Source organism: Amblyomma maculatum, chromosome 1 (assembly GCF_055883805.1).
Source record: "Amblyomma maculatum isolate TAMU_Amacu chromosome 1, ASM5588380v1, whole genome shotgun sequence".
Taxonomy (NCBI): domain Eukaryota; kingdom Metazoa; phylum Arthropoda; class Arachnida; order Ixodida; family Ixodidae; genus Amblyomma; species Amblyomma maculatum.
Window position 1 is genome coordinate 153597587 of NC_139344.1, and position 121961 is coordinate 153719547.

The 121961-nt window shown below is 45.9% G+C and overlaps 2 protein-coding genes and 2 long non-coding RNA genes across 12 annotated transcripts; 2 read left to right on the forward strand and 2 right to left on the reverse strand.

Moving 5' to 3' along the window:
• Positions 1-1088: 1088 nt before the first annotated feature.
• On the reverse strand, positions 1089-117649 carry LOC146204650 (uncharacterized). Of its 2 annotated transcripts, none has more exons than XM_084589355.1 (13): positions 116893-117649; positions 109807-109907; positions 101908-102018; positions 97936-98040; positions 17863-17973; positions 12487-12591; positions 11546-11656; positions 7578-7678; positions 6644-6745; positions 5736-5819; positions 4038-4128; positions 3287-3377; positions 1089-1430 (listed from the first exon to the last, which is right to left on the reverse strand). In XM_084589355.1, the coding sequence occupies exons 2-13, from the start codon at positions 109826-109828 to the stop codon at positions 1406-1408; spliced, it is 1059 nt and encodes a 352-aa protein (XP_084445481.1). In that variant the 5' UTR covers positions 109829-109907; positions 116893-117649; the 3' UTR covers positions 1089-1405. The 2 variants fall into 2 exon arrangements, with proteins under 2 accessions (XP_084445481.1, XP_084445480.1); XM_084589354.1 differs by lacking the exons at positions 109807-109907; positions 116893-117649 and adding exons at positions 102849-102953; positions 108170-108210.
• On the forward strand, positions 37793-40984 carry LOC146204651 (uncharacterized). The gene is made up of 3 exons (XR_014703987.1): positions 37793-37882; positions 40030-40158; positions 40266-40984. It is a non-coding gene; the product is annotated as an uncharacterized LOC146204651 (long non-coding RNA).
• Positions 45723-90021, forward strand: LOC146204652 (queuosine 5'-phosphate N-glycosylase/hydrolase-like). 8 transcript variants are annotated; one of them, XR_014703990.1, is made up of 8 exons: positions 45723-45740; positions 45811-45915; positions 47849-47960; positions 67697-67773; positions 83603-83788; positions 85088-85156; positions 89219-89385; positions 89778-90021. XR_014703990.1 is itself a non-coding variant. In XM_084589348.1 (6 exons), exons 1-4 carry the CDS (start codon positions 49283-49285, stop codon positions 85153-85155), a joined length of 381 nt encoding a protein of 126 aa, XP_084445474.1. In that variant the 5' UTR covers positions 48216-49282; the 3' UTR covers position 85156; positions 89219-89385; positions 89778-90021. The 8 variants fall into 8 exon arrangements, 4 of the variants coding, with proteins under 4 accessions (XP_084445473.1, XP_084445472.1, XP_084445471.1 ...); XR_014703989.1 differs by having other exon boundaries at positions 45729-45915; XM_084589348.1 differs by lacking the exons at positions 45723-45740; positions 45811-45915; positions 47849-47960 and adding an exon at positions 48216-49332.
• Positions 50969-62274, reverse strand: LOC146204653 (uncharacterized). Its single transcript, XR_014703992.1, has 2 exons — positions 61540-62274; positions 50969-51249 (listed from the first exon to the last, which is right to left on the reverse strand). It is a non-coding gene; the product is annotated as an uncharacterized LOC146204653 (long non-coding RNA).
• Positions 117650-121961: the final 4312 nt, after the last annotated feature.

Here is a 121961-nt window from a genome sequence, read left to right on the forward strand (position 1 = left end):
GGCTCAGTCTGGAGCGCGCTGCCTCTGACCCGGCGGCCGCTCAGAAAACGTCAAAAATACAGCCATCCGCTCCAAAATAACCTGAATTGTGGTGTTTTCTCAATATTTTTGGATATTTGTTCAGTATACCAAGTTTCCGTGTAATGTACAGCGGGATCCTTCATGGAATGTAAGGCAGCAGGTGTGACGTCAGCGCCTGGAAATGGGCATGCATACGACACAGTACTGCTCTGCGCCGTCTGCGCAAAGACACTTCTTTGCTTTTTAGTTTGCTTGTTTGTTTGCGGCATTAGACAAAAGCACCGCGGGTCACCGTAAGTTTTGCACGCTCCTGGGTGTTTGAGCCAGCGGCAAGCATCGGCACAAATTTCAGAACAGACAGCGTCACGGCATCTCCATCGCTCGACTGTGGCACCTATCTCTCGCGCTGAAGCTGTGGCCTGCAGCTGGCAATTCTATCCTTCTGTGCCCAAACTACTGGCAGTGCTAGACATTGGACCAAGCTATTAAATCCACATTTCATATACTCCGTTTCATACATCGGGTGCAACACAGCGAAAGCTACGAAAGTAGTCCGGAAGAAAAAAAAAGGAGACATCACTACGGGCTGGACATCATCTCAGTGCGAATCTTATAGAAAAATCCGGGGTCGCGGCGTTGCGCAGCGCGGAGAACACCGCTGGCAGGGTTGCGGAGCAGCAAAAACGCGACATGAACGAGACGCTGTGAGACGCCAGTCTCACAACATACAAATTCACTGAATCGCAAATATTTTCTCCCCAAAAAAGGTGCTTTTTATGGAGTTGATGGCAAATGTAAGATGTATTAAGCTTGCCGACAAAGCAAGAATTGTCAAGACTATAGAGTTGAAGAATCCGCAAAATACAAGAGGGAATACGTAGGGCTGTATCTGCCCTGAAAGATCAAGGGTGAATATCAAGTGGTGGTACAACCTAGGTGGTCCCTTGGTTAAGCTATATAGCCACACTGACCTCTGGCTCATGACACTGGCACTCCTGGGTTGACCTGGGGTAATCCACGGCGCAGTAAGCTTTTGCTTCAATATGCGATTATATATAAGGCCTTACTAGAACTTTCCCATTTTATTTTCCTGCCATATTTGTGAAATCATTATTATTTAATATGAGGACAGAGTTGCCAGTCTCACAATTTTAATATGCAAACAGATTTGCTTGCTTAAAGCAAACAAAAAAAGGCTTTGGGCATGTGCATGATTAGAAAAAAATGGAGCCCTTCCTGAAGATGGAAAGGGAATGTAGCTATGATGGTCATCTTCTGGTCATCTTGGCCTCTTCGGTGGCTCACGACCTTTGGATCCGATCCTGCGTCTCACGTAGAACTTGGTGTAGCTTTTCCGCAAAGGCTTTTTTCAGTTCTATTATTTTTAACAGCCGCTGAGCTGTTTCAGCCTGAAAAAAAAGAAGAAAGATGCTGACTTTGAGCTCTGATGCCACAGTTATGAAAGTGTCAACAATCGGTACTTCAGTTTAAGAATAGTGGAAAGTTAAATTTCGGGTGTAGTCAATCCACCTGTCGAAAAAAGGGCCATGTGCAGGGGATGCAAACATTGCCTTGATCAGGCGCATTGTTTTCAAGCCCGGTAACGCTCACCCCCAATTCGCACATTGTGTGAACGTGGATCTACAACAGTGCCTCATTCACCATGAGCCGTTCCAGCATATAAAGATCACTCAGTGAGATCATCAGGACTCAGTCAGTCGAGAGGCTATGAGAACCATCACTTTCGCTCTCCACATAATATGGATTGTGGCACATGAAGAGAATGCTCAGCTCCACACACTAGATGAGCTGGTGCAGCAGTGATGGTGATACTCGTAGCCTTAAGGTGGCTGCTCTGCACTGGCGCAATGTACTTATGATCAATCGCACATACACTCACCGCCATACTATTCCTTCCTGCACGAACTTTACCAAACTTTATCGACCCTATACCGATCTTCGTTGACCAAACCCATATTATGCGGCACAGTCTCTTCGCGAATGCTACCATCCAGGGCTGTAAGGTGACAGCAGTTTACTGTCCATATAGAACCCTACACTTGGATGTCTAGGTTTCAATTCGCGTAACCTCCATTTTCCTTCTGTGCTAAGCGGGTTGCTATCCAAGATGCGTTCGCTTTGTATTGGCTGCTACCTTGCTTCCTACAGACCACATAGTCCGTACAGCCGCCCACCAAGCAGCACGTCTACTCCGATGCGTTCGTCAAAGGCGAGAAATATTACAATACATACACTGTGTTGAAGCTTGAATCCCACACGCCATTTGACCCACGTGCCTTCATCAGTTCACAATGCACCGCAGATTCTACAACTCACGTGAGCACCCTATCCTACGCATTGACGATTGTACATTCCTTCATCAAGAAAGAACACCTCCATTGTCCTCGTCCATATATTTGCGGTAACACTTTCCCGTACTCATGCCCGTGTAGACAAGGTTGCGTCTCCTAGGTTTACGCCGTGCCTGCTCTTCTTCTGGTCATTAATCTTAATTGGCCTCGACACATACCCACCCGGAGCCTCCTGTGTGTAACCATTGATGTGACGAAGATATTATCCAGATGCTATAGGTTTACCCTCCGCTGAAGCGAATGAGAATTCAGCATCTGGCGACAGCCGAACAACCCGTCCTGATAAATTGCTTGCACGCATTCATTGAATGCCCAGACTTTACGCATAGCACGTAAAGCTCGGTTGCCCGAAAAGACAGTCGTTAACCTAAAAGCAGAAAAACAGTCCTCTGACATACTACGCACATGTTTTTGTAGCAAACGTGTCACTAAACCGTACTTGGCACAGTGTCTAACCATTTAGGGTCACATTTAGCATAAGTCTTATGCACCTATAGGTGGCCAATTCCATAAATAACATTATGAAAAATGTTATTTATGGCCCTAAGGCCCAGTGGGAGTTGAAAAATTAGGGTTGTTAATAAAGAAAAGGTTAGCCGATCGAAATAAGTGAGGAGGGACTGGCGATTCTAATTTCTTGTTCTAAGCAGCTCCAGGCGTTGTCTTGGCACTTAGTGCCCTATCTACCGGTGGGTACTCTATAATGCTTACCCCATAGGGCTGTTCCACCTGTTGCTGTTCCAGCTATGACTGCACTGATGGTCACAGCCTATCCTGTCTACCTAAGCTTAACATGCGGAAACATTTTGCACTTCTATGTCTGCACTGGAGCTATAAAAGATGATATTTGCTTTGCGTCAGTTTCCCTTTTGCTGGTAACTGCATGTTCTCACCTCTGTCGTAGCCGGCTTGGAATCCGCTGAGTTGACGACGCCAGTGCAGACTCAAATCTTCCAACATTGGCTTCCAAGAAAGACACCCAGACTGCACGAGAGAAAGGAACCAAGAGCATTTATTATCTCGACCAGAAAATTCTCCCTCATCAACTAGGGGCTCATTTGTACTGAAATTTGTACTTTTGAGAGGCTCCACGCTTCCAAATATTGACGAAAAACATCTCTGCATTTGATACACTGCTTAGTCACGAAATTATTTCTTTGCGCTTTTTGCCCTTTGTCCTCGAAGCATGCAAAGATGCAACGCCGCTGTTGCCACCGTCCGATAGCCCTCGCGGCATTCGTAAGGGAATGGAATACGTGGAGGCAACTGTATACTGCAGCGACCTTAACGGGAGTTGAAAAATGAGGGTTGTTAAATAAGAAAAGGTTAGCCAATCGAAATAAACGAGGAGGGACTGGTGATTCTAATTTCTGGTTCTAAGCAGCTCCAGGCGTTGTCTTGGCACTTAGTGCCCTATCTACCGGTGGGTACTCTATAATGTTTACCCCATAGGGCTGTTCCACCTGTTGCTGTTCCAGCTCTGACTGTACTGATGGTCACAGCCTATCCTGTCTACCTAGGCTTAACATGCGGAAACATTTTGCACTTCTATGTCTGCACTGGAGCTATAAAAGATGATATTTGCTTTGTGTCAGTTTCCCTTTTTATTCCTGCCCATATTTGCTGGTAACTGCATGTTCTCACCTCTGTCGTAGCCGGCTTGGAATCCGCTGAGTTGACGACGCCAGTGCAGACTCAAATCTTCCAACATTGGCTTCCAAGAAAGACACCCAGACTGCAAGAGAGAAAGGAAGTCAATGTTGTCAAAATCGATCTTACAAGAACTTGATCTTTAAAGCTATATTATATAAAACTGCCGAAATCGCAAGCCTTACATTGTGTGCTAGGGTATACTGTCCTAACTATCACGTGCGAAAATGGCATGTGCCTTACAAAGGCCGGTGTCAGGGTTGCATCCTACCACTACATAAGACCTGTTTTGCATAATCCTCCACGTAGGGGCGATCTTGTTGCCCAGAATTGACCCATGTCATTGCAGAGGCTGTTAACTTTCATAATTGCATAATCTTTGTTGCATTCATTCAACCAGAGTTCAGACGGTTCAACAAAACGATTCGTCCTGGTCGTGGTCTGGTCATGACGACAATGATTAGATCGTCTGCATAGGCAAAGATAGTAGCTGGCGGTAAAGGAAAATCAGCTATCCAACTATCCCGAGAGAGCCTTTGTAAGAGGTTCAAACGCGAGCACGTAGAGAGCAGGAGATAGAGCACATTCCTGCCGAACTCCATGGCCCACATCGATACTACCGAACACAGTGGCGGCTGAAACTGGGCTGGCATACAGAACTCTTACCATGCGCTGGAAATCAGTCTATACCAGCTGCCTCCAGGACTTGGAAAAGGTCAAGATGACTAACCACGTCGAATGCCTTTTCCTCATCAAAGGAACATAGAATACCCTAAAATTTCTGTGCTGAGCCCAAAGGAAGAGGTCCCAGAGGGCGAAACCATGGAGTTGGGTGGGATGACCCGGAACACAACAAGCCTGATAAGGACCTATAATATTTGAAAGGAAAGCTAATCGGGAGGACTAGTGTTGGCTATGAGCTCGTAGTCATTCCTTCTAGTATTTTAAAGCATCCCCTCACCCAGGAGCCCAATATTCACAAGGGCGGTGAAAGGCTTCGCGAGCTGCCCCAAGAAATTATAAAACTAAGTTCCGCCGTTCTAACCTGGGCTAGGCCATGTCATGTGGTCTCGTGGAGTCGTATAACCCGGCGAAAAGGGAGTGCATGGCAATATACTCTGTCGACTGCGAGATATTAACGCAATGAACATCATGTTTTGCTGAAACAGCCAACAGCAATCAACTTGAAGGCATATTTGAGAACTGGGCTTTATGCTCCTGGCGTAAGTTGGCTATGTGCATACAAATTTGCCGACGAGCACACAGCGGTTAAGGCGCCAAGCACTGTTACAGTATGTGAAAGAGCCAGCAAAACAGATCGAAATCATCCTTGAAGCAAACCATAGCAACTGCCTGCATAGTCCAAGGGAAGAGTGTCTAAATTATGATCCAAGGGCCACGGATGGGTTCCATACCCACAACACCCTTCCACCCGAAAGGAAAAACCATGGTTGGCAGTCTCTGCCAAATGGAGCGTTGCACATCTCAATGTACCTGGCTCCCCGGGGTTGAGCTGCTTACGAAGCGGAAGGTATGGCGTGCCATAGGTAATGCAGGCGATAATGGATGCGTTGACCAGCTGCAGTGAGTCTCGCTCCCTAATGCCGTAGTTTCGATGTTGAAGCATTCGTATAATTTGATCGGTAGTGTTGACTAAATGATTGAGACAGGGTCTACACCCTTTTCACTCACCCGCCATGTCCTGGATGCCCGGCTGTATTGTGCCTGCGGGCATTCCCCTGTCCTTTGTCCCTCCTTGTCCTCAGACAGCAAGACCTGTAGTTTGCATATGTAGAGGCTCAAATTTAAGTTCTCACCGAAAGGAAGGTATTAGTGAATAAGCAAGCAGTACAGCGTGGGTAGTATGCAAGTGAGGTTCCACAAGGCATCCTTTAAGCACAGCTTAAATGTTCCCCAATTTTTTGTGCCTTGGCCTTTGTACATGAAGGATTTTGTCGAAGTTCTTCGTATACCTTACTGACTGTATCGTTGAAAATCACTAGATTGCAAGCTGGCCTGTAAACATGCGTGCCGCGAGGCACTCGTGAGTTGCAACGACGAAAAGTATACATGCATGAAAATTCATGATTGAGCGATGCGGCATGCTGGGTGCCAGCGCATTCATTTTGTGGATTTTGAATTATATATGTGGTGCACACAGAATGAGCCACTTCACACCGAAACGAAGGCGGCGACTTTCACATCACGTTCGGTTCTGCGGAGGCTATGAACTGCTGTAATGTAGAGCGAATCTGCTCAAGCTTTGGAATACTGCGCGCGCAGTCACTTACATCCTAAAGCAGCAAGCGCGGAGGACACTATGCCTAAGTTCAAATTGCGTCCGTCGGAAAGGTAATTTCTGCGGTAAAGCATGCCGTCGCGGATGGAAAAATAACGAGCTTGGCGGTGAAGCGATCGAGAAGCTGGGCGCAGAGAAGGTTAGATAGAAGCGCAAGAAGAGAAGCGATCCAAGGCTCTTGCCTTGGTTCATTTGGCATGTCGACAAAAGAATCGCATGACGAATACGAGTCATGATGCTGCTTCTACCCACTTCCAGGTTTAAAGCCAGATATAACAGGGTCTACGCCCATTTCACTCACCCGCCATGGCCTGGTGGCCCGGCTGTTCAACGCCTGCCTTTTCCACTTCTCTGGAGATTTGCGCCCATCGGGGACGGCCTCCTTTTCCTCTGCCATCACGACCTGTAGTTTGCACAAGTTTAATATACAGACGGCTCTAATACAGAACAGAAACGCAGCCTTTATTGTGCGCTCAGCCTCAGCTCAGCGCTCAGTGTAAACACTAATTATTCTGAGTATACATTTATTAGAGTAAAACGGTTTCGGTGATCATGCCTGACAGCAGGCAAAAGTCGCCGTCCTCTTGAGAAAATTACGTTTAAAATTGCACACGCCTATATCTACAAATTTCAAAGTAGCAACACTCAGATCGATACTCTTGTAAGTATCTTGTAAGTACCTCACCTCCACTGGAGATAACAAGCTTAAATATAGCATACAGCCCCAAGCAGCATATGTTCGAAACAGGTGTTGTTGTTTCCTCTTTCATGCTATAAGGAGAGTGTAGCACAGGCCTGTCGAAGCCTCAGCGAGCAGCTACACGAGCGCAATAACAATGCTGACAATTATTTTGGGCATTGCAATGTGCTTCATGCAAGTCTTCAATGGTGTTATGAGTATAACCCGGCGAATAGGGAGTGCATGGCAATATACTCTGTCGACTGCGATCTACCAAAGATCTGCCAAAGGTTAGTAGACATGCATTGGGGAAGCCCTAGGGCTGTCTTGACTGCTTTTCTAACAAGAGTGTTCTGGTGAGCTCCTGCTTGTAAAGCGGAAGGTATGGCATGCCGTAGGTAATGCGAGCGATAATGAAGGCGTTGACCAGCTGCAGTGCGTCTCGCTCCCTAACGCCGTAGTTTCGATGTTTAACTCGTTGAAGCATTCGTATAATTTGATCGGTAGTGTTGACTAAATGATTGAGACAGGGTCTACGCCCTTTTCACTCACCCACCATGGCCTGGATGCCCGGCTGTCCTATGCCTGCGGGCATTCCCCGGTCGGCCGACTTTCCTGGAGAATCCTTTGTCCCTCCTCGTCCTCTGCCAACACGACCTGTATTTTGCATACGTAGAGGCTCAAATTTAAGTTCTCACCGAAAGGAAGGTATTAGTGAACAGGCAACCAGTACAGCGTGGGTAGTACGCAAGTGAGGTTCCACAAGGGATCCTTTAAGCGCAGCTTAAATGTTCCCCAATTTTTTGTGCCTTGGACATGAAGAATTTTGTCAAAGTTCTTCGTATACCCATGCTACCTAACACATCCCAAAGCAGCGAGCGCGGGAACACTGCGCCTGTAATTTCGGCTGTAAAGGATGCCGTCGCGGATGGAAAAATAACGAGCTTGGTGGCGAAGCGTTCGAGAAGCTGGGCGCAGAGAAGGTGTATATAGAAGCGTGAGAAGAGAAGCGATCCTTGGTTCATTTGCGCTAATTGATAGATGGCTGCTTCTAGGAATGCTGACGCTCATTTCCGCGAAAGGACAGTCCAAGGAGCGAGAGAGGCGGCAAACCCTTTTGCGGCATCACTTAGCGGGTGCGAGCGGCGGAGTACTTTATCCCCAACTTCGAACTGCAAAGGACGTTCAAACCACACCTCAAAGTTTTTCCTAATTCGAGCATTTCGCTTTATCCCATAGTTGGTTGGACGTGCTCGCAGAATTTTCTGTCACTACCGTTTGTTGGGTGAATTGGCGGAGACAGCTCCGGGCCAGCAAGACGCAGGGTTCGCCGGTCATTTCACGATCTTTCGGCCATGCTTTCTTTTTTTTTTTGCTATTGTCTTGTTTTTGTAATGGCAAGTGCTGTAAGGCCAACTGCAGTTTTAAACCCGCAAAGTTTGTTGGTGTTGCCCACAGATTCTGCATTAAGCTTGATGTAGTATTCCTTGCTTTGTTTACTCACACTGATGAGGAAAGAGCATTGGAAAGCTCAAGAAGGTGCTTCTACCATTTTATAACATGATCTCGCATCAAACAGCATAAGTCAAAACCGTAACATGTTCGATTCTGTTATTCACATTTTGTTTGCCTGGGTATGCGCAGCTGTAAATAGCGGGTGTTTTGACGAGAACGTTTCTTGTTATTTTGTTTCTAAGAAACAAAGTTTTCAATTAACTGTGCGACAACACTCTGTGCCAGACACGTCTCGCGGACAAATCTCACTAATGCGAGAATTTCACCAAGAGCCTAGAAAGGTCTTCGGGTGCATGAATGTGCACAAATGTGCATATGAGGAGAAAAACCATATCCTGATTCTGGTCCGAGTATAGTCCATAAGGGCAAGAGAAGGGGTGTCTTGCCCACCCAAGGTCGAGTAAGGATGTAGTAATTGTGGACATTCCACCTCACAAGGCAGCCGCGGCGTGTGCCGCCGCATTTTCGAGGAAGCCACTAAGCGTGTATTGTAGCAAACGAGATCGTTTTGAAGAGTGCTTAAGTCGAAAAATGAAGCCAACTCCCAGGAAAGACCAGGTAATAGGCCAATTTCATGCTTGCATCTACTCTCAATTACAGGAGAGTTATTTCGGCAGCGATTTGTTTCTCCAGCTACTTAACATACGATGTCTTCCGAAAAGACCTGCGGCGGTTAATGCCATCATCACCGCAGCCCCAAGTGCTGATGCTCTCGGACATCATTCGAGAAGTACAGCAGGTACTCGCTGCAACCCAGACACAGAAGAATGTGTTTTAAGAGCCAATGACCCAAACCTGCTGAAGCCAAGAAGACTTTTCGTCCTACCCTCCCTAATGGCTAGGGCCAATAAAGAAAATATATACGGCTTAAAAGCAAACCCCCTCGGTGTGCGAAAGGCTGGGTGTGCGACGAAACAAACGGTGAGACAGTGGGAGGGGAGAGGAGGAGAGAGGGAGGGAGCCAGACTGAAGAGGGTATGGAAGTTGCTGCAGCAGTCAACAATATCAGTAGCCAGAAACTGCACAATCAAGACAACCAAGGCCCAGCGGCGCCGTCAGGCGGCCCTCCGTAGGGCTGAGTCAGCAGCCAACAATATCAGTAGCCAAGAAACTGCACAATCAAGACAACCAAAGCCCAGCGGCGTCGTCAGTCTCTGCCAAATGGAGCGTTAATGCACATCTCAATGTACCTGGCTCCCCGGGCTTTTTGCCTCTCACCAGAAAAGAGTGTTGCTATGGCTTTTACAAGGAAACGAATGACTCGATACCCGCTCCTTCTGGGTGGACGGTCACTGTCCTATGTACGATCACACCGGACTGTAACCTCTATTGGGCACCTCATTAAAGCACTCCATGAGAGAATCATTGCAGCATTGGACTCCCAAAGGGATCCTTTGCATCAGGAACACATACAGCACTATGTCTCCCGCTAGATGTGATTGCCGCCCAGGAAAGCAATCCCAGAGTCTGTTATGTATTCACTTTACGTTGATGACTTGCAAATTGCCTGTACTTCATCCAGCATATCATCCTGTGAGAATGGGTTTAAATTTCCCCTTAACTCCATATCATGCCCTGACGCACAAACTTGAAATGGAACCACTATTCAATAGCAGAGAAACCTCGATCAAAAAGAAAAGATTAATAGCAGCGTAGTGGAGACGAGTTCTGTATTCAATAAAATGCGATCAAAACTGCACAAAATTTCGCATGGAGGGTCATGGGCTGCACAGCAATCATCCCCAACCACTAGAACGCCCCAGCGCCATATGTTAGTCCTTCATGGTCCTTGCGAACAGCGTCCTCCATTCGGTGGTGAGCGCGTGCCTCAGCAGTCTGCTGTGTAGACATCTTTTGGATGCGCGTCCCATCACTGGAGTCGCTGAGCACAAGGAGTCCCACAGATAGAAGAATGCCAAGCTCTTCCAGGACTGGCTCGAAGCTTGTGTGTCCCCTGTTGAACCACAAGACCGCAAGGGCTGTGGCAGTTCAACAGCAGTCCGAGACGCTAACCTCGTTTTTGGACACAGCAACCAAATTTTGCTGTTCAGACTCTCTGCAGAGTTTTGAGTCTTGGCTCAAACACAACGAGCCAACAGTTTTTATCTGTAAGCCACTTATATGTTGGCAGCAATGCCTTCCCTTGGGCTGATGGCATCAGCCGCAAGGCGGACCCAGGCATATGAGGTCCAAAACTGTTATATAGTATGTGAAAGAGCCCGCAAAACAGATCAAAATCTTCCTTGAAGCAAACCGTACCAACTGCCTGCATAGTCTAGGGGAAGCGTGTCTAAATCATGATCCAAGGGCCACGGATGGGTTCCATACCCAGAACACCCTTTTATCTCAAAGGAAAAACCATGGCTGGCAGTCTCTGCCAAATGGAGCACTAATTGACCAATCTGTGCTGTGTCACGTCACCTGTCAACTACTTCCTCGTGAAGCATATTAAAAATTTTTTGCTCACGCTAAGGTGAGGGTTTCTAGAAAATGGGGCTTGTAAAATATCCTTGGGCGCAGTAGTCGAGCGCCGTAAGCACTGCGCCACCCCGGCGGGGTCTGGAGGATTGAGTCCTAACTGATATTGGAATTCAATTTCAAATCACCTTTGCCGCCGTGGGACACGCAGACGTCTCATGCACACGTTCAGCAAAATGTTTGCCTTTTCTCAGTGTCAAGAAGAACAGAAATTCAAAATCACCATAGAATTTGAACTGTGCAGCGCATAAATGTGCGCCAGCTAACCCTAAACATACACACAAGATGCTGCGACACCAAACCAAGACCCGACTGAAATACAGACCTGCACAGAAACGGGGTTCTATGGGACCTCGTGCCCCAACTTCCCCAAACTGTACCCAACTGTGCCCAACTGTGCCCAGAATTATACTTTGTATTTTAGCGGAGAGTGTTTATTTTTATGATGTTTTTACACGAGTCATGATGCTGCTTCTACCCACTTCCAGGTTTAAAGCCAGATATAACAGGGTCTACGCCCATTTCACTCACCCGCCATGGCCTGGTGGCCCGGCTGTTCACCGCCTGCGGGAATTCCCCTTTCCACTTCTCTGGAGATTTGCGCCCCTTGGGGACGGCCTCCTTTTCCTCTGCCATCACCACCTGTAGTTTGCACAAGTTTAATATACAGACGGCTCTAATACAGAACAGAAACGCAGCCTTTATTGTGCGCTCAGCCTCAGCTCAGCGCTCAGTGTAAACACTAATAATTCTGAGTATACATTCATTAGAGTAAAACTGTTTCGGTGATCATGCCTGACGGCAGGCAAAAGTCGCCGTCCTCTTGAGAAAATTACGTTTAAAATTGCACACGCCTATATCTCATACAAATTTCAAAGTATCAACACTCAGATCGATACTCTTGTAAGTATCTTGTAAGTGCCTTACCTCCACTGGAGATAACAAGCTTAAACATAGCATACCGCCCCAAAACAGCATATGTTCGAAACAGGTGTTGTTGTTTCCTCTTTCATGCTATAAGGAGAGTGTAGCACAGGCCTGTCGAAGCCTCAGCGAGCAGCTGCATGAGCGCAATAACAATGTTGACAATTATTTTGGGCATTGCAATGTGCTTCATGCAAGTCTTCAATGGTGTTATGAGTATAACCCGGCGAATAGGGAGTGCATGGCAATATACTCTGTCGACTGCGATCTACCAAAGATCTGCCAAAGGTTAGTAGACGTGCATTGGGGAAGCCCCAGGGCTGTCTTGACTGCTTTTCTAACAAGAGTGTTCTGATTGAGCTCCTGCTTGTAAAGCGGAAGGTATGGCGTGCCGTAGGTAATGCTAGCGATAATGAATGCGTTGGCCAGCTGCAGTGAGTCTCGCTCCCTAATGCCATAGTTTCGATGTTTAACTCGAAGCATTCGTATAATTTGATTGGTAGTGTTGACTAAATGATTGAGACAGGGTCTACGCCCTTTTCACTCACCCGCCATGGCCTGGATGCCCGGCTGTCCTATGCCTGCGGGCATTCCCCGGTCGGTCGACTTTCCTGGAGAATCCTTTGTCCCTCCTCGTCCTCTGCCAACACGACCTGTATTTTGCATACGTAGAGGCTCAAATTTAAGTTCTCACCGAAAGGAAGGTATTAGTGAACAGGCAAGCAGTACAGCGTGGGTAGTACGCAAGTGAGGTTCCACAAGGGATCCTTTCGAAAGGAAGGTATTAGTGAACAGGCAAGCAGTACAGCGTGGGTAGTACGCAAGTGAGGTTCCCCAAGGGATCCTTTAAGCGCAGCTTAAATGTTCCCCAATTTTTTGTGCCTTGGACATGACGTATACCCATGCTACGAATATTTGTATTCTGTCAGTCTTGAAGTACCTAACACATCCCAAAGCAGCGAGCGCGGGGAACACTGCGCCTGTAATTTCGGCAGTAAAGGAAGCCGTCGCGGATGGAAAAATAACGAGCTTGGTGGCGAAGCGTTCGAGAAGCTGGGCGCAGAGAAGGTGTAGATAGAAGCGTGAGAAGAGAAGCGATCCTCGGTTCATTTGGCATGTCGACAATTTCTAAGAGATGGGAGGGCTCCCTTAAAGAAACATCAAGATTTGCGCTAACTGATAGATGGCCGCTTCTAGGAATGCTGACGCTCATTTCCGACTAGACACAAAAAAAGGATCATGCTGCCCACTCAAATATTTCCCAAAAGAAGCATAATGTTCCCCTCTGAATTGCTTGTAACCTTGCAATGTTTGTCTGCTTCAAGTTGTGGTTGTATGTAAGTGAGCCGCGAAAGGCGGCAAACCCCTTTGCGGCATCACTTAGCGGGTGCGAGCAGCGGAGTACTTTATCCCCAACTTTGAACTGCAAAGGACGTTCAAACCACACCTCAAGGTTTTTCCTAATTCGAGCATTTCGCTTTATCCGGTAGTTGGTTGGACGTGCTCGCAGAATTTTCTGTCACTACCGTTTGTTGGGTGACAAAAGATTGTAAAATGTACAGCAGCTGATAATTGCGGAAGCAATAAATAAGCCAGCTTCTTCGGGTCCTTCAATTGGCGGAGACTGCTCCGGGCCAGCAAGACGCAGGGTTCACCAGTCATTTCACGATGCCATGCTTTTTTTTGCTATTGTCATGTTTTTGTAATGGCAAGTGCTGTAAGGCCAACTGCAGTTTTAAACCCGCAAAGTTTGTTGGTGTTGCCCTCAGATTCTGCATTAAGCTTGATGTAGTATTCCTTGCTTTGTTTCCTCACACTGATGAGGAAAGAGCATTGAAAAGCTCAAGAAGGTGCTTCTACCATTTTATAACATGATCTCTCATCAAACAGCATAAGTCGAAACCGTAACATGTTCGATTCTGTTATTCACATTTTGTTTGCCTGGGTATGTGCAGCTGTAAATAGCGGGTGTTCTGACGAGAACGTTTTTTGTTATTTTGTTTCTAGGAAACAATGTTTTCAATTAACTGTGCGAGAACACTCTGTGCCAGACACATCTCGAGGACAAATCTCACTAATGCGAGAATTTCACCAAGAGCCTAGAAAGGTCTTCGGGTGCATTAATGTGCACAAATGTGCATATGAGGAGAAAAAACATATCCTCATTCTGGTCCGAGTATAGTCCATAAGGGCAAGAGAAGGGGTGTCTTGCCCGCCCAAGGTCGAGTAAGGATGAAGTAATTGTGGACATTCCACCTCACAAGGCAGCCGCGGCGTGTGCCACCGCATTTTCGAGGAAGCCACTAAGCGTGTATTGTAGCAAACGAGATCGTTTTGAAGAGTGCTTAAGTCGAGAAATGAAGCCAACTCATAGGAAAGACCAGGTAATAGGCCAATTTCATGCTTGCATCTACTCTCAATTACAGGAGAGTTATTTCGGCAGTGATTTGTTTCTCCAGCTACTTAACATACAATGTCTTCCGAAAAGACCTGCGGTGGTTAATGCCATCATCACCGCAGCCCCAAGTGCTGATGCTCTCGGACATCATTCGAGAAGTACAGCAGGTACTCGCTGCAACCCAGACACAGAAGAATGTGTTTTAAGAGCCAATGACCCAAACCTGCTGAAGCCAAGAAGACTTTTCGTCCTACCCTCCCTAATGGCTAGGGCCAATAAAGAAAATATATACGGCTTAAAAGCAAACCCCCTCGGTGTGCGAAAGGCTGGGTGTGCGACGAAACAAACGGTGAGACAGTGGGAGGGGAGAGGAGGAGAGAGGGAGGGAGCCAGACTGAAGAGGGTATGGAAGTTGCTGCAGCAGTCAACAATATCAGTAGCCAGAAACTGCAGAATCAAGACAACCAAGGCCCAGCGGCGCCGTCAGGCGGCCCTCCGTAGGGCTGAGTCTGCTGTGGTGGCCCCCACCGCGCTGCCACACCACGCTGACTGTGCTTTTCCGCTCTGCAGTCTGGGGTACTGGGTTCACCAGAAAACAAGGCTCTCAATAAGCAAAGCAAGAAACGAGCGCTTCGAGACACCGCCCAATTCATAACCAATCAGTCTACAATCTAATCCATTAGTTTATAACCAACCCAGATCCAAGGGCCACGGATGGGTTCCATACCCACAACGACACCACTTTTCAATAGCAGAGAAACCTCGATCAAAAAGAAAAGATTAATAGCAGCGTAGTGGAGATGAGTTCTGTATTCAATAAAATGCGATCAAAACTGCACAAAATTTCGCATGGAGGGTCATGGGCTGCACAGCAATCATCCCCAACCACTAGAACGCCCCAGCGCCATATGTTAGTCCTTCATGGTCCTTGCGAGCAGCGTCCTCCATTCGGCGGTGAGCGCGTGCCTCAACAGTCTGCTGTGTAGACATCTTTTGGATGCGCGTCCCATCACTGGAGTCACTGAGCACAAGGAGTCCCATAGATAGAAGAATGCCAAGCTCTTCCAGGACCCGCTCGAAGCTTGTGTGTCCTCTGTTGAACCACAAGACCGCAAGGGCTGTGGCAGTTTCAACAGCAGTCCGAGACGCTAACCTTGTTTTTGGACACAGCAACCAAATATTGCTGTTCAGACTCTCTGCAGAGTTTTTATCTGTAAGCAGCAATGCCTTCTCTTGGGCTTTTGTCAAGAGGGGTGTGTGGTCTGGTGACGGCTGTTCAAGGGCTTTAGCTCGCCTGTGCTTACACCATGATGTAGCACCCTCTGGGCAATACCTGTGGCTACTAGCCCCATTGCTACAGCATGAATGTATATGCGATGCCCAGATGCTGCAGTACATAGCATGAACATCGCCCTTGTTGTTGGTTATCGCTATTTGATAGTATGCCTGCAGTTTCTGTATCATGGGGTCCTTCAGCTTCTCTCTGGAAGTGGTGTCTGCAGTTGCCGAAGGGCTGTCCTGAGGCGCTTTGCAACATTGTTAGTGCAGTCCTCTATGGTTATGGCACCATACACCTGAGCCTTGGATACAGCAGTATGCGCCTTACTGTCTCCATCCCTCAAAAATGCAGTGAAGCGTAGTGTCTCGTACAACGGCGTTCTTTGCCAAATGCGAAATGCTGCCTCCTTTTCCACAGCATGCGACGAGCACTCCACATTTTTTTCGCACCCGGGCCGGTGAAACACCTTCATTGTTCAATATTTTGTGCCGACTGCATGCCAAGCAATAATTTGACAGCACTTCAAAATCGAGGCCCAGTCCACTGTCGAGGGACACAACAGTGCCCACACCACCGACTCTTATGGCCCCTCTTTTGCCATGTGCCATCGTACATAACAGCGGCATCTGCACCGCTGACTCCAGCCTCGATCTCGCGGGCAGTCTTCAGATTTTGCACGGCAGCATTCATGGCCGTGGAATGCACTTTTTTTGCGATTCCATGAAATGTCTTCTGGTGCTTCGGTTTTGGAAGGCCGATGATGGCGCAAAACCGCAAAAGTTGATTGTAGCCAGCACCGATTGCGCGGGCGGCTACCACTGCTTTTACATTCGTAGCAAAGGCGTTGCGAAAGCTCCCACTCCTTTAGCTTTGCTCCGCGCTTTCATCTCCGCCGCCGCACGCCTTGAGCCGCCGCCTCCGCTTGCCGCCCCACGCTTAGAGGTATACGATGCAGACAGAACAGATTCGGGACACTAACAAGAAAGCCTGATAAGGACCTATAATATCTGAAAGCAAAGCTAACCAGGAGGACTAGCTTGTAGTCGACTTTCAGGAGCGTGATGGGACGCCAGGCGCGCAGGTCACTGCATCTTGACTCATCCTTACAAAGAGTTGTCAGCCCGTTCCTTTGAGTATCTCAACGCATCCCCTCACCCAGGAGCCTAATATTCACAAGGGCATTGAAAAGCTTCGCGGGCTGCCCCAAAAACTCAGTAGTTACGCCGTCCTAACCTGGGCTAGGCCATGTCGTGTGGTATCGTGGCGTCATAACCCGGGGCGAAGCTATCGCTGGCTATGTGCATACAAATTTGCCGACGAGCACACAGCAGTTAAGGCGCCAAGCACCAGCACTCGCCCAACCCTGATGGCATAAACCGCAAGGCGGACCCAGGCATATGAGGTCCAAAACTGTTATATAGTATGTGAAAGAGCCCGCAAGATCAAAATCTTCCTTGAAGCAAACCGTACCAACTGCCTGCATAGTCAAGGGGAAGCGCGTCTAAATCATGATCAAAGGGCCACGGATGGGTTCCATACCCAGAACACCCTTTTACCTCAAAGGAAAAACCATGGCTGGCAGTCTCTGCCAAATGGAGCACTAATTGACCAATCTGTGCCGTGTCACGTCACCTGTCAACTACTTCCTCGTGAAGCATATTAGATTTTTTGCTCACACTAAGGTGAGGGTTTCTAGAAAATGGGGCTTGTAAAATGTCCTTGGGCGCAGTAGTCGAGCGCCATAAGCACTGCGCCACCCCGGCGGGGTCTGGAGGGTTGAGTCCTAACTGATATTGGAATTCAATTTCAAATCACCTTTGCCGCCGTGGGACACGCCGACGTCTCATGCACACGTTCAGCAAAATGTTTGCCTTTTCTCAGTGTCAAGAAGAACAGAAATTCAAAATCACCATAGAATTTGAACAGTGCAGCGCATAAATGTGCGCCAGCTAACCCTAAACATACGCACAAGATGCTGCGACACCAAACCAAGACCCGACTGAAATACAGACCTGCACAGAAACGGGGTTCTATGGGATCTCGTGCCCCAACTTCCCCAAACTGTACCCAACTGTGCCCAACTGTACCCAAATTTAAAAAAGAAAAAAAAAGATCTTTGCCAGAATTATACTTTGTATTTTAGAGAGTGTTTATTTTTATGATGTTTTTACACGAGTCATGATGCTGCTTCTACCCACTTCCAGGTTTAAAGCCAGATATAACAGGGTCTACGCCCATTTCACTCACCCGCCATGGCCTGGTGGCCCGGCTGTTCACCGCCTGCGGGAATTCCCCTTTCCACTTCTCTGGAGATTTGCGCCCCTTGGGGACGGCCTCCTTTTCCTCTGCCATCACCACCTGTAGTTTGCACAAGTTTAATATACAGACGGCTCTAATACAGAACAGAAACGCAGCCTTTATTGTGCGCTCAGCCTCAGCTCAGCGCTCAGTGTAAACACTAATTATTCTGAGTATACATTTATTAGAGTAAAACGGTTTCGGTGATCATGCCTGACAGCAGGCAAAAGTCGCCGTCCTCTTGAGAAAATTACGTTTAAAATTGCACACGCCTATATCTCATAAAAATTTCAAAGTATCAACACTCAGCTCGATACTCTTGTAAGTATCTTGTAAGTACCTTAGCTCCACTGGAGATAACAAGCTTAAATATAGCATACCGCCCCAAACAGCATATGTTCGAAACAGGTGTTGTTGTTTCCTCTTTCATGCTATAAGGAGAGTGTAGCACAGGCCTGTCGAAGCCTCAGCGAGCAGCTGCACGAGCGCAATAACAATGTTGACAATTATTTTGGGCATTGCAATGTGCTTCATGCAAGTCTTCAATAGTGTTATGAGTATAACCCGGCGAATAGGGAGTGCATGGCAATATACTCGTCGACTGCGATCTACCAAAGATCTACCAAAGGTCAGTAGACGTGCATTGGGGAAGCCCCAGGGCTGTCTTCGGACATCATTCGAGAAGTACAGCAGGTATTCGCTGCAACCCGGACACAGAAGAATGCGTTTTAAGAGCCAATGACCCAAACCTGCTGAAGCCAAGAAGACTTTTCGTCCTACCCTCTCTAATGGCTAGGGCTTCCATGATTGTTAAAGAAAATATATACGGCTTAAAAGCAAACCCCCTTTGTGTGTGAAAGGCTGGGTGTGCGACGAAACACGCACATAGATACAAACATACATACACACATACAGTACATACACACTACGCCCATGTTTTTGTATCAAACGTGTCACGGAACCGTACTTGGCGCAGTTTTCAAGATGGTGTCTAACCATTTAGGGTCCCATTTAGCATAAGTCTTGTAGTCTTTCAGGCTATGCACCTATAGGTGGCCAATTCCAGGTGTGCAGCGAGATTGGCGTCTGTTCTTAAGGCTATACATTACACGTCATCCCAAGACGCTGCTGCTGGAATGGAGAGACACAGATCCTGTCACTCGTGGAAACTATGAATTTCTGCAATCTGAAGTATCTACAACGGGCGTGCGATATACTGTGGGCAGCAGCAACGCTCAGGCTAGCTAATTTCTCCAGTGCTCACTTTAAAGCTATTTCCGATACGCTGTGGCGACAACTATACAACGACGCCAACGGCTTTTCGGCCGAACGAACTGTATAAGCTATGGCCTAACGCACAGAAGAATGTGGAGTTTGGTATCGGTGACTGGCCGTGTTAAGAACACGCGCAAAGAGCGGAGTACTGACACCCCAGCACAAGAAGAGGTGCGCATGCACTTTTCCTTCTCGCAGGCATTCGCACTATGCATAGTGCGAACACGAACACCCTCTCCTCCGCGCTGCATTAGCGGCTCCATTGCCAAGGTAGTGCGTGGTATAGAGGATTGAAAGCAATTTCTTCTCACCTTGCTTGGACGGAACAACCATAGATCACACCAGATCCTCTCTCCAGCTCGTTCAAATAACATAAATTGGTGCAGCTCTTCCGCAAATACTTTTTTTAGTTCTGAAAAAAAAAAAAAAAAAAAAAGATGCTGACTTTAGCTCTGATGCCACAGTGATGAACGTCTCAACAATCTGTAAGAATAGTGGAAATTTCCGGAGTAGTCAATCCACCTGTCGAAAAAAGGGCCATGTGCAGGGGATGCAGACACTGGCCCTGATCAGGCGAATTGTTTTCAAGTCCGGTAACGCTCACCCCCAATTCGCACATTTTGTGAACGTGGATCTACAACAGTGCCTCATTTACCATGAGCCATTTCAGCATATAAAGATCACTCAGTGAGATAGGACTCCAGCACTCCAAAGATTCTGGCGCAATGTATTCATGCTCACTTATGCCATACCATTCCTTCCTGCATAACTTTATCCACCTGAACAACATGAACCCTATACTGATCTTCGTCGACCAAACCCATCTTATCGGCATCGTCTCTTCGCAAATGAATCATTGAACATGATACACACGTAGATGCTACCATCCAGGGCTGTGAGATACGACAGCAGTTTACTGTCCATATAATCCTACACTTGGATGTCTACGTTTTAATTCGCGTAACCTCAATTTTCCTTCTGCACTTAGCGGGTTGCTGTCCAAGATGCGTTCGCTTTGTATTGGCCACTACCTTGCTTCCTACAGCAGACACTGTCCGTACAGCTGCCCACCAAGCAGCAAGTCTACTCCAATGCGTCAATACATACGTTGTGTTAAAGCTTGAATCCCGCCGGCCATTTGAGCCATGTGCCTTGAATTGGGCCCTACCCTACGCCATTGACGATTGTGTACTCCTCCATCAAGAAAGAACACCTCCATTGTCCTCGTCCATATATTTGTGGTAACCCTTTCCCGTGCTCATGGCCGTGTAGACGAGGCTGAGGCTTCTAGATTTCACGCCGTGCTTGCCCTCATCCCTGCCGGAATTCTTCATTGGCCTCGACACATCAGGCGACAGCCGAACAACTCGTCTTCATAAATTGCATGCATGCAGGGGCCGCATGCATGCAAGCAGAAAAGCAGTCCTTGGGCACACTACGCCTATGTTTTTGTATCAAATGTGTCACGAAACCGTACTTGGTGCAATTTTCAAGATGGTGTCTAACCATTTAGGACTAAGTTTCAGGCTATGCACCTATAGGTGGCCAATTCCAGGTGTGCAGCGAGATTGGCGTCTGTTCTTAAGGTAAAGCTTGTACGTCGACGTAAATTTCCCCTTAACTCCATATCATGCCCTGACGCACAAACTTCATGACAAATTGAAATGGAGAAGAGAAACCTCAATCAAAAAGAAAATAGCAGCGTAGTGAAGACGACATCATTAGTAGAAGCACTTTTATTTCAGGCTTCGACGTGCACCAACATCAATTATCTCGACCAGAAATTTCTTTAGAGTAAGCGACGCAGTTTGTTGCATCCAGAAACTCTCGCATACATCGGCTCATTAGAGTACAAAGTGAAATGGGTTAAGGTGAAAATTTCATATGCTTTTGCAGCTTGGCTGCGCCTAGCTTCCTGTGGCACCCACGTGACGAAAGCATTGCGGACACAAATGATGCGTGCTGCCTCTGCATTCAGGGAAATGTAGCTATGATGGGCCAACCTATAATCCCGACTTCAAAGGTGAAGACAAAATAATTGGTACACAAGAAAAAAAAAAGCAAAACTGGCAGCATTGTGTCGCCTCCTGGAGGGCGGCATCATACTCAGCGGTGAAGGTGCCGATTGGGCCGGGGAAGTTCCGAAGAAACCGGTCATGCGGACTCTTGTCCGTGTTAAGACTGCAAAATAATCAACATTCGAGAGGCTCTGCGCTTCCAAATATTAATGAAAAACATCTCTGCCTTTGATACACTGCTTAGTCACGAAATTATTTCTTTCCGCTTTTTGCCCTTTGTTCTCGAAGCATGCAAAGACAGGCAGGTCTCTTCTGGTACAATTTGAAGCGCAGAGATGCAGTCTGGCAGGCAAGAGAAGTTTGCGCCTGCACTGCTGCCTTGTGGGGAAGAATCAAAGGTGACGAAGGCCGGCAAACGCAGGCCATATGCAGAGGCAGGACGCAGGTCGTTTCTCCCTCCTTGATAATCGCAGATATTTTTAGACCTTTCCCAGTAAGATATTTTGGGATTATGGTATGGTATGCAGATATATCGACCTTGTGGCGACAGTAGAACAAGAAAAGCGTCACAGTCGACTAGTAGTTGCTGTCTTTTTAGATATAAAGGGGGCCTATGACATCTGCATCTAGGCTTCTGGTTCGACGCGCCCACAACTACGCGAGAGATTGCAACAAGCTATGTCATCGACATCGATATACCTACGGCGTGAAGGTTTATTTTTAGCGGCAGAAAAGTGACTATCTTGGTCGAAACATATTACTATGGTGAAGAAAAGGCTAATTAATTTTTGCCATGTACTTAGTTTCATAGCTGGCATCAAATGGGGACCAACTGAGCGCTCCTTAATACGGCTTTACGAAACAGCTTTACCTTTTTCAAGAGCGGATACGACATGCCTTCTTACTGAAGAAGGCTACAGCAGCTTACTGCTGTAGCATTCGTCTAAAAAGGCTCGATCGAACATTGAAATTTTTGTTCCGCGTGTTCTGTGTCATCAGGCATGCTTGCGACATAGACTTCGTTAAAACGTAGCTTTCACGCGCAAGTACTTGCATTTAATTGGACAGGTGGACTCGCCGGAATGTTCAACTTGTGGCATCCCAGAGACTGGACCATATATTGGTGTGTCCAGTGTATGCGGGCGAAAGAAGTGTGCTGCCGCTTCCTTGAAGCGTTTGCACAAGAGGCCTTTGTCGGAGAAACTGCTGCTGGGCACTTGGCAGGACAAGGGTAAGGGTGTCCAGGCAGTGCGTGCTCTTTGCCGTTTTTTGTGCGCCAGCGGGCTTGATTCGTGCTTGTGAGGCAAGCTACTGTGCCTGTATATATATTTCATATGCCTTCTCCCACATAGTCACCCATCATGATCTTTCTTCTCCCCTTCCCCTTCCTCAGTGCAGAGTAGCAGGCCAGATTTTAATTATTTCGGTCAACCTATCTGCTTTTCCTTTAAATAAATCCATCTATCTACCTGCATATATCTTCAAAGCGAAGGATTAGTGGTCCGATAGCATGAGGTTTGTTGCTGAATAGTGTTCTGGATGGTGCTGTTTTAACGACAGTGTAACAGAGGTGTTTCAGGAGGGACCAGCCACAGACAATGCATCCATAATCTAAACAGGAGTGCACTACAGAGCGGTATATATGAAAAAAGGCAAGTCCCATCAGAGCCGCAGCGTTTTCTTGAGAGTCCTTTTTCTTGAGAGGCCTTTTTCTTTAGCTGGTTTATGTGTGGCAAGAATGTAAGCTTTCTGGCAAATGTTATATTAAGAAATTTGTGCTCTAGTTTTACTGGCAGTTCAGCTTTATTTAGGTATAAATTTCTCTTAGTGAAAAAAGAACAGCTACTGTTGCAATGCCTTTACACATCATTAACAATAACCAAGAGCCTAATAAGCACAGCAATGCCAGCAAACAAAACTGCCACTGTGGTACCAAGGTTTATATGTGTGTGAGGGCTTTTAAGGCTCTTTGTATTTGCGTAGGAAAGTAAAACAGGCTGAATTACACGGCTGCTACTCTGTGAAACTGCCATCATACCGTTCATTGCACTGTGCACAATATGTTCGTGAACCCATGAACTGTGAGGCTCACACTCTCTGGTTCCCAAACCACTTTCTTATGTTCACTGCAAGGCTTGGCAGCTCATTTGCTAGTCATTGCACAAAATGAATTAAGCTGCCCGCTTAGATTGTAGCCATTCTGTTATAACCTTATCCTGCAATGCTACAGTAACAGTTTGCATAGGTGCAAAGCAGAGCAGCGAATCTGAATGCAAACAGCAAATCCAATTCAAGCCGAAAAGGAATTCAGATTAAGTTACATGTGACCTCGGTGTCAACAAGTCATGAAACATGTTTCATCCATGCTTAGCATTATAGCATATAGCATTATAATGCATTAGCATTATAGAACCAATAACCATGTGATAAAGACATCAGATTTTGATGGCATCGGAAATATCTGAATTGGTGCACCTTAGCAAAGAAATGCGCTGAATAGCTACTCAATACAAATAAAACTGAGTTGGCATGTAGTCTGGTGAGAGTAGCACTGTAGAAGCAACAACAAGTACGAGCATCATGTCAGTATAAAGCCAGTATAAAGTATAAAGTTATGCACGAAGAAAGCAGATTGTAATTACAATAATTTCCTAAATTTTTTCTCTAAACCATTATGTTTTTATGCTAAACATGCCTTAGGTACACTAAAGGGTCCATATCATGAGGCACAGTTGCATACTGTACATTTTTGCCCACATTTTTTTTTTTTTTAAGATAAAGCGTTTAGCCCATCACACACAGTTGTGTTCAGTCGACCGATTCATCGCACAGATACTTATTGTAGACATAGGTGCAGATATCTAGCAGGAATTAAAAAAACGGGAAGGTACTCTGGAAGTGACAGCTGCCGTGAAAGTTACACAGTACCGTCGAGCACCCATATCAGCACAAAGCGCTAACCGCAGAATAGTGGCAAGTAGCCCGAAAGCCGTCAGCTAAGGTCGTTTTGTGCACAATGTCGTTTTCGAAGGGCTCGGCGCACGCACGGCATTTTTCAAGCACAGCACACATATGAACCGCGATCAACACGTGATCGACACGTCGCGGAAACAACGTCGTTTGCTCGTTTCTGTTGCGGTCACTGCGATCAGCGGAACGGGTGCCAGACTAGCGGTCACCAAGTTAATTTCAGCATCAGGAAAACACAGTGTGTGACGAAATTTGCAAACATGCACAGTTCTTGCTAGGAGGCAGTCGCTCAAATCGTAAACACTTTCGCAACACATGCACGGGCACTTTTCGATGCGCTGAGGAGCCGATTCGTGCGCATGAAAATCACCGTGAACTACTGTTACTGGCCGTCGGACGTGAAGATCCTCGCGGGTATTAGAAATTCTTGCGATAATCACAAACATCGCGAAACAGGTGCCACGTATACGTACTACGTATGTACATTTCATCGGTTGGAAGATCGCTCTTCAGCTCAGCGCAAACAGTAGCGCAGATGATCCAACTTAAGGGGAAATTTTCACAGTCGATAGGAACACCAGTATTAGCCATGCGCGCTAAGTATTACTGGTTTTTGCGGCAAAGCAACAACCACACTCCGCTTGTCATTTCGCTTCGCACCGCTGGCGGCCATATTGCCCCGGCGGCGGCGTGATCGAGGAGAGGAGCCGGAGACATCGCCTGCAATCCGGTCGCCTTGCGGATCAGCACGTGCGGGCGAAATTGCGGACGGACGACGGATCACGCCAAAAAGCAACCTTACAGAGGCCTTTACGTTCTGTCTGCATTTGAATAAAGGGCCGTCGCTCGTCTCTGGTTCACGTCCTTTATTAACACGACTTCCTCTTTGGAATACGAAGACTCAGGCATAGCCTCCTGGAGCAGCAGCTCTACCCTTTCCACTTGTGCCAAACCAAATTAGGGGGACCTATAAGACGCCAAGCACCTTTAACACTGCCTCTTAATTCCGCGATTACTCTGACTCTTTTCGTGAACTTGGCCGCGCGTCGCGCGGCTCGGCATTGAGGCGGCGGAGCGGTCACGCAGCTGCAGCACAAGCCGCTCCCTCTCCGTCTCGCCGCGAATTTGAAAGAGAAGGTGGCGACACCCGCATTAAGGCCGTTTCACATGGTGCGACGCGCACGAAAAATTTCGGCCCAGTCGCAGTGTCGTTGCGGCGCAAATCGCAACTGCCCTTGCGGCACCAGCGATTTCTGTCGATGCGGCACGAGCGGCGGCACCATCATATTTTACGAACAATACAGGTAGAACACGCGTAAGATTAAATGTTGTATTTAATTTATATTTTTTATCAAAATATAAAACACTTTATGCAAAATAGACATTTTTAACTTTTTCGTTTTGTACGCAACTACGTACAACAGTCACATCAGGCTGAATTCCATAGGCTGGCGGCTGTCTCGTTCGCAACGATCGCTGCGACAGGAGCGGCGTGCGACCAACATGTTGGAAGTCTGCCGCAGCCGCTCTGCGACGGAAGTGGCGGGCCGTTCTGTCGCTGTGCGGCTGAAATCGCACTCTGCTGCGGCGAGAATCGCATCATGTGAAACGGCCTTTACGCGACTGTTGTGGCTGTGGGAAGAAGGAAAAGAAAATACACGGGCCTGCTACTGGCTCCCCCTTCCCTCCCAACCTTCCCCTACCCCATTCCCCTGGGCACCAAGAGTGCCGCCGCTAGCTCAGGCTGGCATACGTCGTGCCCAGTACCCCATCCCCCCTCATCATAGTAACCACCACCACCACCTAGCAGAGCCACCTCCGCTGCCTTATGCAGACAGAAGAGTAATAGAGAAGAAAGAAAAGGAAGAGGGAGAGAAAGACGCGCGCCGCAACAACAGCCGTTGTCCACCACCGAAGCGGTGGCGAATGCAAAATTCGGTGGCAAGCTAACCCCCCCATACTGATATTGCAGCTACACGGCGCAAGAACATATATAAGCACAAAGAATGAGGAAACGTGCCAAGCGTGATCATGCAAAACGAAGCATAACAAAGTGCAAAATGCATGAAAAATATAGCAGGGATAAGCAGTGCTACGCACCTACTTCGCTTTTGATTTAACTATGCAAATCGGCTGTAATTTTCTTTAAAGTTGATTTTTGGAAATGCTCAGTGAACACATGCACTTGTCAGAGGTGCCTGTGAATACGCAAGTGTGAAAAAAATTACGAGGGACTTTAGCGACTAAAAGTGAAAGGCGAAAGCCTGAGAAGTTCCCCAGACGGCCACTGACGTCCGACGGACAACCGAACTCGGCCGCAACTCGGCGGCCGATTTCGGACGTCCGCCGGAATTCCGGCGTACGTACGAAAGCGGATGGTCGAATCCGTTCGCCCAGCGGACAGCCGCCGTACGTCCGCCACTGGATTTGCTTTTACACAGCTATGATATAGTTTGTAGTCGTCGTGCTCGTCTGAACTGCGTATAAATCAGTAATGCCGTCAAGTCTGCATTATATGATGCCAGAGCGAATCGATGCGATAGAAAGCGTTTCCATTAAACAGTTCTTTTTATTTTCCGCATGTTTCATCGTTGAATTCTTCCATCCAAAATTTTTGATTAAAAGTTAAATGACCATTAAACATGTTTCTATCATGATGCTTCGGTGAAATTTTAATCAGTGGCTGAATAGACGCAGCAAGCAGCAAGCTCAGAAAGAACGAAACCGAACCTATCCTCAAAAAAATCTGAAATGAGCCAATCCAATCCACCTTGGCTTCACGTTTCCGTGTACTGCATTTTCTGCGCAGTTACAAATACCTACGGCTGTAATGCACTGCTAGCATTGTTTTTGCTGTGGCTTGGTGCGGCTGGCACACTTTGTTCACCCGCTGATTCCAAATATTTCACCGAACTTTTGTTTCTTTAGTTGAACTTTTCGATGCACCGATAGTGGTGAGCTTTTGCGTAAGGAAACAGCTCTGTACAGCAGCCGAACGGTCGAGTGTTTTAGGCGAGACTGACAGGATGGCTCCGCGCCGACTAACTAAAGTGCAGCCTCAAGTCTGAGGGCCATCTTTTCGGCATTACTGGACGCTGCGCCAGTAAGCAGCGCAACTTCTCTGTCTCTGATAAAGGAGTGCCTGCCCGAGCTTTAAAGGAGTTAATTTGTTAACCATGCGCAACGTACTGAGTTGTAAAAACTATACGAGAAAACTTTTGCACTCCTCGAGCCTATCGTGCAACATGCCTACACTTGTGAAAACGTCTTTTTTTTTTTTTCTTTTTTTTTTTTTTTTTTTTTTTAATGGACAGCCGCTGATCTTTCTCTCTCGAGCTTTACGGCAACTACAGTTTCTAGAAGGAACGGCTGTAGCTACTAAATAACTAAAGGTTTAGTACTCTCCTTCAGCTTTGACAAACCAGGACAGCACCTTGCGCATGTTGGTTATGCATGTGGGACCGAACCGCGCAGAACAACCGGACAAGGAGATGAGAGAAAAAAAAAAAAGTCAGCACTTGTCTTTTTCTTGACCCGTTGTTCTGCGTTGTTCTGGCACGAATTTGACATACCGCCGCCGCGATACAGTTGGGCTGCGAGCTCTGGTGCCTGCAACGCCTTCTTTTATGCAAAACAGGCGTACTGGGAGGCCATGCAAGCCGCGGGCTCAAAAAAAAAAAAAAAAAAAAAAAAAAAAAAAAAAAAAGAGTTGAGCAAAAGTGAGATGAAAACAAAATTGTTGTTGCTTTGACCTTACAGATATTCAAAGGCTCCTCAGAACTTCACTGCATTATTGACTGCGAGATAATGCCAAAGCTGCACTAGAGCCATGCAGCACCTTATAGTGCATGATACTGAGCTTATGTGTCGCACTGAAAGCTCTTACCATGTTCTTAGATTATCATATTAAAGTAGCTTTAAACCCATGCTTGTTAATACAGTGATAGCCATAAATTGAATCTAGGGCATCATGCTCACATACAAGGCTTCTGATAACCGCTGGTCACATGATGTGGGCTATAGCAGAAACCTGTACGTGGTCATCTTACAAGCATTTGTGCAATTGATGCTTTTAATGTGTTGTAAAAGATTTTGTGTTCTGTTTCTGTATGGGAATGCTTTCCTTATTGAAGGCTAACATTTGGCTTGCTACAGCAAAACCTCTACCTAGTCATCCTAAAAACAGCACCGCAGTTGGTGCTTTTAATGTATTGTAAAAGTATTTGTGTTCTGCTTCTGTATGGCAATGCTTTTCTCGTTGAAGACTAGCATGAGGCTTCCAAAAATTTTTCAGATGCCATTTGCTGTAGCCGATTTCGTAGGCCAACAGGAAGCAGCACTTTGAACATGGAAAACTGTCATCCACGGGGGAAAAACAGCAACATCCCTTTGCATTCTCATTTCTTTGGTATGGCTAAAAGTGAGTATTGTATCATTATCTATATTATTAATATTGAATCATGATTGTCAGTGTTGAAGTTGTTTGAGCGTGATGATTTTAAACACACAGGACATCCCTTCGACATTAAGGTTTTAGCTTGTTTACATGTAGGATGTAGAACTGGTTTCAACAAACTTTATGCAGCAAATTCTTTTTACATTGTCCACCATGTTACTTTTTGTCATTGGACACAGTCGTCCACTCTTAGCTTGAATGGGAATGTGTGGCATGCAGTTTGCAAAATAGCAATGCATCCGTCACAGCCATGCATCAAGGCTAAGTGGCTTGTGCATAGAGGGACCAGCCACTCCAGCTTCACGTCATCTGCCTCTTTGCTCTGGTGTGCAGACGTGCATTGAGGCAAAGTGGTTTATTTGTAGAGAAACCAGGAGCTTCTTTGTCACATCTGGCTGTTTGTTACGGTGTGCAGATGCGCATTGAGGCAAAATGGCTGATGTGTAGAGGGACCAGGAGCTGCTGCTTAACGTCCTTCGCCTCTTTACTACAGTGCACAGCCGTGCATTGATGCTAAGTGGCTTGTGCATGTAGGGCCCAGGAGCTGTAGCTTCACGTCTGCCTCTTCGCTCAGGTACGCAGGTGCGTATTGAGGCAAAATGGCTTATGCATAGAGGGACCAGGAGCAGCTGTGTGGCGTAGTGTGTATATTTGCTATGGTGCGTATCGAAGTACAATGGGGGGCTCATGTGTAAAGGTACCATGAGCTGCTGCGTCATGTCGTCTGCCTCTTTACTATGGTGCGCAGGCATGCATCAAGGCAAAGTGGCTTATGCATAGAAGGACCAGGAGCTGTTGCTTCACATCTGCTATGATGCGCAGCTGCGTATTGTGGGTGGTGGTGGAAAACATTGCCATCAGATACAAATACAGGAGGTTACTAGCTGACCCTGAGGGGGCCTGTCCTGACAAAAACAAGGGGTCCCTAGTTTGGGACCCCAGTGGTGGTAGAGGGACTAGAGGCTGGTGCTTCACGCTGTCTGCCTCTTTGCTACGGTGTGCAGCTGCGATGGATGCAGTGGCATCTCAAAAAGTGGATGCCACGCACTCGCATGTTCAACCTGAGTGGACGACTGTGTACCTGCTATAGCTTTGTTATTCATAGAATAAACCTAGGCCAAGTTGGATAAATTATAGCTCACCTCATATGTGGTCAGCAAAGAAAAGCCACTTCAGAAAATTTGATGCATTTACTGTCATAGGGTTCTTATTCGTATACATGCTACTGACAAGTCAGATTCTTCACCCTCAGAAATGCCAGAAAAATAACCAAGGGTGCGTCTGCAATAGTCAAGCTTGCTCTTTCTCTGCAGACTTGAGTCAGATGTGTGTTCCATTGCTGTGGGTGGGACAGGCGTGAATCTTTGATTTTAAGCTTGCAACAAGTATGTTATTGTAGTTTAAAGGCAAAACGGTACTAATAATCGTAGCCCCCCGTGGCCTTTATCCCCTTTTAATAGTGTTGCTAGACACTGAATTACTAGTTTACTCTGCACTGTTTCTGTCTAGTTAATGTGCGGAGATGTACATATATTTATATGACTTGGAGTTGTCGACTTTGTACTTAGAAACATTGTAGTGTTATCTGATGTGTTGCTTTCATTTCTTTAATGATTTCTGTAAGGGATCGGTGGGTATGCTAGGCACCATTATTAGTCTGCTCTTTTTGGGTCACCTGTTCAATGCCCAGCTGCGGCCGTCTCCCACTTGTCCTCGGACAGGAGGCGGAGAGACGCGCACAGATAGGCAGCTACAGCAGCTACAGTGCTTAACGGAAACGTAGGCAGAGAGGGAAAGAAGTCCCCTCTTCCGAGGACTTTGCTGTCGCACTCGAAGACGCGGGGACAGGCAGTTTGTTCTCGTTGCTGTGTCATGTAGGGGGCACATTTTTATTTAAGGAGCTTTACGAACAGTATACAACTAAGGGGTCCTTAGTACTAAGCGTACTAAGGGATCCTTAGTACGCTGACTGGACCCATCACCCGGAGGCAGCACAGCTTTGAAACGAGCACCTCTTTTGGAAGAACTGCTTATCGTTCAAAGAAAAAACACTGTCAGGTTGAAGGGTGTAAGTCCCTCTTCCTTGTTGGGGAGCCCATAAAAGTGACAATTATTCAGTGCAGGCGCGCTGAGTGGGGTCTCGTTGAGGATTCCAACCCTGGATGTTAACAATGGTGGGAGATAGCGGCGTTGAAAAAGGGCAAGTGTGTAACAGTGACGGTATGATGTGGGTTGGCTCTTCTGATGTGGTCCGCAATGGTGCTGACTCGGACGCCAATAATTGCAATAATTGCACTGTAAAAGGAGCCGCCAAGGATGCAAGCTTTGGGCAATGGTTGCGCACGTGGGACACCGTTTTGATGGGTTCTAATTATTTATTTTCTTTTTTTTTTTTTCCTAGGGGAGAGAGTTTGGCATGTGACCTAGTGAGCCAATCATTTCAAGGTCCATTCTCTAAATTCCGTTTGTTGTGAAACGAATTTGTTGTCCCTTTTGCATTGCTTGTATTAGGGAGAGGGTGAAGAACTTATGAAAGTGGAAAGACATGCCAAAATGTTTGTTAGCCAGTCATGTGTGAGTTCGTTGTCATCGGGGAGAAGAAATGTGGGCGGAGTCCCGAAGTTAATGAAACGGCCCCGCGGCCTGGAGAACTCGTTCTGAGCTAGATTTTGATCTCTTTACTCTTCGGCATAGATCATGGTCATTGTTTCACCTGTTGTAAATACGTACATTCATGTATAAAATTTTCAGTTCATCTTCCTCTCCGTGTGCAAGTTGTTGTGGCCAGATGCAGTAAATTCACTATTTTCATTTCTATATAATGTGCCTTTCTGAAGATGGTGAGCTCTTTTGTTCAATCCTGTAAGAAAGCTGCAAAGCGCTCCCAAATCTTCCACAAAACTGTGTGATATCTTTAATACTAACTGCGGCTTGGTGTCACTCAAAACATGTAATTGAGGTAGATTTCTTCCCCCCCCCCCCCCTCTTTTTGTTCGTTCAAATGAGGATCAGCGGACACTAACTCTTGCTTTTGTAATGCCCTAGGCCCCGCCTTAAGGTAGTACTTTAATGTCGATGCCATTTTTATAGCTATGGCTGTCCAACAGCACTAATGTCTTTTATACACTTCTTTTACTAATCTCTTACCCAAGTGGTGGCTTATACTGCGGGGGCGAAAGTCTGGACAGTATGTCTGTAGATTTTGGACTAGAATCGCGATGTAAACGAATTGTGACCTTATTTCTCTTGCACACATGAAAGAACTAACGTTCAACTTTCACATCGACAAGTATGGTCCCTGGTCGATGTGAAAGTTATGTGCTTTGATTGCAGTTTGTGTAATCCACACACTTGTCCCCGATATTACATAGGGGCAAATTAGGCGCCTTTACAGGGGCAGTTTCTTTGGCGCCCACTACCTTCCCCATAAAAAAGCTAGAGTGTTTCTTGTGAACAGCTGGCTGCATTTATAAATACCATTATTTTTTTGTAATTTGTTGTGCGTAGTTGAGAAATCCATGACATACATCCATGCTGCATGCTGCCGGTAATACATCAGGAGCTTGTGGTTATCAGCTTTTTGTGTTTTGTGTAACTACAAGCCTTGCTATTGTAATGTCACATATAGCGCTGTGGGTAAACAAATAACTTTACTTTTAACTCTTGTAGAAGCATGAACACTGCGCAATCACTGCGGCGGACTATGCTTCCACATTGGGTTTTAGCCACATGTCAAATGTCTATCTTTATTCTGCTGCAGCAGCTTGCATGTTATCAGATAAGTTAATTCGTCGCAGCTGCTCTAAGGAGACGCTTTCTAGACGCTTGTAGCCTAGATGTTGATGTCGATATACCCCCGACACGCCCAGGGAATGTCTTCAGTAGAGGGTACATGGAAACCAGCGAAATGTGCAGTTTACAGAACAAAAAGGTAACAATTTTAAATGATGTTATTATTGATCACTTCTTTTCAGAGCAGGAACAATGACTTTAGAAATCTGCCTGTTAAACCGCTCAAAATGCAGGTTTCTGCCGCCAATGCGTACCTGTGTAATACTGCAATGCTCTGGCTGTGCTTTATGTTCATATACAGCATCCTTTATGCTTAATTTCTCTGCATGTGCACTCCATGTCTTGGGCATTGCTGAGGGCGCATAGCAGCAAGCATAACATGCCATGTTTGTTCAGAGTGGCATGTTCAAAGAGACGACATAAAAACATTAAAATACTGAATGCCAGGTTCTGGTCAAACTACGTTTGTATCTTTTGTTATTCTGCATGGGTTTTGCTGCAGTTATATGACCTTTCTATATAGTATGTGACAGTTCTGAATGGAGATGCATGCGTACAGTGCCATCTGGAAAAAGCAATTGAGAGAAACTGGCAGTTGCCCTTGGAGATGTGTAATCAAAGTTCAGCACAGATAACTTGAATTTCATTTTCCCTTCTATTGCAGGAGGAGCCCAGCCTGCTCTTTCCATCTTAGGCCTGAAAGACTAGCAACAGCTGATCAAGCAAATGCACAGGATAGTAACTGCTCCTGGAATCCCGGCCTGCGGAGGCTGCCCACACAGAACTCGATCATCTCGCTAATTCCGAAATATTAGGTTTCAATAAATACCTTTTCCTCCACCACCTCCCCAAGGGAAGAGCTGTCACGGCCAAGGATAATTAAAAAAATTATTCAAGTAGATTCTTAATACTCCAGTCGGCCTGCATTTTACCATGCCATTCCTTAACATCGATATTTTTTTAGTGTAGACTATTTATGCATGCAGTTTTTTCAATAAAGGCAAAAAAAATGCTTTTTTTACAACCTCGCATGCTGGTATGCCTATGCACTTAGCATGTTTTCAGGAATGGTGCATTTGTGTAAAGCTCAGCTAGCATATGTGCCTCTTTGATGGAAGTTTTAATTGCACACTACTGTTCAGTGCTTTGTGTGTGAAAGTAAAGTAGACAACAGGAAACTTGAACCTGTTGCATATTCTATTGTCTGCTTTACTCTCACGACAAAGGCATTGAGCACTAGTATGTGACTGAAATTTCCATGGCACATGCTTGCTGAGCTTTACACAAATGTTATTGGCAAGTTTTTACACGAATAGCGGGCCCTGCAAGCATGTTCCGGGAAACGTCCGAATGTCCGCCTCCGGCTGCCCGTCGGACGTCCGTGGGACGCGATCCGGATCCACGAACGATAGTCCGACGGACGTCCGCTGTACGTATATCGAACATAACCGGACTTCCGTCGGATGTCCGAAGGTCCGAGAACGGACGTCCGTCGGACGTCTATGGCCGTCTGGGTTCCTGCTATGCAATCGCGACAGGAGCGATGACGTACATTATCGAGCCCAGCTCGAACGCCTAGGTAGAGCACTGTAGCCTAGGGATCAAGAGCGCGAGGAATTGCGGAGCCATCCGCTGGCCTTTCCTGCCTTACCGTCATTACATGTGCGCCTCTGGCGCGCGGCGCGGAGTCTTGGCCTCCGGCCCAGGCGCATCGCGGCTCTAGCGATTCGGCTGGCCTGGGAGGGTGGCTGGTAGCGCGCGCAATTCATCGCTTCTTGTGCTAAGGCCTCGAGGTTTCCAAAACCACGTCCCCGCAAATACGGCTTGAAGCGCGGATGGCATGCATTACCTGATCACGCGCGCGACCTATAGCTGTTCAAGATCGGTTGCCGTGGGATCTGCCCTCTTGTAGAGCTCCAGCATTGCGCGTATACATACTCGAGAAAGCTCTTCTCTGCGCAGCTTCTCAAGCATCCGGCGCTCGTAATCGGGCGGCAAGAACTCGGCGCAGAAGCGATCTGCGAGGTCAGCCATCGACTGGAAGGCCGGCTGGCAACGCCTCCATCGTGCCGCGCTCTCAACAAGTGCTACGGGAATTACCTGCGTCAGCACCACGTCGTCTGGGGAACCCAGTGCCATCTGATAATCCTCGAGTTCTTGTAAGAGCTCGTGGACTGACTTCACGTCCGTGTAGCCGGAAAAGGAGGGAACCTTAACATTTATCCGCGGACGCAAGACTATCCTCAGCTGCAGCTTGGTTGGCGCTAGCCACCGAATCGAGCTGACGAGTGAACACTGACAACACTGCGGTCATGTGTAGCACAAAAACGGCTGCGTCGGGAACCTGCGCGGTCTCTGCCGCGTCCCTTTTCTCACTCCCGGACGCACCGGCATCTGAAGGGGCGACCCTATCTGCCAAGCCTTTCCTCGGAGGCATGCGATTTTCGCCTGCAACAACTGCGAATTCCGTCGGTCAAGCCGCAGACTGCTTGCGACGGGTTTCCAACTTGTTGGAATTCGATCGCAGCGTCGGTGTGATCGGTATGCGACTGACCGTGGACTGACCAATGGGGAGCATATCCTGACGGCGCGTCATGAGCGCGTCACTTGCCGTCACGTGCTACCACCGGAAGTGAAGTATCGCAAGCAGCGCAGCAACGTAGTTGTTTAATAATGCAAACTCATTTATTCCAATAACAGCATACGAAATATTTTGTCGTCACTAAAAACGCGGATAAACTAGCAATATCGATACACGTTTTGCTGTGTTAATGACGCATTAAACAAATGGTTGGCTGTACATGCATCAAGCAACCCTGCGTGTCAGCCCGACCGAATTCGCTGTGAACGCGTTGTATATATGTGAAAGCAGTGACCGAAAATCGCACTGCGGCGTCACCGACTAGACCGATTATTTTCGGTCCAGTCGCAGCATGTGAAACGGGCCTCGCTCAAACTGTGGTTAACCGAAAGAAGCAGAACTGCGCGAGCGCAAATACTAATCCGCGTTAGCAGGCCGGTCGCAAAGACTAATCGCGGCGACAACCACGTCTTTGTACAACATATGCACAAAAAAAAAATTAAAACACAATTCCGCCCGACACTAAAAAACGCAAACATAACCCAAAACAAAATTGAAACACTAATACTACACCAAGGAGGTTATATAAATATAACCTTGTACTACACGCTAACCCTAAACAAACACACGCTAACCCTAAATTCAAAATGGCGTCGCACCTATTACACAAAGGACCGGCCCGTCTTGAGCCTTGCCGTGCGCTCCCACGTCGGCAGAGAAGTCGTGCACATAGGTGCTAATTCCAAACGCGCACTGACCGAAAATAACACTGCGGCGTCACCGACTAGACCGATTATTTGCGGTCCAGTCGCAGCATATGAAACGGGCCTCACTCAAACTGTGGTTAACAGAAAGAAGCAGAACTGCGCGAGCGCAAATACTAATCCGCGTCAGCAGGCCGGTCGCAAAGACTAATCGCGGCGACAACCTTCACGTCTTTGTACAACATATGAACAAAAAAAATTAAAACACAATTCCGCCCGACACTAAAAAACACATTCATAACCCAAAACAAAATTAAAACAGTGTACAAACACCACTATACCACACGCTAACCCTAAATTCAAAATGGCGTCGCACCTATCACGCAAAGGACCGGCCCGTCCTGAGCCTTGCCGTGCGCTCCCACGTCGGCAGAGAAGTCGTGCACATGCATGCGTGCTAATTCCAAACGCGCACTGAGCGAAAATCGCACTGCGGTTTCACAGACTGGACCGATTATTTGCGGTCCAGTCGCAGCATGTGAAACGGGCAAAACGGGCCTCACTCAAACTGTGGTTAACCGAAAGAAGCAGAACTGCGCGAGCGCAAATACTAATCCGCGTCAGCAGGCCGGTCGCAAAGACTAATCGCGGCGACAACCTTCACGTCTTTGTACAACATATGCACAAAAAAAAATTAAAACACAATTCCGCCCGACACTAAAAAACACAAACATAACCCCAAACAAAATTAAAACACTGTACAAACATTGCTACTATACCACACGCTAACCCTAAACAAACACACGCTAACCCTAAATTCAAAATGGCGTCGCACCTATCACACAAAGGACCGGCCCGTCCTGAGCCTTGCCGTGCGCTCCCACGTCGGCAGAGAAATCGTGCACATGGGTGCTAGCCTTTCCTCCAGAAGTCTACTCTTTTCTAGCGTTCCTGCCTTCTGCAATCTCACACTTGAACTAGAGACGAACGCACGCCAAAGAACGCCAGGCGACCGCCGCCGCAGAAGCAGGACACACTTTGTCCACGACAGTATGAGCCATTAAAGGCTTTCCCCTTAAAAGTAATTATGGCTGAAAGAAACCTCCGTTCCCACTGAGCACAGAATATCTTGTAGCTGTCTTGATATTTCTATATTGGTCACATATATCTTGAGCTATCAAAGACATCTACAAGACGTCGCTTGGTGCTAGTCTAGAAGACATCATCGGCAAGATGTCTGGAATCTGTCTAGTGAAGAATTTTTATGTCTTCAGCTACGCAAGACAGTTATTAGCCGGCTTACACCAGATGTCTTCTAGAGTTCTGCTTCAGAAGTCTACCATACTTCCTAACAAGACGTTTCAGGGTCACATATGCGCCTATAGTGCAATATGTACACAATTTAACTGGACGACACTGTTCTGCATACTCTAAGTATAAACTGTCGAAGGTTTGTTCTAGCAATTTTTCAGCTTGCAAAATACTGTATCCAAAGTGCCTGCGCTTTTGAATTAAGCATGCAATTTGGGCTGTTTCCAGCATGCAGGACCAATATGACACCAAGAAATGCTGTTTAGGCAATGGGTATCTGAACATAATGTACAAAAGCCGCTGACACCTTCATTTCTGCAGCCGATAGCCACACGCGTACTGTGTTCGACCTCGCTGGGCGCAGTCCAGTCCGCCGGAAGACTCCAAACTCCGAGTGTTCACAACGACAAAGTAAGCTAGCGATGTATCCGTGTGTGATAAAAGCCAGTAGTTCGCACAGAGGAAAGATTTGCTGCGCCGATGTTAATACGGAACGCCAGCTATGCACGATCCGCCATTCCCAAACTTCGCGCGCCGTGGCCTTTTCGCACCCTTCCTCTTTACAGCGAGATAGAAGATAGTGCGCCAAAATAATTACGCAAGAGGCAGGTTGTATTTACCGTTTCGAAACAAATACGTCATTAGCAACAGTTACATTTTACTTGTATAGATTGTTTTATGAAATATATTTCAGATTTCTATTGTTTTCAAAGTTGTTGTATCAATGCGCTGCTCGGCGGCTGGCCATTTCAAATTTTCGTCGTGTCTAGTCGTGTCTGCACGTTAGGCCGTTGGTTTGTGACTGTGAAAATGTATCCCGCACAGCGGCTGCTACTTCTGGCTGCAAGGCAAGCTTCGCTGGGTGAGTAAGAAATTGTTTCTTCTAAATGAGTCACTTAATGTAGCAGTAAACTGACTGAGTGTTTTCTTTTTCCGATAAAAATGCTGCAAGGACCGTTGTTTGCATCCGCCGGCGCAGGCTGTATGGGCGAGCAAGATAGCGCGCGCGGACCGTTTAGTCAGTACGAAAGGCGGTGTTTTATGGCGCATCTATAGTTGTGTGCATGCAGGAAGGTTTTGCGCTTGTAATTCCACTCGCCGCGTTTCGTGAACTGCCATTGGCGGCGGAACCTCGCGATGTAATTCTTCAAAATGAGCTTGGCGATCCGACGTCTTTCGTTGATTGCCGCTGGTTCTAAGACTTTCCCAGGAAACACAACTGAGCACGAAAGTCTGCATGCTTAGTGTGGCCTTCACTCTGCAGCAAGATACAGAAAATACGCACCGTCGAGTGGAAGCCGTGCATTGTTTGTCAGCCTGCAGAGCTCTATACGCGCTAAGTTATGCCACGGTTGCGAAAAAGAAAGAGAACGATCTCAATAAGCCGCCTTAGAGGGGAGGGTAAGGTGCATTCTGGCCACAGCGACTCTCCCAACTGCTAGCAAAATACTCTCGGCCTGTTCACAGGCACAAGTTGAAACACATAGCGAGATAGGAACGGCGTACAAACATTCTGCAGTGATTTAATTTTAATAGTTCATAAAATGTTTACAGTCAGTCATTACATTGCCGTGATTAAGTGATTTGACATTTTCATATAGTCAGAAAGCACAATTTAGTTCTTTTTAAGTTCCTGAACTGCATGCTGTGTAATGTGCTGGTGCTCTATTTGCTTTGGTCCTCAGGTTTTTTGTTTTTATTGGCGGAAATGTTTTAAGAAATTAAGCTTCAGTTGAATTGGTACAGAAAGAAATCGAAAGCAAATCTTTCGGACGGACCTCATATAACGAAAAGCCTATTATAATACACAAAAACATATCAATTTCATTTGTTTTCTTGCTTCAGGGCCAATAGACTCTTCCTATCCAGAACTGGGAAAAGAAAAGAGAGTACTGAATCATAACTTACTTTTAAGGCATATAGAATGTAGCCATGTTATAAATGGGTTCAGTGTATGCCTTCTGGCTGTCCTCAACAACAAAGCTGTGACTCCACGCAAACCTTTTGATAGCATATGGACTCCTCCCGAAGTGAAGGTGTTTGGCATCAAAGGTGAAATACCTTCATTTAATTTCAGTTCAGTTCAGTTCAGTCGTGTCCGACTCTTCGTGACCCTATGGACCATGTCACGCCACGCTTTCCGGTCTCTCACTATCTTCCTAACATCACATAACTTCCTCTGCAGTGCCTCGAGGATGCCATCTAACCATCGCGTTCGCTGCCTACCCCTTCTCCGGCGACCCTCAACCTTTTCCAGCATCAAATCTTTCTCCAGCGACTCCTCTTTTCTCATCAGATGACCAAAGTAGCTGAGCTTTAACTTTAGAATTTAGAATTTAATGCTCTTTTTCACATTGTGCTGTTGTGTCTGTGTTTGGTGCTCTTGTTATTTTGTGTCTGCGCGAATTTTCATGTAAACAAAACACTTACCCAACAGCTCAAGCAAGTGAGCTATGCATTCCTTTTTTTTTGCTCTGGGTGCATGCTCACTGTTTAAAATATTGCTTTCATTTGTTCTAGCAAAAACTGGTGATGCATACATACATAGGTACCTACATATATACATGCATAGATACATACATAGGTAATGCATCCATACATAGATACATGATACATAGATTTATTTCTTCTCTACATATGTCGAATGAAACACTTAGCAAACCCAGAGGCAGGAACCTTACCCAGCATAGAAACTGACTCTCAATAAAAAAAAAAAGAAATGTATAAATCAGGAAAATGGTGGTTCTCTTCAGGTGTGTCTGTTGGTGAAGACAAGAAAATGTTTTAGCCTTCGAGGTCATCAAGGAGTTATTAATATACTTATATTATACTCAGCACTATTTTGTGCTGCTAGTGCGTGTCTTGGTTAAACATGTTTCTATTGTGACTCAGTACTCTCAACCTTATGCGACATATTTTGAGGTTAAATTCTTATCCTATGTTTTGTAGTCAGTGATTTGCTTTATTAAACTTCACAAGAAATCTTTAAAGCATTGGAACACCTTGCAGGTTGCCACCACCTCCACGGCTGCCTAGCAACTATCCTTTTCCTGTCTGTGCTGCAAACACAACTTAGCAATGAGGGCCACAGGACTGACATCTTACTGGGCAGTCGCGGGCTACTGACTGAATACACAGGTATGGTTTGACTGTGCCAAAAACTTAGAGTTGCCAACAGTGGGACTTTTTCCTTCTGTTTGGGAGCTCATATGTCTAAATCGGGCTTTTGATTTTAATCCTGGCAGGTGTGACATGGAAAACCTTCAACACCAATGAAACTTAGTTTTGCCGACGTCACAAAAGAGTGGTTGGTGTTTGCCTTGTGACAAAGACCAAGTCCACATCTAAAGGCGCTGCACAGCCACCATGAACAGTGCCACAATAGCAAGCAGCTGGGATCAAGGCACCTTCTGTGCTCATTTACAACTCAAGTTTGAAGCTTTGTAATTTTGCAAAGGTAGGCCTCCAACAATTGACAGAGAGGAGCCTCCCAATCAATTGAGCCACAAAGGAACTCCCCCTTTCATGGCAGTAGGTGACAAAAAGAGGCAGTGCAGCTGGTGTTCAGTACCGATAAAGAAAAAGCTGCCCAGCCTAGTTAGCTGTGGACAAGGGCTGGAGTGGTACCAGTGTTGAGAATGATCTGATTGGCAGGAAAGCCTCCTTTGAGGGATATTCGCCCCTTCATTCTTAATTTGTAACTGACTGCAGTGGATCTGATAGCCCCGGAAGTTTTCTTTTTTTTTTTTTTTTTTTTTTTTTTTCAATTTTCTCTGCCCTCTTGGGTTGTACAGAATAACAGATGCACAACCCATGCCAGCTCCCTCATTTTACGATGCTTTCATGCCAGAATGTTGGCAGTGGTATTCAGACCTTGTTTTTTTTTCAATGCCTTTTCTCCATGCATAATAACAGGCTATTTAGCGTAACACAGTCTCACACAAGACAGAGGACGCCATCAGCACTTAAAACTGTTCAGCGGAAAGCAGCCGATATACATAGCCTACTCAGGTGATGCGCACGGGTACAAGGCAACATGGAAACAGCACCATTTTGTCAAACTATGCGTGAGAAATTTTTCTTCAGTCTCATAAGAAAAACCAATTTGCTGCTGACACAGCTGTAACCTGCTTTTTTATATGAAGGGCTTCTAGTGTTTCATGAGCCGTTACCCACAGTTTTCACAATTGGTGCAAACCCTACGGTGCAAGAGAAGTCACTCGCCTTCATTGTTAATGTCTTTTGCATGTTCCCTAAGTTGGCCATTGACGCAGAATCCTGCTTGTGCAAAATAAGATTTTTCTACATGACAGTAGAATTTTATAGACGGTGTTGCACTTTACGAAATGCTGGCCATGTCTCTTCTGACAGCTGACCTGTTTGCTTTCGTAGCTTATGTGATGGCTTAGCTGAGCAAGCTTTCAGGGAGCAGAGGATACCATCTATACATTAAACAGGTTTGAGCTGTGTCAGTGACACTCCAGCTTTTCTTTGAGGCTGAACAGATATTTATCATACCTGCTTTGATAAGATTGGTGCTGTTTTCCTGTTGCCTTGTACATGTGCACATCAGCAGTGAAAGCTATGCATCGACTGCTTTCCCCTAAATAAACAGTTGTAGTAAGTACACGTGGTGTCTTCTTTCTTGTGTGTGTCTGTGTTATGCTAAATACCTTTTTTATTTCTGAAAAACCAACTATCTCAGCAGTTAACTTCCTTCTTTTTATATTTTGCTGATGTACCCTTTTTTTTTTGTGTAAATAATCTTGTAAATAAGTTTCTCAAAGTGCCATTAAACCTGCTTGTACATATTTCACCAACTTCGAAGATTCAATCCTACTTCAACCCCGAGTCTCTGCACGCTACCAAGTGAAGGCCGGGTCGACGTAGCCCCAGCGTCACGACAACTGACGCTGGGGCTATGTCGACCCGGCCTTCACTTGGTAGCGTGCAGAGACTCGGGGTTGAAGAAGGACTGAATCTTCGAAGTTGGTAAAATATGTACAAGCAGGTTTACTGGCACTTTGAGAAAACGTATTTACAAGAATATTTACATGAAAAAGAAGGGTACATCAGCAAAATGACAAGCGTTAAGAGTTCATAGCAACACTGAATTTTATTCTCTCTTTTTTTTTTGCTGTGCCTTCTGTACTCCTCGCAAGCTGTTTGCTGCACTACAAAAGGTAAGGGCAGTTGGTGCCATCATGGCTGGTTCATGCTGCCCTTATCTTTTGTAGTTCTGCAAACAGCTTTTGATATGGAATATAGGGGTTGGTATGTACAATGACAGGGACGCAAACCTTTTGCCCCTTCCTTTTTTTTTTCCTTATGGTGCCTTCTAGTGTTTCTTGTAGAGTGATGTATGACCCTTACCTGCTACCTTTTCCTTAGTACTTTTTAGTTATGATAGTAGAATGTAACTATGACAGGCATGCAGCCATTGCATTTTTTTTTTTTTCAGTGCATTCTAGTCATGCTAACAGGAACAGCAGCAGTGAAGCAGTCTTGGCTTCTTTTTTTTGCAGTGTAGATTTTTTAATGGATTTGATGTCGTGCCTATTGCTCAAGTGTTTGTGCAGTTTCTACAAGATGTATGTATGACCAGCATTCAGTTGGTGACATGCATGCACATATAGTATGAAATGCAACACGTGATGATGGTCCTTTGTGAAAGCGCCTTTTTCTGTATACTGAAGCTTTTTCATTCGAATTTGTTGCTTTGTTTTATTTTGTACAAACATTATGCAGATAGTTCGTTCAACCACTCAACCAGTTTTGTACACTTTTGCATACCTATCCCTGTTTATTTCTAGTCATTTCCTGTTCTTGTTTGGAGTATGGATGTTGTCATTCTTTTGTAAACAGATCACTTTAAGCTTGGAGAGAACTGCATTATTATTTTGTCATTTTCATGCCACTTGTAGTGTCTAGTTTCTGTGCTTGTAACTTCGTAGTGCATTGTTGAAAAAAAATCAAATATATGATTTACACATTTTGTTTCCTAGCACTTTTTGTAGTTATTGCCGAATCTCCCAAAGAGCACCCAACCATGGCTGTCCACCGTACAGTGTGGCATGTTTTGTAACAAAGAATGTGTACAGTTCTCACTTACTGTTTGCAGTTTTAATGTCTGTGAGAATGAATGACAATGTGCATCATTCTTTACACGTCATGTGTTCATGAGTTGGCTCTTTCTGGTGTTTTCTTCCTTGGTACAATATTAGGCTTCAGAGAACCACATTTTTTCATTTGCATACTGTTGCTTGTGGCTTTCCTTTCCTTAACATGCATGAGATTGTTTAAGTTGCCTATTTGCAATGTATAATGTTGAGGAAATTAAAGAGTTCTGTAGTTTACTCATCTCATTTTCAAGCATTGGGTGCAGTTACTACCAAACTTTCTAAAGAGCACCTGATGGCCATTAACAGTGAAATGTGGCACGCTTTGTAATAAAAACATACAGTTCTCATTACTAGACAACAGTTGTAGTGCGTGAGAATTAATGATTTACAATTGTACATCAGTTTAGCTTGCATCATAACTGAATGTGTGAAAGAGCACTGTCGGTGTGTGACGGCAATGCAGCTTTAGTTGTAGTAGCATCTGATGAGACTATATTTTTTGTCTGGCAGTGGTGTTGAAAACCTCTGCAAATACATAAGCATTTCAGACAGTTTTGCGAGAAATAGCAGGGAATAAATAATTTAGAGCATTGCAGGAGATTCTAGAGCTCATTTTAGACATTCAGAATCTATTTTAATGATCTCTAGATGATGACTTGCAAGACGTCTTGCAGCTTAAAAAAATGGGTGCATTAGCTGAGCTAGAAGGCAGCTACAAGAAGTACCAAGATATATAAAAACATCTTTCATATCTTGTCAAAGCATCTTTTAAATGTCTATCAGCTGTCTTGGGTGCCACTTCAGATGTCTATAAGGTGACTTGTTTATCTTGGGCACGATGCCTTATAGCTATCTGCTAGACTGACTTACGTTTAGTAAGTTATTTGTCTTCCAGATTTCTAGGAGATATCTTGCAAGACGTCTTGTAGCCTAAAAAAGTGGGTGCATTAGCTGAGCTACAAGATCACTACAAGAAATATCAAGACGTCTGGCAATGTCTTGCATATCTTGTCGAGACATATTATATACGTTTAGTAGCCATCTCGGAGGTCTACTGAGACATCTATCGGGCATCTTGCTTGTCTTGGCAAGACAGTTTATAGCCGTCTCATAGATGGGTTGGTGTTTACTGGGTTGTATTGGCGGCGCTGCAAAACCAAAACGGTCCGAGAGCTAAAGTCCACAAAAGTGGCGACCGATAGCAGTGTATTGTGCAGAAAGCAGAATCTATCAAGTGAGAACAGCTCAGTTACTCACCGATGTAGAACAAAGCCAGACTGCGAAGAGAGACGCATATAGCAGGGAGATGAGCTAGTATTATATATAGCTATGCATATTTACTTATATTTTGTTGTTCCATTCGTGGCCCTTACTGATTCGTTCATGCGACGACACGCCCCATATTCCCTCATCCTCACTTGCCGAATCCTATAGTGATCCGCAGCGTGGCGCATACTGATTGGTTCATGCGACGACACGCCCCATATTCCCTCATCCTCACTTGCCGAATTCTTGTGATCTGCAGAGTGCTACAGGTAGAGGAAGTTGTGAACGGTGGCTGGTCCTGACCCTGATGGGGCTGGGGTAGGTAGGTCACCGCCGCTTGCGGCGGGGGCCAGTGTAGCCTGCCACCGAGTTTTACCTGTTGTAGGCCGTCATTGCACCCGCCACCGCTTCGGTGGTGGACAACGGCTGTTGCAGCGCGCGTCTTTCTCTCCCACTTCTTTTTCTTTCTTCTCCATTTTCTCTTCTGTCCGCACGAGACAGCGGAGGTGGCTCAGCTACAGAGCCAGTAGCAGGCCCGTGCGACATTGCTTTACGAAATAGGAGAAAGCGAAAAAAAAATGAATAAGATGAAATAATAATAACTGGTTCACAGGAAGGGAAAGGCACAATATATCTGTCACGCTTGTTTCTGTGGATACCTGAACCGCGCCGTAAGGGAAGGGAGGAAGGTCGGAGTGAAAGCGGAAAGAGAGAAAGAGGAGCCGGTAGTGGAGGGCTACGGAGCAATTTCGACCACCTGGGGATCTTTAACGTGCGCTGAAATCGCACAGTACACACGGACGCCTCTTCGTTTCGCCTCCATTTAAACGCAGCCGCCGCGGTCGGGATCGGACCCGTAAACCATAAATATTCAGAGGATGTCCACAAATGGTCCTAATGCCCAATGTCACTTGTCGATAATGTGTGAATATTGAGAGTATTATTCGATGAAGATAATCATTTAAGGGATATTCTGAAGATATTATTTCGTGGATGTTTTTTCAGTGCATAGAAATCTGGGTCAACTGCTTAAATGCTTTGAGTGGACGTATATTTAACTTGAAGTTGTAAACAAACATATTGCGCTTGTGCCGTCTCATACCGGGGAGAGATGTTTACTTAATTTTTTTTTTTCATGCATGCCAACAGGTGCGGAAAACTAAACTTTGTAGAGACTCCTCACGTTGTGCTCAAAGTCACAAACGCCCGAGTTCCGAAACGAGAACCAACAATAGAACGCTATCATCTGGCAGCCTAGTGGCCACGGTTATCACCACCGGCCGCGCCGCTAGGGCCCCCGGTCATTTTGGAATACGCCTCCGTTTGGCCCCGGTATATTCAAGGCACTATAGCCCCGGCTAGCCCTGTCCCAGCAAGAGCAACCATTTCTGTTTCCTTTCAGTGTGTACCGAAATAATCTTGATGCACGGTGATTGTGAGATCTTGGCTTCGTCGCAGCTTCTATTCATGGCCTCTCCCGATGGTATGCCTTGTGCCTCATGAAAAGGTGAGTAGCACTTACTTGAGTGCACCCGCTTGTAAAAATATGTGCTGGCAAAAACCGGTTGCTCCACAAGGGTGCTGATATATGGAATCAAACTGACTTTATTTATGAAGATAGTCCACAGCATGACTTTGATGTGGCCAGGGCATGAATTTCGATCAGCACCGCCACAGCCAAAGCAATAAAATGCGGGAGAGAATCGAAATTATTGGTGGCCCAACAGCGCAAAACATGCACAGACCAAGAAAGAAACCAAACGAGACACACGAACAGCGGTGAACTTACAGCTGATTTTTTTATTGGGAAGAATCACATCATATATATGCACACGAAGAAACAGCGCACATGCGCAATGCCAACGACCTCAAGTTTTGGTAAAAAGGAAAAAAACCATTTAAAAGCACGAGTGCATCGGCAGAACTGCTGCCCACTGTGCAGCATATTCATTTCCCGAGGAGATAATGTGACAAAAGGCGTACTCACGCACCCTTTACTTTTTCTGGTGTGAAAAGGTTTGGCTACTTCGCTGGTGCACTGGTAAGAATGAACGATCAAAACAGCACTGTCATCAAAAAATGACGTGCATTCGCACGTGAATCAATGCTTCGCAAGGTTAGTTTCTTTCTTTTTCAGCGAATTAGCGTGCTCCATGAGCCGCACTTTAATGCATTGCACAGTCTGGCCTATGTAGGTAAGGCCACAGGACAGAGCGATTTGATATACTATGCCAGTCTTGCAAGGAACATATCTATTTCATGATTTATATTGCACATATTTCTTCTGCGCCCCTCGTGCATTCCTTGAACCGCGGCTCCCACTCTTTCTAGTTTGTTAGGAGAAGGAAACAGAACTTTTACCCTATGCTTGCCTCCTACTCTTTTAACTTGGTGCAACAGCGTGTGTACATATGGCATGACTACTACCTTTCTTCTTCCTTACTCCGAACCCCTTTCCCGCCCTCACATGCTTGAAGACGATTTTAGCGCGCGGAGGACTTTGTCTGCACTTGAGACGAGAACTGAGTTCAGGAAACCAGCTTCCCTGCATTTGTCCGCCTGAGTTAAGAGACTGGACATCATTTTACGATGACAAGATTTTTTCACTGCCATGCCTAAGCATCCCGTAACAATGCTAGTTTTTACGAGCTTTGAATGAAAGGACCTGCAATTCAGAAGGGGCTTTTCACTCCTAGGTGAATACTGCCAACAGACATGGTGGGGTTGGAAAGACAACTTTAAATCGGGAAATTGTAAGGCTGTTTTTTAAGGGACTTCATGCGTGAGCCTTAGTCCCGACCCATTACGTGCAAAAACATCAAGAACATTTGACACAAATTCAGGATTCACAGAGCTAGCTAGCACCAGAAAATCTTCCACGGAACGGAAAATGTGCATGCAACAACTGGCTAAATCATTCTCAACTTTCATATCAACCCTACTTAGATAAATGTCGCTGAGGATGGGAGCTACCTTGGCACCTATGCACACACCAGATTTTTGCGTATAGTCGACCATCTCGCTCACCAAACGTGTTACTCAGGTAGTAAGATAACATTTCCAAAAAGGATCCGGTTAAGGTTCCACACTCATTTTGGAACCAGCATTCATCATAGTCCTCCGTAATACATTGCTGAACATACTGGATGAGTTGAGAGTGTGGAAGAGATTATACAAATCAACCACATCTACGCTAAAACCAGCACTGTATACCAAGCTCTCATTTTGGAGCAAATCAGCAACTGCCTCAGAATTAGGAAAGAGAAATTGATCCTTTACGCGAAGTGACGACAAATGTTTGCAAAGATAGTAGACACAACCAACTGCAATGAATTGCGGAATTCATACTTTCATTCATTATACTTTCTGTGTTGTAACAAAATCCTTCACGTCTTACCTTTCCCAGGAGTGGGCATTTATTGCATTGTTCTCATTTCCAGGTCCTTCCCTGTATTTGGTGCGTGTGCTGAAACAGGGATCCTTTGGAGGCAACCTGCAGCTTTCTTCTGTGCTTTTGATTCTGCCTTAGTTTCCATCGGATAGCTGTGACTGGTACGTGTGGGCAAAGGCGTTTCATATTTGCAGACCAGCATATGTATGGTCCAGTGCTTGTCAAGCCAACAATTTTTTTCTGTACAAAGTATGATGCTGCTGCAGTTCCACAAAAAAAAATATTTTTACAATTTTTAGACAGCTTACCTTCAAGTTCTTCGATTTTGTGATGGTGTATATATGTTATGCTACCACTGTTTTTTTTTTTTTTTCCTGTCATGCTGATGCGTCAAGGATAATGCTAGGCTGTTATTGCTAGCATGATCTGCTAAGGTAAAGGTGCCGGTTTCATTCTACACCAACTGATACAGGTTATGGGCTCGACCATCCTCAATTTCTTTTTAAAAAATCATAGCAAATTGTATTGCTATGAAGAATATTATCCCAGCTTGATTTTGGTTTGGCGAAAAAATATTTTCCGCCCGTGACCACCATCTTAAAGGAGTATAGACACCAAATTTTGGTGGTATTTTTGTAAGACATTCCTGTATACGGATTGCCACGTGGTTTTCGCCTACGACTGCTAAATAATTCTCAGTTCAATTTTCTTTTCTCGCCAGTTTCGGTTTCAGCAGCTGAGAGATGGCTGTGACATCACAATCAAGTCCAAGCCATGCACGGCATGAAAAAGCCGCAGTATAATAGCCAGCTCTTCACTTGTGATTCCGGTTCTTTAGGCAGGCTGGCTTCAGCGTTGTAGTGAATTTAAACATCACAGGATATCACAATTTTTTTTTCACCCGTCACGTGACCTAGACTTAACTTTGGCGTCACAGCCATCACACGGCTTTTGAAACCGAAACGGGTGAGGAAAGAAATTCAATGATAAATTGTTTAGCGGTCATAGGTGGATATCACCTGGTGCTTTCTGTACAGTAATACCTTGCGCATCATTACAGCTAATAAAACACGAACCCAAAAATTGGGTGTCTATAGGTCTTCGCCATGTTTAAAACAAACAGCAATCAAGGTGGCGCGGCAGTCGTCTATGGCCCCAGAGCAGGCGGAAAGCACGGGAGCGGCACTGTGGTGCCACCCCACTGCTGTGGCCATGCTTGCCAAGAGCGTGTTATTGTGATATACAGGCACCTTTTTGGCAGATAAAATACCCACACGCTGTGTGAGTACTTCTTGAACCTCAGTAGTGAGTACAAAAGCAGTACTTGGAAAAACTTCACGTACACAGCATGCATTGCCTTGTCCTGCACACCGTACCAGACCAAGAGCGGGTTCAAAGCTCACGAGCGAAGTTGTTGCTGCCTTGAAAATGAGCAGCGTTGATTGATATCTATTTGCTATTTGCCCAGCACATTAGCCGCGGAATGCATCGAGGATTGCAAAACTTTGGGTGCGTACAACAACTTTCAGTCGGGTAAGTGGAATGTGATTTTTCTCGCTCGTAAACAGCGCACGCAAACCAGGTAGGAAGTACTCCGCTCAAAACTTCATTGCATTCTCGGATGATTCTTCATTCCGAGCACCAAATGAGCGTTGTTGGTAAGCATGGCAACAGTAGCAAGGGCATTGTGCCTTGACACCGTACAGGTTTGCTTATCCTTGAATTATTCCTTTAAATCACCACGCTGCACGCCTATCTGTTCTGTTCGTGGGAGGTTATTGGTGTCAGCGTTTATAATTTCTTCATGGATATTCAAGCTTTTAGCTTGCATTACAAGCTGCAGCATCCACATGCTGGTTCTGCAGTTAGGGCTACCCAGTTCAGTCCCGGCCGCCGTGACCACGTTTCTATGTAGGATAAACTCGTAATGCGACAGTGTGCCATGCAGTACATAGTTGATGCAAAGATCCTCAAAATCTGAAACAGCTAGGGGCCCATATGTCGCTCGGGACGCTCAACCCCACAACTCTCATTCAAAATTAGCTGCAGTGAATACCACTCAAACCCCTGAGTAATATAATAAAATTCAGCTCCAATTGAGCAAATCAGTTGCTGTCAGCGCATGCACATTTCATCACAAAATTTAAAATAATTTTAGGTGAACAAAGCTAATGTTAGCCATACAATATAACCACGGAGGAGTGCAACGCAGATCGCTTGCGCAGCAGCTCACTCTGCACATAATACATACAATTAGAAAGTGAAAAACAAAAATTTGCTTGAGGAATTGTTTACATTATAAACAGGTCTACGCATTAATATACTGGCTGCCTCGTCAACATTTTACGTGCACTCACAAAATGCCATTGCGTGTCATAAAGAAGGCCAAACTCGAGTTATTCATGACTTTTGAGCTCGTAACCGCTCTGGCGTAAAGGTGTCGGTATCCAGCCTTCGCGCCTCACTGCGATGGCCCAGTGTTGACGGCGACCTTCGTCCGTAAGAAACCTGTGCAAGCTTACTAAACTTTGCGTTCTTTATTTTCCAGTACATGCCACGGTGATGCAACTAGTCAGCATGGTGCTTTGTTTTTTATTTTTTCGGCTGCAGCAAACCATCACACAATCACAGTAGCCGAAAGCAACTGAAGCATTGTTTTTCCTACCACGCGAAAGTCTGTAATTACGACAGCGCCACCGCATCTTCATGACGTAGCCAGAGTGAAGGTGGTCTATACTCTTTTAAGTTTGTAATTGATAGCAAAACCTAGTCACTCAGATAAATTTGTAAAAGAATTACCTTTTTGATGCATCACTATAAACAAACATTTTCATATTAATAAAATGCATTGTTCTTTTGATGTGCAGGAAATAAACAAACTCTGCCTTATTTTTGTACAAATAAAAATCATAAAATATTGTCACGGACAATAGAGCTAGACGTGCCTAAAAGACAGGGAGAAGCTGTACCAGCAGCCAGTGCTCCGCACAGAGCGCGCGAGCAGACTTCAGCGTCTTTTTCTCCCAGGCACCACCTAAGAATCTCGGGAACATCAGGGGGCATTACTCCTCCTCCTAAAAAAAAAAAAAAAAAGCAGAGGCGGATCGCGAGCGATCGGCCTTATATTGGTTCAAATATAAATCGTAAAATATGGTACAAAAAGCTGAAATTTTGAAATGTTTATCAAATTTTATATTCTTATGGTACTAGACACTAGACTTGAGTTCCAGAGTGCCTGGGTTCGAATCCGACTGCCGGCAGCTGCGTTTCGATGGATGCAAAGCGGAGAGGCATCTGTGTGCTGTGCGATGTCAATGCATGTTAAAGATCCCCAGGTGGTCAAAATTACTTCGTAGCACTCCACTATGGGGCCTCTCTCCTTCCGCTTTCGCTCCCATCTTCCTTCCCTTGCAGCGCGATTTAGGTGTCCACGGAAAAACTTTTCCTTTCCTGTAAACCAATTATTACTATTATAATACTCAATCTATTTCTCCAACTGTTTTAGAAGACAGAAAGCCTATAAAAGAGATCAAACAACTTAAGGTGCACCTGCAAAAACATTATAAATGAGATCAAACAATGTAAGGTGCACCTGCAAAAATATTCTAAATCCGAGAAAATTACCTTATTAAGGTTTATACTTCGTCAGTTATGTAATGAAGTGGCCCTATTAAAAATATGAAAGATACTAGTTTGCACAGCCATTCATTGCCATTTAATTCTGAAGGTTTAATCAGGGTGCTTTTAAGTGAGAAAATAATTTCTCAAGTTGGGCCTTTGCAGGCAGCCACGGTGTTGCTCTGTGCCTGCTCATCGCAGCAGCCCACTTTCTGCTGGCTGCGAACTAGCAGTCCACTGCTTGAGTGCAATGGTGCTTTAGGCCTGGGCACTGTCCGCTTTAAATGTGCAAATTTTTTGCAGTTATATATGTGTATATATATATATATATAAATATTACATGACACAGTACCATTCAATGGCATTTATTTTTTAGAGCTTAATCTAATTTGTGCTTTAGATGAAAAAAAAAAAAAAAAAACATTTCCATTCAGCGATCGCTTTGAACCCTGGCGTTGCTCTGTGCTTGCTCTTCACTGCAGTGGATGCCGGAGCTGACGTCAAGGAGACATGTACCAACACCTTGTGGGGGTTCTCACGGGACTCTGGCTCTGTGCTCAGAACCGAACGCCCCGCCGCTAGCTCTGACCACACCCGTGGCAGGGAAGAACGAAACACTGAGGCAGAGCCACCGGACTGGGCTGTTTATTGGGAGTGCCCAATTTTTATCCTTGGTCATAGCAGCATTCGCGCGCTCTGGCGTCGCGGCGTCGTCTCCCCCGGATGAGATGCTGTGCATTGATATGAGAGGGTAGGGGGAAGGAGGGGCCGCCCGGCACGCTACGCCAGTTCTCTCGCCCCTGCCCTCTCTGCCACTGCTTCAGGGGAAGGAGAGAGCTGAGGTATCCCCGTGAGGGAGACAGAGGGGGTGTTCGCCGTGTCGTGCGGGCGCGGGGAATCTAAAATTCCAACACCCTCCTCCCTTAATCGTGACCTCCACCTGGGTGCCATTTTCCCGATTGGAGTCGCACGGCTGGTCCTTCAGCAGGCCCATGTAATACAGGAATCAGGGCAGGGGTCGGGACTTGGGTTGTTGGACTCCACTCCTGGTGCCGCTGCCAAAGCAAGGAAGGCCACCCCCTATGCCGAGCGGGCCCCGCATGCAGGCCGTACTCTGACTCGTTCTGCTGAAATCCCTGTCGCCGCAGTCGCGAGGAAACACAAGGGGGCGAATTATCATGGCTCGCCTACCCGTCATGGGGTACCAGTACGCCCGTGGTACACAGCTCGCCCACGGCTGCGCCGACTTCCCGCAGGTCGTAAATCGTCATCAGACTCCATCCCGATAGGAGCTCCATACTGTTTTTGTTGAATGCCAGTCTCTGTGCTCGACCTCGAACCGAATACGGCACCTGCATTTGATAGCCCTCCTCGCAGCTGCGGGCAAAGAACAGTCTTCTGTGCAGCTTTTTGATCTGCATCTCAAATTACTTTGCGGGGAATTCTGATCCTTGTGCCATGGTTCAGCTTCATTTAAATTTTTCTTTGTGTCCGTGGCCTTCTTTCCTTTATTGTCGAAGCTGGCAGTGCCCAAGCCTAATGCAGCATTTTATTGAAGCAGTGGAGTGCTGGTTCTGTGTATATTTGCAGCCGGCAGAAAGTATCCTGCAGTGAAGAGCATGTAAGGAATTTACGGCGTTGTAGCAGAGCACCAGAACAAGAGGACCAGCGTGGCAGGCTTCTCGAACCGAACAGCCCATGCCGTGCTTGCTCACTGAGCACGCGTCGTTCAGCCTTATTTTCTTCTTTTGCTGGTGTGAACGCCTATCTTAGCGCCTCCGCTTTACAGCGGCGCTGTGCGCTACAGGGCCCCCCGACCAAATGGAGCGGCGAAATGTACGCGCCAACGGGGCAGGGATGGCCTCAGCGGCAGGCACGTCGACAGATAAGACAGCAACATCCGAGTGGAGCTCCTGGGGAGGTGTCTCCATGTATTTGGGTTTAAGGCGATTCAGGGAGATTACCTCTTCACGACCATCCAGCAGGATAGTCGCTGACTTTGTGGTCTTGTTGAGGACGCGGTACGGGCCATCATAGGGTGGGGCTAAGAGGCGCCTTTACAGTGTCTAGCCTTAGAAAAACATGTGTCGAGGAAGCAAGGTCTGGGTGCACAAAGATCTGACGGTCAGATGATCGAGGTGGGACTGGGTTTAGGTGTTGAATGCAGTCCCAGAGGCGTTAAAGGTACTGCAGGGGCTGGGACGAGGAAGCCGAAGGAACGAATAAGTCTCAGAGATGACTTCGGCCACCGAACAGCCAAGGTCGTGACGAAAAATGGTTCGTAGGCTAAGAAACACCACAGGAAGGTGACCAGCCCCGTGCTCGCGATCTAGGCGAGCAATGAGGGCAGTCTTGAGCTGACGATGGCGCCGCTCAACCATGCCGTTGGCACAAGGATGGTATGCTGTGGTGCGGCAGTGTTTAGTGCCGAGCAGACAGGTAAGGGAAGTGAAGAGGATGCATTCAAACTGGCGGCCACGATCCGTGGTAACAGCCAGAGTGGGAAATCCATGCTGAAATGAAGGCTTTGGCAACTGTTTCCGCAGTAATGTCCAGAATGGGCACTGCTTCGAGCCGACGAGTGAAGCGGTCAATCATCATCAGAATGTGCCGGCAGCCATTAGATGGAGGTGGTGGTCCAACCAAATCAAGGTGAACGTGGTCAAAGCAACAACCAGGTGGCAGGAAAGACTGGGGCGGAGTCCTTGTATAGTGAGTCATTTTGACTAACTGGCAAGCAAGACACGAGCGGGCCCACTGGCGAACATCTAATGTTTGGCCAGACGTACCGCTGGGTAATGAGGCACCATGTGGCTCTGATGCTGGGATGGCAGATGTCGTGAAGGGAATGGAAAATGGCAGGAGGAAAGACCCCCGGGATGGATGGACGCGGTAGAGCCGATGACAAGTCGCACCAGAGCAATCCGGTCACAAGCGGATGAGGCACGAGCTGCAGACGGAGGGCACGGGGGTGGTCACGCAGGGCCTGAAGCTCAGGGTCTTAGTTATGTTGTTAAAAATTTAGAAATTTCATCTTTTTGTACCTTTCTTCTGTGACTTATACCTAAAAAAACGCTAAGTTGGTTTAATTTGCTGCATTCAAAAGTGCAAGTCCTGCACCGCGATAACCTTTGCACATGCGCAGTTCAGCTGCCCCTCCACGCGCAGAGAGAAAAGAGCGTGCGCAGTTTAATTTAAAGGCGTTGGAGCCTAAATGTTTTATGAATTTGTGAAGCCTCTTCGTAGACAATACGACATGTGAGCAATATTTCTTTTTACACAAGCAGTATCTAGAGTGGCAGGGAGTACTCAGGAGGAGAGATGAAATGCTGGTGTCACCGTTAGCGACTGATTTCTCAAGTGAAATGTACATGTCAGTATTGATTTTGTGAGTGCAGATCCCAAAAGTTATGCTGCACGGCCATTCATTTCAGAGTGGTGGCAAATTGGCCATTTTAATGAGTTTGGTTCAACTGGTGGGAAGATTTTTTTTTAATCCAGGTTTTCTGCGATAAAGGAGCCTTTGTTGCCGTGCGGTTTTTCGTCCATAGCTCATCATCATCATCATCATTAGCTGGACTATACCCAATGCAGAACGAAGGCTTCTCTCATAATCCTTCAGTTAACCCGGTCTTGTGCTAGCTGCACCCACTTGACCCCTGAAAACTTACTTACCTCGTCCACCCACCTGACTTTCTGCCGCCCCCTGCCACGCTTGCCTTCACTTGGAATTCAATTTGTTACTCTTAGCGACCATCGGTTATCCTCTCTTTGCAATATATGTCCTGCTTGTGGCCATTTGTTCTTGATTTCGACTAGAATGTCATTATTTAGAGTTGATTTCTTGGACCCACTCTGCATGCTTCCTATCTCTAGACTACACTTACCATTTTCCATTCCGTAGCTCTATGCATCTACTTCAACTTAAGTATAACCCGTTTAATTAGCCTTCACATTTGAGCCCCATAGATGAGTACTCGTAAGATGCAACTGTTATTTACTTTTCTCCTGAGTTATACCGGTAAGCTACTAGTCATGACCTGCGAGAACTTGCCAAATGCGCTCCATCCTAGACTTGTTCTACAGGTTTTCCTTCTGAATTTAATCCTAGTGCCAGCGGAAATAATCTGAGCGCCAACTGATACAATCTGCGCACCGTGTAATTTAATTTGAGTGCCAGGCATTTAATAAAAGCGGCAGTGTATTTAATCCGAACGCTAACTCGAATAATGACAGTGCCAAACAATTTAATCAGAGTGCCAATGCAGTTAATACAAGCGCCAGCGGATTTAATTCATATGTGAAAAATGAATGCGGTAGAGGGCTCTAAAGCACAAAGCATGAATTCCAGAAATAAATCGAAATTGAGATCACTTCGCAGACCATGCGACGCTTAGGTGTCACATCTGCATGCACTATTTCGCTTTGTTCTTGTATCGTGCAAAAAACCAAGAACCACGCGCAGCTGAAAAACTGCAGTTTATGACACACCTCTTGCAGCTTTTAGTTTAGACTTATGACAAGTGAATAAATATGACTGTCATCTTCTAATCGGCTGGTCAAGCACTGCTTATTATGGGTTGTCATATGCACTGAATCTGCATGCCGATGGCATTTCGGCCTTCACTCGACAGCCTGCTGTTTTTACGAAATGGCAACCGGTGCAGAAATGTATTTGTGTTTCTAATAATGATTCAACGCCACTAACAGAAAAGAAGGATTAGCATAAAGCAGAGTTGGTTCAGGCAAGAAGATATGGAGCCAGAGAAACATATCTCATTTTACCGCTTTCTCAATTTTACACGGCCACTACCACGGAAATAGAGAGCGCACACCGTTGCATTCAGTCTGGCTGTGACATGGCAAAGTGGCTGTAACTATGTACAGCAGAGCTTACAACCCAAACAGCAGTGCTTAATTTTATTTTCTGGGAGACATTAGGTTTAAAACACTTGCATCAAGGCAATGTTTTTCATAATACTGATTTAAGGCTATCCTATAAGTTGACGCTTCGCTGATTTGGCGCATTGTCTGAAAGATTATCTCAATTTCGATTTATTTCTGGAATTCATGTTTCGTGCTTTGGAGCCATCTATTGCATTCATTTTCCACATATGGATTAAGTTGGTTTGCACACGGATTAAATTTGCCAGCGCTTGTATTAATTGCTTTGGCACTCAGAGTAAATTAGTTGGCGCTGGCATTATTTGAGCTCGCGCTCAAAATAAATATGCTGGCGCTTTAATTAAATGCTTAGCACTCAAATTAAATTACATGGCACGCAGACTATATCAGTCAGCGCTCAGATTATTTGCACTAGCACTAGGATTAAATTCGGGGGAAAACCTGTAGTTATTGCCCTTTCATGGTCCGGATCTGCGGTTGTTACCTGTCCTAAGCAGACACATTCGCCGACAACATCCAGTGCTTTGTTACCTGCAGTGTGGAAGTACTGCTCCATTCACTCCGTTTGCTTCATTCTGCTCCAAACTGCTTCATTCTGCTCCATCCTGCCCCAAAACGCAATATTGTTCCAAAACTCCAAAACTTGATGTTTTGCCATGATGTTTTGATGCCTTGTTATTGTGCCATAAAATTTAGCAAAACATGATTTTTGCTTAACATTAATTGTATTGGGCCATTAATTGCGCCAGGTACAAGAAATGCGGTTCGATGCAATTTGATTAGGTGACTGTGAGAAGTGCAGCAGGGCAGTGGCATGTTGTGCTATAGGCCTTTTCACGAGCCTCGGCGAAACTGGTTTGACTGGGCTGTGGGGCGGGTTTGGAAGAGATAATTCTCAACTTCTCCTGTGCGAGCAGCACAGCCCAGTATTCAATATGGCAGCTCCCATGACCACTTTTTGAAACGGTCTATAGACCAGAGCAATGAGGGTAAATTGAACACTGCCATTTTGAGAGCGTTCTAGCACCATCTATAGGTGCCGCAGCGAAACTATGGCTCTGGATTGTCAAACGAGGCAGCCGTGGGTGTCTAGCTCTAGTGCTTCTATGTTTCTTTGAAGTTTTCAGAACTGGCTGCTGATAAAATTGTCAAAAGTTAATTTCTGCCTCACAGCAAGGCTATTCTTTACATCTTGCGAGGGCAGAGGCAAGTACAGTGTCCACAAGTGAAGCGAGTAGTTCCTATAAGCGCATGGTACCGTTGCATGCAGGCTTGCTATGGCTGTGACTTTTCTTATTTGATTTGCACCCCCAAGTAATGTCCCATGTACAAGCAAAACCTTTGCAGTCCGCAATATGTTTTACCTTTGCGTGGTGACTGCAAAAAATCTGCCGCAGCCCACACCTCACAAAACAGACCGCATGCCGCTACTGCGAGTGAATACTTCTCACTGGCGATGATTCCCCGGTGTCTCTTTTGTTTTGTTTTTTCGTTCCAGCAGGGTTGAAGAATGAATCAGCAGCACATCAACCAAACAGGAGATATCAAGGTCTTATTTTTGTGACTGGTTGGCATTGCTTATCATGGCTGTTAAAAAAAAAAAGGCACTTCCTTGCTGAAATGAAAACGGAGACATCAGGGAATCGGAGCAAATGAGACATGTTTACTCGCACTTGCGGCATGCCACCTGTTTGTGCGGTGCGGACTGCAACAAATTTTTGCAGACACCACGCGAGGGTAAGATATATTGCGTACTGCAAAGGTCTTGGTAATATGTGGCATATTATTGGGCATGCAAATCAAAGTGGAAAAGTCACAACCGTAGTATTTTTCGCATAGAAAGGTACCATGCACTTAACCGAACCAGTCGCTCCACTTGTGGACGCTGTGCTTGCCTCTGCCATTGCGAGATGTGGAGAACAGCCTTGCCATGAGGCAGAAATGCACTTTTGACGATTTTGTGAGCAGCAAGTTGTGAAAACTTCAAAGAAACGTAAAGGCGTAAGTGCTATGAATACCCATGGCCACCTCGTTTGGTAGTGCAGAGCAGTCATTTCGCTGCAGCACCTCTAGGTACCCTTACAGCGCGCTCAAAATGGCGGCGATCAATTTACCCTCCGTATTCTGGTCTATAAGGGTCGTCATAGTCTAAACGATGGCAGCACACCGGTGGTGGAGGTACAGTGCACCTTGGCTGGGCCTGCCTGATCATTTGGTTGATTAAAGTCTAAGGTTGCCCTGATTCTATATTTGATCCCAGATATATCAAATGCACATATATCATATTCCTATATCGAACTCTCAAAATATCCCCCTGAAAATCCCACATTAAAGTTTAGCAGCGTTGTTCATGTCCATCGAATTGCGTGTCGTGCCCTCCAAAGGATTGTTTTAACAGCTCACCGACGATCATTTTTCATGCATGGAGCCGGGTTGTACAGTCTTGGCAGCTGCTGCCTGCCAAGATTTCCGGCGCCTGCGAAGCGGCATTTGGAAGTGTGCCCAGTGTACTCTCCTTTTCGGCACTAGGTGGGAGGTGACATTCAGTGCGTGTGTACGCCTTGTGGGTCATCGCCGCACCCTTGGTGAGCAGTGTGTTGCCGGCAGGCAACGCACCGCTGCCATACATGTACCATATTCATGCTTCTGGGTTATAGAGAGCCTCATCTGTTGGTATGCTTTATATGAAATTGCCTAGGTATCTAACTATTTCGTGATCCCCTTCAAGTTCAATATATATAACTGTAGTAGCAATGACCTTAGTAAATTCCGTATACGCAACAGGTAGTATGTTGATTGGTCTGTAATTTTTCGAGTCCTTAGCATCCCCTTTCTTAAAGATTAAAATAATGTCAGCATTCTTCCAAAACTCCGGTGACAATGTCCAGACATTGCATGTGCAGGATGGCCATTTTTCAAGCACAATATCCCCACAGTCCTTCAACAAATCTGCAGTTACCTGAGCCTCCCCAGCTGCTTTCCCCCTTTTCATAGCTTCTAAAGCTTTCTTAACCTCTTCCTTTGTCACTGACGGAACGTCTGATTGCTCTTAACTATTGCTAATCTCATTATCAGCCTCGTTACTAGGCTACTGCACAGATCAGTGTAGAACTCCTCGGCTACCTTGGCATGCATACATCGGATTTTCACCTACTTAATTTCCCGGGTTAAGTGGAGAAATATGGGAGAGGCCTTCGCCCTGCAGTGGGTATAGTCAGGCTTATGATGATGATGATGATGATGAATTTCCCCTTCACCTCTTTCAGGCTAGCACTGTTTTTTTAGAGCGTGCTCTATTCTCTCAGTAATATACTTCCTTGCGTCGAACAAATTACGTTCACTGAGTACCTTTAACATCTCTGCCAGTTCCATCCTGACCGCTGTAATGGAGGTTTTCGTGCCTTGCCATTTCATAATCAGATATTTCGTCTGCTTAGGTAGTTTACTGGTAGCGTGTCTAATTATCCTATTGCCTACCTCTGCCATGCACTCATTATCAATGGCTCTGAAATTATCGCTCATTGCTTCTAGACTAAGATCGCCTTCGTCGCTTAAAACTGAATATCTATTCTGTTCAGAGATCCTGAATTCGTACACCTTCCCTCGTGTGGCAAACCTTATCCGTTCCCTCCCAAGTGTAGCTTGCTGCCGGGCTAGTTAATGATTCATGGAGTCAAGAATTTAGCGCAAAAATAAAGAACAGACGAAGAAGGACATATAAAATGATCGACTAGCGCTAGTCAATCGCCTTATGTGTCCTTCTTCGTCCATTGTTCTTATTTTTGCGCTACATTCTTGACTTCGTGTAGCAAGGGGCAGCAGAAAATGAAGTGTGCGAATGAGATGAAGTTTTCAAGGATTAGGTAGCCACAGCTGGCTAAACATTAAGATAGGCATCTAGGGACCTTGATGTCGATAGTGGGACCTTGCCATTTTCAATGGGTTCAATGACCAAGATACATAGGATTGGCTTCCCTCTTACAAGCGGTTAAGCATCCACAACCGGGGAGGCGACGCTGGGAAGCTGAACAACATGGTGTTTTATGTGACAGGCGTTGCCAGTTTGTAGAGCAGAAACCATAAAGCAAACTTCACCACCTAGTCTGCTTTTAAACGCGCCTTTTCTTAGATCTTTGGCCGCTCTTGCATACAAAAGCTGTGTTCCAAACAGTACTTGTGAGCCTAAACCCAGCTGCAAGGATCCTTCACCAGTTATACTGAAGACATTGTGAACCTGTGTACACATCTAGAAGTCTCCAGCCAGAGATGGATCGGATAAAGCGCATTCTCAAAAACATCAAGGCTGACGCAGTCCAGATGTTGTTGCCCCAAACCCTATCACTGTTGCCAATATATTCATGCTTTGCCAGGAGCAAAGCAGCGCATTCTGGTTCAGCCACCTTCTGTGCACTTTGAATTACTTTCCAGCTTAGTTCCGTCAGCAGCTTGCTGCTGGACCAGTTTAAAGATTGCGATTGGGGAGGTGACATAACAGCTACTCCTAATTAAGAACATTTGGGGATCTCCATCTAGCCTGGCCATGACCTTTCAGGCTGATTTGCGAGCAAGTGTCTGAAGTGCTGCCATTCATTAATCTGCAGGTTCCTGCTGCGGTAACGCTCATGTATGGCAACGTCAGATCTGGTCAGACATGTTTATCCCGTTCCGCCTTCCATTGTAGCCTACCGCCTTCATTCTTACGTAGCCATCCCCTTTTTGTGTGGACTTCTGGCGCACATATGACAACCTTCTTATTTGTTATGCGTGCAGAGTTTCTGGTCACATTGTGCGTCATTGTCGCCACCTGCAGATGTGCCTGCCTTTACGCGCCTCCTGAGCCCCGGTCACGTCTGTCCTGCAGACAACTTTGACACCTCCACTCACCACCTGCCTACTCGCCTTCATCCTCATAACGCCACTCGGTTTCTTTGCTGCATCTTTGCCCCAGGAAAACTAGTTACTGTCTGAGGCAAGAACTGCGATTATGTCAACAAATGTAGGGCCACGTATTGTTCCTACAAATGTACTTGAAGCGGTGGAGGGCCGTTTCTTGTTGATACTGGTGCTACTGTATCTGTGATGTGTAGGAAACTGCACAAGCTAATAAAAGTGAGGACATCATTATCTGTGCTTTCGCTTCTCACACCATAATGTGCAGTGTCTTTCGGCTTTGACCGCCTGCACGGCCAGGGTCGCCATTCACAGCTCATTATGTACCACAGAATTTGTTCTTTCGTCGTGCTCCTGTGACACCATTTCAGGTTTCGACTTTCTCTCTGACCATGGCACCATCATCATCTTCGGCTATGCTCTTGCCATTTTTTTTTCTTTGCTGCTGCACACCTATTGCATCTTCACCTAAAAAAAAAAAGTGCAAGACACTCCTATATAAAAACGTACACAATATCCTTGAAAACCTACTTGTTGTGAGATGCTAGTCATTGTTGCATGGCTAGTGTTTTGTACTTTCCAATGTGCAGAAAGTGCTGAGCATTATTTTCATCAAGTCACACTAGCTTCATTTTTTATTTATCGATTCAATTATACATACTATCGATCCAACCTGGACGAAGATAGGAGTAGACACAATGTCAAACTTGGAATAGCGCAGCCATTTCGTATCTAAAAAAGAAAAACAACTTAACCAAAAAAATAAAAGTGGACTCTGCTCAGTTCTATGGTGCAGCTAGGAAGTGTTGTATGGTGCTTCATTTCTTTCTTTTCTGACATGATGGGAAGTTTTACTGAAGAGCCAAGATTTTTTTTGGGGAAGCAGTTTCAGATAACAGAAATAAGCAGTTGGTCATATATGTGCTTGGTAGAAGAACATCGCTGCTATTCTGCGAGCATGAAACTGTGCGGCTTGTGCGAGTTCCTAACATTTTTTAGTTGGCCCAGTTATTGTGAAATAGGGGTCTGTTTCTAACTAGACACGCAAGTATTTAGACATTTCTTGACAGATGAACATAGCGCATGCCTGCAAGACCTGAAAGGCACTGTGTTTTGTTGTGCCCGAGTGCATATTTAGCAAATATGGTAAGTGCAGCACATGCCCTCTCATTTTGGAGATGTAAATTCAGGGGCTAACCGGATGGGTAGTAAGGACCTTGTAATACTTGTAAATGTGGTGAGTACACTGAATTCTCATTTGAGGTGGAAAAAGATTGCTAGATCAAGGCAGTGCATCTTACTGTTGCATTTCATATTGCTTCCCCACAGTGGCTGCAAGTTTTAGATGCATAGCCGCGGATGTCCTGCTGATGACAGGAAAGTTGCTTGCATTACAGACCATATTTTGCGAACATATTTTATAAGCATTGTGTTCGTCCAGAAGAAAAGAAGGATTGTAGTATAAGATTATTTCAATTTGAGAGTTTCTATAGGCTCTCCAAGAGCATTATGTGCCTTTATTTGGACATATGCTGCATCATTTGTCATTCCTCGTTCATATCCATACAGGTGCATAACCTGCAGGATTTTCATCCTCCTAGTGTGTGGGCGCTCATGCATGAAGGAAAAAATAAGAGTGCGAGACAAAACAAACTATCGCTTGTTTCTATGCTTGCGCCGCTTTGTTTAGTGCATTTATAAAAGATTTGTATAGCTTGAGTCCCTGTAAAAAGTAAAAAAAAAAAAAAAAAAATCACGGGTGAGTTGTGCTCTAGTTGATGCCAGTAGTTAGGATGCTTTGCTGTCAGTTGAACACATCAACAAAACTGCCAGGCTCAAATTAGCCGCTTGTTTTCCAACATGTCAATCCAGTTGGATTCGTAATTTGACTGTTCAGCGTCAGTGTATTCTTCCTTTTGGGCTCTGCGAAGTATTTTCATAGTCACTTCTATTTGTGCTTGGAATATTGCTTGCGAGAAGAAAAAGGAGCAAGGGAATATCTTCACATTTCCACTGGTTTCTCACAGGTCTGCGCGGATGTGCCTTGCGATCCCTGCTACATGTCGTGCGTCAAATGTCTCGATAAAGCAAAGCAGCCCTTGCGAGGTCTATCTGCGCAAACATGCACTCGTTTAAAATAAGTATTTCAAATAGGGCGCCGAAACTGCATTTGCGAGCGGTGCAGAACTGCAGAAGGCGGCACTTACCAAATTTTAACGAATCATTTTTTTTTCTCTATTTAGGATGCAACAAACTAAGCTTTCTCAACAAGAATACAGTTCTAAATGTTGAATTGATGTTAGATGTCATTCAGAAGGGAACTTTTTTTGGTAACTGATATTTTCCATGAAGTTGTAATTGCTGTAATTTCGAGTAGTGGCGCTGCATACCTTGCTGCATTCGCTTTTGGATTTTCTTCATGGCGCCGTGCTTGAAGCATATAACGTCCGGCAAGTGGTTCGGCGTTAGAGGCAGAAATATGTGCTGTTGTTATGCTGTTACATTTCCTCTTTACCGCTGTGGTTATCATATGCTTTCTCAGTTTTTATAAGTCGGCAACCAGACCCTTAAACGCTGTGCTAAAGCATTGTTGTCGTACACTTGCAACCTCGACGAACCGAGACCACCGATACGCGCAATTCACCTCATCTTGGTAAGTTCGCTCCTGTTTAAAATGTCCGTGCATCGGAAACGAGCTTAGGAGAGTACAGTGATTTTAGCGGCTTCTGCGAGGTTAAAATGGTTCAATGCCATTTATAATGTCAATGCGTGGGGGCAAGTACGGAACTTGGGCGAGCGCACTAAAAGCATGTTCGGAATGTATCGGCAGGAAGAAAGTAATTTATTGTTTCCGATGTAAAAAGTGCCAGTTATTCTCTGAAAAACGACAGGACTGTACAGAAACGTGCACGCAAGATTTGAAGTAATCGACACCTCCTCTATTTTTTCTGTGCCTGCCGGATCCCGGAGCGAACAACGGGAGCGCGCCGTCGCTGCAGTCGCGCGACGCAACCACTCATCGTGGTGGGGGCGCCACTCACGTACGGGTGCTGCGCATGCAGTTTCAAGAGCGCATTGATGGTCGCGCGCCGCTCGTGAAGCAGGTTCCGCATTTTTCTGTGAATTTCCTGCCCAGTGTAATAGCGTCCACGAATAATTTTTCCAAGCTGGCTGATTCTGAAACGTATGCTGAAGGGTACATGCATGAATATTCACGCGAATAGCAGTAGCACCTGTCTCACCCGAGCTGCTCCCAAGGTAATTCAAAAGGGTAGCTCTGCTAGGTAGCTTGAGTAACATCTCCCTCCTTGCGTGCTCGTAAGCTTTTGTGGAGAGGTGGCGCAGCACGATGCAATGGCGCACTACGTCTTCAGTCCAAGTTTGTTTTTTGCGGCGAAAGTGAACAATTTGATCCCATAAAAAAAGAGCGGAAATATTCTTCTCCTCTGCCTGCTGACGAATGTACTGCAGATTACCGAAATTGCAATCATTTTTCAATTTTTCAAGGTCTGTTTTGTAGTGGTCTACAGTGCGTCGAAGCTTTTCAACCTGTTTTTTGAGATCCTTTTCTCTGCGTTTCGATCTTGCTCTTTCATTTGCAAGTAAGCTGGACACTCCAACATTCACTTGAAGTGCTTGGTGTGAAAAATTCGCATGTGTACTATTTGGAGCTTCCTGCGGTTCCATTTCATTTTCAGGTTTGGCCTGTTCATCTCTTTCTGGATAAGATGGGCTGGCCTCTTGATAATTGTCCTCTGACATTTCTGTTTCTGTGCCGTCCTGGAACTTCTGCCGCTTTGTAGCCGGCTCAGGTTCCTTTTAGTTGGTTTTCGGAAACGCCCTTTTCCCGATGCTTTCTGTACTCCTTTGATGTAATAACTGCCTTGGCTTCATGTACGAAGGGTATTCTGGAAACAAGGAGGGCACACCTTTCTTGAGGCGGTGCCGTTTGCCCTCCGCAAAGTCGGCTTCCTTGAAGTGCCGGCTACACACTCTTGAATAATTCGAGGTTCTGTTCGGCACCCAGTTGTCCCTCCGTATGGCTTTCAACCACTGCTCCCGTAGCGCCGTGTCCGCCGGAATTTCGTGGAACGAGATTCCTGGAATCTTGCTTTTCCCACCTGAGCGGCAACGTGGCACACAGCAGTATGCCATTAAGTACCTGCAAGGCAACTGTCAGCGGCTTAATAATGCGCTTTGATATTACAATCGTATACTTAAAAAGTTCCGTGCAAGCACAAGTTCATCGAGCACAAGCACAACAACAAAACTAAGGACTGGCAGTCTGAGAAAATGCGACCACTAATATTGATCGAATTACAGACAGAGTACACCACAGGCAGATTTAGGCAGGCTGCAAATAACATTATTGCTATCCAGACAAAACAATTCTTGGCTCACCGTTGGAAGGGAGCAGATGGTACCGCATGCGTTGATCGTCACCGATTTTTGGGTCCCTGACGCATGAATTTAGCGTCTAAGCAGTGCTGTCACAATAACGAACGCCAGCAAGGTTAAGTTTTTGCACGTGTGAGACAAAGAGAGTGAATCATGAGTGTATAAGGATCAAAATACGCGCGAGCGCGACGGAGCGACTGCGTGGTGCAGCCGCGGCGAATGCAGACGAATGGATGGATGGATGGATGGAATATAGGAGCGTCCCCTTTGAAACGGGGTGGTAGCAGTAGCTATCATGCTCATTTTTCTCCATATATCTTAATTATTGATTTAAAATGGTTAACTAAACCATCATTCTATTTATTAAATTTTGCTCCTACATTACTAACATTATGTCACTTCTCTGCTTTTAAGCCACCAATCTTCCAGCCGTTTTTTGCTAGTTTCCACCGCCGGTTTATTCACCCGGCCACTGTTATCTCTAAACCCCAGAGCTTCAGGAACAGTGACTGCGCCTGCATCAACTTCCGGATGGATACCATTGCATTCGAGTATAATATGGTCAATTGTTTCACTGCAGTTTCCACATACAGCGCATGCGTCATCTCCATTGTTAAACTTCTTTTTGTAGCTGCGTGTTCTAAGGCACCCTGATCTAGCTTCAAAAAGTAGGGCACTGCCTCTTGAGTTATCAAAGAAATCTTCCTTCCTGATCTGCATTTTCCACTTTCGGTATAATTCCACACTCTGTTTTTTTCCCATCGAATTTATCCAATTTTTACCTTCTGTGTTTTTCACCTGTTGCTTAATGCTCTTTATTTCTCCGTCCTTGTTACTAGCATACTTACTAGTTAGTTTCCTAGATCTTTTCCTCCACTGTGAGTCAACGCTTTTTAGGTACAGGTATTTAAATACCTTAGCTGCCCATCTGTTACTGTCCAATTTCCTCAGGCGTTCCTCATATAATATTTTACTCTGAGCTTCCCGTACTTCGAAAGATGCCCAGCCCATATCTCCCTGTACCGCCTCATTTGTAGTTTTGCCGTGGGCACCTAGTGCTAATCGTCCAACGGATCTCTAATTTGTTTCTAATGTCGACTGTACCTCTGATTTTAGGCACAAAACCGCATTTCCGAACCCCAACGTGACTAGCGCCACCACTCGGCTCTAAGTGGCGTAGCAGCAGAGTCGCGTCGACGGCCGCGGAGGGCGCATCCGGCAGGCACAAAAAAATAGAGGAGGCTATGGATCAGCTTTTACAGCGCTTAGTTTTCTTTTGTTTGCGTTCTTTGACACGTCGCTCTTTGCATCTGTGCCCAACCTGAAGCACGGAGTTTTTTTGTAGGTTGTACGTTTTTAATTCGTATTTTTAGCTCTAGATTTTCGCCTATGTACTTCGAAAAACTGCAAAAAAAAAAAAAAAAAAAAAAAAAACGGTAGTCATGGTGTCTATGCCACACACCAACAATCTTTCTTTGCACTATTCAGCTGACTTGAAGGGGAACTGCGCACCAGGTTGCTTGAGGCGAATTTTTATTTCGGTTTTGCGGGTTCAAAAAAATGTTCCATAAAAATCCAAACTGCTGCAAACTGTAGTACTGTACACATGTCCGTTCTGAGACCCACACATATTACTGCCGCTAAAGCCAGTCGCAATTGCTTTCTCATATAACTACATTGCCGGAGTGAAATAGATTGTTTACTAGGTGGAGGGTTTTTGCTGTGGCAGAAGCCTATTTCATTTACTTCACATACTTTACCACAAGATCAATCTGTTTTGCAGCCCTTATCTTTCCTGTACTGCTTCAGCCTTGAAAAGAACGAAGTACCAAAAAAAAAAAAAATTCCGTTGGCAGATAAAGATATGTATTCTGTGGCACGTTCATGAACGAAAACAAAATGGTAATACACCTCAAGAAATTGAAGCTCCTTGGCTAGAAGCAGCTGTGTCTGCAAAACCTTTCAATGAACTGCCTATCAACATTACTAGAATAAACTCTTTTGTTCTAGAAATGCCTTGATACAGGACTTTGTGTGGAAATTGTGGCCCATGCAGCTTTCACTTCCGGAGGCTTGCTCTTTGCAGATCACAAGAACACTGGTGGAAGGATGGCTGCCATTCACTTGTAGCTGTTATCACTTGGAACCGTTTTAACTCATCTTGTGAGTATACAGTTCAAAATCTACAAAATGTTTCATGCATGGTAAGCAAATGATAGTAGCTTACTGATTGAAATAATAAAGATAATTTTGTTTCAAAGTGTGTTGTCCACTAATTTTTTTTATTGCTGAAATGCTCGGACCAGAAAATGGTTGGTTTGCTCAACTGAGGAGAACATTCTGGCTGAGCTACGTGCGTTACAGCAATATGATTAGCAGCAAGTGCAGTGCTAGTCTCCGGCAGAGTGCTGAATTATGCGACATGTATCAAAGAAAGCAGTACCACGCAATAGGCTGCTGGATCAGTCAAATGTATACTTAGTGGAAACACTTAAGATAAAGTAGACTTACTTATTAGCACCCACATAAGTGCTGCCATACAGGTAAAAAGAAAAGCTATACAAGTTTTCCAGAAGCTTCAATAGTGAAAAATTTGACGTGGTCCAAGGAGTGAACCTTGGACCGTTGCTCATGTGGGGCAGTTTGTCTACCAACTCACTTAACCAGGACAACCAGTGGATGGTGGGGCTAGGCTGAATTTATCAACAATGTACAGGACTATAACTTATGCTTCGATCCCATGGACACCAAAAAGGCCTTCAAGAAGTGGCCTTTTATGTCTGATAGTTCACAGTGCACAGCTACACAGCACTAGTGCTGCACTATTGTTACTAAGAACCTTGCACTTTAATGTGCCTGTCGGACCTGTAAAGAGACAAAACATGGACCAAAATGTAACAATATGTACTAAATTAGATTATGGTGTAAATGAAAAATGTCTTACTTAGTATAGATCGAGCACTATAATATCCAAGAATCAAGGATTTATTGTAATTTGGCACTGAAATTGCATAAAAACAACTGAAGGGATCTCTTGCGATGAAACACTGTCATCCCTGTAACCACGTCTCGGGAAAATGTCAATGATTTTTTTAATTGCACATGCTCTCTGTTCTTTGACAAGCGCTCACCTTATTTTATTGTATTGTTACATCCATGATCGCATTAGCGACATAGCAATATTTTGAGTGCTGTCCAGTGTGCCTGTCAATAAACTGAATCCAGCTTCAGCAGAGAGTGGCCTGGACTAAATTTGGAAGTCACTTGACATAGCTGCATTAGCCTGAACGTCTGTTTTGGTCCAAATCAGATGAAGTCAAATTTTGAGGGTAGTTTGGACCAAATTTGGGGACCATCATCGTGTTTGCCATAGCCAAATTTTGTCAGTGGGACAGCTTAACAAAATCTTTGTCCGAGTTGGCTGACAGTGGTGTTGGCTGCTCACTTTGAAACGGCGGGCGTGTATGCTTCATTGATTTGAAATAAAAAGGAAAAAAAAAAGACAGGCTTTCCGGATTTTCAGCGTAGGCGGAAGCCGCATACTCATGAAGAGGATTCTGTCATTTTTCATGCAAGATAAAACCTGAATTCGGATAGTTCAAACTAATAGCAGAGCAAGACCGCAGTCATTTGGTATTTTCTTTTCCTTTCATATTTGTGCACTTTGTTTAAATGCTGGAAAAAACAATCATGCAGGAAGTACGTTAGTAGAAAAAACTGGGTCATTTGTACGTGAACACCCTCTAGAACTTAATGAAGGGTACTTGGGCCTAAACTGAATATTAAAAAAAATTAGAATAATTAATCTCAGCTAATTAACCAGTTACATAAAATATAAGGAGTACTCCAAACAGAACTACACGAAGACGAATAATATGTCGTCAGTTTCAGTCAGCTGCAGTGCTCCGCTTTTTTTTTTTTTTTTTTTAATCCTTGGTTCACATTACATAAAACTGTGTGCATGCTTGGTCTATTCACCAACATCACAGTGGCCACCATTTTGCTGTTCATGGAGCGTTGCAAAAAACTGCTATGCATGTCTCATTGGCTCACCACAATTTACTCCGGATTTCTTCGCAAAAGCCATCTTCGGGGCAATAAAACGGCATGTGTGAGGTCATGTAAATACCCCTCTGTAAGCTTGTCATGAATAGCCAACAAAATAAAAAACAGACAAATTATGAATACCCAGATTTATTGCTATACACAACAGCACTTGCAGTCTTAAAATTTGAAAGTGCTAAGAAAGATAAGGACGAGAGAGGTGGACAGGACAAACGCTTTTGTCTCGTCCACTTCTCTTGTCCTTGTCTTTCGAAGCACTTTCAAATTTTAGGATGCTATACTAGTTAACCCAGCAAACAACTTTGTTAAGCACATGCAATGTAGCTCTGCTATAGACCTTTTTCCAGTCGCGCCTCTTCTTGCAGACGTCAGGCAAGGTATGTTTGGCAGGGCGGGTTACCGGGGCTCCCTCACATATTTTCTGCAGAAATTCTTTCACAATAGTAGGGTGGGTTTATTTTCCAAGCGGCACTTGATCTGTTAGAAGGCAAACCTGACAGCGTCTTTTCGTTTGTTGCAATAGCAGGCAGGGACAATGTATGTGGTCCTGAGGGCCGAGTACATGCTAGCAATGCATGTAATTATTGCGCAACAGTTTGTCGCGTCAATGACCCAGAAGACGTCTTTCATGGATTTCGCACTCGCAGTGAACTTCTGCCCCACTATGTAGAAATAGAGGAGGAGGCTTCACACATGTGCAGTAGCATTACTGAAAATAAGTCCATTGGACCTTTTTCTATTTTATCCTGTCTCCAGCAGCCACCACTTCTGCAGCAATGTACTAAGGTCACTCAGGATTGGAGTGCCTACTGAAGAGATCAGAAGTGAATGGCCCACATACTAGGGGCAATGCCTGACAGCCCTCAGTGCTGGGAACAGTTCATGAAGAGCATTTTCATAGGAAGTTTTGTTGTAGGAAAAACATATTTAGGGATTTAAGGACGGTTAGTTCGACTGACTGCAGAAGAAATTCACTCACCAATGTATTTACTATTCTCATTGTGCACCGTGGTGGCTTGGTCATTGGGTGCTTGACTACAGAGCCTGGAAACCCGGATTCGATCCTTGCCATGTTACAATGGAGACATAATGCAAGATGCCCACGTGCTGTGCGATTTCAGAGTGCATACATTCAAGAACCTCACTTAGTCATAATTATCTGCAGCCCTCCACTACAGCGTCCCTCATAGCCAGAGTCACTTTGGAACATTTCAACCAATCCAATTTTAATTCCATCGTTTTTTTCACTCTCCAATAATTCCAATCCTTATTATATTCTATTTCTATTCGTCGTGGCTTTTGGTTCAACTTTGCTGCATCTTTCCTGTCCAAATATCTCCCTTCTCTTCCATTAATGGAGGGCGCGAAATACCTCTTAACACCACCTGCCACAGTTACAAGGCGAAGGCTTCGCATGGACACTGACGCTGAATGCCCGACATTCTTCACGGTCAGCAAATGCTGTCGCATCAGTACTCGTATAGTTCATTGCATTAGGCGGATGGGAGCAGAGATGCCAAGTAGTGAGGAGCAGTGCAGTAGCATGCCAAAAGAGGGTGTGCATGTTCTGTCCCTTGAACGATCACCACCGCTAGCCAGACCGCAGTATTGTGACTGGCATTATTGTAAATGAAATGCTAACCTCCATTTCCTTGGCTTCTCACAGCTAAGACATTGAAGTTGAGCCCATGTCCTCTGTGGCAACAGAGGCACCATGTGTCAAATAGGTTTGACTGCACAGGGCAGTAATGCTTTGTCACTACCATTTTAATGCGTCAGCATTATGTAGGTATGTCTGCAGTTTCATGTCACCAGAATTGTCATCACAATTACATTTGAACGAAACAAGTTATAAGAAAAAGAATGGTTGCATTAGATAGAGGACCAAGAAATCTTGCTGGGGAAATAATATGATGCATGTGGGTTAACTAGGTAATTAATTAGAGGGGTAATGGCGACATCCAGACAGGTCGCGTAGTACTGACTTCCAGTGGCGGCAAATTTGAAATGCTTGAAACGTGAACGAGCGGGAAAGGGCGTGATTTGCGTGCACAAATGGTAGGAATGGTTAGAAAGTTTGTAAATAGAAGTAATCAGCCAACTTCAATCTGAAAAATTTCGAGAGCGCTGCAGAATCTGCAGTGGAGAAATGCGAACGCCTGAGCATTGCTGCTGCACATGGTACATCGCACGCCCCTTATCGAACACAACCAGTGTTCCATTGAATGCATCACAGTTCACCACCCTTCTATAATTGGTTTACAGGAAAGGAAAGGCGCAGTGTCTGTTACTCGTGGAATCCCGCTGACACAGCTTGCGGACAACACAGCAATGAGCATGCTTATGCATTTCTCCAGTGCAGATTCTGCAGTGTTCTCAAAAATGTTCTGCTAAAAGGAGTGCAACAGCAATTATGCAGTGTTTTTGATGTCAGACGACGTCCTTCAAACTTGTGTTTGAAGTGCAGCCTGGACTGCTCTTGACTATTCTTGGTGCTAAGAAACCGCACTATACTCGGGGACACTTTTTCTTGGCAATGGGCGCAAAGGTAGGGAGGCGGGACCTTTAAACGTGTCGCTCCGCCATGTAGTCCGACCGCGCGGCTTTCGGCCTGCATAGACGTTGCAGATCATTTCTTTCGTTTGATTCGACAGCCAGCGTCTCTTGAACTTGAGTCGAATCTTGTGTGGTAAAAACGCTTCAAGTCGTTGCGGAGTGAACGAACCAGAACCGGAACGACCCGAACAGGCGGCAGTCGCCATCTTGTTTGCAAAGTCGGGATGTCTCTAAAACCCGCGACAGACATCGCAGAGGAAAACTCGGTGGAACCAAGACAAGTGTTTTAGGCATAATAGCTTCATTTCGAAAAATCAGTTCTGTTATAAAAAATATACCGTAAATAACTAGCGCTAAGATTTCAATTTGTTTTTGCAGAAACTACTCATGTAACTAGGGACTATATTCAGCTGCGTAGGAAGATGGTGCGTTTTGGCTCTGTAGCTTTGGCTTCATTGCCAAGAAAAGGTGTCCCCGAGTATAGTTCTATCGCTGGATGAAGGTGTTCCAACCCTAGTTCTCCCATTGGAAGCTTCATCTCTTGTGAGATAACTTTTGGGAGTGCTCCTGCTCATCCACTGGAATACATCATTAATCTGTCCTCTCCCTCTTCTCCTATACAAGTGGAGAAGGGGGATGCCCAGTGAAGGCACCTGATTGCTCAAATGTAGCAACAGGATATTAAACTCTTAAACACCTTATTTTAATTCAGCACCATTAAAGGCTTCGTCCCCAAGAAAAGCCATTGTCCGCATTGTGAGCAAAAATTCTGGGCATGGCTCTGACAAGTGGTAGCTGGCAGACGACATGGTCATGCATGACTAGTCATTGAGTTGTGTGATGGCATGAGACGTGGCATGGCCGAATTGGCAGGCGCTGCCAACACAGGCTTCGCCTGTGACATGGAAAGGTGAAATCTGAATCCAGCCCTTCAGGACCCCTAGATCTTGAGTTAAGGCATTCGAGCCCTAGGCCACGAAGATATTTTTGTGTGGCTTGGTTAAAATGGTGCTTTAGATCTTTGCCGCGGTGGTTTTATAACGTGGTATCTTGCGACTATGTATGGGACAATGCGGCCACAAGTTAAAAGCTTCTGACGAGCGAGTGGCAAAGTGTGTCTACACAAAGGTCCACAAGGAAAACCGGCAACTGGCGCCATTAACGTTGTCATGCCATGACCTTAAAGGCAGAGTTTAACTCATTGCACATTCATGCCATGACCATCGAGGAATGCAATTTCCTTTTCTGACAGATTCACTGATGAAGTACCAATTAACGCATACAGCTGCATTCTTGAGAATCAAATGTGCCTCATATTTTTTTTAGTGCTTTCCTCTATATATATATGTTTATTCGCTCCAAATAAACTTCATTTGCAAGTTAGCGCTTTGCCCTGCGTCTCTTTCAAGTCACTGAGTAAACCCCACTAACTAGTCCAAGAAACAGCCCTGAGGAGTTATGTATTCATTTCCTTTTTTTTTTAAATAAATTTGTCTCGTTCATGCAGAGAATACAGAACTGTAATAAAAAAATTTGTTGAACGCTGCGACAGTTATAGTACTCACCTCTGAGTTCCAGAAATTTCAGAGTACAGAAGCGCAACATAAAAATAAACTGGAACAATTGGTTAGAAAAACTACCCTTGCAGCATCCTTCTTTGGCCGTGCCTTAAGCGCGGCTGCACAAGAGGAGGACAACAAAGAATGCACTGGGTCGGAGGCACCTGGTGCCACAGCTCAGTTTGGTTATGCCTTAAAATGTGTGGGAAGCTTATTTTTCCTTGCGGCCTAGAGCACCGCATCTACAACTGATTACCTAGGACTAGAGGATGACTGAAGCCGGCACCTGCTCTACAGAGCCGCCCTTACTCTTGCAGAACGTTTCATCGTTGCAACTTTGCCTTTCACCCTTCTGACCCCAGAACCCGCAAGTGTGGTTTCTCCAGACTGAGGCACAATTCGGCCCTCACCGCTAAAGGTGTGCGAGGGCTCGGTTTGGCCCAAAAGCTCGTACTTTGGCCGCTCAGAAGTCCTGTGTGCCTCAAGCTTGGAGGGGGGGGGGGGGGGGGGCAGGCCAGACACACCAATCTCGAGTATTCACAACTTTTTTAAAGGCACGAATGTGGTTGTGGTGTGCTAGGAGTCACAATACAGCAGTTTTTTGCAGCATCCTTACCACACAAGTGTCTGAATTCTCTATACAGATGTTATGCACCTTTACACTACACACCCCTGGCATGAACAGATCTTTGCTAGCTGTCAACGACCAAGCAATAGGGCTGCTTGTGGGCTATCAAATTTTTACTTTTGTCTCTTCCTCTTCGGCAGATGTTTAGGTATCAGTTTCCAGATTCGGGGTATGCTGTCAGCTCTTCCACGTCTGTGTTGTGCCAGGCCTCGACAAGCCTCAGTAGAAATGGGCCGTAACACCTAGTCAAAGCATCTGCGATCCACGGCCTTGTCGGTGCCATGAAAGGCACAGTGAGCAAGATAAGCTTACCGAGTACTTGGCCACAAAATCAACCCCTTGCTCAGAGGTGAAGTGAGGAAACCATGAACCCAAATCTCGCCTTTCTTGCAAAGAACACATAATTCATTGCAGCCACAAGTTACAACAGTGAAAAGAACTTCAGCGTTGCTGGATTCACAATTCAGGAGTGCCACAAATGTCTTAAGCATTCATCAATGACTAAATTGTTCTTGCATAATAACATTAAAAATAAAAATTCTATGTTGTGCTGTGCCTCTATATATTCTACAAATTTCAATCTTAAATATGACAACTGAGCATTTCAAGGTCTTTCAAGGTCAACTCATTATTTGGAAATTATTTCTTTCTGTATCATTCTGGGCCAGACCAGGGCCGTAAGGGGCCATTAAAACGATATTTGCTCTAATATTCTAGTGAAAGAAATCCATAGAGATGGTCTTTGTGAGTATTCGAGTCAAATTTAAACACATTGCATGGAGACAATTGACAACTAATTTTTAAAAAGTGCTCCTGGTTAAAGCTCTCAACTGATTAGGGCGACACGTTCCCCCGCGCAAACCTTCCAAATGATGTCATCGGGGCTTGCTGGTTGTGCCCGCTCACTGGATGCTCCCAGGTGACCCGGGCGGAATGGAACGTGGTGGGGTGCCGTCTCAGCCTGTTTTCATTTTTTTTCTTCCGCTCCGGCGTGCGTCGGGTTAAGCGTGCAGAGGACGAGCGTCATTTTCAATCGCCAATATTTTCGGTATTACTGACACTAGCGTAAAAATTTGCGTGTTGCAAAGAGGACTGATAGGATACCTATATCTAGAGTGCGTTTTCTAGTTTTCGTAAATAGCTCTTCGTGGGCCCTTTAAGTCTGAACACGTTGCCATGCCAGACTCTGGTCTGTAACACAGATTCCAAGCTAGCTCGAACTCAGAATTTCCGCCCGTGCACATCCCTACTGACTGCATCACCTCACAAGGTGATTTAGTACAATCATGTCGTATCTGCGCTCTCTCCTGACATGATCAGTGACCTGTAGAATATTCTTAAAAACTCGTGGGAGATGCCCTCATCAGCACCTCAAGACCAAAGTACCCGAGAGAACTATGGCGTAAGAACGCTCTCACCTACAGCAGCTCCTTACTGGTGGACCTTGGTGACTGTCGCCTTTCACAACTGCTTCACCGGATTTGGCAGCTCCTCGGTGAGGACTCGCCACCCATGTTCTGCTGCTTCGAGAGCTCTTCTTCAGCTCTTGCTGATGCCCAAGCATCTGCATCTTGCTTTCCCAGCGGCCAGTGACACAACCATGGAGCTGACCAACCAGGTTCATGAGGTGGCCTTCCAGCTAGCCACAGCTGTCTCACCACTGGCAGACTCGGCAATTTCCTGCCTCGAGGCCTGTACTGATGATCGTACTACCTCAGTTGACACACTCAGGAGCCTGTCCCAAGAGAACATTCACTATATCCCAGTCACCACTTTCCATCGCGCACAAAGAGCCATAACTTAACACTGCTGGTATGACTGGCAATTCCTACATCCTGCCATGAAGTGCACGTCTCGTGGTTGGGAAAAACCCCTCAAGACCATTAGTGGCAACTCGTGGCTCCCCAATGCAGCCACCTTTTGTGGTTTGGTTTGTGGGGTTTAACGTCCCAAAGCAACTCAGGCTATGAGAGACGCCGTAGTGGAGGACTCCGAAAATTTCGACCACCTGGGGTTCTTTAACGTGCACTGACATCGCACAGCACACGGGCGCCTTGCTTTTCGCCTCGATCGAAAAGCGGCCGCCGAGGCCGGGAGTCGATACCGCGTCCTTGAGAACAGTAGTCGTGTGCCATAACCACTGCGCCACCCCGGCGAGGTCCTTTTGTGGCAATTGACAAGACCTGTCATAATCCGTTCCTTGTCAACAATGGTGCAGAGGTCAGTGTGATCCCTAAAAAAAAATGGATGAGGCTTAGCTTGGTTAAGCCTGGTCAGATGCGAAGCATATTGATTGCTAAACTCTGCTTTCCATGGTTACACTTGGCTAAACTTTTCTTTCCTTGGTTACACGTGCTTTTACGTTGCTCGTATCAGTGGAGCATCGTTGTCGCCGAGCTGCATGCCGAGCACGCTCCTTGGCCAAACGTTCTTCCCGCTCTTCTGGGCTCTCTGCAGCACGCCGCAGCCTTCGCTTTTCATTCCACCGCTCGGCCGCACTCCCTGGAGGCATTGCCACCTTTTGTGAGGGTCTACTGGAGGCGAGCGCAATCGTCTCCCCTTTATATATAAACCTGCGCTATACCACGTGGTCCGCACAGCGTGCAACCGCAGCCGACGGCACGAGCCGGTCCCCGTTTCTCCTCTGTCGTGGCGTAAGCGTATCACGTGGTGTGACGTCACCATACCACGCGGTCCGCACGGCGTGCAACCGCAGCCGACGGTGCGAGCCGGTTCCCCGTCTCTCCTCTGTCGTGACGTCAGCGTATCACGGGGTGTGACGTCACCATGCCACGTGGTCCGCACGGCGTGCAAGCGCAGCCGACGACGCGAGCCGGTCCCCCGTCTCTCCTCTGTCGTCACGTCAGCGTCTCCTCTGTCGTGACGTTGCCCTCCTTGTCCCTTATCGCATACATCTAGTTTTTGCCTATGCCCAATTTCTTCTTTACCGCTTTAAGGCTTCCCCCGTTCTTTACAGCATGCTCAATTTTCTCCATGTTATACTTCCTTATATCGGCCACCTTGCGCTTATTGATTAGCTTTGATATCTCGGCCAATTCGATCTGGTCTGTTGGATTGGAAGCTTTCATACTCTGGCATTTCTTAATCAAATCTTTCGTCTCCTTAGACAGCTTACCGGTATCCTCTCTAACTATCCTACTGCCTACTTCTACCGTGCACTCAGTAATGATATCTCTGAAATTATTGTTCCTTGCTTCTAGGGTAATGTCGCCATCCTCGGTTAGAGCTGAATACCTATTCTGTAACGAAATCCTGAACTCTTCTGCCCTCCCCCTTACCGCTAAATTTGTGGGATTAGGGGTGCACAAAACACAGGATGAACTATGGGGGGGTGGGGGAAACTACCACCATTCCTGATCAGGGTTAACTTTTTCTGCAGAAGACTTGTGGCTGCTGTGCGGTTTTCATATACTATTAACAGCGTTTCTACATATTCTTTTTCTATGCCATGGTTATGTAATGCATGCATGATTGATGCTTAGACTGAATCAAATGCTTGTAATATAAGCAGGTTGTATGTAGGGGTTGCTTACCATATTTATACGATTATAGCACGAGTTACATTTTTAGTAATTGCATCACTGAAACAACACTTCATGCTATGTTCAGAAGCAATATCTGAATTTAACACTTTACTTTTTTTGCTGGTCATCAAGATAGCTTTACCACCAGGCAAGCCAGTTGCGAGGAGAAGGCAAATTTCTGGCAACTTCAAGGCTGTAAAATGAGGCAAGGTTAAAAAAAAAGGTAACCATGGAGAAAGACCAGAAGGTGGAAGTGAAAAAGAAAATAATAAAAAGGTGTAGTTATTGAGGGTTAGAACTCTCCTGTTTAATATCATTAGATCATGGCCAATGGGCAAAACATGCAGGGAGCGATGGGGGATTCTAAGCAAGAGAAGAAAGCATTTAGTGCTTAGCAAATCGTGTCTAATCAAGAGGGGGGAAACGAGTGGGGGCATGTTCATGAACAGCGATAAGTAACTGAGTAGTGACAGTGAATAAACCACTCGGATACTTTTCTTTTGGATTTTTAAATGCAGTCTCCTTTATTGTCACATCCCCAGCTATGGTTGCCCTTAATGTTACGATTTCATGTTATAATCGTGAGCTTGTGTTGGAATCGTGACAGAATTTTTTTTCTTTTTATTCTTGACACAAACTCTTCCCTCGCATCATATATTCATTACGGAATTGTTTACCTGTAAATACGGTATATTCTGTGGTTCCTCTTTCATCTGATTGATGCCGTGAACATCGGCTGTGGTCAAGTGGTGTGCCTGAAATCCAGCCTGGCCTTTTTGTTCACTAAAGTCTAGGTTTCCTCTTAATCTATTGGTGATTACCTCATTGAATACATTTAAACCCAGTTATAACCTAAGACAGGTCTGCAGTTTTATTTCTTGGTTCTGTGAAATTTCTGCGTGAAGAAGAGTGGAAACCAAAATAAGGAGTACATATAAGTGAAATCACTGTGGGAATGTTTACAGCAAACCCCCATTTCTCGTAGTCATAAATTTGGGGAAAAAACATTTTGCAATTGCACTGATAGGGCAACTGTGGCAGCAGCCTCCACCATCTCTGCTGCAGTTCGTGCAACATGGTTATGAGAGGTGTGAGGAGGGTGGCCAGAGACACCTCGCCTGGGAAATTGTGCACTCATGCCACCACTGCTAGAGCTTGACTGGCCGTGAAGGCACCTGTGTCTTCACGTATGTTCCCGCTCTGTCTGCCCAGCACAGCCGCCCCAGGAAATACATACTTGCCACTCACATTGCTACTGCTTTCCTCCGTCCCCATTCCAACATGCGAGAGCTGTCATTGGAATCTTGCGAGCAGTTGCATGGTTGTGCTGTTTACCTTTAAATCTGTCAGTGAAGAACTTAGTGATAGATACTGATTGATAATGATAGTTAGTGACAGTGATGATAATGACAGATTACTATGATGTCATGGCCGAAACCTACACCATGATGACATCACATTCAGTCATGACGTTACCAGGCGACTCGAGCACATGTGAAGGTTAACCCGATCCAGTCGTCAGTGCAGCGCCTTTCATTTGGCGTTTGCTCAAACGCCACGTGACACAGCATACAAAAGCAGACGCAGTACAGCAAGCATCAGCAGCATTTCAAATTGGTTTACAGGAAAGAAAAGGCGTAGTATCTCACACTTCTCCGCGAATACCTGAATCGAGCCGTAAGGAAAACGAGGAAGGAGGTGCCATAGTGGAGGGCATCAGACCACCTGCAATAAAGGCTTTCACCTCATTGCTCTTTGGTGGTCCGAAGTGCCCCTAGAGTTTTTACTTTTTGCTCGTATGAGCATTCAGTTCAGTGCTGCATAGTGTGATGTTAAAAAGCACGAGTACCAGGGACCGATGCATTTGTCACCTGCAGTCGCTCATTGCGACCTTAACTGTTCCTTTTATGTTATTTTGTGTTTATCATGACACATTCATGTGTTACCCCTCCGGGGTGGCGCAGTGGTTAGGGCACTTCCTAAGGATGCGGGATCGAATCCTGGCTTCGGCGACCGCTTTTCGATGGAGGAGAAAAGCAAGGCGACCGTGTGTTGTGGAATGTCAGTGCACGTTAAAGAACCCCAGGTGGTCGAAATTTCCGGAGTCCTCCACTACAGCGTCTCTCATAGCCTGAGTCGCTTTGGGACATTAAACCCCACAAACCATTCATGTGGTTCTGCCAGATATACAGTAACTTGGCACTAGCTAACAGAAAGTCACTGTAGAGAGTAGTGATGTGGTACTAGCTGGTATATGGTAAATGGTATTATATTGCGCAGGGCCACTCTAGCATTTTTTTTTTTTTTTCCTGGAAGCTTAAATGGAATTCTTTTTGACTCGGGCAGAAAAGTTTCGCAATTTGAACGCCCATGCTCTTCTCCAGCGTTGCTCTGTGCCTGCACTTCACTGCAGTGCAGGCTTGAGCCAGCGGCAAACGTATACATAACCAGCGCTGCCAGCTTTGGCGAATTAGTAGTCTGCTCGAGGTTGTGGTTACAAAAAATAAAAATAAGCATCAAGATACCCCGCATGCTCACTTGAGATGCAGACTAAAGGTCGTTGTTAAATGCTTCAGTTGTAAATTTGTAGCCTCACATTGACTCCTCTCAGTGGTAAATGAAGCGCGAGTAAAATAATGGAATCGTGAATGGGGCGAGATTTATTGGAGCGAAGCTATATCATAGATATTTTCACTTCTCAGATGCATTAACTTCTAAATACTAGCAATCCCAATTTCAATTGCTTACCTAAGCTCTTACAGGTTGGTGTTCTAGCGCTAGCGTTAGTTATTCCGTTCGTTTGTTTTTTGTTCTTTGACACTGATATGTACTTTGTTTGTGAGCAAGATCTTTTACCCTTTTATAATCTCACCGCGTCTCGTTTGGAGACCTACTCTCAGGTCAACTTGTTATCACGAGGATTTCATGAAGACCGTGACAAATATGAGCGGTGGTCGCTTTCCTACACTTAGATTTCATTGTCGTGAAACGTTTATGTAAGTAATCGTGAATTAACAAAGCCTGGCTTTCTATGCAGCACAGCTTCACTCATTATGCCCTTAGTGAAATGCCTCAAGCCATGTGATTCTATCCATGTGCTTGCCGAATTCACTTGAAGGCCCTTGTTCACAAACGTGCCCGAAGAAATAAGCCCCAGAATGCGTTTACATGACGCGCGACGAAAGACTAGGCTAACGACGACGGAGGCAGAACGATGCTATGATAAGGTGGTTAAAGATGCCGTAACATTTCAGTTAACGTAAAACTTGACAGTAGAAATCCATGTCAAGTAAAGTTGGCTGAACAGTTATGGTGTCCATTTTTCTGCCTTATCCGAGCATCGTTCTGCCTCCGTCGTTGTTGGCCTTGTTTTTCGTTCATAGGTAAAAAGACAAATTCCCCGCCAAAAGCACGTTTCTGTGACGTCACGAGCAACGTCGCGTGTTTGTTTTGCCTCACAGTTCGCAGGGGGCGCCGGGAAACTAAAGCCTCGCTCTGAGTCGACACGCAGGCTTCTATGGGAGTTACGCTACCATTTGTTCTACCATGATATACATGCGTTGGTAATGCACAGCTGCAAAAAAACTGACTTTTTCTCCAAAATAAAGCTATTGGAATACTGTAAACGAAATAAACTCGAGCCAAAAAAAAGTTTGTACAACGGAGTATACCCAAACAGTTACAAACGCAATGACTCCCTCATTTCATCAGAGCTCTGTGTGCAACGATGTTTCCAAAAGTTGCAGAACACTCGCAGTCTACTTATTTTTTAGTAAGGAAACGAGCCCAATAAGTTTACTGAAATATCGTTTCTACTTCAAGTTTGCTATTAATTTCAAAGCATAATTAATGAACAGTTTCCTAGCTGCTGTACTGTGTCGAGAATGGTTCAGAAGAATGAGCTTGCTCATTTAACGCACGCTTTTTTTTTTTTTTTTGACAGTTATGCTGCGCACGCATGTTTAAGTTATTATTCCTGTCTTGAAGTTTCCTGAGCAGCAGAGGACACAAATCTGTTGAGTTCACCGGTTTATGTGTGCACAGAGCGCGGCTTCATGAGTACGCGGTATGCGCTAGAAAGAGTGCCACGCATCGTCTGCTAGCGCTGCTCCTGGACCCCTCGAGAGGGCGCTCGTGTCACCACTAGCAGTGTTGTTGCTGTTTATTGTACGTTAGAATATCAGACTTCCCTGGCACATATTTTAAAAGGGTGCCAGGGATAGTTTAAATGCTTAACTGAAATGCCAAGAGGTAAATGGGATACTGTAGTGGAGAATTCAAGCCATGCTTTTGGAATTACTGAAGCTCTGCCTTCTTTAATGTCTACACGAATGACTGTACTGTGAAGCTACTTCATGTAAAAGATGAACACAAACTAAACTAAGACATGTGATACAGAGCCTGGCCTTTGCCAGAGCAGGTGTAGTTTTTGTATTTAAAATGTGCTTAGTATGTGTGTGACTACACGCTCAGACAGTGCCTAACATGGTACCTCGTCTTGCCAATAGTAGTTGCCTTTAGTGTTGTTTAGGCAAAACAAGCAGTGTAGAATGTCAGTGTTGTTTGAAGTTTCATGTATGTTAGCACAGTCTAAATATAACTTATGAACAGCTACAAGAATGACATTTTTTGGCCACTCTTACTGTTAGTGCAGCGCAGTGCACCAAGCTGTCTGTACAGAGCGAAAGACTCAAGGAAATGGCTGGTCTGAAGTTACGATTGCTCTAGATGCTCTACATGCAATTGCGATTGCTCTACATGCAAAAAGGGTTTGTTGTGGTTGCGGGCACTAAGACCATAAATTCTGGTTAATATTTCATTTAAGATATTTTCTCTTCCATTCCCAACTGCAACATGGTTGCTGTACACAAGAGAGATTAATAAGAGAGATTCATATTTTGGTACATCATGTACTACATCACTTACAGCAAGTCATTTTTCTCTGCTGTTGTCATTGTGGCCTCACTGATTCACATTGTTTTTGAATGTTCACCATAAATTATCTTGCTTTCAATAGAGCAGTCTAGGCTATCTCTGTGGTGCGTGCTGTCTTCATAGTGGCTCATTTATAGATTTAGCTGAAGAAGCTCCAGGCTGTCAAAATTTCTCCAGAACCCTATGCTATGACATCTCTCAGCCTTTTTGCAGCTTTGGATCATTATAGTGAGAATACAAGCTGAATATGTGACCTTGAGTTTTGCATAAAGAGGCTTCAGACTGCACCATAAAAGTGCAAACCTCTCTTGTTTGTTTGCTGTAGTGAAGTTGCAGAACTTCAGTCAGTCATTAAATCTAAAACTGCATAATGAAGATAACTGCACGAAAGATGTGTTAAAAGGGGACAACATGACCATTATGCACTGTTATACTTGTATTGTAAAACCATTTAAACATTACTGAATGTTCAAGAAATGGTTTGTTGACATCTTGAGCATTTGCTGTCCTTGGAGGGTGTTTTATGTTTAATAGACATGCCATTTTATTTATATATATATTTTTTGCTACAGTTGATGCAGTGCTATGTTTATTTCATTTATTTCTCTTGTGTTTCTCAAGTGGCCTTGTAACTTCTTTTTAACTTTATGTATTTGCTGATGAAGCGTGCATATATATATTTTTTTCTTTTTCAAATTTTACAGTGTCATTCTACAAACGGGCTCAGATTCTTGTTGCTGATCTCTGGAACTGCTTTAATGGCCAAGGCTTGGGTGAATTCAAGGACACAGACACGATTACAGCATTTGCAGACTACCGTGTGCCTCAAGTGCTTGCCTACTTTGGAGCTTTATGTTACTCTCCACGTCTGATGACCTTGCTCGCTAAAGGTGAATTTAATGATTACTTAGGCCCCTTTCAATAAAGTACTATTGAGAATGTGCTTGAAGCATAGCTTGCACATTGTATTTTACCATTTTGCTTGAGCCTTGAACCCATTTCCTGTGACGAAAGGGCAGTCACCCTCACTATTGGTACATGAACTGAAGTTCCTACGATGAAACAAGTGGCAGTAGTGACTTTGCATGGGTGCTTTTGGCAGATGCTCTAAAACTTGCTGAGCCCTCCCACGGTTTTATTTGACATGTGACATGACCCATCAATGACCCACAGTGCAGTGAATGGGTTAAAAGCATACATAAAATTTCATCTTGAGATCTCTAGATACACACTACTTCTGAAAGTTCCAAGTCCTATATTTGAGCACCAGAGTGAGTCCTCTTGTATGTTTGTCCCTCAGTTGCTCCACAGTTCTAGTATGATTTATAAAAGTGTGAAGGCTTCTTCCATAAAAAGTGCCTCAATCAGGGAAGGTCTGCTTGTTTTGATGGCTGTGAAAATGGTGAAAAACTGAAATTTTCATGCATGAAATGTACAGAGATTAAAGGTCGAAATTCAGAAATGCTAATTGAGTAGAGTTCACTAAGAAAAAATTTAATTTACCTTTGCAATTTGATTTCACTATTGCAAGTCTATTTTAACAGCAATCTTAATTTCGTGTTCAATAATAGTGAGAGGAAAAAGTGCAGTGCCTACACAAATGCTAAAGCTCAGTAATGGGTTTATACATAAAGACATGTTGTGCTGTAACACACACACTCTGATTAATTTGTATCTTCCTTGATACCATTGAAACATGAAATAATGTTGTACGCAACAATCAGAAAAGTGCGCAAAGACTAAACTGCTTTGCCTGCCAATTGCACAGGCGTTTATCATTTAAGAGCGAATGGTAAATGAAAGGGAATGACAAGAGCAGAAGACCATTCGAGGTTCATGAACGACCTTAAGAGCCTGTGCTTGGGTTATGATTTTGAAGTTGTTGTGCATGACAGCTTCACACAGGTCAGCTAGTCAACATGCGAAAAAAAGTTGAGAACTAGTAATTGCCAGCAATGAACTGTTTTCATTGAGTGCAGTAAGCCGAATTCTTGAGGGGTGTCATAGTATATCATCCGTTTTCACATATTTTCTCACTTGCCCAAGTTTCGTTCTCAATAACATATTTGCAACCTTGGAGCACCCATGTTGCCGTATGGCCAGACTTATTGTTCCCCTTCAAAAAGTGGTAGGCTAGACATTGCTATTAGATAAGGAAGCATAATAGTGTATGACGTAATTTCCTGCAGGAAATATTTTGCGAAATGGAAGCACAGAAGAAATAGAGATCCGTGGGGGCAACAATTCATGCTTGTGAGGTAAACTGTATTTTTTCCTTTTATCCTTTTAGCTTTTATTGATAAAGTGACCTTGTGATAAAGCCTCGAGCTTTGTGTAGTGGAAAATTTTATTTTTCGCAGACTGAAAACGAGAAATTCATGAGATTTTGCGGGAGACATAAATTGTTCAAAATTAACCCTGTCTGTATTCAGAACCGTGAATGTGATTTGTTTTTTCATGAGCTCTTAGTGTAGCTAAAGTGACCCACGCCAGTCTCAAAAGCTGCCAGGAAAACCCAGCTTTTCAATGAACTTTGAGTAAGGCGTGTGGTATACAAGTGCAAAGAGAAAGTTACTGTGAATGTAGCGAGAAGGCAGTATGGGTTTTTGAGATAGGGAAGGCACTGACAGGGTTGAGGGAAGTAGAGAAAGCAAAAAAATGGCAAAATGATGCAGGACTGGGCAGTTCTAAACACCAGGCAACAATCATGCACTGCTTCTAACCATTCGATGTTCTTAATGTGATTCCACATTCCAAGAAAAACACAGTAGCATCCTGCATCTGCCAGAACTATTAAGTGACATGGCTGAGTTTGCAGGTGCTCAGGCAAGAAGTTCTGCGAGGTTTTATCATCCATGGGGTTGCAACTGCTGCCAAACATTATGAAGTGCCTTTAGAAAAGCACTTTCACCCTGAGGAAAAAGAAAGTGTCAAGCAGAATCGAACTGCTATCCTTTTGTGCACAAGCCGGAGCACGCTACCTATACACTGAGGAGTGAAAAGTGTTCGTTTAGTGCAATAGTTTAGAGGTCTTATATGACCATCTTATACCTACTGTAGAGTGGACAGCTGCCATACATTAGCATTACTAAGCAGTTCCTCTAAGTAGTACTAATCTTACGATTGATAAATAATTAACACTGCTAATTAGTGAACAAATAAGACCATTACTTAGCAGCAGTGCATACTTTCCATGCGGCAGTGCTTTCACTTCAACTGTTAAGTAAGTTTTTGCGTCGGCAGTATTGTTTGCCAATTTGCGTTCAGTCTATATTTGAAGGCTGAACACACATGCACATTTGCACATGCACCATACAGCCATGGAGAAGCACTCGTATTATGAAGGCCCTGTCTTTAATATCAGGTGTGGAGAGGTGTTCAGCAAGTTTCGTCTCCTGGTCTATAACATTTTTTAGTAAATGGTGGAATTGAAAAGTGTTACGTTAAGATGAAAGCTTGAAATGTTTCCTTTATTATGAGCACATTGCTTTTAGATAATTCATCCCCACCAACGACATAACTCCACCATTGGTGTCCTATTTTCTGCGTGCCATTAAAGAGGAAGGTCAGTTTCTGTTTTGCCTCACTTACTGGACAACCAAGGCCATTGCACTTCTGGCTCTGCGAGTGTTGTCTTCAAAAGGTTCCCTCATTCTTCTATGATGACACGCAGAGATACTGTGCTCATGGGCGAAGTACACTGCTGCTGGTGTAGGCTATGTTGTCAAGTGACGTGAATCTGAGGAAAGCATTGCAAACATTTGAATGCAGATTACTTGTGTTCTTGATTCTTATTTCTGCTGCTGCTCAATTCATGGTGCTTTCCTGTTTTTCTTATAACCTGAGTGATAGTGTGTTGTGAGCATTGCGAGAACCCCTGATTTTGAGGTGAAGTTTTGTAACACACCAACAGAGGGCAGCATAGGGCTGCACGCAGAGTTCTAGAAGCACTAGAAGCTGGATTACCTTTGTCATTTAGTTTGTAAAAAGGCATCATCCTATGTGCATCGGGAGCTGTGCAACTGTTGCTATTGGCCTGGAGATGAGCAGAGTCACCACCTTGCGGCGTAGCGGTGAACCCTACGCAGTGTGTGATTTATGTGTGTGTGTGCAGCATGTACAAGTGTTTTTTTATTGTTTCCTGGTTCCGGTGCACTTTTGCTTACATGTCTGCCTCTTACAAAAAAAATGTGAACAGGTTATCATCCCACGCCCCATTAAAGAAAAATACTTGTCTATATCGATTATGTCATACTGGATAAGGGCATCATCAGTTGATCTTCGGCGCTTGAGATCCTTTTACGTGCAGGACGAGGTGATGCTGTCGTTAGGCACCGTGAAACCAAAAAAATACCACAGCTACTGAAGCATGCAACCGCAGACTGCTGTATAGCAGAATGCAGTTTGAACAGGCCACTCTGCCTTTTCATCGCAGTGCTTCAATGGTAGGTCGCTCAGCTGCTTAATTCGAGAACGGGGAGGGGGCGGGGTTCAATCTTGGCCGTTTCGCAAGGCGCTCCTCTGATATGGGATTTGACTGCACATTAAACAACCCTAAGTGGTCAATGACACCGAAGCCCGCCAATACATCATCCATCATAACCGATGTCACTTCGGCGCATTACACCCCATATGCTTTTTTTTTTTTTTTTTTGCTGATGAAGGCTTCTGCACATCCATGACAGGACAGTGATCAAATTTTGCTTTATGAAACGCTCGAACTTTCAAAAACATATATTTCTAAACAACTAGCACAGGACCGGGTTAATTACGGGAGAGGCCTTCGCCCTGCAGTGGATATAGTCGGGCTGATGATGACAAAAATATCAGGCAAAGTCTATGCTTCTGACAAGGGGAGTAAAATGGCTTCATACAGGCTTAACTATTAGTTTGGGAATAAATACATCTTTACAGTCGCATGATAGGTTGAACTTCATTTCTTTCGGGAGAGTTTTATATTCGGCACCTGTTTTGCAAGCAACCCCAATATTTTGCTTCGCGTAAGATTGAGTCACTGCTCGATAATTCTCGTGACAAAGAAATCTTCAGACTCTAAATTCCTTGCCATAACATGACAGTGCCATGCACAGTTTTTTTACAATGTCTTCACAGCGACTGATTCATAGCTTTGTAAAAAAAAATCATTATACTACTAATTTACCAATATTTGAAGCATCAGAAATCCCTTATATTCCTCGAGATTTCCTGCAGAGTGCCGGTACAGTTATGCCTGGTTGCTTAGCCAGAGTTGATGTGCACTAAGTCAACGGCAACCTACTGGGCAGGAAGCTGTCAGTGCTCTATTTGACCAGCTTAATCCTAGAGTCAAGATGAACCAGGCTGTGTCGCAATTCATTCAAAAGTACTGGAGGTCAGAGCACGAATCTAGCATCTGCATGGGCTTGACACTAAATATGCCTGTCTGACACTCGTATAAGACATGTGCACACTGTTGAAAAGGCGATAAGAAACGCGAAGCTGTCATTAGGCAAGGGGTACACAAGTCGAAATCAATAAGAAGAAATGGGCATGGGTAGGACATGTAGTGCGAAGAGAGGATAACAGATGGTCGCTTAGGTAGCAAACTGGTAACAACTAGCACAGGACCGGGTTAATTATGGGAGAGGCCTTCGCCCTGCAGTGGATATAGTCGGGCTGATGATGACAAAAATATCAGGCCCATGAGTGCGATACAAAGCAAAAAGCATGCAAACCAATGCCAGTAAATCTAAAGGACGGGTGGTTGCGTGCCTTGTTTTCCTAAAATCCGCACTCCTTTTACGAGCATGGGCGAGCGCTGCTGGCTGCCGACCCACACTATCAAATGCTTGATGGGCTTCAAGAAGCCTTCACTTACACATGCTGGGAGCATTTTATTGCTATGCAAAGGATTATTTTGAAGGTGTTAGTGTGTAAACAGATAAAGCATTTTCATCATGTGTTACTTCAGTGCCTGCAAAAAGGGGCTGTGAGAGAACTCTAATGAACATTATGATGATGGGCCATATTGTCTCGAAGTGGTGATGGCAGTGTATCAGACATGAAAACCATTTATTAGGGCTGTTTTATGTTCATAAAGTACTCTATAGAACAACTCGGTGGTGGCAACAGCAAGTTCACTTGGTGATTGTCACTGGTTAGAATTCTGTTTTTATTAAATATCTGACTGTTGCAAAAGTTCATTGCTGTTCATGTGTTTCTTATGCCGAATTTCAATTTGCATGTGCTTTCTAAGTCGTGCATGCATCAAAACTGTATCCTTTTTGCAGAAAAATTATCCATGCTCAGGAAGTTTGGAAATCAATTCTGATTTTTTGCAGCTGATCCGAGAAAAGCCGAAGGAACGAAAGCTGTCTTTTGGAGAAATCAATTCTGTGCTTTGGGACTACCGCAGACATGCTGATGATGTTGACAAGCATGTCCCTTTCCACCGCGTTCCACTACGTGCAACATTGATGTGCCAACCATACTTCTTGCGTCTCTTTTGGTATTGTACAGCAGTTCCCTATGTCCTGTTTATTCTGGAGGCATGTTGAGAAGCTCAAATATATAATTTCATCACTATGAGGGCATAATGATGGTCATGTAGGCCAGTTTCATATAGTCATTTCCTCTTTTATGCAAATTAACATAAACCTCATTTGAGCATTATGAAATCTGAATTCTCTTCATATTTAGGACAAGGTGTTCTTACATGCCATGTTAGCAAAGAGGCCAAAATTCCATCCTTGCATGTACTATGTTTTTGCAAATAACCTTTCAATTATGCATATGTAATTGCCTTAATTCCAAGGAAACCAGTCTAGATGGGTCGAGTCACTTGGTTTTCGGTCACTTGGTAATAAAAATTTTTCCTTCTATTTATATACCTGTTTCTAGAAGATCATTTCCAGCCTTCCAGCCTTCGGTGAACATGATGAAAAACGAGGACCGTCCGTGGAGAGATTGAGGAGCAAAAGATGGCAACGATTCTGAGAAAAGGCACCTGTGGCGGGGAGCAAAGAGCAGGATAATCTTCTATCCTTGCATGGCGTTAAACCATTGTATTCTTGATGCCTCTCTAAGCAGTCAACTGTCAGCACATTTCTGAGTTTACGAATAAAGGGGAAAACAGGTTTGAAAACAGGTCTTGCCGAGACGCTTCCAAAGGAATCTGCGAAATTTCACACATCAGCCTTATCTTTTGGCGCTCCGCCTACTATTGTGGCTGCCCATGACACAATGCTACTTACTCGATCGACGCATGTGCACTGGAAGCTAGCGGAGCGTCTGCTCCGGCGACGCCCCATCATTTCACATTTCGCCACCATGCCAGGAATGTGGCGATGCCATCGTGTCCTCCTCGATCTCCCTCATGTGCAGCATTGACACTTCGCATAATTGTGCACGGCGCGACGCGGGGGCGGCAGGATCGCAGGGCCACGACGTTGCTGAGGGTAGTTGTGACGTCACACCCGCCGGGTCAGAGGCCACCCGCCGGCTCAGTCTGGAGCGCGCTGCCTCTGACCCGGCGGCCGCTCAGAAAACGTCAAAAATACAGCCATCCGCTCCAAAATAACCTGAATTGTGGTGTTTTCTCAATATTTTTGGATATTTGTTCAGTATACCAAGTTTCCGTGTAATGTACAGCGGGATCCTTCATGGAATGTAAGGCAGCAGGTGTGACGTCAGCGCCTGGAAATGGGCATGCATACGACACAGTACTGCTCTGCGCCGTCTGCGCAAAGACACTTCTTTGCTTTTTAGTTTGCTTGTTTGTTTGCGGCATTAGACAAAAGCACCGCGGGTCACCGTAAGTTTTGCACGCTCCTGGGTGTTTGAGCCAGCGGCAAGCATCGGCACAAATTTCAGAACAGACAGCGTCACGGCATCTCCATCGCTCGACTGTGGCACCTATCTCTCGCGCTGAAGCTGTGGCCTGCAGCTGGCAATTCTATCCTTCTGTGCCCAAACTACTGGCAGTGCTAGACATTGGACCAAGCTATTAAATCCACATTTCATATACTCCGTTTCATACATCGGGTGCAACACAGCGAAAGCTACGAAAGTAGTCCGGAAGAAAAAAAAAGGAGACATCACTACGGGCTGGACATCATCTCAGTGCGAATCTTATAGAAAAATCCGGGGTCGCGGCGTTGCGCAGCGCGGAGAACACCGCTGGCAGGGTTGCGGAGCAGCAAAAACGCGACATGAACGAGACGCTGTGAGACGCCAGTCTCACAACATACAAATTCACTGAATCGCAAATATTTTCTCCCCAAAAAAGGTGCTTTTTATGGAGTTGATGGCAAATGTAAGATGTATTAAGCTTGCCGACAAAGCAAGAATTGTCAAGACTATAGAGTTGAAGAATCCGCAAAATACAAGAGGGAATACGTAGGGCTGTATCTGCCCTGAAAGATCAAGGGTGAATATCAAGTGGTGGTACAACCTAGGTGGTCCCTTGGTTAAGCTATATAGCCACACTGACCTCTGGCTCATGACACTGGCACTCCTGGGTTGACCTGGGGTAATCCACGGCGCAGTAAGCTTTTGCTTCAATATGCGATTATATATAAGGCCTTACTAGAACTTTCCCATTTTATTTTCCTGCCATATTTGTGAAATCATTATTATTTAATATGAGGACAGAGTTGCCTGTCTCACAATTTTAATATGCAAACAGATTTGCTTGCTTAAAGCAAACAAAAAAAGGCTTTGGGCATGTGCATGATTAGAAAAAAATGGAGCCCTTCCTGAAGATGGAAAGGGAATGTAGCTATGATGGTCATCTTCTGGTCATCTTGGCCTCTTCGGTGGCTCACGACCTTTGGATCCGATCCTGCGTCTCACGTAGAACTTGGTGTAGCTTTTCCGCAAAGGCTTTTTTCAGTTCTATTATTTTTAACAGCCGCTGAGCTGTTTCAGCCTGAAAAAAAAGAAGAAAGATGCTGACTTTGAGCTCTGATGCCACAGTTATGAAAGTGTCAACAATCGGTACTTCAGTTTAAGAATAGTGGAAAGTTAAATTTCGGGTGTAGTCAATCCACCTGTCGAAAAAAGGGCCATGTGCAGGGGATGCAAACATTGCCTTGATCAGGCGCATTGTTTTCAAGCCCGGTAACGCTCACCCCCAATTCGCACATTGTGTGAACGTGGATCTACAACAGTGCCTCATTCACCATGAGCCGTTCCAGCATATAAAGATCACTCAGTGAGATCATCAGGACTCAGTCAGTCGAGAGGCTATGAGAACCATCACTTTCGCTCTCCACATAATATGGATTGTGGCACATGAAGAGAATGCTCAGCTCCACACACTAGATGAGCTGGTGCAGCAGTGATGGTGATACTCGTAGCCTTAAGGTGGCTGCTCTGCACTGGCGCAATGTACTTATGATCAATCGCACATACACTCACCGCCATACTATTCCTTCCTGCACGAACTTTACCAAACTTTATCGACCCTATACCGATCTTCGTTGACCAAACCCATATTATGCGGCACAGTCTCTTCGCGAATGCTACCATCCAGGGCTGTAAGGTGACAGCAGTTTACTGTCCATATAGAACCCTACACTTGGATGTCTAGGTTTCAATTCGCGTAACCTCCATTTTCCTTCTGTGCTAAGCGGGTTGCTATCCAAGATGCGTTCGCTTTGTATTGGCTGCTACCTTGCTTCCTACAGACCACATAGTCCGTACAGCCGCCCACCAAGCAGCACGTCTACTCCGATGCGTTCGTCAAAGGCGAGAAATATTACAATACATACACTGTGTTGAAGCTTGAATCCCACACGCCATTTGACCCACGTGCCTTCATCAGTTCACAATGCACCGCAGATTCTACAACTCACGTGAGCACCCTATCCTACGCATTGACGATTGTACATTCCTTCATCAAGAAAGAACACCTCCATTGTCCTCGTCCATATATTTGCGGTAACACTTTCCCGTACTCATGCCCGTGTAGACAAGGTTGCGTCTCCTAGGTTTACGCCGTGCCTGCTCTTCTTCTGGTCATTAATCTTAATTGGCCTCGACACATACCCACCCGGAGCCTCCTGTGTGTAACCATTGATGTGACGAAGATATTATCCAGATGCTATAGGTTTACCCTCCGCTGAAGCGAATGAGAATTCAGCATCTGGCGACAGCCGAACAACCCGTCCTGATAAATTGCTTGCACGCATTCATTGAATGCCCAGACTTTACGCATAGCACGTAAAGCTCGGTTGCCCGAAAAGACAGTCGTTAACCTAAAAGCAGAAAAACAGTCCTCTGACATACTACGCACATGTTTTTGTAGCAAACGTGTCACTAAACCGTACTTGGCACAGTGTCTAACCATTTAGGGTCACATTTAGCATAAGTCTTATGCACCTATAGGTGGCCAATTCCATAAATAACATTATGAAAAATGTTATTTATGGCCCTAAGGCCCAGTGGGAGTTGAAAAATTAGGGTTGTTAATAAAGAAAAGGTTAGCCGATCGAAATAAGTGAGGAGGGACTGGCGATTCTAATTTCTTGTTCTAAGCAGCTCCAGGCGTTGTCTTGGCACTTAGTGCCCTATCTACCGGTGGGTACTCTATAATGCTTACCCCATAGGGCTGTTCCACCTGTTGCTGTTCCAGCTATGACTGCACTGATGGTCACAGCCTATCCTGTCTACCTAAGCTTAACATGCGGAAACATTTTGCACTTCTATGTCTGCACTGGAGCTATAAAAGATGATATTTGCTTTGCGTCAGTTTCCCTTTTGCTGGTAACTGCATGTTCTCACCTCTGTCGTAGCCGGCTTGGAATCCGCTGAGTTGACGACGCCAGTGCAGACTCAAATCTTCCAACATTGGCTTCCAAGAAAGACACCCAGACTGCACGAGAGAAAGGAACCAAGAGCATTTATTATCTCGACCAGAAAATTCTCCCTCATCAACTAGGGGCTCATTTGTACTGAAATTTGTACTTTTGAGAGGCTCCACGCTTCCAAATATTGACGAAAAACATCTCTGCATTTGATACACTGCTTAGTCACGAAATTATTTCTTTGCGCTTTTTGCCCTTTGTCCTCGAAGCATGCAAAGATGCAACGCCGCTGTTGCCACCGTCCGATAGCCCTCGCGGCATTCGTAAGGGAATGGAATACGTGGAGGCAACTGTATACTGCAGCGACCTTAACGGGAGTTGAAAAATGAGGGTTGTTAAATAAGAAAAGGTTAGCCAATCGAAATAAACGAGGAGGGACTGGTGATTCTAATTTCTGGTTCTAAGCAGCTCCAGGCGTTGTCTTGGCACTTAGTGCCCTATCTACCGGTGGGTACTCTATAATGTTTACCCCATAGGGCTGTTCCACCTGTTGCTGTTCCAGCTCTGACTGTACTGATGGTCACAGCCTATCCTGTCTACCTAGGCTTAACATGCGGAAACATTTTGCACTTCTATGTCTGCACTGGAGCTATAAAAGATGATATTTGCTTTGTGTCAGTTTCCCTTTTTATTCCTGCCCATATTTGCTGGTAACTGCATGTTCTCACCTCTGTCGTAGCCGGCTTGGAATCCGCTGAGTTGACGACGCCAGTGCAGACTCAAATCTTCCAACATTGGCTTCCAAGAAAGACACCCAGACTGCAAGAGAGAAAGGAAGTCAATGTTGTCAAAATCGATCTTACAAGAACTTGATCTTTAAAGCTATATTATATAAAACTGCCGAAATCGCAAGCCTTACATTGTGTGCTAGGGTATACTGTCCTAACTATCACGTGCGAAAATGGCATGTGCCTTACAAAGGCCGGTGTCAGGGTTGCATCCTACCACTACATAAGACCTGTTTTGCATAATCCTCCACGTAGGGGCGATCTTGTTGCCCAGAATTGACCCATGTCATTGCAGAGGCTGTTAACTTTCATAATTGCATAATCTTTGTTGCATTCATTCAACCAGAGTTCAGACGGTTCAACAAAACGATTCGTCCTGGTCGTGGTCTGGTCATGACGACAATGATCAGATCGTCTGCATAGGCAAAGATAGTAGCTGGCGGTAAAGGAAAATCAGCTATCCAACTATCCCGAGAGAGCCTTTGTAAGAGGTTCAAACGCGAGCACGTAGAGAGCAGGAGATAGAGCACATTCCTGCCGAACTCCATGGCCCACATCGATACTACCGAACACAGTGGCGGCTGAAACTGGGCTGGCATACAGAACTCTTACCATGCGCTGGAAATCAGTCTATACCAGCTGCCTCCAGGACTTGGAAAAGGTCAAGATGACTAACCACGTCGAATGCCTTTTCCTCATCAAAGGAACATAGAATACCCTAAAATTTCTGTGCTGAGCCCAAAGGAAGAGGTCCCAGAGGGCGAAACCATGGAGTTGGGTGGGATGACCCGGAACACAACAAGCCTGATAAGGACCTATAATATTTGAAAGGAAAGCTAATCGGGAGGACTAGTGTTGGCTATGAGCTCGTAGTCATTCCTTCTAGTATTTTAAAGCATCCCCTCACCCAGGAGCCCAATATTCACAAGGGCGGTGAAAGGCTTCGCGAGCTGCCCCAAGAAATTATAAAACTAAGTTCCGCCGTTCTAACCTGGGCTAGGCCATGTCATGTGGTCTCGTGGAGTCGTATAACCCGGCGAAAAGGGAGTGCATGGCAATATACTCTGTCGACTGCGAGATATTAACGCAATGAACATCATGTTTTGCTGAAACAGCCAACAGCAATCAACTTGAAGGCATATTTGAGAACTGGGCTTTATGCTCCTGGCGTAAGTTGGCTATGTGCATACAAATTTGCCGACGAGCACACAGCGGTTAAGGCGCCAAGCACTGTTACAGTATGTGAAAGAGCCAGCAAAACAGATCGAAATCATCCTTGAAGCAAACCATAGCAACTGCCTGCATAGTCCAAGGGAAGAGTGTCTAAATTATGATCCAAGGGCCACGGATGGGTTCCATACCCACAACACCCTTCCACCCGAAAGGAAAAACCATGGTTGGCAGTCTCTGCCAAATGGAGCGTTGCACATCTCAATGTACCTGGCTCCCCGGGGTTGAGCTGCTTACGAAGCGGAAGGTATGGCGTGCCATAGGTAATGCAGGCGATAATGGATGCGTTGACCAGCTGCAGTGAGTCTCGCTCCCTAATGCCGTAGTTTCGATGTTGAAGCATTCGTATAATTTGATCGGTAGTGTTGACTAAATGATTGAGACAGGGTCTACACCCTTTTCACTCACCCGCCATGTCCTGGATGCCCGGCTGTATTGTGCCTGCGGGCATTCCCCTGTCCTTTGTCCCTCCTTGTCCTCAGACAGCAAGACCTGTAGTTTGCATATGTAGAGGCTCAAATTTAAGTTCTCACCGAAAGGAAGGTATTAGTGAATAGGCAAGCAGTACAGCGTGGGTAGTATGCAAGTGAGGTTCCACAAGGCATCCTTTAAGCACAGCTTAAATGTTCCCCAATTTTTTGTGCCTTGGCCTTTGTACATGAAGGCTTTTGTCGAAGTTCTTCGTATACCTTACTGACTGTATCGTTGAAAATCACTAGATTGCAAGCTGGCCTGTAAACATGCGTGCCGCGAGGCACTCGTGAGTTGCAACGACGAAAAGTATACATGCATGAAAATTCATGATTGAGCGATGCGGCATGCTGGGTGCCAGCGCATTCATTTTGTGGATTTTGAATTATATATGTGGTGCACACAGAATGAGCCACTTCACACCGAAACGAAGGCGGCGACTTTCACATCACGTTCGGTTCTGCGGAGGCTATGAACTGCTGTAATGTAGAGCGAATCTGCTCAAGCTTTGGAATACTGCGCGCGCAGTCACTTACATCCTAAAGCAGCAAGCGCGGAGGACACTATGCCTAAGTTCAAATTGCGTCCGTCGGAAAGGTAATTTCTGCGGTAAAGCATGCCGTCGCGGATGGAAAAATAACGAGCTTGGCGGTGAAGCGATCGAGAAGCTGGGCGCAGAGAAGGTTAGATAGAAGCGATCCAAGGCTCTTGCCTTGGTTCATTTGGCATGTCGACAAAAGAATCGCATGACGAATACGAGTCATGATGCTGCTTCTACCCACTTCCAGGTTTAAAGCCAGATATAACAGGGTCTACGCCCATTTCACTCACCCGCCATGGCCTGGTGGCCCGGCTGTTCAACGCCTGCCTTTTCCACTTCTCTGGAGATTTGCGCCCATCGGGGACGGCCTCCTTTTCCTCTGCCATCACGACCTGTAGTTTGCACAAGTTTAATATACAGACGACTCTAATACAGAACAGAAACGCAGCCTTTATTGTGCGCTCAGCCTCAGCTCAGCGCTCAGTGTAAACACTAATTATTCTGAGTATACATTTATTAGAGTAAAACGGTTTCGGTGATCATGCCTGACAGCAGGCAAAAGTCGCCGTCCTCTTGAGAAAATTACGTTTAAAATTGCACACGCCTATATCTACAAATTTCAAAGTAGCAACACTCAGATCGATACTCTTGTAAGTATCTTGTAAGTACCTCACCTCCACTGGAGATAACAAGCTTAAATATAGCATACAGCCCCAAGCAGCATATGTTCGAAACAGGTGTTGTTGTTTCCTCTTTCATGCTATAAGGAGAGTGTAGCACAGGCCTGTCGAAGCCTCAGCGAGCAGCTACACGAGCGCAATAACAATGCTGACAATTATTTTGGGCATTGCAATGTGCTTCATGCAAGTCTTCAATGGTGTTATGAGTATAACCCGGCGAATAGGGAGTGCATGGCAATATACTCTGTCGACTGCGATCTACCAAAGATCTGCCAAAGGTTAGTAGACATGCATTGGGGAAGCCCTAGGGCTGTCTTGACTGCTTTTCTAACAAGAGTGTTCTGGTGAGCTCCTGCTTGTAAAGCGGAAGGTATGGCATGCCGTAGGTAATGCGAGCGATAATGAAGGCGTTGACCAGCTGCAGTGCGTCTCGCTCCCTAACGCCGTAGTTTCGATGTTTAACTCGTTGAAGCATTCGTATAATTTGATCGGTAGTGTTGACTAAATGATTGAGACAGGGTCTACGCCCTTTTCACTCACCCACCATGGCCTGGATGCCCGGCTGTCCTATGCCTGCGGGCATTCCCCGGTCGGCCGACTTTCCTGGAGAATCCTTTGTCCCTCCTCGTCCTCTGCCAACACGACCTGTATTTTGCATACGTAGAGGCTCAAATTTAAGTTCTCACCGAAAGGAAGGTATTAGTGAACAGGCAACCAGTACAGCGTGGGTAGTACGCAAGTGAGGTTCCACAAGGGATCCTTTAAGCGCAGCTTAAATGTTCCCCAATTTTTTGTGCCTTGGACATGAAGAATTTTGTCAAAGTTCTTCGTATACCCATGCTACCTAACACATCCCAAAGCAGCGAGCGCGGGAACACTGCGCCTGTAATTTCGGCTGTAAAGGATGCCGTCGCGGATGGAAAAATAACGAGCTTGGTGGCGAAGCGTTCGAGAAGCTGGGCGCAGAGAAGGTGTATATAGAAGCGTGAGAAGAGAAGCGATCCTTGGTTCATTTGCGCTAATTGATAGATGGCTGCTTCTAGGAATGCTGACGCTCATTTCCGCGAAAGGACAGTCCAAGGAGCGAGAGAGGCGGCAAACCCTTTTGCGGCATCACTTAGCGGGTGCGAGCGGCGGAGTACTTTATCCCCAACTTCGAACTGCAAAGGACGTTCAAACCACACCTCAAAGTTTTTCCTAATTCGAGCATTTCGCTTTATCCCATAGTTGGTTGGACGTGCTCGCAGAATTTTCTGTCACTACCGTTTGTTGGGTGAATTGGCGGAGACAGCTCCGGGCCAGCAAGACGCAGGGTTCGCCGGTCATTTCACGATCTTTCGGCCATGCTTTCTTTTTTTTTTTGCTATTGTCTTGTTTTTGTAATGGCAAGTGCTGTAAGGCCAACTGCAGTTTTAAACCCGCAAAGTTTGTTGGTGTTGCCCACAGATTCTGCATTAAGCTTGATGTAGTATTCCTTGCTTTGTTTACTCACACTGATGAGGAAAGAGCATTGGAAAGCTCAAGAAGGTGCTTCTACCATTTTATAACATGATCTCGCATCAAACAGCATAAGTCAAAACCGTAACATGTTCGATTCTGTTATTCACATTTTGTTTGCCTGGGTATGCGCAGCTGTAAATAGCGGGTGTTTTGACGAGAACGTTTCTTGTTATTTTGTTTCTAAGAAACAATGTTTTCAATTAACTGTGCGACAACACTCTGTGCCAGACACATCTCGCGGACAAATCTCACTAATGCGAGAATTTCACCAAGAGCCTAGAAAGGTCTTCGGGTGCATGAATGTGCACAAATGTGCATATGAGGAGAAAAACCATATCCTGATTCTGGTCCGAGTATAGTCCATAAGGGCAAGAGAAGGGGTGTCTTGCCCACCCAAGGTCGAGTAAGGATGTAGTAATTGTGGACATTCCACCTCACAAGGCAGCCGCGGCGTGTGCCGCCGCATTTTCGAGGAAGCCACTAAGCGTGTATTGTAGCAAACGAGATCGTTTTGAAGAGTGCTTAAGTCGAAAAATGAAGCCAACTCCCAGGAAAGACCAGGTAATAGGCCAATTTCATGCTTGCATCTACTCTCAATTACAGGAGAGTTATTTCGGCAGCGATTTGTTTCTCCAGCTACTTAACATACGATGTCTTCCGAAAAGACCTGCGGCGGTTAATGCCATCATCACCGCAGCCCCAAGTGCTGATGCTCTCGGACATCATTCGAGAAGTACAGCAGGTACTCGCTGCAACCCAGACACAGAAGAATGTGTTTTAAGAGCCAATGACCCAAACCTGCTGAAGCCAAGAAGACTTTTCGTCCTACCCTCCCTAATGGCTAGGGCCAATAAAGAAAATATATACGGCTTAAAAGCAAACCCCCTCGGTGTGCGAAAGGCTGGGTGTGCGACGAAACAAACGGTGAGACAGTGGGAGGGGAGAGGAGGAGAGAGGGAGGGAGCCAGACTGAAGAGGGTATGGAAGTTGCTGCAGCAGTCAACAATATCAGTAGCCAGAAACTGCACAATCAAGACAACCAAGGCCCAGCGGCGCCGTCAGGCGGCCCTCCGTAGGGCTGAGTCAGCAGCCAACAATATCAGTAGCCAAGAAACTGCACAATCAAGACAACCAAAGCCCAGCGGCGTCGTCAGTCTCTGCCAAATGGAGCGTTAATGCACATCTCAATGTACCTGGCTCCCCGGGCTTTTTGCCTCTCACCAGAAAAGAGTGTTGCTATGGCTTTTACAAGGAAACGAATGACTCGATACCCGCTCCTTCTGGGTGGACGGTCACTGTCCTATGTACGATCACACCGGACTGTAACCTCTATTGGGCACCTCATTAAAGCACTCCATGAGAGAATCATTGCAGCATTGGACTCCCAAAGGGATCCTTTGCATCAGGAACACATACAGCACTATGTCTCCCGCTAGATGTGATTGCCGCCCAGGAAAGCAATCCCAGAGTCTGTTATGTATTCACTTTACGTTGATGACTTGCAAATTGCCTGTACTTCATCCAGCATATCATCCTGTGAGAATGGGTTTAAATTTCCCCTTAACTCCATATCATGCCCTGACGCACAAACTTGAAATGGAACCACTATTCAATAGCAGAGAAACCTCGATCAAAAAGAAAAGATTAATAGCAGCGTAGTGGAGACGAGTTCTGTATTCAATAAAATGCGATCAAAACTGCACAAAATTTCGCATGGAGGGTCATGGGCTGCACAGCAATCATCCCCAACCACTAGAACGCCCCAGCGCCATATGTTAGTCCTTCATGGTCCTTGCGAACAGCGTCCTCCATTCGGTGGTGAGCGCGTGCCTCAGCAGTCTGCTGTGTAGACATCTTTTGGATGCGCGTCCCATCACTGGAGTCGCTGAGCACAAGGAGTCCCACAGATAGAAGAATGCCAAGCTCTTCCAGGACTGGCTCGAAGCTTGTGTGTCCCCTGTTGAACCACAAGACCGCAAGGGCTGTGGCAGTTCAACAGCAGTCCGAGACGCTAACCTCGTTTTTGGACACAGCAACCAAATTTTGCTGTTCAGACTCTCTGCAGAGTTTTGAGTCTTGGCTCAAACACAACGAGCCAACAGTTTTTATCTGTAAGCCACTTATATGTTGGCAGCAATGCCTTCCCTTGGGCTGATGGCATCAGCCGCAAGGCGGACCCAGGCATATGAGGTCCAAAACTGTTATATAGTATGTGAAAGAGCCCGCAAAACAGATCAAAATCTTCCTTGAAGCAAACCGTACCAACTGCCTGCATAGTCTAGGGGAAGCGTGTCTAAATCATGATCCAAGGGCCACGGATGGGTTCCATACCCAGAACACCCTTTTATCTCAAAGGAAAAACCATGGCTGGCAGTCTCTGCCAAATGGAGCACTAATTGACCAATCTGTGCTGTGTCACGTCACCTGTCAACTACTTCCTCGTGAAGCATATTAAAAATTTTTTGCTCACGCTAAGGTGAGGGTTTCTAGAAAATGGGGCTTGTAAAATATCCTTGGGCGCAGTAGTCGAGCGCCGTAAGCACTGCGCCACCCCGGCGGGGTCTGGAGGATTGAGTCCTAACTGATATTGGAATTCAATTTCAAATCACCTTTGCCGCCGTGGGACACGCAGACGTCTCATGCACACGTTCAGCAAAATGTTTGCCTTTTCTCAGTGTCAAGAAGAACAGAAATTCAAAATCACCATAGAATTTGAACTGTGCAGCGCATAAATGTGCGCCAGCTAACCCTAAACATACGCACAAGATGCTGCGACACCAAACCAAGACCCGACTGAAATACAGACCTGCACAGAAACGGGGTTCTATGGGACCTCGTGCCCCAACTTCCCCAAACTGTACCCAACTGTGCCCAACTGTGCCCAGAATTATACTTTGTATTTTAGCGGAGAGTGTTTATTTTTATGATGTTTTTACACGAGTCATGATGCTGCTTCTACCCACTTCCAGGTTTAAAGCCAGATATAACAGGGTCTACGCCCATTTCACTCACCCGCCATGGCCTGGTGGCCCGGCTGTTCACCGCCTGCGGGAATTCCCCTTTCCACTTCTCTGGAGATTTGCGCCCCTTGGGGACGGCCTCCTTTTCCTCTGCCATCACCACCTGTAGTTTGCACAAGTTTAATATACAGACGGCTCTAATACAGAACAGAAACGCAGCCTTTATTGTGCGCTCAGCCTCAGCTCAGCGCTCAGTGTAAACACTAATAATTCTGAGTATACATTCATTAGAGTAAAACTGTTTCGGTGATCATGCCTGACGGCAGGCAAAAGTCGCCGTCCTCTTGAGAAAATTACGTTTAAAATTGCACACGCCTATATCTCATACAAATTTCAAAGTATCAACACTCAGATCGATACTCTTGTAAGTATCTTGTAAGTGCCTTACCTCCACTGGAGATAACAAGCTTAAACATAGCATACCGCCCCAAAACAGCATATGTTCGAAACAGGTGTTGTTGTTTCCTCTTTCATGCTATAAGGAGAGTGTAGCACAGGCCTGTCGAAGCCTCAGCGAGCAGCTGCATGAGCGCAATAACAATGTTGACAATTATTTTGGGCATTGCAATGTGCTTCATGCAAGTCTTCAATGGTGTTATGAGTATAACCCGGCGAATAGGGAGTGCATGGCAATATACTCTGTCGACTGCGATCTACCAAAGATCTGCCAAAGGTTAGTAGACGTGCATTGGGGAAGCCCCAGGGCTGTCTTGACTGCTTTTCTAACAAGAGTGTTCTGATTGAGCTCCTGCTTGTAAAGCGGAAGGTATGGCGTGCCGTAGGTAATGCTAGCGATAATGAATGCGTTGGCCAGCTGCAGTGAGTCTCGCTCCCTAATGCCATAGTTTCGATGTTTAACTCGAAGCATTCGTATAATTTGATTGGTAGTGTTGACTAAATGATTGAGACAGGGTCTACGCCCTTTTCACTCACCCGCCATGGCCTGGATGCCCGGCTGTCCTATGCCTGCGGGCATTCCCCGGTCGGTCGACTTTCCTGGAGAATCCTTTGTCCCTCCTCGTCCTCTGCCAACACGACCTGTATTTTGCATACGTAGAGGCTCAAATTTAAGTTCTCACCGAAAGGAAGGTATTAGTGAACAGGCAAGCAGTACAGCGTGGGTAGTACGCAAGTGAGGTTCCACAAGGGATCCTTTCGAAAGGAAGGTATTAGTGAACAGGCAAGCAGTACAGCGTGGGTAGTACGCAAGTGAGGTTCCCCAAGGGATCCTTTAAGCGCAGCTTAAATGTTCCCCAATTTTTTGTGCCTTGGACATGACGTATACCCATGCTACGAATATTTGTATTCTGTCAGTCTTGAAGTACCTAACACATCCCAAAGCAGCGAGCGCGGGGAACACTGCGCCTGTAATTTCGGCAGTAAAGGAAGCCGTCGCGGATGGAAAAATAACGAGCTTGGTGGCGAAGCGTTCGAGAAGCTGGGCGCAGAGAAGGTGTAGATAGAAGCGTGAGAAGAGAAGCGATCCTCGGTTCATTTGGCATGTCGACAATTTCTAAGAGATGGGAGGGCTCCCTTAAAGAAACATCAAGATTTGCGCTAACTGATAGATGGCCGCTTCTAGGAATGCTGACGCTCATTTCCGACTAGACACAAAAAAAGGATCATGCTGCCCACTCAAATATTTCCCAAAAGAAGCATAATGTTCCCCTCTGAATTGCTTGTAACCTTGCAATGTTTGTCTGCTTCAAGTTGTGGTTGTATGTAAGTGAGCCGCGAAAGGCGGCAAACCCCTTTGCGGCATCACTTAGCGGGTGCGAGCAGCGGAGTACTTTATCCCCAACTTTGAACTGCAAAGGACGTTCAAACCACACCTCAAGGTTTTTCCTAATTCGAGCATTTCGCTTTATCCGGTAGTTGGTTGGACGTGCTCGCAGAATTTTCTGTCACTACCGTTTGTTGGGTGACAAAAGATTGTAAAATGTACAGCAGCTGATAATTGCGGAAGCAATAAATAAGCCAGCTTCTTCGGGTCCTTCAATTGGCGGAGACTGCTCCGGGCCAGCAAGACGCAGGGTTCACCAGTCATTTCACGATGCCATGCTTTTTTTTGCTATTGTCATGTTTTTGTAATGGCAAGTGCTGTAAGGCCAACTGCAGTTTTAAACCCGCAAAGTTTGTTGGTGTTGCCCTCAGATTCTGCATTAAGCTTGATGTAGTATTCCTTGCTTTGTTTCCTCACACTGATGAGGAAAGAGCATTGAAAAGCTCAAGAAGGTGCTTCTACCATTTTATAACATGATCTCTCATCAAACAGCATAAGTCGAAACCGTAACATGTTCGATTCTGTTATTCACATTTTGTTTGCCTGGGTATGTGCAGCTGTAAATAGCGGGTGTTCTGACGAGAACGTTTTTTGTTATTTTGTTTCTAGGAAACAATGTTTTCAATTAACTGTGCGAGAACACTCTGTGCCAGACACATCTCGAGGACAAATCTCACTAATGCGAGAATTTCACCAAGAGCCTAGAAAGGTCTTCGGGTGCATTAATGTGCACAAATGTGCATATGAGGAGAAAAAACATATCCTCATTCTGGTCCGAGTATAGTCCATAAGGGCAAGAGAAGGGGTGTCTTGCCCGCCCAAGGTCGAGTAAGGATGAAGTAATTGTGGACATTCCACCTCACAAGGCAGCCGCGGCGTGTGCCACCGCATTTTCGAGGAAGCCACTAAGCGTGTATTGTAGCAAACGAGATCGTTTTGAAGAGTGCTTAAGTCGAGAAATGAAGCCAACTCATAGGAAAGACCAGGTAATAGGCCAATTTCATGCTTGCATCTACTCTCAATTACAGGAGAGTTATTTCGGCAGTGATTTGTTTCTCCAGCTACTTAACATACAATGTCTTCCGAAAAGACCTGCGGTGGTTAATGCCATCATCACCGCAGCCCCAAGTGCTGATGCTCTCGGACATCATTCGAGAAGTACAGCAGGTACTCGCTGCAACCCAGACACAGAAGAATGTGTTTTAAGAGCCAATGACCCAAACCTCCCGAAGCCAAGAAGACTTTTCGTCCTACCCTCCCTAATGGCTAGGGCTTCCATGATTGTTAAAGAAAATATATACGGCTTAAAAGCAAACCCCCTCGGTGTGCGAAAGGCTGGGTGTGCGACGAAACAAACGGTGAGACAGTGGGAGGGGAGAGGAGGAGAGAGGGAGGGAGCCAGACTGAAGAGGGTATGGAAGTTGCTGCAGCAGTCAACAATATCAGTAGCCAGAAACTGCAGAATCAAGACAACCAAGGCCCAGCGGCGCCGTCAGGCGGCCCTCCGTAGGGCTGAGTCTGCTGTGGTGGCCCCCACCGCGCTGCCACACCACGCTGACTGTGCTTTTCCGCTCTGCAGTCTGGGGTACTGGGTTCACCAGAAAACAAGGCTCTCAATAAGCAAAGCAAGAAACGAGCGCTTCGAGACACCGCCCAATTCATAACCAATCAGTCTACAATCTAATCCATTAGTTTATAACCAACCCAGATCCAAGGGCCACGGATGGGTTCCATACCCACAACGACACCACTTTTCAATAGCAGAGAAACCTCGATCAAAAAGAAAAGATTAATAGCAGCGTAGTGGAGATGAGTTCTGTATTCAATAAAATGCGATCAAAACTGCACAAAATTTCGCATGGAGGGTCATGGGCTGCACAGCAATCATCCCCAACCACTAGAACGCCCCAGCGCCATATGTTAGTCCTTCATGGTCCTTGCGAGCAGCGTCCTCCATTCGGCGGTGAGCGCGTGCCTCAACAGTCTGCTGTGTAGACATCTTTTGGATGCGCGTCCCATCACTGGAGTCACTGAGCACAAGGAGTCCCATAGATAGAAGAATGCCAAGCTCTTCCAGGACCCGCTCGAAGCTTGTGTGTCCTCTGTTGAACCACAAGACCGCAAGGGCTGTGGCAGTTTCAACAGCAGTCCGAGACGCTAACCTTGTTTTTGGACACAGCAACCAAATATTGCTGTTCAGACTCTCTGCAGAGTTTTTATCTGTAAGCAGCAATGCCTTCTCTTGGGCTTTTGTCAAGAGGGGTGTGTGGTCTGGTGACGGCTGTTCAAGGGCTTTAGCTCGCCTGTGCTTACACCATGATGTAGCACCCTCTGGGCAATACCTGTGGCTACTAGCCCCATTGCTACAGCATGAATGTATATGCGATGCCCAGATGCTGCAGTACATAGCATGAACATCGCCCTTGTTGTTGGTTATCGCTATTTGATAGTATGCCTGCAGTTTCTGTATCATGGGGTCCTTCAGCTTCTCTCTGGAAGTGGTGTCTGCAGTTGCCGAAGGGCTGTCCTGAGGCGCTTTGCAACATTGTTAGTGCAGTCCTCTATGGTTATGGCACCATACACCTGAGCCTTGGATACAGCAGTATGCGCCTTACTGTCTCCATCCCTCAAAAATGCAGTGAAGCGTAGTGTCTCGTACAACGGCGTTCTTTGCCAAATGCGAAATGCTGCCTCCTTTTCCACAGCATGCGACGAGCACTCCACATTTTTTTCGCACCCGGGCCGGTGAAACACCTTCATTGTTCAATATTTTGTGCCGACTGCATGCCAAGCAATAATTTGACAGCACTTCAAAATCGAGGCCCAGTCCACTGTCGAGGGACACAACAGTGCCCACACCACCGACTCTTATGGCCCCTCTTTTGCCATGTGCCATCGTACATAACAGCGGCATCTGCACCGCTGACTCCAGCCTCGATCTCGCGGGCAGTCTTCAGATTTTGCACGGCAGCATTCATGGCCGTGGAATGCAAAACCGCAAAAGTTGATTGTAGCCAGCACCGATTGCGCGGGCGGCTACCACTGCTTTTACATTCGTAGCAAAGGCGTTGCGAAAGCTCCCACTCCTTTAGCTTTGCTCCGCGCTTTCATCTCCGCCGCCGCACGCCTTGAGCCGCCGCCTCCGCTTGCCGCCCCACGCTTAGAGGTATACGATGCAGACAGAACAGATTCGGGACACTAACAAGAAAGCCTGATAAGGACCTATAATATCTGAAAGCAAAGCTAACCAGGAGGACTAGCTTGTAGTCGACTTTCAGGAGCGTGATGGGACGCCAGGCGCGCAGGTCACTGCATCTTGACTCATCCTTACAAAGAGTTGTCAGCCCGTTCCTTTGAGTATCTCAACGCATCCCCTCACCCAGGAGCCTAATATTCACAAGGGCATTGAAAAGCTTCGCGGGCTGCCCCAAAAACTCAGTAGTTACGCCGTCCTAACCTGGGCTAGGCCATGTCGTGTGGTATCGTGGCGTCATAACCCGGGGCGAAGCTATCGCTGGCTATGTGCATACAAATTTGCCGACGAGCACACAGCAGTTAAGGCGCCAAGCACCAGCACTCGCCCAACCCTGATGGCATAAACCGCAAGGCGGACCCAGGCATATGAGGTCCAAAACTGTTATATAGTATGTGAAAGAGCCCGCAAGATCAAAATCTTCCTTGAAGCAAACCGTACCAACTGCCTGCATAGTCAAGGGGAAGCGCGTCTAAATCATGATCAAAGGGCCACGGATGGGTTCCATACCCAGAACACCCTTTTACCTCAAAGGAAAAACCATGGCTGGCAGTCTCTGCCAAATGGAGCACTAATTGACCAATCTGTGCCGTGTCACGTCACCTGTCAACTACTTCCTCGTGAAGCATATTAGATTTTTTGCTCACACTAAGGTGAGGGTTTCTAGAAAATGGGGCTTGTAAAATGTCCTTGGGCGCAGTAGTCGAGCGCCATAAGCACTGCGCCACCCCGGCGGGGTCTGGAGGGTTGAGTCCTAACTGATATTGGAATTCAATTTCAAATCACCTTTGCCGCCGTGGGACACGCCGACGTCTCATGCACACGTTCAGCAAAATGTTTGCCTTTTCTCAGTGTCAAGAAGAACAGAAATTCAAAATCACCATAGAATTTGAACAGTGCAGCGCATAAATGTGCGCCAGCTAACCCTAAACATACGCACAAGATGCTGCGACACCAAACCAAGACCCGACTGAAATACAGACCTGCACAGAAACGAGGTTCTATGGGATCTCGTGCCCCAACTTCCCCAAACTGTACCCAACTGTGCCCAACTGTACCCAAATTTAAAAAAGAAAAAAAAAGATCTTTGCCAGAATTATACTTTGTATTTTAGAGAGTGTTTATTTTTATGATGTTTTTACACGAGTCATGATGCTGCTTCTACCCACTTCCAGGTTTAAAGCCAGATATAACAGGGTCTACGCCCATTTCACTCACCCGCCATGGCCTGGTGGCCCGGCTGTTCACCGCCTGCGGGAATTCCCTTTTCCACTTCTCTGGAGATTTGCGCCCCTTGGGGACGGCCTCCTTTTCCTCTGCCATCACCACCTGTAGTTTGCACAAGTTTAATATACAGACGGCTCTAATACAGAACAGAAACGCAGCCTTTATTGTGCGCTCAGCCTCAGCTCAGCGCTCAGTGTAAACACTAATTATTCTGAGTATACATTTATTAGAGTAAAACGGTTTCGGTGATCATGCCTGACAGCAGGCAAAAGTCGCCGTCCTCTTGAGAAAATTACGTTTAAAATTGCACACGCCTATATCTCATAAAAATTTCAAAGTATCAACACTCAGCTCGATACTCTTGTAAGTATCTTGTAAGTACCTTAGCTCCACTGGAGATAACAAGCTTAAATATAGCATACCGCCCCAAACAGCATATGTTCGAAACAGGTGTTGTTGTTTCCTCTTTCATGCTATAAGGAGAGTGTAGCACAGGCCTGTCGAAGCCTCAGCGAGCAGCTGCACGAGCGCAATAACAATGTTGACAATTATTTTGGGCATTGCAATGTGCTTCATGCAAGTCTTCAATAGTGTTATGAGTATAACCCGGCGAATAGGGAGTGCATGGCAATATACTCGTCGACTGCGATCTACCAAAGATCTACCAAAGGTCAGTAGACGTGCATTGGGGAAGCCCCAGGGCTGTCTTCGGACATCATTCGAGAAGTACAGCAGGTATTCGCTGCAACCCGGACACAGAAGAATGCGTTTTAAGAGCCAATGACCCAAACCTGCTGAAGCCAAGAAGACTTTTCGTCCTACCCTCTCTAATGGCTAGGGCTTCCATGATTGTTAAAGAAAATATATACGGCTTAAAAGCAAACCCCCTTTGTGTGTGAAAGGCTGGGTGTGCGACGAAACACGCACATAGATACAAACATACATACACACATACAGTACATACACACTACGCCCATGTTTTTGTATCAAACGTGTCACGGAACCGTACTTGGCGCAGTTTTCAAGATGGTGTCTAACCATTTAGGGTCCCATTTAGCATAAGTCTTGTAGTCTTTCAGGCTATGCACCTATAGGTGGCCAATTCCAGGTGTGCAGCGAGATTGGCGTCTGTTCTTAAGGCTATACATTACACGTCATCCCAAGACGCTGCTGCTGGAATGGAGAGACACAGATCCTGTCACTCGTGGAAACTATGAATTTCTGCAATCTGAAGTATCTACAACGGGCGTGCGATATACTGTGGGCAGCAGCAACGCTCAGGCTAGCTAATTTCTCCAGTGCTCACTTTAAAGCTATTTCCGATACGCTGTGGCGACAACTATACAACGACGCCAACGGCTTTTCGGCCGAACGAACTGTATAAGCTATGGCCTAACGCACAGAAGAATGTGGAGTTTGGTATCGGTGACTGGCCGTGTTAAGAACACGCGCAAAGAGCGGAGTACTGACACCCCAGCACAAGAAGAGGTGCGCATGCACTTTTCCTTCTCGCAGGCATTCGCACTATGCATAGTGCGAACACGAACACCCTCTCCTCCGCGCTGCATTAGCGGCTCCATTGCCAAGGTAGTGCGTGGTATAGAGGATTGAAAGCAATTTCTTCTCACCTTGCTTGGACGGAACAACCATAGATCACACCAGATCCTCTCTCCAGCTCGTTCAAATAACATAAATTGGTGCAGCTCTTCCGCAAATACTTTTTTTAGTTCTGAAAAAAAAAAAAAAAAAAAAAAGATGCTGACTTTAGCTCTGATGCCACAGTGATGAACGTCTCAACAATCTGTAAGAATAGTGGAAATTTCCGGAGTAGTCAATCCACCTGTCGAAAAAAGGGCCATGTGCAGGGGATGCAGACACTGGCCCTGATCAGGCGAATTGTTTTCAAGTCCGGTAACGCTCACCCCCAATTCGCACATTTTGTGAACGTGGATCTACAACAGTGCCTCATTTACCATGAGCCATTTCAGCATATAAAGATCACTCAGTGAGATAGGACTCCAGCACTCCAAAGATTCTGGCGCAATGTATTCATGCTCACTTATGCCATACCATTCCTTCCTGCATAACTTTATCCACCTGAACAACATGAACCCTATACTGATCTTCGTCGACCAAACCCATCTTATCGGCATCGTCTCTTCGCAAATGAATCATTGAACATGATACACACGTAGATGCTACCATCCAGGGCTGTGGATGGTAGCATCTACCTACCTACACTTGGATGTCTACGTTTTAATTCGCGTAACCTCAATTTTCCTTCTGCACTTAGCGGGTTGCTGTCCAAGATGCGTTCGCTTTGTATTGGCCACTACCTTGCTTCCTACAGCAGACACTGTCCGTACAGCTGCCCACCAAGCAGCAAGTCTACTCCAATGCGTCAATACATACGTTGTGTTAAAGCTTGAATCCCGCCGGCCATTTGAGCCATGTGCCTTGAATTGGGCCCTACCCTACGCCATTGACGATTGTGTACTCCTCCATCAAGAAAGAACACCTCCATTGTCCTCGTCCATATATTTGTGGTAACCCTTTCCCGTGCTCATGGCCGTGTAGACGAGGCTGAGGCTTCTAGATTTCACGCCGTGCTTGCCCTCATCCCTGCCGGAATTCTTCATTGGCCTCGACACATCAGGCGACAGCCGAACAACTCGTCTTCATAAATTGCATGCATGCAGGGGCCGCATGCATGCAAGCAGAAAAGCAGTCCTTGGGCACACTACGCCTATGTTTTTGTATCAAATGTGTCACGAAACCGTACTTGGTGCAATTTTCAAGATGGTGTCTAACCATTTAGGACTAAGTTTCAGGCTATGCACCTATAGGTGGCCAATTCCAGGTGTGCAGCGAGATTGGCGTCTGTTCTTAAGGTAAAGCTTGTACGTCGACGTAAATTTCCCCTTAACTCCATATCATGCCCTGACGCACAAACTTCATGACAAATTGAAATGGAGAAGAGAAACCTCAATCAAAAAGAAAATAGCAGCGTAGTGAAGACGACATCATTAGTAGAAGCACTTTTATTTCAGGCTTCGACGTGCACCAACAACATCAATTATCTCGACCAGAAATTTCTTTAGAGTAAGCGACGCAGTTTGTTGCATCCAGAAACTCTCGCATACATCGGCTCATTAGAGTACAAAGTGAAATGGGTTAAGGTGAAAATTTCATATGCTTTTGCAGCTTGGCTGCGCCTAGCTTCCTGTGGCACCCACGTGACGAAAGCATTGCGGACACAAATGATGCGTGCTGCCTCTGCATTCAGGGAAATGTAGCTATGATGGGCCAACCTATAATCCCGACTTCAAAGGTGAAGACAAAATAATTGGTACACAAGAAAAAAAAAAGCAAAACTGGCAGCATTGTGTCGCCTCCTGGAGGGCGGCATCATACTCAGCGGTGAAGGTGCCGATTGGGCCGGGGAAGTTCCGAAGAAACCGGTCATGCGGACTCTTGTCCGTGTTAAGACTGCAAAATAATCAACATTCGAGAGGCTCTGCGCTTCCAAATATTAATGAAAAACATCTCTGCCTTTGATACACTGCTTAGTCACGAAATTATTTCTTTCCGCTTTTTGCCCTTTGTTCTCGAAGCATGCAAAGACAGGCAGGTCTCTTCTGGTACAATTTGAAGCGCAGAGATGCAGTCTGGCAGGCAAGAGAAGTTTGCGCCTGCACTGCTGCCTTGTGGGGAAGAATCAAAGGTGACGAAGGCCGGCAAACGCAGGCCATATGCAGAGGCAGGATGCAGGTCGTTTCTCCCTCCTTGATAATCGCAGATATTTTTAGACCTTTCCCAGTAAGATATTTTGGGATTATGGTATGGTATGCAGATATATCGACCTTGTGGCGACAGTAGAACAAGAAAAGCGTCACAGTCGACTAGTAGTTGCTGTCTTTTTAGATATAAAGGGGGCCTATGACATCTGCATCTAGGCTTCTGGTTCGACGCGCCCACAACTACGCGAGAGATTGCAACAAGCTATGTCATCGACATCGATATACCTACGGCGTGAAGGTTTATTTTTAGCGGCAGAAAAGTGACTATCTTGGTCGAAACATATTACTATGGTGAAGAAAAGGCTAATTAATTTTTGCCATGTACTTAGTTTCATAGCTGGCATCAAATGGGGACCAACTGAGCGCTCCTTAATACGGCTTTACGAAACAGCTTTACCTTTTTCAAGAGCGGATACGACATGCCTTCTTACTGAAGAAGGCTACAGCAGCTTACTGCTGTAGCATTCGTCTAAAAAGGCTCGATCGAACATTGAAATTTTTGTTCCGCGTGTTCTGTGTCATCAGGCATGCTTGCGACATAGACTTCGTTAAAACGTAGCTTTCACGCGCAAGTACTTGCATTTAATTGGACAGGTGGACTCGCCGGAATGTTCAACTTGTGGCATCCCAGAGACTGGACCATATATTGGTGTGTCCAGTGTATGCGGGCGAAAGAAGTGTGCTGCCGCTTCCTTGAAGCGTTTGCACAAGAGGCCTTTGTCGGAGAAACTGCTGCTGGGCACTTGGCAGGACAAGGGTAAGGGTGTCCAGGCAGTGCGTGCTCTTTGCCGTTTTTTGTGCGCCAGCGGGCTTGATTCGTGCTTGTGAGGCAAGCTACTGTGCCTGTATATATATTTCATATGCCTTCTCCCACATAGTCACCCATCATGATCTTTCTTCTCCCCTTCCCCTTCCTCAGTGCAGAGTAGCAGGCCAGATTTTAATTATTTCGGTCAACCTATCTGCTTTTCCTTTAGGCTATGCACCTATAGGTGGCCAATTCCAGGTGTGCAGCGAGATTGGCGTCTGTTCTTAAGGTAAAGCTTGTACGTCGACGTAAATTTCCCCTTAACTCCATATCATGCCCTGACGCACAAACTTCATGACAAATTGAAATGGAGAAGAGAAACCTCAATCAAAAAGAAAATAGCAGCGTAGTGAAGACGACATCATTAGTAGAAGCACTTTTATTTCAGGCTTCGACGTGCACCAACAACATCAATTATCTCGACCAGAAATTTCTTTAGAGTAAGCGACGCAGTTTGTTGCATCCAGAAACTCTCGCATACATCGGCTCATTAGAGTACAAAGTGAAATGGGTTAAGGTGAAAATTTCATATGCTTTTGCAGCTTGGCTGCGCCTAGCTTCCTGTGGCACCCACGTGACGAAAGCATTGCGGACACAAATGATGCGTGCTGCCTCTGCATTCAGGGAAATGTAGCTATGATGGGCCAACCTATAATCCCGACTTCAAAGGTGAAGACAAAATAATTGGTACACAAGAAAAAAAAAAGCAAAACTGGCAGCATTGTGTCGCCTCCTGGAGGGCGGCATCATACTCAGCGGTGAAGGTGCCGATTGGGCCGGGGAAGTTCCGAAGAAACCGGTCATGCGGACTCTTGTCCGTGTTAAGACTGCAAAATAATCAACATTCGAGAGGCTCTGCGCTTCCAAATATTAATGAAAAACATCTCTGCCTTTGATACACTGCTTAGTCACGAAATTATTTCTTTCCGCTTTTTGCCCTTTGTTCTCGAAGCATGCAAAGACAGGCAGGTCTCTTCTGGTACAATTTGAAGCGCAGAGATGCAGTCTGGCAGGCAAGAGAAGTTTGCGCCTGCACTGCTGCCTTGTGGGGAAGAATCAAAGGTGACGAAGGCCGGCAAACGCAGGCCATATGCAGAGGCAGGACGCAGGTCGTTTCTCCCTCCTTGATAATCGCAGATATTTTTAGACCTTTCCCAGTAAGATATTTTGGGATTATGGTATGGTATGCAGATATATCGACCTTGTGGCGACAGTAGAACAAGAAAAGCGTCACAGTCGACTAGTAGTTGCTGTCTTTTTAGATATAAAGGGGGCCTATGACATCTGCATCTAGGCTTCTGGTTCGACGCGCCCACAACTACGCGAGAGATTGCAACAAGCTATGTCATCGACATCGATATACCTACGGCGTGAAGGTTTATTTTTAGCGGCAGAAAAGTGACTATCTTGGTCGAAACATATTACTATGGTGAAGAAAAGGCTAATTAATTTTTGCCATGTACTTAGTTTCATAGCTGGCATCAAATGGGGACCAACTGAGCGCTCCTTAATACGGCTTTACGAAACAGCTTTACCTTTTTCAAGAGCGGATACGACATGCCTTCTTACTGAAGAAGGCTACAGCAGCTTACTGCTGTAGCATTCGTCTAAAAAGGCTCGATCGAACATTGAAATTTTTGTTCCGCGTGTTCTGTGTCATCAGGCATGCTTGCGACATAGACTTCGTTAAAACGTAGCTTTCACGCGCAAGTACTTGCATTTAATTGGACAGGTGGACTCGCCGGAATGTTCAACTTGTGGCATCCCAGAGACTGGACCATATATTGGTGTGTCCAGTGTATGCGGGCGAAAGAAGTGTGCTGCCGCTTCCTTGAAGCGTTTGCACAAGAGGCCTTTGTCGGAGAAACTGCTGCTGGGCACTTGGCAGGACAAGGGTAAGGGTGTCCAGGCAGTGCGTGCTCTTTGCCGTTTTTTGTGCGCCAGCGGGCTTGATTCGTGCTTGTGAGGCAAGCTACTGTGCCTGTATATATATTTCATATGCCTTCTCCCACATAGTCACCCATCATGATCTTTCTTCTCCCCTTCCCCTTCCTCAGTGCAGAGTAGCAGGCCAGATTTTAATTATTTCGGTCAACCTATCTGCTTTTCCTTTAAATAAATCCATCTATCTACCTGCATATATCTTCAAAGCGAAGGATTAGTGGTCCGATAGCATGAGGTTTGTTGCTGAATAGTGTTCTGGATGGTGCTGTTTTAACGACAGTGTAACAGAGGTGTTTCAGGAGGGACCAGCCACAGACAATGCATCCATAATCTAAACAGGAGTGCACTACAGAGCGGTATATATGAAAAAAGGCAAGTCCCATCAGAGCCGCAGCGTTTTCTTGAGAGTCCTTTTTCTTGAGAGGCCTTTTTCTTTAGCTGGTTTATGTGTGGCAAGAATGTAAGCTTTCTGGCAAATGTTATATTAAGAAATTTGTGCTCTAGTTTTACTGGCAGTTCAGCTTTATTTAGGTATAAATTTCTCTTAGTGAAAAAAGAACAGCTACTGTTGCAATGCCTTTACACATCATTAACAATAACCAAGAGCCTAATAAGCACAGCAATGCCAGCAAACAAAACTGCCACTGTGGTACCAAGGTTTATATGTGTGTGAGGGCTTTTAAGGCTCTTTGTATTTGCGTAGGAAAGTAAAACAGGCTGAATTACACGGCTGCTACTCTGTGAAACTGCCATCATACCGTTCATTGCACTGTGCACAATATGTTCGTGAACCCATGAACTGTGAGGCTCACACTCTCTGGTTCCCAAACCACTTTCTTATGTTCACTGCAAGGCTTGGCAGCTCATTTGCTAGTCATTGCACAAAATGAATTAAGCTGCCCGCTTAGATTGTAGCCATTCTGTTATAACCTTATCCTGCAATGCTACAGTAACAGTTTGCATAGGTGCAAAGCAGAGCAGCGAATCTGAATGCAAACAGCAAATCCAATTCAAGCCGAAAAGGAATTCAGATTAAGTTACATGTGACCTCGGTGTCAACAAGTCATGAAACATGTTTCATCCATGCTTAGCATTATAGCATATAGCATTATAATGCATTAGCATTATAGAACCAATAACCATGTGATAAAGACATCAGATTTTGATGGCATCGGAAATATCTGAATTGGTGCACCTTAGCAAAGAAATGCGCTGAATAGCTACTCAATACAAATAAAACTGAGTTGGCATGTAGTCTGGTGAGAGTAGCACTGTAGAAGCAACAACAAGTACGAGCATCATGTCAGTATAAAGCCAGTATAAAGTATAAAGTTATGCACGAAGAAAGCAGATTGTAATTACAATAATTTCCTAAATTTTTTCTCTAAACCATTATGTTTTTATGCTAAACATGCCTTAGGTACACTAAAGGGTCCATATCATGAGGCACAGTTGCATACTGTACATTTTTGTCCACATTTTTTTTTTTTTAAGATAAAGCGTTTAGCCCATCACACACAGTTGTGTTCAGTCGACCGATTCATCGCACAGATACTTATTGTAGACATAGGTGCAGATATCTAGCAGGAATTAAAAAAACGGGAAGGTACTCTGGAAGTGACAGCTGCCGTGAAAGTTACACAGTACCGTCGAGCACCCATATCAGCACAAAGCGCTAACCGCAGAATAGTGGCAAGTAGCCCGAAAGCCGTCAGCTAAGGTCGTTTTGTGCACAATGTCGTTTTCGAAGGGCTCGGCGCACGCACGGCATTTTTCAAGCACAGCACACATATGAACCGCGATCAACACGTGATCGACACGTCGCGGAAACAACGTCGTTTGCTCGTTTCTGTTGCGGTCACTGCGATCAGCGGAACGGGTGCCAGACTAGCGGTCACCAAGTTAATTTCAGCATCAGGAAAACACAGTGTGTGACGAAATTTGCAAACATGCACAGTTCTTGCTAGGAGGCAGTCGCTCAAATCGTAAACACTTTCGCAACACATGCACGGGCACTTTTCGATGCGCTGAGGAGCCGATTCGTGCGCATGAAAATCACCGTGAACTACTGTTACTGGCCGTCGGACGTGAAGATCCTCGCGGGTATTAGAAATTCTTGCGATAATCACAAACATCGCGAAACAGGTGCCACGTATACGTACTACGTATGTACATTTCATCGGTTGGAAGATCGCTCTTCAGCTCAGCGCAAACAGTAGCGCAGATGATCCAACTTAAGGGGAAATTTTCACAGTCGATAGGAACACCAGTATTAGCCATGCGCGCTAAGTATTACTGGTTTTTGCGGCAAAGCAACAACCACACTCCGCTTGTCATTTCGCTTCGCACCGCTGGCGGCCATATTGCCCCGGCGGCGGCGTGATCGAGGAGAGGAGCCGGAGACATCGCCTGCAATCCGGTCGCCTTGCGGATCAGCACGTGCGGGCGAAATTGCGGACGGACGACGGATCACGCCAAAAAGCAACCTTACAGAGGCCTTTACGTTCTGTCTGCATTTGAATAAAGGGCCGTCGCTCGTCTCTGGTTCACGTCCTTTATTAACACGACTTCCTCTTTGGAATACGAAGACTCAGGCATAGCCTCCTGGAGCAGCAGCTCTACCCTTTCCACTTGTGCCAAACCAAATTAGGGGGACCTATAAGACGCCAAGCACCTTTAACACTGCCTCTTAATTCCGCGATTACTCTGACTCTTTTCGTGAACTTGGCCGCGCGTCGCGCGGCTCGGCATTGAGGCGGCGGAGCGGTCACGCAGCTGCAGCACAAGCCGCTCCCTCTCCGTCTCGCCGCGAATTTGAAAGAGAAGGTGGCGACACCCGCATTACGCGACTGTTGTGGCTGTGGGAAGAAGGAAAAGAAAATACACGGGCCTGCTACTGGCTCCCCCCTCCCTCCCAACCTTCCCCTACCCCATTCCCCTGGGCACCAAGAGTGCCGCCGCTAGCTCAGGCTGGCATACGTCGTGCCCAGTACCCCATCCCCCCTCATCATAGTAACCACCACCACCACCTAGCAGAGCCACCTCCGCTGCCTTATGCAGACAGAAGAGTAATAGAGAAGAAAGAAAAGGAAGAGGGAGAGAAAGACGCGCGCCGCAACAACAGCCGTTGTCCACCACCGAAGCGGTGGCGAATGCAAAATTCGGTGGCAAGCTAACCCCCCCATACTGATATTGCAGCTACACGGCGCAAGAACATATATAAGCACAAAGAATGAGGAAACGTGCCAAGCGTGATCATGCAAAACGAAGCATAACAAAGTGCAAAATGCATGAAAAATATAGCAGGGATAAGCAGTGCTACGCACCTACTTCGCTTTTGATTTAACTATGCAAATCGGCTGTAATTTTCTTTAAAGTTGATTTTTGGAAATGCTCAGTGAACACATGCACTTGTCAGAGGTGCCTGTGAATACGCAAGTGTGAAAAAAATTACGAGGGACTTTAGCGACTAAAAGTGAAAGGCGAAAGCCTGAGAAGTTCCTGCTATGCAATCGCGACAGGAGCGATGACGTACATTATCGAGCCCAGCTCGAACGCCTAGGTAGAGCACTGTAGCCTAGGGATCAAGAGCGCGAGGAATTGCGGAGCCATCCGCTGGCCTTTCCTGCCTTACCGTCATTACATGTGCGCCTCTGGCGCGCGGCGCGGAGTCTTGGCCTCCGGCCCAGGCGCATCGCGGCTCTAGCGATTCGGCTGGCCTGGGAGGGTGGCTGGTAGCGCGCGCAATTCATCGCTTCTTGTGCTAAGGCCTCGAGGTTTCCAAAACCACGTCCCCGCAAATACGGCTTGAAGCGCGGATGGCATGCATTACCTGATCACGCGCGCGACCTATAGCTGTTCAAGATCGGTTGCCGTGGGATCTGCCCTCTTGTAGAGCTCCAGCATTGCGCGTATACATACTCGAGAAAGCTCTTCTCTGCGCAGCTTCTCAAGCATCCGGCGCTCGTAATCGGGCGGCAAGAACTCGGCGCAGAAGCGATCTGCGAGGTCAGCCATCGACTGGAAGGCCGGCTGGCAACGCCTCCATCGTGCCGCGCTCTCAACAAGTGCTACGGGAATTACCTGCGTCAGCACCACGTCGTCTGGGGAACCCAGTGCCATCTGATAATCCTCGAGTTCTTGTAAGAGCTCGTGGACTGACTTCACGTCCGTGTAGCCGGAAAAGGAGGGAACCTTAACATTTATCCGCGGACGCAAGACTATCCTCAGCTGCAGCTTGGTTGGCGCTAGCCACCGAATCGAGCTGACGAGTGAACACTGACAACACTGCGGTCATGTGTAGCACAAAAACGGCTGCGTCGGGAACCTGCGCGGTCTCTGCCGCGTCCCTTTTCTCACTCCCGGACGCACCGGCATCTGAAGGGGCGACCCTATCTGCCAAGCCTTTCCTCGGAGGCATGCGATTTTCGCCTGCAACAACTGCGAATTCCGTCGGTCAAGCCGCAGACTGCTTGCGACGGGTTTCCAACTTGTTGGAATTCGATCGCAGCGTCGGTGTGATCGGTATGCGACTGACCGTGGACTGACCAATGGGGAGCATATCCTGACGGCGCGTCATGAGCGCGTCACTTGCCGTCACGTGCTACCACCGGAAGTGAAGTATCGCAAGCAGCGCAGCAACGTAGTTGTTTAATAATGCAAACTCATTTATTCCAATAACAGCATACGAAATATTTTGTCGTCACTAAAAACGCGGATAAACTAGCAATATCGATACACGTTTTGCTGTGTTAATGACGCATTAAACAAATGGTTGGCTGTACATGCATCAAGCAACCCTGCGTGTCAGCCCGACCGAATTCGCTGTGAACGCGTTGTATATATGTGAAAGCAGTGACCGAAAATCGCACTGCGGCGTCACCGACTAGACCGATTATTTTCGGTCCAGTCGCAGCATGTGAAACGGGCCTCGCTCAAACTGTGGTTAACCGAAAGAAGCAGAACTGCGCGAGCGCAAATACTAATCCGCGTTAGCAGGCCGGTCGCAAAGACTAATCGCGGCGACAACCACGTCTTTGTACAACATATGCACAAAAAAAAATTAAAACACAATTCCGCCCGACACTAAAAAACGCAAACATAACCCAAAACAAAATTGAAACACTAATACTACACCAAGGAGGTTATATAAATATAACCTTGTACTACACGCTAACCCTAAACAAACACACGCTAACCCTAAATTCAAAATGGCGTCGCACCTATTACACAAAGGACCGGCCCGTCTTGAGCCTTGCCGTGCGCTCCCACGTCGGCAGAGAAGTCGTGCACATAGGTGCTAATTCCAAACGCGCACTGACCGAAAATAACACTGCGGCGTCACCGACTAGACCGATTATTTGCGGTCCAGTCGCAGCATATGAAACGGGCCTCACTCAAACTGTGGTTAACAGAAAGAAGCAGAACTGCGCGAGCGCAAATACTAATCCGCGTCAGCAGGCCGGTCGCAAAGACTAATCGCGGCGACAACCTTCACGTCTTTGTACAACATATGAACAAAAAAAATTAAAACACAATTCCGCCCGACACTAAAAAACACATTCATAACCCAAAACAAAATTAAAACAGTGTACAAACACCACTATACCACACGCTAACCCTAAATTCAAAATGGCGTCGCACCTATCACGCAAAGGACCGGCCCGTCCTGAGCCTTGCCGTGCGCTCCCACGTCGGCAGAGAAGTCGTGCACATGCATGCGTGCTAATTCCAAACGCGCACTGAGCGAAAATCGCACTGCGGTTTCACAGACTGGACCGATTATTTGCGGTCCAGTCGCAGCATGTGAAACGGGCAAAACGGGCCTCACTCAAACTGTGGTTAACCGAAAGAAGCAGAACTGCGCGAGCGCAAATACTAATCCGCGTCAGCAGGCCGGTCGCAAAGACTAATCGCGGCGACAACCTTCACGTCTTTGTACAACATATGCACAAAAAAAAATTAAAACACAATTCCGCCCGACACTAAAAAACACAAACATAACCCCAAACAAAATTAAAACACTGTACAAACATTGCTACTATACCACACGCTAACCCTAAACAAACACACGCTAACCCTAAATTCAAAATGGCGTCGCACCTATCACACAAAGGACCGGCCCGTCCTGAGCCTTGCCGTGCGCTCCCACGTCGGCAGAGAAATCGTGCACATGGGTGCTAGCCTTTCCTCCAGAAGTCTACTCTTTTCTAGCCTTCCTGCCTTCTGCAATCTCACACTTGAACTAGAGACGAACGCACGCCAAAGAACGCCAGGCGACCGCCGCCGCAGAAGCAGGACACACTTTGTCCACGACAGTATGAGCCATTAAAGGCTTTCCCCTTAAAAGTAATTATGGCTGAAAGAAACCTCCGTTGTATTGGCGGCGCTGCAAAACCAAAACGGTCCGAGAGCTAAAGTCCACAAAAGTGGCGACCGATAGCAGTGTATTGTGCAGAAAGCAGAATCTATCAAGTGAGAACAGCTCAGTTACTCACCGATGTAGAACAAAGCCAGACTGCGAAGAGAGACGCATATAGCAGGGAGATGAGCTAGTATTATATATAGCTATGCATATTTACTTATATTTTGTTGTTCCATTCGTGGCCCTTACTGATTCGTTCATGCGACGACACGCCCCATATTCCCTCATCCTCACTTGCCGAATCCTATAGTGATCCGCAGCGTGGCGCATACTGATTGGTTCATGCGACGACACGCCCCATATTCCCTCATCCTCACTTGCCGAATTCTTGTGATCTGCAGAGTGCGACAGGTAGAGGAAGTTGTGAACGGTGGCTGGTCCTGACCCTGATGGGGCTGGGGTAGGTAGGTCACCGCCGCTTGCGGCGGGGGCCAGTGTAGCCTGCCACCGAGTTTTACCTGTTGTAGGCCGTCATTGCACCCGCCACCGCTTCGGTGGTGGACAACGGCTGTTGCAGCGCGCGTCTTTCTCTCCCACTTCTTTTTCTTTCTTCTCCATTTTCTCTTCTGTCCGCACGAGACAGCGGAGGTGGCTCAGCTACAGAGCCAGTAGCAGGCCCGTGCGACATTGCTTTACGAAATAGGAGAAAGCGAAAAAAAAATGAATAAGATGAAATAATAATAACTGGTTCACAGGAAGGGAAAGGCACAATATATCTGTCACGCTTGTTTCTGTGGATACCTGAACCGCGCCGTAAGGGAAGGGAGGAAGGTCGGAGTGAAAGCGGAAAGAGAGAAAGAGGAGCCG

Coding starts and splice junctions, on each gene's coding strand:
- LOC146204652 (XM_084589347.1), top strand. CDS start 49,283: ATGCATCGAGGATTGCAAAACTTTGGGTGCGTACAACAACTTTCAGTC. Junction 49,333..67,696: donor GTACAACAACTTTCAGTCGG/GTAAGTGGAATG, acceptor TGCTCTTTGCAG/ATCACAAGAACACTGGTGGA. Junction 67,774..83,602: donor GAACCGTTTTAACTCATCTT/GTGAGTATACAG, acceptor CAAATTTTACAG/TGTCATTCTACAAACGGGCT.
- LOC146204650 (XM_084589354.1), bottom strand. Junction 17,974..97,935: donor GGGCATCCAGGCCATGGTGG/GTGAGTGAAAAG, acceptor TGCAAACTACAG/GTGGTGATGGCAGAGGAAAA. Junction 6,746..7,577: donor AGCCGGGCATCCAGGCCATG/GTGGGTGAGTGA, acceptor TGCAAACTACAG/GTCGTGATGGCAGAGGAAAA.